General features: G+C 34.8%; 6 protein-coding genes and 1 non-coding gene across 16 annotated transcripts; 3 read left to right on the top strand and 4 right to left on the bottom strand.

The window, feature by feature from the left end:
• Nucleotides 1–569: 569 nt before the first annotated feature.
• LOC127172500 (small nucleolar RNA U3) lies at nt 570–785 on the bottom strand. The gene has a single exon (XR_007828636.1). It is a non-coding gene; the product is annotated as a small nucleolar RNA U3 (small nucleolar RNA).
• Nucleotides 786–1,187: 402 nt separating this feature from the next.
• Nucleotides 1,188–11,182, top strand: vps37a (VPS37A subunit of ESCRT-I). Its single transcript, XM_051101080.1, has 12 exons — nt 1,188–1,617; nt 3,070–3,144; nt 3,239–3,356; nt 4,069–4,166; nt 4,264–4,474; nt 6,217–6,287; nt 6,404–6,531; nt 6,717–6,775; nt 7,216–7,284; nt 8,725–8,868; nt 9,057–9,155; nt 9,234–11,182. Exons 1-11 carry the CDS (start codon nt 1,508–1,510, stop codon nt 9,135–9,137), a joined length of 1,164 nt encoding a protein of 387 aa, XP_050957037.1. The 5' UTR covers nt 1,188–1,507; the 3' UTR covers nt 9,138–9,155; nt 9,234–11,182.
• Nucleotides 10,589–25,894, bottom strand: mtmr7b (myotubularin related protein 7b). Of its 2 annotated transcripts, none has more exons than XM_051099419.1 (14): nt 25,629–25,893; nt 24,946–25,065; nt 23,569–23,731; nt 22,731–22,888; nt 21,262–21,390; nt 20,990–21,124; nt 19,226–19,358; nt 19,030–19,139; nt 18,701–18,826; nt 18,545–18,594; nt 17,481–17,681; nt 16,011–16,145; nt 13,587–13,713; nt 10,589–13,138 (listed from the first exon to the last, which is right to left on the bottom strand). In XM_051099419.1, the coding sequence occupies exons 1-14, from the start codon at nt 25,650–25,652 to the stop codon at nt 12,833–12,835; spliced, it is 1,917 nt and encodes a 638-aa protein (XP_050955376.1). In that variant the 5' UTR covers nt 25,653–25,893; the 3' UTR covers nt 10,589–12,832. The 2 variants fall into 2 exon arrangements, with proteins under 2 accessions (XP_050955376.1, XP_050956185.1); XM_051100228.1 differs by having other exon boundaries at nt 12,926–13,138; nt 13,559–13,713; nt 25,629–25,894.
• Nucleotides 25,895–33,745: 7,851 nt separating this feature from the next.
• Nucleotides 33,746–92,645, top strand: mtus1b (microtubule associated tumor suppressor 1b). 2 transcript variants are annotated; one of them, XM_051097471.1, is made up of 15 exons: nt 33,746–33,896; nt 45,351–46,844; nt 50,807–50,954; nt 54,855–55,034; nt 58,395–58,535; nt 60,944–61,048; nt 76,275–76,501; nt 84,683–84,749; nt 87,510–87,724; nt 88,037–88,142; nt 88,237–88,310; nt 88,445–88,540; nt 89,396–89,512; nt 91,408–91,505; nt 91,663–92,645. In XM_051097471.1, exons 2-15 carry the CDS (start codon nt 45,510–45,512, stop codon nt 91,868–91,870), a joined length of 3,117 nt encoding a protein of 1,038 aa, XP_050953428.1. In that variant the 5' UTR covers nt 33,746–33,896; nt 45,351–45,509; the 3' UTR covers nt 91,871–92,645. The 2 variants fall into 2 exon arrangements, with proteins under 2 accessions (XP_050953428.1, XP_050954231.1); XM_051098274.1 differs by lacking the exon at nt 33,746–33,896 and adding an exon at nt 34,360–34,423.
• Nucleotides 92,646–95,988: 3,343 nt separating this feature from the next.
• Nucleotides 95,989–121,423, top strand: pcm1 (pericentriolar material 1). 8 transcript variants are annotated; one of them, XM_051100942.1, is made up of 41 exons: nt 95,989–96,122; nt 96,335–96,383; nt 97,458–97,575; nt 98,431–98,676; nt 98,912–99,211; nt 101,632–101,802; nt 103,263–103,388; nt 105,471–105,648; nt 105,728–105,837; nt 106,612–106,858; nt 107,008–107,158; nt 107,261–107,455; nt 107,809–107,972; nt 108,120–108,349; nt 108,661–108,779; nt 108,924–109,053; nt 109,166–109,327; nt 109,879–110,042; nt 110,140–110,328; nt 110,405–110,642; nt 111,232–111,377; nt 112,080–112,255; nt 112,367–112,526; nt 112,636–112,988; nt 113,172–113,339; nt 113,632–113,688; nt 114,587–114,759; nt 115,389–115,520; nt 115,599–115,731; nt 115,900–116,037; nt 116,609–116,712; nt 116,815–116,949; nt 117,294–117,491; nt 117,581–117,640; nt 118,280–118,406; nt 119,418–119,569; nt 119,662–119,731; nt 119,828–120,018; nt 120,145–120,237; nt 120,404–120,527; nt 120,657–121,423. In XM_051100942.1, the coding sequence occupies exons 3-41, from the start codon at nt 97,471–97,473 to the stop codon at nt 120,680–120,682; spliced, it is 6,141 nt and encodes a 2,046-aa protein (XP_050956899.1). In that variant the 5' UTR covers nt 95,989–96,122; nt 96,335–96,383; nt 97,458–97,470; the 3' UTR covers nt 120,683–121,423. The 8 variants fall into 8 exon arrangements, with proteins under 8 accessions (XP_050956899.1, XP_050956833.1, XP_050956976.1 ...); XM_051100876.1 differs by having other exon boundaries at nt 96,335–96,422; XM_051101019.1 differs by lacking the exon at nt 96,335–96,383 and having other exon boundaries at nt 112,400–112,526.
• A 491-nt stretch (nt 121,424–121,914) lies between these two features.
• asah1b (N-acylsphingosine amidohydrolase (acid ceramidase) 1b) lies at nt 121,915–128,256 on the bottom strand. Its single transcript, XM_051101215.1, has 14 exons — nt 127,928–128,256; nt 127,638–127,684; nt 126,789–126,879; nt 126,484–126,570; nt 126,053–126,131; nt 125,883–125,957; nt 125,051–125,096; nt 124,777–124,921; nt 124,507–124,561; nt 124,247–124,328; nt 122,484–122,615; nt 122,259–122,382; nt 122,122–122,178; nt 121,915–122,050 (listed from the first exon to the last, which is right to left on the bottom strand). The coding sequence occupies exons 1-14, from the start codon at nt 128,003–128,005 to the stop codon at nt 121,961–121,963; spliced, it is 1,188 nt and encodes a 395-aa protein (XP_050957172.1). The 5' UTR covers nt 128,006–128,256; the 3' UTR covers nt 121,915–121,960.
• Nucleotides 128,257–128,667: 411 nt separating this feature from the next.
• frg1 (FSHD region gene 1) lies at nt 128,668–135,756 on the bottom strand. Its single transcript, XM_051101312.1, has 9 exons — nt 135,586–135,756; nt 135,352–135,419; nt 135,057–135,179; nt 132,506–132,563; nt 132,175–132,289; nt 131,123–131,227; nt 130,355–130,446; nt 130,139–130,249; nt 128,668–129,176 (listed from the first exon to the last, which is right to left on the bottom strand). The coding sequence occupies exons 1-9, from the start codon at nt 135,645–135,647 to the stop codon at nt 129,140–129,142; spliced, it is 771 nt and encodes a 256-aa protein (XP_050957269.1). The 5' UTR covers nt 135,648–135,756; the 3' UTR covers nt 128,668–129,139.
• Nucleotides 135,757–144,179: the final 8,423 nt, after the last annotated feature.

Below are 144,179 nucleotides of genomic sequence, written 5' to 3'. Positions count from 1 at the left end.
CAAACATTAACGTCTGTACACGAAATAACACGTGTAGACGCAATTACGTGTACACGCGTTATAACGTCTGTACACGTGACGTGTAAAGAAATTTTTAATAATCCGGCCTTCCATATGGGAGTGGCCTCTGTGGGTGTGACATCACAACGACAGGCATCTGAGATGACTCGATTTGAAAAAAAAGGGATATTATTTTTACAGATTAAATCCACTGCATGGATTTTTATCATTATAGGGTAGATTTGTACATACACTGCCAACACACATTCATGTTCAAACATGTAAAAGTTAACTTAGCATCCAATGACCCCTTTAAACTATTAAAAAACTAATAAGGTTTCTATATCCAAAACCTTATTTTTAGCTAACTTTAAGAAAACACTCAACTCAAACTTTTTTTTAATCTCTACTGCATTAATACAACATATCACGTCCTTCAATGAAGTAATGTTTATTAAACATATTCTTTTCTGGTAAATGACATCACAAAAAACTTTATAGTATTGCAAACATAAGATTGCATTGAAATGTTTCATATATAAGATCTTATTTTTAACGAACCTTTCAAAACCACTCTGTTCATACTCTTTTCCTCCATACTGCGTAAAAACAGTATAGAACGTTCTTCAATGAGATAGAACTTATGAAGTGAATCATTATTCTACCCCCGATTCACGCTCAGAAAAAAGTATCGAAAGTCTTCATCGTGGTTTGGGAGACGCAACACTTTCGAAACACATTTCCTAGTCAAGAACTATAGAAATGATCCCTGAAAGTATAGTCTTAACTTTAACTCAGTAAAACCAGCTCGGGTCGACTCTGACACTATGTGTCTCATAGACGGTAAGTGGTCTCAAATTGATGAGAAAAGTTCGGATCATCTCTAATGCGTAAAAGGTAACTAATACGGTTATTAACTAATGTCACGTGCATATATATTGGACACAGTTTTTCTAATCCAATTAGTTATTTCTCAAAAGCGTTCGATGTAGCATGGTAACTTGTAAGTGTGGTTTTCAGACTGGTTAGAACATGTCGTTCTACTGTCGTTCTCATATAATATGTAGAATCAACAAAAAATGTAAAGGTTTCTGATTTTTGATTGTGTAACAAATTAATTCTTATTAACCGGTCGCACATGTTTTTAGGCCCGTGTCTCTTTAAACTCCTCCCTGCTGTGAGTGATGACGCGAGCGGCGCAAAACAGCTGACGTCACGCTCACACGGGTTGTTTTCTTGCGAGTCCGTGTACTTCAGACAACAGCTTAATCTCTCATAGTGTTATTAAAACGCACCATATCTTTTTTTAGCAGTCATAAGCGTTTCCTTTAGGTTTATTATTCACTCATATAAACGGCTGTTAGCTCGCTACAACACTGAATAGGGTCGTAGCTAATGCTAATGGTGGCGTTGGGTATTTCTTGAATTTCTGTTTCATTTCGTCAGGCCTCTTCAAACTGACACCGCTGAGAGATTCAAGCGTTTGTTTTCGTTTTGGCAGTCGAGAATGAACTGGATTTTCCCCCTGTCCAAGGGTTCTGGATCGATCCCTCCTCTGAACAGTTTACAGAAACAAAGACAGAGACAGATCGAGTCTCTCAAAGCTGCTCACTCCAAGTAAGTCTCACTGAATGGCAAACCTAGAGAGCCGAATACCTAGACAGCGTTTAGGTAATTTAGGATGGCAACAGAGAGAACGCTAGGATATAAGGCAGTCATACATAAATGAATTCTGTACATTATTTCAGCCTTGACAACACGTGCTCGGTGGTCTGATCAGAGAAACGAATCGTCTGGAAACCCCAATCTGCGTTGTTGTTGTTTGTGCGTGCGCGTTCACGCATGTGTTCTGGATGTGCTGTCCATGTTTCAGATTAAAGTATTAGGTATTCATAGTTTACTCCAGATCCCTTCTTACTCTACAGGACAGGTCTTAAATTAGTCGCACGGTACACTTGTTGTCATTTTTTTTAAACATACCGATAGAGCCATTTTGTTCCTGAGCAGGTTTAACTTCCTTAATTCTAAGTAACATTTTACTTATTCAGAGCACATGATTTTTGACCTATTTACACAATGGTGAGCTCATTAAAATCTGAACCACTTATATTTCACGTTTCTCATAGGAAACTGCCAATCTACACTACCAGTCAAAAGTTTATTTTTATTTTTTTAGATAAGTCTTTTCTGCTTATCAAGCCTGGATTTATTTGATCCAAAATAGAACAAAAGCAGTAATATTTTGAAATATTTTTACTATTTAAAATAACTGACTTTTATTTAAATATATATTAAAATGTAATTTATTCCTGTGATCAAAGCTAAATTTTTAGTATTGCAACTCCAGTCATGATTTTTCAGAAATCATTAAAATATGCTGATTTGCTGTTCAAGAAACATTTATTATTATTATTACGATTATCAATACTTAAAACAGTTGAGTACATTTTTCAGGATTCTTTGATGAATAGAAAGATCCAAAGATAAGCATTTATCTGAAATAAAAAGCGTTTATAACATTACACACTAAACCATTCAAAAGCTTGGAGTCAGTATTTTATTTTATGATCAAATAGGATGATAAAGACATTTATAATGTTACAAAAGATTTCAATTTCAGATAAATGCTAATATTTCTATTTAAGAAACCTGAAAAAAATAATATATGTACATATATATAATATTATTATTTTCAAATCAGAATATTAGAATGATTTCTAAAGGATCATGTGATTGGAGTAATGATGCTAACAATTCAGCTTTGAAATCAAAGGAATAAATTACATTTTAAAATATTTATAAAAAGTTCTTTTAAATAGTAAAAATATTTCAGATTTGTTCTGTTTTTGCTGTTCTTTGGATCAAATAAATGCAGGCTTGGTGAGCCGAAGAGACTTTTGACTGGTAAAATATGACTGTTTTCTAACATGTTTCCCCAAACACTCCCCCATCCTCCACTGGGATTGGCTGAGATTTACTAACACGTGGAGGCAGTGATATATTGTTAGTATTAAAACAAAATACTTAATTATTTGTCTGTGACTGAATCTGTACATGATGTCTTAATAGTATTGCAGAAATCCAGAAGGATGTAGAGTACAGACTTCCTTTTACTGTCAACAATTCTACTATTACTGTTAATATGTAAGTATATTTTGCATTATATGCATTTATATGAATACGTTTGCATGGTTTTGAGTGTGATCTAATCAAATTTGACATTTGCTGTCATTCACAGCTTGCTCCCACCACAGTTCCCTCAGGAGAAACCAGTGGTCAGCGTGTTTCCACCAGTAGGTCATCATTTAGTAGACAGTAACAATGGAACAATGGTTACCAGCCCACTCATAACTAATGTAAGTTTTTCATAATTTTCTATCAGTTTTGCAATATCTGAACGTGTCTTTGAAGTCAACATGATATCAAAATTATTCTTTCTTACTTTCATACATGTTCCTGGTCTTATTGTGCGATTCATCAGTTCACATATCAGAAAGTAAAAATGTTTGTCTTCATAATCTTTCATCAAGTGTAATAATTAGCTCTACTTTTGACTTCTTTTCATTTTCTGTGATGTCATCGTAGCCAGAGTTTCCCTATGTAGGGCAGACTTAAAATGTCTGTGGTTGGAGTATCAAATGATCATCTGCTAAACAGAACCAGCTGATAATTATTTCTTTTGATCTGATATGTGGCATCTCAACTTGCCAATCACACACAAACTGATCACTTTTTTATGACGCAAGACGTGAACCTTCTCACACTGTGCTTAGTGTAAAAATTTAAAAAGACAGAAAATGCTATTTATTAAAAAATAATTCAATATAAAATATGCAGCTATTATTATGAATACATTAATAACTCAACAAATAATGCGTAATTGAATTGTATATTTAATTTAATTACACATTTCATGATCCAGTTTATTCCTAAACCATAAAATCAGGTCACATGCTGTTTTGTGTTGACTTTGAACTGCGTAGCTATCTAGCATGTATTACAGAACACTACAGAAAAAGTTCCATAAGCTCAACCATTATACTTTTTTTTTTTTCTTTTCCACTCCAGTTTGGAATGCATTCAGATTTAGGCAAAGTTATTCAGAGTTTGCTAGATGAGTTTTGGAAAAGTCCTCCTGCCTTGATGTCCGGTCCCACTTTTCCTTAGTGAGTATTTTTCACCATTTTACCAGTAGTTAAATCATGTCTAACAAGGAAAATGTCTAATATGTGTTTTCGTTGTTATCTTCGTCTTGTGTCTCAGTATGTACAAACCATCGGGGATGCCTCCTTACCCAACTCAGAGCTTCCATTTTGTTCCTGCCTTCCCACCACAGGATGGTCAGCGGCCTATCGGCCCTGCCCCTGTGCCACATGCAGGGATGGAGCCTCAACAAGCTCCTCTGCGACCAGCAGCACCGGTTTATGGACTCATCACAGACCTTCCTCTTCCTGTACCAACTGCAGACTCACAGGTATCTAACAACCATTCAGCCAGTTAGTTTATTAAGATTACAGTTTCTGTATTTTTACACAGCTATAGATATTTTTGATGAAATCCAAGAGCTTTCTGATCCTGCATAGGCAGCAATGTAACTACCATATTCAATGGTCTACAGTATATTTAGAGACACTAGCACACATTTGCCTGTGGCTGAGTACTTGTGTTTTGAGAAATGTAAAAAGATTACTTGAGTTCTTGAGACTGCCACGTTTTTACATTTTGTTCACAATTTAAAAAATTCAAACCACATACAAATGTGTAATGGGTTGATTTGGTAGAAATCATGCTTTAAGTTCATTTATGATGTTCAGACTACAAAAGTAGGATTTGAGATGTTGTAAACAAATTAAAACAAAAACTTTTGGTAGTACATTTGCATGTAGCTTTATGTTTCGATTTTCTCTACCATCCCTGTAATCTGCTACATGTCTCAGTTAGACTAAAAACAAGGCCACAATACTTCTTTTACAGTAATCTTTATGTCTGTTTCTCACCACACGTAATATTAGGCATGATTTTGTAAATTAGGACATTATAAAAAAAATCGTATGACACAAGTTTGTGTTATGTGATACAAAGTCATAATTATGAGATGAAAAGCTGAAAGACTTGAGATAAAAAGTGTCAGTAATAAGGAAAAAACAACTGTGACTTTTTTTTGATATTATATGTATGATCCTTATCTCATAATTATGAGGTAGAATGTACTAATTTCGACTGTTATCTCATATTTATGACTTATCTCATATTTTGACTTATTAGGACTGACAATAATAGGCACTCAGACTAAGAGGTTACAGTTTTAACACTGTTAGTAAAGGCATCTTTTTTTATTTCTACCAAAAAGAAGTTGAAATTGAGATGAAATTATGTTAAAAATTAGGTCTTACTAAGTAAATATGAGATAAAAGTGGAAATTATGATAAAAAGATAAAAAGTCCCAATTATAACAGAAAATACATTTTTTGATACTATTTCATCTTTCTCATTATAACAGTTTGTCAACTTTGGTGTATCAAAACTATTACATACAAAGTCATAGTTATGAGTCACGTTTATGATATAAAACTGTCGTATCTTATAATTTCAGCTTTTTATTTCATAAGTATGCCTTAATATGTCATAATTGTAACGTTTTTACTTATATTTTTGACATTTTATGCCATAATTATGGTTGACCTTTCAACCATAAAATCAAAATATTGATAAAGTGGCCTTTAATGTTGTCCAGTTGAAGTTCTAAGCAATGTATATTACTAATCAAAAATAAAGTTTTACGGTAGGAAATTTACAAAAGGTTGTCATGGAACATGGTCTTTACTTAAATGATTTTTGGCATAAAAGTAAAACGATAGTTTTGACCCATGCAATGTATTGTTGGCTATTACTACAAATATAACCGTGCTACTTATGACTGCTTTTGTGGTCCAGGGTCACATATCACACTGAACTAAGCACTGAAAAGCCACTACAACTTATTAATCAGAATAGTCTTTTGCAATATATGAAGCGACATTCAATAATGGAGGACATTACTCATCCATTGTTTGAAAAAAGATGTCTGTCCAGTCTGATGCACATTCATCATGCTGTAACAGGCACAAAAGCGCTTTCTATTCAGTAAATCTGAAGCACAGAGTGGTGTGAAACAGGAACACACATTCAAGCCACAATAACCTTTAAATGCTCACTTTTGGTGTTCTTCTTATGCAGTCAGGTCTGAATGGACACATATACAAGATGCCTGAAATCCCAGATACATTTCCAGAACTGTCTGAGATGAGGTACAATACATTAAGCCTTGTTTTTCAAAATATACTAAAATACGTTTTATCCGAACACATGAATTTGACACATTATCTCATCTTTCTGGTGGGTTTGTCTGTTTGTACCCTCCTAGTAATTCTCAACTGAAGGACATGAGCGATCAAGATGACGTGCTGTTGGAGTTCTTCATGTGTCTGCCTCAGCTCAAACAAGTAACCTCTGACAAAGAGGAACTAGTCAACAACATAGTGGAAATGGCCAGTGAGTTTTCTGAGCGTACTCCAGTTTGAGCTAATTACTAACCTCTAGATCAGGGAATTTTCTTGTAAATAAATAATACATAGATCATTTGAATCAAGCTAGTCCTTAAAAATATAAACTCATACCTGTCACATCAGTGTTTTTGGAAGTTTGCAAATAATTGTGTCAATTTGTCTTTCTTGCAGAGAAGAACCTACAGCTCGAGCCTCAACTGGAAAACAAGAGACAAGAGATGTTGTGTAAAGTATGTTCTTTCACAAATACGGATACAAATACTTGGGTCTAAAAGTCTGTGCTTTAATTTTTAAATTCAACTTGCATAATAGTAGCATTTTTTTCACAATTGTGACCTTTAATGTGAAATCCAGGCTAAAGTCTCAAAATCTAATTACGAGATAACAATCATCGAAGATTGATTTCTTTAACTATGATTTCAATATTTGACATGGCCTTACTCAGTCAGTATAAAAGATATCAAGGTTACATTTTCACAGAATGTTCTACATTATAAAGGATGATTTATGTAAAAAAAAATTCCCAAAAATGACTTTAGCTGGGTTTTCACAGCCAGACTCACAATTTGTCTCAGACTTTTGGAGCCCACTGAATATTACAATATAAATTCTTGTCAATATCTATCAATTTAAGTATGCTAACAATTATCTGGTGTTTTATTTTCTGTAGTATGAACAGTTAACCCAGATGAAGTCTGTATTTGAAACCAAAATGCAGAGGCAACATGAGCTGAGTGAGGTAAAACATGCATGCAAAGAATTTATCATTCGCATCTGATTGTGACCAGACGTCCACTGGACAAGGAAGTGGAAAATATAATATTCTAGTATTTATCTGATCCAGTATTCAAAATTTCAAACCTCTTTTGAATACCTGTGTTGCGTTTGTTCATTTTCTGCTTCCATATTGTTTTTTTTTTTGTTTTTTTTGGCTCACGTTAACTGTTTAATAAACTAGACTAGACAAAATATGATTTAATTTATTTAATAAATTAATCATATTTTGGTATGTTACTAAAGTTTTCTGTTTTATATATTTTAAGATGTAGTTTATTCTTGTGGTTGCAAAGGTAAATTATTAGCAGCCATTACCCCACTCTTTATCGGTGCTTAATTATTATGAATTATTACTCAATTATTAATAGTTTGCTTTTTTTGCTGCATACAGATTTTCTTATATATCTCTTTGCTGTCACTTTTGATCAATTTAATTGTGTTCTTAATATATAGAAGTATTAATTTTTTTTTCTCTTCTTTTTTTTTTTTTTATTTATTTTACTTATAGGGTTACTCCACCCCAAAATGAAAATTTTGTTATTAATCATTTACCCCCATGTAGGTCCAAACCTGTAAATCCTCCTGTAAGGCACTGTCCTATTGACTGCCAGGCAAATACCACTGTCAAGACCCAGAAAAGTATGAAAGACATCGCCAAAATAGTCCATCTGCCATCAGTGGTGCAATCTGTATTTTATGAAGCGACGAGAATACTTTTTGTGCACAAAGAAAAAAAAACGATTTTATTCAACGATTTGTCTCCTCCGCGTGAGCGTAGCGCCATTTTGGAGAATATCCGCTGGACGCAAAGTGTGTATGCAGTTCTGTGTCAGCCGCACCGCACGGATACGTTTTCTACGTATATTTACGCTTTGAACGAAAACAGCGTATCCGGAGTACGCAGTTTGTGTCCAGCGCATAGTCTCTAAAATGGCGCTACGCTGACGCGAAATGTCGAATAAAACCGTTATTTTTTTCTTTGCGTACAAAAGTATTCTCGTCGCTATTTTGACAATGTCTTTCATACTTTTCTGGGTCTTGGTATTTACCTGGCAGTTAGTGGGACAGTCACGAGCCTCCCGGTTTCATCCAGTATATTTTAAATTACGTTCTGAAGATGAACGAAGCTTGTATGGGTTTAGAACGACATGGGGTAAGTGATTAATGACAACATTTTCATTTTGGGGTGGAGTAACCCTTTAACTTTTGAATAGTAGTCTGTCAGTGTTTCTACAAAAGTATAAAGCTGCACAACTGTTTACAAGATTGATAAAGTAAGAAATGTTCCGCATATCAGCATGTTAGTATAAATTCTAAAGGAAAATGTGACACTGAAAACATAAGTAATGGCTACTGAAAATTGAGCATTTTTTTAATATTTGCTTTGATTTTCCTCTTCCAGAGCTGCAGTCTGAGTGCACTGCAGGCCAGATTAAAGGTAGCAGCCCATGAGGCCGAAGAGGAGTCTGAAGAGACAGCAGAGAACTTCCTGGAAGGAAAGACAGAGATTGACGACTTCTTAGCCAGCTTCATGGAAAAGAGAACGGTATTAAAGCAATATTCCATATGAAACAACAAACAACCTCCAGCAGAAATTTATAGGCCAGTAGAACAGCACTACAGTTATACTGTTTTGAAATCCATGAATATTGGATCCAGATCCCATCAGAAGACATTCATTTGTTTGTCATCCAAAACTAGTTAGCATGATATTGATTTAACCTTCTTTTTCAGCTTTGCCATAGCAGAAGAGCCAAAGAGGAAAAGCTCCAGCAATGCATGAACACACATGGACAGTTTCCTACCACACATTAGATTGAATGTCCCAGAAAGGTAATTAACATTTACTAATGGTAAAAAAGTGTTATCAACTAAACAATTAAAAACAACATGTCATATTCTTTATCACAGGTTTGGGATCAATCTACCAGCAGATCGGTGGGCTTGAGACAAGCAGCACATCTTGTGGCCTACAGCCTTGATTGGGCAAACCTAGATACATATGAAAAAGAGATTTTGGCATCATGATTTAATGAAATCAAAGTGATTTTTGCACACAGTTTCCAAAAGTGTTAAGCTCCCCCTGGTTAAGTAGACCAGATGTGAGTACGTCTGGATGTGCCCAGTCTGGCTGTGACCCAGAGGCTGTAATCAGAGGAGAGCAATCTGTTCTTAATAGTGTTCAGAAACAGGCTGAGTTCTAAGCTTATTAGTTCAGTTTGACTTTATGTGACAAATGGGGTTGGGCCTTGTACGCACTTGAAGACGAATTTCAAAAAATGAAAAACAATGCTGCCGACAAAAAAAATACTGTATTTAATAATGTTGATAAAAGCCTTTATTATAATTAGACACTGTATTATATGTTTATTTAATTTGATAGGTTAATAAAACATTTAGAATAATCTGTGCTATGGCTGAAGTGTTGTTTTGCATCTTCTGTAACATTAATACTGTTAGACACCAGAGGTATATGCACAAATGTGTCAGTATTTATTTTTATGTTTTTGTTTATTTATTCTTTCATTCGTTTATTAATATTGCCCAATATTGCATATTTTATTGTGCTAATTTCCCCTAGTTTCACATTCAGATTATGTCTGACAAACATCTTTAAAAACACTAATAATTTAAGAATGTTGTCAAATATATATTCAGATCTGTAAACAAATATCCATTTATGTTTGGATGCTTAAATTCATCTGCGTAAAGAAAAAAAAATCACAGTTTTTCTGGAAAGCTTTTATACCTTGTGTTAGTTATAGTATAAATTAATAGGTATTAATCCAATACAATAACATTAACTAACATTTTCAAGAAAAAGAAAATCCTCTTTGTGTCAAAATAACAGGGACACAGCATGAGGGATAAAATAAATTATTTTAGTGTTTATTGTTTTTTTTTTAATATGTTGTGACAAAATAGTGTTCCATTTTAAATTTGGGCATTTATCAGTTATCAGCCATAAGATTAAAATAATTATTGGCTTATCAGCCAGAAATTTATGAGTACATCCACAAGAACTTGTGGTGAAATGTGCAAAGACAACTATATAAGTTGTTCATAAGTTGTCTTTATGAAGAGTATAAACACTTTGTAAATGCTCCTTTCAAAGCACCGCAGGGCCACGTTTGACTTGTTTGTCCAACAGCGGAAGACATGTTCAGGAAACCTATTTGAAAAAAATCATATTGCAGCTTCATTTAAAGCAGCTACACATTAAAAAAATTATGTTCATCAAAAATTGTAAAAACTGGCTCCAGATAGTAATTTTGTTTGCTGTTTGGCAAACACTTTATTGAGAGCATTTGCCTTAGAAATGTAGATATTCATATGTTCCAGACATTTAAAATCTGCTGTTGTTGCTAAAATGGTAATCACATGGTTGTGTGAGGGATTGATTGTCTACATGTCAGCGTATGCCTACAGTTACAGGAATGGGAAGTAAATGTAGTGTGGGTGCCATACAGCTCTTGGTTCCATAGCCTATGGTTCTTGTTTTCACATGTACAGCAAATTCTCATTATTTTTGTTTAAGATTTTCTAAACACACAGGTGGGAATCTGTAAGAAAAAAATAAAATAAATGAATGAAGGTAATTCCAACCTTTTATCTCATAAATCAGACTTTTTTTTTTCTCACAATTCAGACTTTTTTTAAAAATAATTTTAAGATATAAAGGTAGAATTATGAGATTGTGAGTAAAAAACAAACAAACAGAATTGTGAGATAAAAGTATTTTCTTTTAAATTCCATAGTGGGAAAAAAATAGCAAGATGTAAATTTAGAATTCTGAGAAAAATAATCAGAATTGTGAGAGAAAAAAAATAAGTTCTCAGTTTATATTACACAATTCCTTTCTCAGAAAAAAAAATAAATGTCATAGGGATCAAAAGTCTGAATTGTGAGATTTTTTTTTTTTTTGCTGTAAAGATGTAAAGTTAAAATTCTCAGACAAATTGAGTTGAGAAACAGAATTCTGAGGGGAAAAAAAAGCAAGATGTAAACTTAGAATTCTGATTATTTTTCAGAGAATTCTGAGATGTAAAGCCAGAATTCTGAGAAAAAAAGTCCATTCTCAGTTTATTTTACACAATTCCTTTCCTTTAATTGAAAACAATGTAAATATAACCTAAAAACATAACTCACAATCGCAAACAAAAAGTCTGAACTTTTTTTATTCCATGGCAGGGAAAAAATAGTGTAAACTTAGAATTCTGAGAAAAATAATCAGAAATGTGAGATGTAAAGTCAGAATTCTAAGAAAAAAGTCAGTTCTCAGTTTATATTACACAATTGCTTTTTCAGAATTTTAAGTTGAAGAAAAAAAAATAATAATATATTATTATAATTATAACTGTGAGATATAAACTGCAAGACAAAAAGTCTGAATTGTGAGATAAAAAAAAACTTTTTATTTAGAAAAAAAACAAGATGTAAACTCTCAGAAAAATATTTAGAATTGTGAGATGTAAAATCAGAATTCTGAGAAAAAAAATAGCAAGATGCAAACTTAGAATTCTAAGAAAAATTATAAGAATTGTGAGATGTAAACTCAGAATTCTTAAAAAAAAAAAAGAAGTAAATTCTCAGTTTATATTACACAATTCCTTTCTCGGAATTTTAAGCTGAAAACATTTTAAATATAACTTTAAAAATATAATTATGAGCTATAAAAAAAAAAAAAAAAATCACAATTGCGAGACAAAAACTGAATTGAATTAACTTTTTTTAATTCTGTGGTGGGAAAAAATGGCAAGATGTAAATTTAGAATTCTGAAAAAATAGTTGTAATTGTGAGATTTAAAGTCAGAATTCTGAGAAAAAAAGTCAATTCTTATTATATAATACACAATTCCTTTTACATTTCTCAGATTTAAGCTGAAAAACTCACAACTGCAAGACAAAAAGTCTGAATTGTGAAGTCTCTTTTTTCATGGTGGGAAAAAAATAGCAAGATGTAAACTTAGAATTCTAAGAAAAATAGAATTGTGAGATGTAAACTCAATTCTCGGTTGACGTTACACAATTTCTGTCTCAGAATTTTAAGTTGAAAAAAAAACAAAAATAAAAAACCAACAACAATATAATTGTGAGATATAACTCGTAAATGCAAGACAAAAAGTCTGAATTGTGAAATAAAATTACTTTTTCTTTATCCCATGGATGAAACAAGCTTCTGTAATTCTGGGTATCTCATATATGTTCTGTATATTAGTATGAGTAGTGTGCTAATATGTTCCAAAAAATAAATAAATAAAGACTGACAGCTTGAATGATCAGACAGTTTAACAAAGCTTAAAATACTATACAAGAAATAAAATTTCACTATAATGGAATAAGGTCTTATTGCCAGACCATCTTGGATATGTGTATTTGTTCACATACTTAAATATAAATTTACACACAGATTTAAAAAAAAATAAAATAACATTAAAAAAAACAGCAGTTCCCAGTTTGGTACCCGTTACTGTGCTTTTATCCCTCATTGTCACCAGTTCTGTTTTAGTTCAGCCGTTTGTTTTGACCACCTCGTCGTCTCCAGCACTAGAGGAGTGGCTGCTGAGGTCAGCCACACCTGACTCGAAATCACTGCAGGTTGAAAGGTCATCAGGGTCACCGTTCTTGGGTGGGGCTGCTAACTCTAGCGGCAGTGTGAAGGAAGGAGTGTGCTTCTCGCTTCTAGGGGTGGTGAAGTAGTCTAGAGGGCTGCCGAGTTCTCTCTCGGTTGGAATTGGACGGCGGACGCGTTCAGACAACTTGTTGGTCTTCCTCATCTCCCCTGAAATTTTCCTTTCCTTTAGTTGGGCAAGTCTCTGTGGAAAGAAGTTCGAAGAAGACAAGATTGGTGAGTTTTACATTGGTGCAGCAAAAAGAAGGAACAAATACAATTGTGTTGGGCTAATGTTTGAAATTAGAGAGACCGTACGTCCTCTTTATCCTGGCTGGGATTTCTAAATTGATTGGTCAATTATCTGCATGCTATTAGTCAAACTACTATAGGGACAAAAACAACAGGAAAACAAAGCCAAAGCCCAAACTTTTTTAGAGAAATAAAAAAAGCCATGTCCAGTAAAAAGAGAACATATGGTCACCCTATTGAAATGGAACTCTAGCATACTACATGGTATGTCATGTGTAATTCGGGAATGAATTGTGCACCCATCCTCAACTTGTGGATGTGTTTTAAAATGCTTGATGATACATATGGGATATTTATGCATGCATGTGTATGCCTTGTCCAGCGTCCGTCTCCCGCGGTACCTCCTGGTGGGTGCTAAGCTCCTCCTCCAATTGTTGTGACTCCTCCCTCACTGCGTTCAGGCAGTCGGCTGGAGACTGGTGTGAAGCCACACTTTTCTCTGCACGGCCGTACATCCCCTTCCAAAACCTACAACATAATTTTTTGGTTGATCAATCCTCTATTGCAAAAAAAAGGTTTCACTTTTTGAGGTCAAAAGTTTAGATAGACCTTGCGAAATCTGCAAAATGTTAATTATTTTACCAAAATAAGAGGGATCATACAAAATGCATAGTATTTTTTTTTTTGTTTAGTACTGACCTGAATAAGATATTTCACATAAAAGACGTTTACATATAGTCCACAAGAGAAAATAATAGTTGAATTTATAAATATGACCCTGTTCAAAAGTTTACATACACTTGATTCTTAATACTGTGTTGTTACCTAAATGATCCAAAGCTGTTTGTTTGTCCTGAACAGTTAAACTGCCCGCTGTTCTTCAGAAAAATCCTTCAGGTCCCACAAATTCTTTGGTTTTTAGCATCCATCTTTTCACACTAAGGACAACTGAGGGACTCATTTGCAACTATCACAGAAGGTTCAAACACTCACTGATGCTCCAGGAGTGAACACAATGCATTAAGAGCCAGGGGTGTAAACTTTTGAAAAGAATGAAGATGTGTAAATTTTTCTAATTTTGCCTAAATATCATTTTTTTTCTCCATTTAGTACTGCCCTTTAGAAGCTACAGAAGATACTTACATGTTTTCCAGAAGACAAAATAAGTTACATTTACCCTGATCTTCAAATTAAAAAAAGTTTTCACCCCCCAACTCTTAATGCATCGTGTTTCCTTCTGGAGCATCAATGAGTGTTTGAACCTTCTGTAATAGTTGCATATGAGTCCCTCAGTTGTCCTCAGTGTGAAAAGATGGATCTCAGAATCATACAGTAATTGTTGGAAAAGGTTCAAATACACCAAAAAATGCTGAAAAACCAAAGAATTTGTGGGACCTGAAGGACTTTTCTGAAGAACATCGGGCAGTTTAACTGTTCAGGACAAACAAGGGACTCGTTAACAACTATCACTAAAGAAAAAACAAAAAAAGCTGTGGATCATTCAGGTAACAACACAGTATTAAGAATCTTATTGAGGTCATCTTGTGATACTGTAACTCCAACCGTTTCACCATTTCTATTACCCCATTTGCAGTATTTCTCACAGTGACTGTCATGGCGGATGCCCAAATCCACTATAATTTTATAAATAATACTGTTTTTGTGTCACAGAATGTAGTTTTAAGAGATTTTAGGTGAGAACTATGTACTTGTTAAGACTTCAAATATGCAATTTGTTAATAAAGATAACATCTATTTGAAAATTTGCTTCGATGTTTTTGGAGATGTGAGCTCCAGGGCATCAGCAGCCATTCAGTGCTCAAGAACCCGCTGAGAGCAGCCTTACCTTGGCCAGTTCTTCTGAAATTTGCCACTGGCTCTATAGTGGTTAAACATGAGGTATAATTGGTTTCGGCTAAATCTAAAGGGCAGTCTTTGGTCTCTTTAATCTACTTTTTGTTCCAGAGCAAATAGTTTTGTCTATGTATCTGTTACATATGAAAATGATTTTGATTTGCCTTTAAATCAAAGTTATTTTTCTTGCCCCATTGGCAGATATTTTTTCGTTTTAAACAAAAACTAACAACATCTTGTTTCCTTTTTTACATTTACATACATTTTTGCAATGTATTCAGGTTTAGTCTCAAGTCTATTTCACCAACATTAAGTGTAATAAAATGGTTTAATAACATTTTTCTGAGCTCGTTTTAACAAGCAAAACTGATTCATTGATTTACTGATCCACTGTCACACAGCCACCAGGCAACCTTTTAATTTTTAAGACTACTTTTCTCCTAAAAGAGATTTGAAGAGGCTTTTTGATCAGGAACGTGGAGGCTGAGGGCCAAGTTCACCCATCTAAACATCTCAAAAGCAAAACGGCTTCTTTTCATATCAACAGTTATTTGTTGAACTTTTAAGCATACAGACATCTTTGTGATTGGATTAGTCTAAATTAAATCATTAAAAGTGAGATCACCCTAGTGACTGAGTCAAACGACAGCTCTTAAAAGTCTTTCTCACAAGTTCTCAAGTTCCCAAGTGCCTTGGTGGAAAATAGAAAATGAAGAAGTGTGTGTATTCCTTGTTTAATTCTCATTCAAAGAAATCAACACATTTTTCTGTTACCACACTGGTTAAAACCATGCACAAATGTGTCACTGCCAGCTATTTTGTATTCAATGTACTTTCACTTCACTTTCTCATTCTTACAGTATGGAGCTCTGTCTGAGTCAATTCTGAAGAAAGCATGACTATTATACAGTAAGAACGTGAAAAAAGTTTCATGATCGCATAGAGACTGCTATTCAGTTTGGCTGACTTACTTGAAACAGTAGGCAGTGGTGAGAGGTTTCAGAACACCCTGTGTCTGGCTGTGGTCTGTCCTGTATAGAGGGTTTGTGTATTCAGCCCTGTTCTCCCACAGGTGTGGCCACAAAGAGTGTGTTCGTTCTTGTAACCTGCATAGTTCACAAAGGAGACTGAATGAGTGAACTAGCACATAAAGGTACGAAACCAAAGTAGTCCAACAGTTAAAACAAGAAGTTACATTACCTTTTATTTGGAACTAGACTCTATATTAAGTGCAAAGCAAAACAAATCTTAACATTAAATGTTGATTGCTGTAGATGGTTAAGACTTAAAATGAATAAGCAGTCTAACCTGTTTTGTCATTTGTAAAATGTTTTGGATATTGCTTGAGAACAATTTTTAGAAGTAGGTATACTATTGACACATTTATCTGGTCCACTTTGCAGGTTATTCTGGCAATGAACTGCCCACTTAGATAGGAAAAGACCATCTAAATGACCATCTAAATACTTCTTGTTTTCACACACTCCCGCAGAGTTGATCGCAAGCACACGCGCCTAATTAGCCTGATTGCTCCTATTTTTGTCTGCTTACTGCCTTACCAGAGGCTTGTGTTAAAATAAGGTAAATAAAACCCCAATCTCCTCAAGATCCCGAAAAAGTCAGTTGGTGCTTCAGTTCACTCAGAGAATCTGTAAATCTCAGCTGTCAATCATGACGTCATGCTCCTGTTTTTAATAGCATCGCACAATTAAATAAAACCAAATTTATTTAAAGTGGTCATCGGATGCCCATTTTCCACAAGCTGATATTTATTAGGGTCTTAATGAAAAGTCTATAATATACTTTGGTAAAAATTCTCAATGGTTGTGTAAAACAACACCCTTTTTACCTTGTTAAAATCAGCTCTGCAAAAATCATCCCATTCTGAGGGACTGTTCCTTTAAATGCAAATGAGCTCGGCTTGCCCCGCCCCTCTCTTCTCTCTGTGGAGTGACGAGCCTGTTTACTTTAGCCACGTTTAGCTGCTAAACTTGCTAAGTAGCACGTTATTAGGAAAGGTGATCACAAAGAAGAAAAAAAAAAAAAAAAAAAAGCTTCTGCTGTAGGTGAAGCTGGATCACGTATGATTCGCACAAACAGACGGATTATGTAAATCGGGACTCGCATTCTCTTCACAAACAAACGTAATCCACTGCATCTTCAGCGGCTCAGATGTCGGGAGCAATGTAGGACAATTTTGAAGTTGGAGTAGAAAATGAGATGGGAGTTTTTCGACATACCCTAACTGTATTGAACCGGAATACAGAGTTCACGCAGAGCTAGACAAGACGAGTCTTTGGTTTTCTGGCTGGGTCTTTTTTGTGGACAACATCCACAAGTACATCTATAACATCTCAGTTCAAAAAGTAGCTGATTTCCATCAAAGCCATAACCTAGCTGTCAGCCTATATACTCTGATATGAATACATATATTTTTTTACCTCAAGTCTCTCCTCTCTTTCTGGCAATTGCCGATGAAGTTCCCGTACTGGCAGGAGTAGATATGTGTGTGTAGCTGTATGAGGAATCGCTCATTGAACTCAAACGCACAGGGAAACTGCTGCATTAGCTGCCACACGCACTCCAGAAACTGGTCCATGACTGGAGAAACCTCCTTAGGATCACTGTCAATGTGAGCGTACCTGTGGAAGATGTTATTAATAAATGAACATGTAAACAGTAATGTAGTTTACCATCCTACCTTTCAGTTATCGTCTGGCATTAGTAGACTTAGAATATGTTGGAGTCACTGTAAGCTTTTGCTGTATAGGAAAAAGCAGCTTAAGCATTCTTAAAAATTTATCTTTTTGTGTTCCACATTATGACCCTGGACCCTGGTCTTAAGTAGCATGGGTATATTTGTAGCAATAGCCAAAAATACATTGTATGGTTCTAAATAATCAATTTTTCTTTTATGCCAAAAATGGTTAGGATATTAAGATCATGTTCCATGAAGATATTTTGTAAATTTCCTACCATAAATATATCAAAACTTAATTTCTGATTGCTAAGAACTTCACTTGAACAACTTTAAAGACGATTTTCTCAATATTTAGATATTTTGCACCCTTAGATTCCAGATTTTCCAAACTATACATCAATGAAAAACTGATTATTCAGCTTTCAGATGTTGATAAATCTCAATTTTGAAAAATTGACACTTATGACTGCTTTTGTGGTCCAGGGTCACAACTGACTGTGTAACATTTTACAATTGGAGTATAGAGAGTAACCCAAAGCTTAGAGACGCAGAGTCTAACATTGTATACTGCAAGACGGATGGTTTAGTCACAGTATTTTTTTATGGATTCAGGAATGAGCGATTTCTTGTCTTGCATGTTATCCACACACAGTAGAGGAGATTCACAGAAAGCTTTAATTCAATTATGCAATTCAATGAATTAAAATTAACTGCAAGTTGTACGTGGTGTCCAACATGTGAGACCAAAAACTTGCAAATTAAAATGAAAAACACAACATTTTAATTTGTGTGTAAAAAACACACCTGTGGGAAAACTTGTGTCCAAATGACACCCAGTCCTTCTCAATCAGAACCTATAAGAAACAGACTTGTGTTCAAATATAGACAAAACCATAGCACGGTTTTAAAAATGGATGAGTAAACGTGAAACGGATCAGTGATCAGTGAAGTTTTTATTACCATCAGTCCTTTGATAGTTCTGTAGTATGGATCAAGCAGTACACTAGCCACCGAACAGGCCTGAGCTGTTCTGTCCCACCCGTCCGAACAGTGTACTAAAACACTCACTCCATCCTCCGCCACTGCCTGACAACATAGATATGAATGTAAGAATACACGTGTGATTATATCAATTATATTGTACTTATACTTAGGTTTTCTACTTGACGTAATAATGAAACATTTTTCAGACAAGTATTATCAATGAATTTCCATGATTTTCCCATGTCTTTTCTAATCACTTGTGATAACAGAGCACAGCTTTTAAAATCATCTGTAAATAATCTTGCCTTTGCAATGAAAACTCCAGCATCAAGTACAGCTTTGATGTGTTTTAGCCACCCAGAGTTCTCCAGACCCCATAGAAAATCACTCATGGAGGGAGCTGTGAGTTCACCAACTGTGAGACAGAAAAGGTTCATTTTTCATATGGACAGCAAGTGACCACCATCTGCCAGTATGAAAGTAATAAGAATTAATGTGTACCATCTATAAGCTTTTGTTGGCTGTTCCTCATGACATGGATGTTCTCTATGCCAATGAACTGCAGTTTTATATTAGTGTAATGGTCTTCATTCTCGTACCCCTTCCCTGCAGCACGATTAGCCATGGCATTTAGCTGGAAATAGTTGCAAACAATGTTTCAAAGTCACAATACTTTTGGTATTTATGATTATTTACAAGATATCAACAATATATAACAGTATAGTATATTACAGTAATGATAACTTCTTTAAGTTTTATGCAAACCAAGCCAAAACCAACAATATTTCAAGATATAAAAATGAAAATATAGGCTACTACATGTAGCCTATACAAAAATCAATACTTTTATTCAGTGAGGATGCATTAAGTGGCCAAGTACCTTGATACAATTAAAAATTAAATAAATAAAATAAATAAATAATAATAATAATAATGTGTGTGTGTGTGTGTGTGTATGTGTAAAAATGCTGTTCTTTTCTATTTATTAAATAAAGTGAAGTTCATTGTTTTTTGGTTTTTTTGCAGAAATAAATCAGAGTTTGTACAGATACTGTACAATGAAATTCCAGGACTTTTCAAGCACTACTTTTTTGATTTATTAATCAGAGATCTCACTTATCAAACAATGTCTTTCATTTCTAAAAAAACTGAATTAGTATACTACATAAAAGTAGTATACTACACTTTTACTATAGTAAAACCACTGTTAATTTGCTTGAGGGATTTGTATTTTTGTATACTTTCTTTCTTTTTTCTTTTTTTTGTGTTTTTGTTTTTATAACTGTACAGCATTAATAGTTTGATGTTTTCTACTGTTCAAGAAAAAAAAATCTGGAAATTGCTCCGAAATTCTGATCTAAAACAAATGATTCGCGAACCCGCATCGAAGTTCCGATCTAAAGCAAACAATTGGCGAACCTGCTCTGAAGTTCTGATCTAAATCAAATGATTCATGATCCATGCTCAGACGTCCCGATCTGAATTTGATTTAGATCGAGACTTCAAATCGTGCATGGCCAATCATTTGATTTTAATGATTCAGTTTGCTAAATGATTTGAACCCGTTCTGATCTAAATCAAATGATTTACGATACGTGATCTAATTGGAGCACTTCAAAACAGTCATTACATGCTTTTTAAAATTGTTCAAAGCAATGTTGAAATTCGAAAATTAATGGCTCTTTTAATTTGATCTGATTTTTGCTAGTGAATCACTTGAAATGAATGAAGTCACGAGTTTGAATCAGTTGGAGCGGTTCCAGCGTAAATGACTCAATTGATTTGGTTCATCTGTTCCTCTTTTTGCATCTTTAGCCATGATACACTACTTGCTTAGTTCAATTGTTTTCTGACATTAACAGAAATAAGTGAAAAAGTTATGTTTTTGAATTGCGTGAAAAGATATGTGCTTGATAAAATGAAACACTTACTTCATAGCTACAAATTCAAGTACTTCAAGCACTTTAGGCACCTTGTACACACCCTGATAAATGTTATAAAAACACATTAAATATATATATTTTTTTTAATTATTATTATTATTATTTCACAATATTACTGTTTTTGCTGTATATTTTATTAAATAAATGCTGCCTTGGCGAGCATAAAAAAAATTATTTGATAAACACTGAAAAATTATGCTGACCCCAAACTTTTTAATGGTAGCGTATACTTGTATAAATCTGATGACTTTCAAATGATCTCATCTAAATCTAAAGTTTGCCCAACCTGTTCTTCCCCTTATTTGTTTTTGTGATCTCTCACCTTTGGCCTTGTGTCCACCACATACATGAACTCGCTGACGGGGTTTGACTTCATAATGGCCTGCAGCAACTGCTCATCATCTGAGGAGCGTGCACTGAAACCTGAAAGAGGCTGACTGCTCCGACAGATTGATGCCTAGAAAACCAATGGTGTAAGATTTTGGTGAAAACAATAAAAAAAAATGGTTTAATATATTAAGCTTGATATAAACAGTATAAGTCTGCAACGAGTTGATCTTGAGTTCAAAGGAGTGCCGTTATTTTTGCACTTACGCTGGTGTCTCTGTGGAAGTAGGAGAGAACAGGAAGACGGCCTCGACTCCGGAACTTGGCACTGCCCACAATGACAGCAGGAGAAGCTGATTTTGGCACAAACAGCTCTGACGGGTAAGTGTCACACAACTGCAATCAGAATATTCTGATTAGAACTATTGTTTTACATTTTTATGGTCAACAGTGGCCCTGTTCATTAAGTAACACACATTCCAGTGCTTTTTGTGCAAGATTCATTGAAAATTCATTAAAATATAATAACTTGCTCTTCCTCTGAAGCAACTTTTCTTTCTTGCTGACTTCACAAATCCCTTTCCATCAGCTCTAAAAAAAAATGACCAAGCAATGATATACAGTTAAAGTCAAAAGTTTGCATACACCTTGCAGATTTTTTTTTGTGACAGTCGTTCATAAGTTCCTTGTTTGTTCTTCACAGTTAAACTGCTGGCTGTTCATCAGGAAAAATCCTTCAGGTCCCACAGTTCTTTCATTTTTCAGCATTTTTGTGCATTTCAACCCTTTCCAACAACGACTGCATGATTTTGAGATCCATCTCTTCACCCTGAGGACAACTGAGGGACTCATATGCAACTATTACAGAAGGTTCAAATACTCAGTATCAAATAATCAGTACTAAATGGGGAAAAAAAAAAAATCTGATATTTAGGCAAAATAAGAAAAATGTACACATCCTCATTCTGTTCAAAAGTTTACATACCTGGCTCTTAATGCATCATTTTTCCTTCTGAATCATCAGTGAGCGTTTGAACCTTCTGTAATATCTGCATATGAGTCACTCAGCTGTCCTCAGTGTGAAAAGATGGATCTCAAAATCATACAGTCATTGCTGGAAAGGGTTCAAATACACAAAAATACTGAAAAAAAAAAAACCCAAAGAATTTGTGGGACCTGAAAGATTTTTCTGAAGAACAGCAGGCAGTTTAACTGCTCAGGACAACTATCACTAAAAAAACAAACAAAAAAAAACACTGTGAATCATTCACGTAACAACACTATTAAAACTCAAGTGTATGTAAACTTTTGAACAGGGTAATTTTTAGAATTTCAACTATTATTTTCTCTTGTGGACTATATGTAAACGTCTTTTATGTGAAAAATCTTATTCAGGTCAGTACTACATTAAAAAAAATGCATTTTGTATGATCCCTGCAAGGTGTATGTAAACTTTTGACTTTAACTGTTTTCTTTTGTAGAAGCCACATTTTTTACAAATCATGTTTAATAGCCAAACTCCTGGTGAAGAACTGCACTACCCATAATCCTTGAAAGACATCCAGCAACAAGAGTACTCACTTACTTACTACAGAGAAACATAAAATAACTATTTTCCGATTTACGTTCCATAGAAGAAAGAAAGTTATTTAGTTTTGGAACTACATGAAGTCAAAAGGCATAAACTCAAACACTGATGACCCTGAGCATGAACAGCCATTTGAGCAAATACTTACTCTGTACTCATGATTAGCTGCCATGACATGCCAGAGGTTGCTGGGTATCCCCATTCGACTGAATTCTGCCTTCAGGTCGATGAAGCCCCATGCCTTTTCCCTTAACTCTTTATCCAGGTTGGGGTTAAAAGAAAAGCAAAACAGCTCTCCATAGCGTTCTGCAAAAAAAAAACAAAAAAAAAACCTTAGTGAACAGGAGACATTAGTAAAAGTTAATGAGTGTGTAGCTCTCATGGGTGAAACTCACAAAGCTGCACAGAATGTGCTCTGACGTCGTCTGAATTTCACAGACAGTGTTTCATAATGAACTTTGATGCCACAGCTAAGACCTTGCACTGTCTAAGCAAAAAAGACATAGTGTTTGCTTTCCACAGAAGAAAATGTAAATATATGGATCATTATTTATGCTTCGCTAAATCATATGCGAGTAAAATTGTAAACCCTGATGGTCTTTTGTCTAGGATATTGTGCACATCGCTATACGTATATGCCATATTTTATAGCTTACAATTAACTTGGTTTCATCATGTGGCATTCTGTTTTACCACCTGTATTATTTTTGTGTGTTTTTTTTCAGTATTTTAAGATACACCACAGATTTTTATATTATCATTGTATAACTTTTAGTTAAATGTAAAATCTACAGCCACAGTCACATATTTTGATATACTTTGACAGACTTTCTGATCATGAAAAAAAAAAAATAAAAAAAAATCTATAAACACTCTAAATCACATTTTAATGAAAAATGATAGTAAGATGAATGAAAGCCAGCAACACTCCGACAGCAACACGTTTAGCATTTACAGCTCTTTAATTTTTGTTTGTTTTACTTCACCTGGGCGTGAAAGTCGAGTGAGGGAGGCCACTACATCTAAACAGTCCTTCTCTTGTGGGATCAGCAGTCGGTAAATATGGAAGTTCTTGCAGCGGATAATGACAGGACTTCCTGATGGGTTTGTTGGGAGTCTTTCCACATTGTAAACCAAACTGTGCAGAACCTAGCAGAGCAGGAGAGATCCTTAGTCGCTGTGAAACTCTCGATTCATATTCATATTTTTAGAACCTTCTTGTTTAGACATAAAGATGTACCACAAAGTCCTAAACAACTGAGATAAAACCAAATAAAGAATTAATAACTCAAATTACGGTATAATATCACCAGATAATAACTTAATAATTCAAATTATTTAACAAATTAACAAGTGATAACAGATTATTGCAAGTATATTCAGTCTTATTTGTTTAACAGTTTTTTTATTTTATCAAAAAAAAACAAAAAACAGAAAAACAGTAATATTGTGAAAAATTTTTACAATTTAAAATAATGGTTTTGTATTTGAATATACTTCAAAATATAATTATTTCTGTGATGCAAAGCTTAATTTTCAGCATCATTACTCCAGTCTTCAGTGTCACATGATCCTTCAGAAATCAATTTAATATGCTGATTTGTTATCAGTGTTGGAAACAGTTGTGCTGTTTAATAGATTTTTTTTGGATCTGTGATACTTTTTTCAGGATTCTTTGATGAATACAACATGTAAAAGTACAGCATTTATTTTAAATAGACAACTTTTCTAACAATGTAAGTCTTTACTATCACTTTTTATTTTAAGCATTTATTTTAAATAGACAACTTTTCTAACAATGTAAGTCTTTACTATCACTTTTTATCAATGTAACACATCCTTGCAAATTAAAAGTATTAATTTCTATTAAAAAGAAAGAAAGAAATAAAGAAAGAAAGAAAAATTACTGACCCCAAACTTTTGAACAGTAGTGTATATTGTTAAAAAAGATTTCTATTTAAAAAAAAATGCTGTTCTTTTTTAACATTTCATTCATAAAAGAATCCTGAAAAAAGTATTACAGGTTCTAAAAAATATTAAGCAACACTACTGTTTTCAACATTGATAATAAATCAGCATATCAGAATGATTTCTGAAGGATCGTGACACTAAAGACCGGAGTAATGACTAAAGAAAAATCAGCTTTGCATCACAGAAATAAATTCTGTTTTTGAATATCTTAAACTAGAAAACTATTATTTTAAATTGCAGTAACCGTTTTTGTCTGATTTTTTGATCAAATAAATTCAGCATTGATGAGCATAGATTTACTGTGTTTCCTCTAAATTTACCAAAAAAAAAAAAAAAAAACAAAAAAGGAGGAGGAAGCTTGGTTGTCTGCACGAAAGGGTTTCAATTCCTACCCAGGTCTCTTTGCGGGCCTCTGAGTTCTCTACAAATATAGTGTGAGTAGAGGAGAGGTATAATGTTCCCACAGTAGATTTCCTGGGGGTCAGTCTATCAATCATACGCACATTTTCCACCTGGAAGAAAACAACAGTATTTTTTTTTTCTAAAAACCAACCTTGTGATGTACATTACATGTTGTCAGTTGTAAAGGGATGTTAATTATTTTGCAATCATAACAATGAGCTTCTCTTTTTCCTCAGCTTGACATTATTCTAAAACATTCATGTAGTAATTATGAAATGAAGGACAGCTAGGAACAGATCAAGTATGTACTTATCTTAACCTTAATTACTTCGCCCTTGAATACATTCAAATCATAAAATATCATACCAAAAGGCATGCAATTAAAATTAAATGGTAAGATCTGCTGAGTCTTATGATGAATCGGTAGTGCTGAGGATGAACCATTATTCAGATCTTGTTACAAGGCACTGGATGAAGGAAGATGGGGGTTGCATTGTGGCCTATCACTGGGCATATTGTGTCAAACCATATATTTGACAGAAAATTCATTCGGTGAACAAATATTTCGATTTTCCACAAAACATATGTTATTCAAAACGAAACCAATCTAGAGAATGAACGCTGTATTGCGTGCCTTAATTAAATACTCGGACATAAATGGCATCAGCAGTACCTTTGGTGTTCTGATGTGCTCCATCCTAGAGACGCCTGTCCAAATGATGCGCAGAAAATTAATCCGAACCGACCGGGGTATCGGGTCTTTTTCAGATCAGAAGAACAGAGCAAGTCGTCGCATGCTGGTTAAAAGAACATCATTAGATAATAGGATGTCCAGCAGGTACTGTAATTCAAGCCATGGTTCTGGTCTAAGTGCGGAGATCCGCCGTGCGCTCAGACTGGTACACGGTGGACAACACAGAGCGCACAGGCACACTACAAATCCTACTATGGCGAAGGCTTGGCTCATGAATATTAACTAAATTGTGTGACGTCGACCTAATAGCTCTCGGTGATTGGTTGGAAGGCAGACAATGATAGGTGTGCTCTAGTCAGAGGGCGAATTAACGATTCTCACTTTGAGAAAGGTTTGGTTTATTCATTTTAATGAAGGTACGTGAGTGGACGCTTCAGGAAGGTAACCGAGTAACGTCACAAAGAGCGGTGTAATATTTATAACGCAGTCCCTCACCATAGTAGGATTCGAATTTCGCATTACCTTGGATTATTTCACAACAGCGCATGCGCAAGCATCTCTGTCTCCCTAGATATTGAAATATACGCTATCGCCCTTGAAATGAATGAACACTAAGGACAAAGTGATAACGTTAAATAATAGTTGTATTTTAAGAGAGACCCTATAGAAGTTATTGAATAAAGATCTACATCAATTGCATTTGTATTGATTTATTTTGTTTTGTTTTTTAAACAGTATTTCAGTTATAATGATTCGATAATGTAATTAACATTTAAAGCTGATTTCCAGTCACACGATTCAAAGAATCAATCACAGGGCTACAATGGCTGGTCACACAGTTTTGCCTTCTATCATGTGATTTTAAGGCACGCAGTATTGCTGTTGCATGTACATTTTGTAATATGTGCCACATGTTTCACAGTTTAACGTCATTTCACAGTGGCGAATTGTCATATGACACATTTCCAACATTTACTGTTTTTTATAGAAAAAAATTAGGATAATGTTGTTTCTGTAGATGCAACATTTATCCAGGAGGTGGCGATAAATTACCGCCGTGAAATACTATTTTTGAACCGTGTGGCGAGTTTATACATGCAGACCCATTGTTTATACGCACTCTATATGTGGCAACGTTTAACTTAACATTTGAAAAATTATATTTAAAAAAAAAAAATCTTATGTCTTTTCAGTAAAGAAGTCTGAGATTTCGGCTACAGTTTATGATAACCGAGATTAATATTTTTTTACAAACACAATTGTGCACAATCAATGATGTTTTAACTGTTTTTAAAATTACATTTTTAAAATGAATTCCATTTTTCTATTTAAATAAACATTAACTCACGATCTGTTGGTGAGGTTATGTAATCTCTGTCCCTCCCATTCACTTTGATCAGTGTCAGAGGAGGTGCTGCTTGGCGTTTATAAACAAAACTGAATTCTTTTCGTTGAGTTTACATCTTTACTGATTTTATGACTGTGCAGATTAATTCTTGTCAGGCAAATTTCTCCCACCCAATTCCTTTACTATTTACTACCTTTACATTTATGGGACAGTACAACTGGTAATAAAACCGCTTTGCTCAGCACTGGAAAAGTGGGACATCATATAGGTTTATGTAACTGACCTTCAGAGTCTGGCATGTCCTTCTTTGTAACATTTGGATTATGGATGTTTGTGTTAAATGTTTAATACATTTTCAGAGTTATATTTTTATTTATTCACTCACTCATTCACTTATTTATTCATTTATTTATTGACGTTTATTGAAGTTTTTTTTTTTTTTTTTTGTCAATTAGCTTTTAATTAACGAAAAAAAAATCTAATTAATAAAATACAGCTACATACATTATGAACACCTTGACCTTTTTCAGTATCCATTAATGGATTCGTTCATATCAGATAATCTTAACGTTTCATTTTATGATTGTTTATTGTTTTCATGGAGGCTCGGATTAACTTTATTAAGAAGTTCATAGTAAATTTCTTTGAAATGAACATTAAGGGCGTACTCACACTTATAATAGCAGTAGTTTTATTATAGTTTTACAGTATTATTCTCCTCAGTTAAAGTAGACCAAGCATACGGCAAAATATGTTATGGTCACCCACACACGTTCTTAAATAATAATAATAATAATAATAATAATAATAATAACTATATTTAAGAAGTTGGTTTTAAATTGCACAAAGTGCGTCGAAATAATTGTAGCAGTTCGATTTAAGCAGTAGGCGGGACTAACATGCAAGCGATGCCATTGGCTACTGCTCACCTGTCAACTGTCAGCGGGTTGATTTCAGCAAATCGCAATACCGAGATCAACGCTGACAACGGCGATTAATATTAATGAGTCCAACAGAGACTGCATTAACGCGGCACAGTATATGACATGACAAGCCTGATATAAGACTGTGAAAAGGTGAGAAGACGAGCGAAAAAAATCGTCTTTGACTACTATTGTAAGTTAGTGATGTTAAATCAAACTTTTATAGTGTTCTTAACGTTAATCTCTGAACTCACAAGCAATTCTCTAAATTTTGCTTAATTTACAAAAAATATTCACTTTCAGATTCGCCTCAAACTCACGCCATTGGTTGACCCAATGTTTCTGTGTCCAGCTGGTCAATAAAGCCAGTGTTTGTACTTTTCAAGGTAATCAACATACAGATAGTTTGTTTAGTTGTCTCAGAAAATTCAGCTTAGGAAGTGCCTGTGCTTTGTATGCAGTTTTAAGAAAATACATCAGCTCAGGCGCCAGTCATTGGAACTGCCTGTAGGCCAAGATGGAGTGCTTGCTGTGGCAGTATCTTTTCTCTGTCACTCTGCTTTAACAAGAGCTGACAAGTAACAGAGCATAGTTGCTTACACTTGATCTTCTCTTGGTCATTCTTTTTTTTTAGTGATGTAGAAAACTAAAAGGCTTTGAAGAGTATTTTTAAATGCATGTACACTACAATAAAAACATATAATATAAAATATTATTATGGTATAAAATGCAAAGCTGAATTTTTATCGTAATTTTATTTGGTCTCATTTTATGCTGTTTTTGTCTTCGGGGTTTTTTTTTATTTTTTTTTTTTTTTGGGAAAACTGAACAATAAGTATGTTGTTAAACAACAATACAATTCATTGAACGCACTGTACTTCTGTCCCTCACAGACTTGTTTTCATTCCAGTCCAAAATTAAACATGCCGCTACCCAGACTAAGGGATATTATAATGTGTGTAGGATGAATTCATGTAAATTGGACCAGATAAGTTTGGAATGTCAATTTTACTGTAGTTATTTAAGATTCAATAAATGGTCTGTAAGTATTCTTTTCCTTTTCTGGCATGTAGAACCTGATTTTAATGTGTTTGCTCAGGACGAGGTTGGGAAAAATGTGTCCTGTCCATCCTGACGTTCTAATTTTTAATTATAAGGTTAATATATATTGTAGTAAACATATTATGAATTTTATATTGATGGCCTTGTAATAAATTATGCAGAGATCTGCAAATAACTTTATAAAAAAGCCATCTGTCTCCCATTTTGCTGTAGGTTGATTTATCATAAACATACCTGAATTCTAAATGTTCTTTCACTATGTACTGCAAGTGAACAGGCAATAAGATTCATTTTATTAATGGCTTGTTTTTGGTTGAGTGAATATATTATTAGTAACTCTGTCCGCTTAGGTCTGTGGTAAGGTTAAATGCCCATGTTTATGGGCCCCTGAGAGTGCTGATGTTTCTATATAGGTTCTTAGTTTAATACAGGGAGCCTGGGAAACACATGACCTGCAGGCTGCTGGAACATGTGCATGGGTGGTCAGGATTGTGTCTCTGGATGCTGCTATTTCTTTACTGAATGCAGCAACCAAATACCTTTGAAGAATGTTAGAGATTAAACCTAAAGGAGTATTGTCCATGTATGAACCCAGGTATCAGGTTATTAATATCTATCTCTTTAAAACAGAGCTAGCTATTGCGTGTGTGTTGGCTGAGAGTGTTAAAATGCTTTGGATAGATAAGAGTGAAATTAAAGCCCTGTTATCTAGACTGTTGGCTCTGTTGTGCACCACACACACACACTAATCACAAGTGCTGTCCTGACTATGAAAACAGATTCTCAGACATAGTAGCACAAAACCACTGTTTGTTTTTATCTTGTCTGACATTTTAAATATTAGGTTAGGAATTATAAATCTATGCTTCTGATTTACATTTACAGTCGTACGCCACTGTCATTCTGAAGATCAATATTGACTTTTTTAATTAACATTTTCAGTTGTGTTGGAAATAAATGTATATATACAGTATTAAAGTTAATAGTAGTGTTTGATAAGCCAAAGTTCACATCCACTGAGGTAAAGCATTTGTGCAGGTCTGATTTAAACCTTTGTCCTCTACCACTGCTTGAGTATTTGCCCACTTCTGTAATGTCCACAAGAGTGCTGAATCATTTTCCCAAGTGATCCTGATGTTGGTTTACTGCAACAATGCAAATATCAAATTTATCTTTAACCTGATAACATGACCAGATCAAGCATTTATTTCACAACCTGAGCTTGTGATAAAATGTGTATTCAAATGTGGTGTTGTTATTGTGGCCTGAATTAAAAAAAAGAAGACTTAGAATCAAAATAACTGTTATTAAAAGGAATTCATACGGTTTGTGGTCTCCATGCAAGTGGCCTGCTTGTCATCTCTCAAAATAGTGCTGGGGAAATTGAAGGAAAACAGAAATATGGACTTCATTAAGTGTCTATTTAAAATTAAACACAGTTACACAGCGCTCTGATATTGTGTACCTTAATGTCAGTGGTTACAGCTGTGGTTGGTTAAGTTATGTGTTTCTTATACACAGTGTGTTATGCATTATTCTTTCCTTGCTGAATGGCGTTGGATCGTTGGGAGCAATATTGTATGTTTACGAGTTAAATAACAACTTGCTGACTGTGATGTGAAGTGGACAGGACAATATCTTTCCACCACTTCATTCTTCACAGATGCTCTTGACACTTTTTTTAGTTTGTTTGTGTGTGTGTTTTGTCTCAGTGCCTGTCAGCAGTGTTTTCCTGGCGTCCAATATGAGTTTATCTGGAAAAACAGCTGTGAGACTGAAGATACCATAGTCTATTATTGACCACTGGACCACAGTTCAGTGATAAGTCAGCTGTCTAACACCACTATTTAGTTGATAGCAAGCCAGAATGTCATAATTGTTGGTGGGCTATTTTGACTTGGGCCAGCAAGCAATCACCCAGAACAAGCCAGCAACCATATAGCATTGTGCCAAAACCATTGAGAACGCTTAAACAGTCACATAGCAATGCAAAAGTTTAGTTTCTTGTATCATTCTTGATGTTTATATATTTTTAGACCGTATAAGGCAGAGAAAAATGCAGTTTTTGTGTGATTTAGTGTTTAAAAGTGGAATTTATAGTACCGTTGTTTCAGTGAATAAATAAGTAGATTTTACTCTTTATCAATTCAAGTAGACAGTAGTTTACAAATGTGGCACAGAGTGAACTGATTAGCATTAAAGGGATAGTTCACCCAAAAATAAAAGTTACTTAGGGTGATTAATTACTCACCCTTGTGTCGTACCAAACCCGTAAGACCTTTGTTCATCTTTAGAATTTAGTTTTCTGACTTTGCATAGACAGCAACGCAACTAACACGTTAAAGGTCCAGAAAGGTAGTAAGGACATGGTTAAAATCGTTTATAATAAAATACTTTATGAAGCTTCAAGAATACTTTTTGTGTGCAAAGAAAACAAAAATAATGACTTTATTCAAAAATTTCTTCTCACATTCATGACAGTACCACGAAAAGACAAAAGTTAGGGGGTTCATAGGAGTTATTCTCACCAAGGCTGCGTTTAACAATAATATTATGAAATGTTATTACAGTTCAAATTATATTTTTTTCTATTCTAATATATTTATTTTTTAAATGTAATGTAGTTTATTCATGTGATGGTAAAGCTGCATTTTCAGCTGTCATTACTTCAGGCTTTAGTGTAAATTAGTGTAAATTAGTAAAAACATTAACTAAGATTAATGCTGTAGAAGAAATGTTCATTCTTAGTTTATGTTAACTAAAGCAGTTAACTAATGTTAACTAATGAACCTTTTTGTAAAGTAGTGTACCAAAAATAAAATAAAATAAAATAAAATAAATGATGGATGGGATGGGACTTAATTTCCCATTCTCTTTATGTCATGTCATAAATAGTAAACACTCAAGTACTATATAAACACATTATCTGAGTTCCCACACATTTTTTAGATAATTATGGGCCATTATCGAAGCATAAACCATTAGATATGTCCACCCTGTCATGGACATATATATTACTGTTAATATGTTTTCATTGCAATATTAAGATGCAAATGATATTTTCTGAAAGGTATAATGTCCCTTTCCTAAACAGGGTTATTTGTTTGCTTTCAAATTATACATACATAAAAGATTTTATGTAAACCATGTGTTTTTAAAGAAACAATTTGCACATGTATTTTTTCCTATTTTGAGAAAACTGTGATATTTGGATGCGTTTTTTTGTTTGCATGTTTTTGCCCGCACACCTAGCTATGAAACACACAGGATTATATAGATATAATTGAATTATTATTTAAATATCAAGATGACAGGGTGGACCAGCACGTGACGGGGTGGACACATAAACCTAAACACACAAAGCATGTCAAAATATGACAATGAAACATTTATTCAACTTTGAAAAAAATAATATAATAATAATAATAAATAATTTCATTACATTCTCAATCTCATTCATTTTAGTTTTTAGAAATATTAACTACAAATAAATGCTATGCCCCATCCTGTCATGTGTATGTCCACCCTATCAAGTCTAAGTGGCCAACAGGGTGGACATTTTGAAACAACAACAGGGTGGACATTTTAAGCTTCAATTAGTATATTAGCTTACAACAAACTGAGACTATAGCTAAATAGTTAGTCTGGTTGTTGAAGACAATTTGGTATATTTAAACATATTTAGAAAAAAATGTATTCTAATCACTTCCGGCATATTTTATGCCGACAGGGTGGACACGTTAAGCTTAGAAAAACAAGTAAGAAACTTTGAAAAGAAAGATACTAAGAAAATTTGTCAATTTAAAAGTCAATAACCTTGTGGGCAGTGCGCTGACATACAGCGCCGGTGTGCTACGGGCATCCCATGTTTGAATCCCGACTTGAGGACCTTTCCCGATCCTGTCCCCTATCTCTCTCCCACTTTGCCTCCTGTCCATTCTAGTCTAGTCATGGCAAATGAGTTAATTATATACAGGACACCAAAAGGCACCCTACAGTGATATTGACCCAGATGACGATATGTTTGAGTTCATGAAGTGTATCACACACTCTCCAGAAGAACTGAACTCAATGAACATGCATTTGACTGGATTACTGTTAATCTGAACAGATTTGTGTGGGCTTTTAATCTCCCATTTTCAGTTAAGACCAACTTTAGTGAAACTGGTGCATTTTACATTGTCTTTTGTTTGTCATATCATCACCATCTCTCTCTTTGTCTCTCTCTCTCTGTCTCTGTCACCCACCAGGTTTAAAACTTAGCAGACAGACTCCTCCATTTTTTTAAACAAGAGACTTTTGGCTGCTTAGCAACCATGCATTCTGATACACACAGGAGGGCCCCTTATTGCTACAGAAGTTGTCGCCAGGAGGAGGTAATCTGCCCACCCATACACACACACACACATACACAGACATTCGTAGTCAGCAGTGAACTTTGAGCTCTCTGACTCATTATTTGGCGTGAAAACCCCAGCAGCCTTCAACAGTGTTTAATGGAGATCTTTTCATGATTTGATTGTGGTTTTATGTGACACTCATGTGTGCATCGCAGAGCAGGGAGGTCTGTCCCTGCTAGTGCGTCGACTGGCACGGAGGCTTCTGGGTAAGGGCAGAAAAATGCATTCCAGGGCTACCTTGGAAAAGTCACTCGCTCTCTGATACACACACATGCACACACACAGACAATTCTGGTTGGTTACTGCGGCATGGTTTGGCTGCAGCTAAAGACAGAGGGGAGGGGTCTCTCTCTCTGAGTCTCCGCTCAGACTAAAACTGCTCTCTTGCAGTGCTTTTGCTGGCAGGATCACATGAAATAGGACGTTCTGTACGGGACGGGCTTACCTGTGGAAAATGTGCGTTTTGATCAAAAGAAATACACTTTAGGATTGATTGAAAACATTTGAAAAACAGGTAAGTCCTCAGTGTCAGATTTCAGTCATCAATTGCGTAGTTGCATGAGAGAGCTTCTAACTTTTCTTCAGCTGTATGTATGTGAGGGATGTTTTTGTGGTTTTCAAGTCAGATGGGGCTCTTTTAATAACAGTCCCAGTCTAATAACTTACATTGGGAAGAGAATATAGATATTTATTTATTCTTGGAGCTTTGTTTATATTTCAATGTGTTATACCTTGCGTCCCCCAGTCTGTGTATTTGTATGGTGCCACACTAATTACATGTACAGTTATGCAATGTAATGTTGATTTGTTTGTGCTTGTGATGCTGGTATTGATTTTTGGAATCCGAATCACTGTTCACAAGTTATTAGAGCACATCCTCTTTTTGGAGCCTTTCCAGTGCTCTTTGACATCACAAGAGTGATCGATTGATTTGTTTACACATGTTACCTTGCACCAGCATTACATGTACCAGCACCAAAGTCAAAATGCGCCATACACCAGCACTGCTTTAGAGGGACGTGACTCTGATTATTTGCTCCTGTGAGTATATGCACCTGCCTGTGTATACCTGACCTTACCTTGCCTAGCTTATTGAGATTCATAACCACATTTTTGCACTTAATTGACCCATAAATGTTGGCAGCTCTTTTACTGGAGTACTATAAAAATTAATGTTTGGAGTCAGGAGGAATAGGAGTTATCTGTAGAGGCTTGTGGGTATTTTGGTATCGCCGATACACTGCAAATGACAAAGCAGACAGCTCATCTCTATGGCAACTGTGTGGTTCTGACAGAAGTGTTTGGAAACCGACAGAAATCCAGAGAAAGTGATGGTGCCTTTACCTGCGTGAGAGGATTTAGAGTGAAACTTTCTATTGTGTTAATACAGATGGCTTAAAATAGTGTTTTTTTGTGAAACTGTCTTGAAGGGATAGTCCACTCAGAAATATGTCATTAATTGCTCACCCACATGTCGTCCCAAACCCGTAAGACTTTTGTTCATCTTTGGAACACAAATTAAGATGTTTTTGATTAAATCCAAGAGTGTGTAATTACATTCAAGGGCCAAAAAGGTGGTAAGGACTAAAATAATCCATGTGACATCAGTGGTTCAACCTTAATTTTATGAAGCTACGAGAATGCTTTTTGTGCGCATAGAAAAGTGAAATAATTAATGACGGTTTTCAATTTTTGGGTGAACTGTCCCTGTAAGATTAAAGTTATAATGAGTCTCAAAATGTGATCAGACATAATAACGGCGCAGATGAGCTGAAAATGACTTTTACTGCTGTCAGTATATGGCAATTAAATTGTAAGTATGCTTACCACATTTTGATTTTACATGTAGTTCTCATTTCACAGTTGTTCTCAGTACTAAAAATAATTATAGTATATTATACTATAACTAAAAATAATAAGTATATTAAATGTGATTAAAAAATGATTATCTCTCAAAAATTCCAATTTAGCTTCAATTTGTAGCCTCAGATTGAATGCTAAAAAATCATAAGGTAAGGTTAGAAGAATTACTAATTTCATCAGTATGATTGAGCTGACATCATTTAAGAACTATGTGTGTGTAATAAGCCTGTCTGAATCAATTTTGTGCAACCATAAATTAAAACGCTTCTCTCATAGCTGTTCTCATGTAGTAAAAGTGGTTCATCTTCCTTGTTAAGATGTCATCATCATAGCCATAAGCATTATATGTGGTTGCATGTTTTTTTCTAAGTGGCATAATTGTAGCTCACAAATTACAGCACTCTGAATATCTGATAATTTGTATGCGAATAAACAAGTACATTCCTGTTTCAGAGTATGTATGGTATTGCATCAGTTACAGTATTTTATATATATATGTATACGCAGTTGAGGTCAAAAGTTTACATCCCCCTTTCAGAATCATTTATAATGTTAATTCTTTGACCAGATCTTCTTAATGCTGTGTTCTTACCTGAATGATCCACAGCTGTGTTTTTTTTTTATTTGTTTGTTTAGTGATAGTTGTTCATGAGTCCCGTGTTTGTCCTGAACAGTTAAACTGCCCGCTGTTCTTCAGAAAAATCCTTCAGGTCCCACAAATTCTTTGGTTTTTCAGCATTTTTCAGTATTTGAACCCTTTCCAACAATGACTGTATGATTTTGAGATCCATCTTTTCACACTGAGGACAACTGAGGGACTCATATGCAACTATTACAGAAGTTTCAAATGCTCACTGATGCTCCAGAAGGAAAAACTATGCATTAAGAGCCGGGGGGGTGAAAACTTTTGAACAGAATGAAGATGTGTACATTTTTCTTATTTTGCCTAAATATCCTATTTTTTCAATTAGTACTACCCTTCAGAGGCTACAGAAGATAGGTACAAGTTTCCCAGAAGACAAAATAAGTTAAATTGACCCTGATCTTCAAATTCAAAAAGTTTTCACCCCTGGCTCTTACTGCATTGTGTTTCCTTCTGGAGCATCAATGAGTACTTGAGTATATATATATATATATATATATATATATATACACACACAGAGATAATTAAATGACTAATCTTTTGAAAACCATATGACAAATTAATAAGAATGGTATTAGGGATAACTTATTATGCTTGCTAGAAAAAATGACTAAATCAATATCTACTGAACCAAAGTCCTTTGACTTTTAGTTTAGTAATGATTGCCTAAGAATTCAAGCACTAGTAGCTCTTTCTTAATGTGTTTAACATTTCATCTAGTTCGTTTAGGGCCTATGTAGAGTTGTGCAAATCTGGACTTGACGTTCAGGCATCGGAATAAGCTTATGAGATCAGTTTTGGCACCAAGTGCTACTATGGGAAATAAACACCTTTTCAACTGCTGTAGCACCAGCCAAGCAAACAGCATGCTAATGCTCAACTATGCAGTATAATTACACAGTATGGAGAGAAAGATAGAAACACAGACACAGAGAGAAGTCACAAAAGGCTTGTTCTATATCTATATTGTATTCTGTAATTCACAGAGGAATCTGTTATTTTAATTTTCACTGTACAAAATCACTCTTTGTTCAAATATTTTTGTTACTACTGCTCTTGTTGTGCAATGCAGCCAGACTGTTATCAGAATGCATACACAGAGTTATCACAAAGTTTTTAATGGAACAGCTTTAGGCTACATCTATGTTACCTGACCAGGGCGCTTAGACAGGTGTCTGCACTATGATAGAGAGAGAGACCTCGCTTCCGTCTTTTGAGCCTATTTTTAGCTCTTAAATGGGAGGCGGGAAGAGGAATAAAGCATTAAGAATTGCCAGTACAGATTTTGAATTAACATATGCATTCCTGAATGAAATTTTAGATTTTGTTAGGGTTATGCAAGAGTGATTGTTAATAGGGAAAATAGAGGAGAGTGCTGTTAGACAGCGACCAGCATGAAAACTGAGACGCTGTTGCATAATCGCACCCAACATCTTGGAAAGAATGACATTTATATGGACGTGTGACTGCCCACCTTAATAATTTATGTTATTTATTCAAACCATCATCTAGCTTTGGACTTTCCACACAGCCTTTAAGTCATATAAGGACAACAGTGGTAAGGCAGAGGCTTAATAATTTGTCTAATTATTAAGCAACCTGCATTTTAACAATGCTAAAAGCGGCCAAAAATAGGTGCAATGCTAAAAGGTTTGTCTACTCAAGGACATAGCAGGCTTTTGTCATTACATGCTGAAATATTTTCGTTCTAGGTCATCAGCGTAATTCCTTGTTAATGGGAATACTCACCTAATTACTAAAAACCGTGTTACAGAAAGGCTACAATTCCCAAATTATGAATATTAACCTAGGGAATTATGCAGGTGCTAAATGTGAGATGATGCTAAAGATGCTGTGCAGAAATTTGAGCAGATGTTCTGTAAGGTTATAGAGGTGTTGTCATTTTAGTTCTGGCAAAAGTAAATGTATTGTGTATCACCTTCTCAAAGAAACACAGACTCTTTGGAAGGTCATACTGAAACTTAAGTCTCGGGTTTTCTGATACCGAAACGGCTCGGTATTGATTATATAAGTTCATGCGACATCTTCTGTTGCTGCTGGGGCCTTAGGCAATGAGGAGCGTTCTACAAATCCACTCAGTTCAGTCCTAGAACATCACATTCGTTCTGTCAGGGAAGAAAGCATTAGCCACCCTTCGCTTCACTGTTCTTTTCACCCAGAGGGTCAGTGGGCAGACTAGTGAAAGAAAACTGGGTTGATGTCAGTCATCCACTAGTGTGATGATGGCATAAAGCACCATTCTGATTCAAAAGCACATGCCACTTTAGATTTTTAAGACCAGTAGATTTTGAAAGCAGCTTCTTAAAAATGTGTATGTTTGATAATTAAGTTTAAAGGGATAGTTCACCCAGAAATGAAAATTCTGTCATTAATTACTCACCCTCATTGACCCTCAAGACCATTGTTCATTCTCTGAACACGAAATAAGATGAAATATGAGAGCTTTCTGAGTGTGTGTGCGTGTGTACTGTGTGTAATTATTATGTATATATAAATACACACAAATTAATGTATATATTTAAGATAAATATGTTATGTACAAAATATTTTTATTCCTAATATATTTATTTATATTATAAAAAAATACATACACTTATAAATATTTCATAAATATATACATGAATGTGTTGTATTTATATATACCTAATAATTACAGTGCACACACATATATTAGGCAAACTCAAACTTTTAGTTTGTATGCGATTAATCGCGATTAATCGTTTGACAGCACTACATTAAAATAGTCCATGTGACATCAGTGGTACACCTTTAATTTTATGAAGCTACAAGAATACTTTTTGTGCAAAGAAAACAAAAAAACAATTTTATTCAACAATTTCTTCTCTTCCGTGCCAATCTTCGATGGACTTTAACGAGAGAACCACGATGCATGTCCTTACTACTTTTCTGGGCCTTGAACGTGGTACTTGCGTTGGTGTCTACTGAGGGTCAGAAAGCTCTCAGACTTCATTAAAACTATCTTAATTTGTGTTCTGAGGATCAAAGTTTTTTACTGGTTTGGAACAACATGAGGGTGAGTAATTAATGACAATTTTCCTTTTTGGGTGAACTATCCCTAGCACAGTTTTTATAGGGGAAAAGGTGTTTTTCTGTAAGTCTAAATATGTTCATTCAAATTAAAAATAGCATCTTCGACAGATTATTTGTTTTAAACTGTTGTGATGAAATGGATTTTTGCTGCAGATCAACAGGCTTTTTGCTGCTCTTCTCCATACATTCAAGACGACTGGTGTGGATCTCATTCTATTTATTTGTACATTTATTTTATTTCTGTGAATCTCTGTACATTTATTTATGGATCATAATTTATTAATTTGAAATAATGGAACAAAAATAACCCCGTATTTTTACTGTATTTTTTTATCAAATAAAACATAGTTGGTTAATGTATTTAGTTAAAATTTTGGTTAAAATTTCTCAATGGTAGTGTAAAACAACACCCTTTTTACCTTGTCAAAAACAGCTTTGTTCACAGCAAGCCAATTTGGTGCATGTTCCTTTAAATGCTAATGAGCTCTGCTCACCTGCCCCTCTCTTCTGTGGGGTGACAAGCCATTCTCTGAGAGAGTGTAAACCAAGTGGCAACCTCCCGGTTTACCTCTTGAAGCCAACACGGAAGTGACTAAAACTGCAATTCATCGACTGGCCGCTAGAGGCTGGCTGCAAAAGGGAGTCAATCCCATAGACTCCCCATGTTAAAATGCCCAACTTCACAGCAGAAAAAAAAATGTTTACAGCCTGGTTCAAAAAGTGGTTTTGGTCTATACAGCTAATTTTGCCCTTCATGTCAACTCTGAGGGGGGTGAATATTTTTATAACTCATCCGTTTAATTTATATTAAGCCTTAAAGTTCTGCATAATTTAGGGCGTGGCCACTTAAGTGACAGGTGGATTGCCGCTGCTGTCACCACCGTCGCGCTCGGCGGGCGTAGTTTCAGCAACCAGCTCCACCCACGTCCCGCCTATTTGCCCATTTTCGGTTATCCGGGAGTGACGTACAGTGACGCGATTCCAAGATGGCGACGGCCGACTCCCGCCCACTAAGAGCTTCAAAAATGCTCTTCGGAAACCTACAGGTGACGTCATGGACACTACGTCCATGTTTTTTACAGTCTATGGTGTAAACTTTAGCCACGAAACTTGCTGACTAGCACATTATAAGAAAAGGTAGTTTGCAAAGATTCTTAAAAAAAACCCCTTACACTCACTTTTTCTGTAGGTGAAGCTGAATTACAAATGATTTGCACAAACATAGACACATTTAGGCAGATCGGGGGGATGCATTCCCTTCAAAAACTAAAGTTATCCTTTGTCTTTTGCGGTTCGGATGTCGGGAATAAATGACGACTGCTATGTTCATTATTACAAGCAAAAACAATACCCCTCAGTTGTTTAAGAGACATTCTTGTCCCTGTTCACAGTTCACTCAGGGTGGGCCTGTGTTAAAACAGCAGTGTTAAACAGTCGTCATGGGAGGGGCCTGTGCAGATCTGCGTAATTCTGCCAGGAATCAGAGAAAGGGGTTATTATTATTGGGGATTTAAAAAAAAATCTGTGGATTTTTATCATTATAGCATGGTTGTGTACACACACTGCCAACACACATTTATGTTCTAACAACATGTAAAAGTGAATTTTGCATTTGATGACCACTTTAAGATTTTTAGCTGGGTTTCTCTAGGCCTGAGATTTCAGATTTGTGATCTTTCTGCCCCAGTGTGACGCTCGTTCAGAGTTATTTCAGTTGACAGGCATGCAGTGCTGCACAGCAGGGCTCGCTTTTCTCGTAATCCTTTATGTTGTGTGTAGTGCACGTAAATGTATAGGGGACTATGCGAATCTGTTGGGTGTATGGAGGCCATGACAGAGAGTGTAGAGAAATGTGACATGTATTGTAACCTTACCTTTATTAACCCAATCCAGTCGATATCTCACTCATTCTCATCATATCCTGGGGGTAAGTAGGACTGACCCTAACACAGCATGAAAGCATTGCAGCGGTATGCCTCTCTCTCTCTCACTGTCTCGGCCAATCTATGTGTCTCATCTCTCCGATAATCTGGGTAGAAGGAGATGTTAAACCAAGTGTAATTATCAGTCTCAGAAGATTATAGTGGCCTTGGACAACCCATGTTACACAGACTGAGAGAGCTATGCAGGCCAGGGTCATGTACTTGATGTTCAGTATCCCACTGCAATCTGAGCTGAGCACAGTTGGAAGCAAGAAAGTGTTACATAATATCAGAATCACCGTATGTGCATTGATATACAAGGCTGTTGGGTGTTAATACTTTTTGTAAAGAATTATAAACACATGTGAATTTTTTTTTTCTTTTTTTAAGACATAGTTCAGCATTGAGGGTTTAGTTAAAAATATGAAAACTAAAAACTTTGTAGCTTTTAGTCCCTGTTTTTTTTTTTTTTTTTTTTAAGGAATATTTGTCTTATTTGCAAATTATTTTAAAACAAGGGTGTACAATACCGTTCAAAAGTTTGGGGTCTGTATGTTTTTTAAAAAGTCTCTAATGCTCACCATTTTTGCCCAATAAAAGAATCAGCATGTCTGTTGCCATTAAAGGAGAAGTCCACTTCCAAAACAAAGATTCACATATAATGTGCTCACCCCCTTGTCATCCAAGATGTTCATGTCTTTCTTGCTTCAGTCGTAAAGAAATAATTTTTTTTTGAGGAAAACATTTCAGCAATTTTCTCCATGTAATGGACTGATATGGTGCCCCAAGTTTGAAATTCCAAAATGCAGTTTAAATGCGGCTTCAAACGATCCCAAATGCGGTTGTAAACGATCCCAGCCAAGAAGGAAGAGTCATATCTAGAGTAACGATCAGTTATTTTCATAAAAATAATACAATTTATATACTTTTTAATGTCAAACGCTCGTCTTGTCTTACTCTGCCTGGACTGTTTTTTTCCGGTTCATGACAGGGTATGTTGAAAAAATTCCATCTCATGTTCTCCCTCAACTCCGAAATCGTCTTATATTGCTGTTTTACAAAGACTGGGTTGGTACTTTTGCAGTGATGTAGGATGATTTTAAAATGATTTTTGAAGTTGAGGGAGAAAATGCGATTGGAGTTTTTCAACATACACTAACTGTCTTGAGTCAGAATACACAGAGTTCAGGCAGTGCAAAGCAAAACGAGCGTTTGAGATTAAAAAGTATTTAAATTGTATTATTTTAATGAAAGTAATCGATCATTTCGCTAGATAAGACCCTTCTTCCTTGGCTGGAATTGTTTTTGACCGCATTTGGGATCGTTTGAAGCCGCATTTAAACTGCATTTTAGAACTTCAAACTCTGGGCACCATAGCAGCCCATTAGATTTCCTAAAAAAACATAATTTCTTTACGACTGAAGAAAGAAAGACATGAACATCTTGGATTACAAGGGGGTGAGTACATTATTTGTGAATCTTTGTTTTGGAAGTGGGCTTCTTTAATACAACTTTCCAACTGCCACTTAATAGCAATAGCAAGTAGCAAATCGTGGTTTTGTGATAGGCTATTAGCTATTTTAAGTCTCTTGATTTAAAATATTTCAACACAGGAAAGAAAATTACTTTAATCACACACTTTCATTGGGGTTTTTAATTTCAGCAATCATTGATTTACAGTGTACATGACATGTTGTGAGGTCTACTGCAAGTGAGTCAAATAAACATACAAAGTATAAAGTATGTTATGTTATGTAATTGTTTGTTAAACATCTCAGTATTTTTAAAAGTAAAGATGATTAGATTTTGTTTCTGTTTTTCATCATAAAGTTTGCTCATCTCATTCTCCGGAGTGATATGGTATATGCGCTTGTGCAGTCAGCAGATGTCTCATCAACAATAGGCATATCTGTCACATAAGCATATCTCTGGAAGGTCAACGGAGGAGAATTTAGCCTGATACTGATTTCTTGGCGTATCACTTACAGCAGTTTATTGCATCATCTTTTGTGACGTTTGTTTTCAAAAACTATTATGTTACCTACCTGTATATGGTTGATCTCTGCAGTTCCACTTAATACCTAGTAAATAACTTCACAAGTAATGCTTGTACAGCATGAGTGGCATGAGATCATGCACCATCTCTTAGAAAGGGCACATTCGCATTTTGCCACCCACTCGTCCTCCCAATCCGGCTTGATGTCAGCCTGTTCTTTGTATTAAAAGATGAATTTTGGTGTATTCAATGAAAGGTTTTTGTGAGCAGAACAATCAGACTCTTGGTCATAGACCATTCAGCATTTGTCTGGAAACACAAGGCCACCATTGTGGCTGTAACTGTCACCAATGCCTTGTGTGTGTGAGAGAGAATGTCCTGAATATCAAAATAAAAGCCTGCTCCTTTTATTAGCTTTTATCTGGCCTACATTGTCACCCACATTTGATTAAAAAGTGTGACTCTGACATAACACTGCCTTGATTGTGCAGGTGTACTATCATGTGCATGCCTAATTATGCAAAGAGTGACAAAATGAAAAATATATTTCCATGCAGGCGGGTTTTAACAAGCTTTTCCATTACTCAAGCAGACCAACAACTTTCATGAAACAACTTAGAGAGAGAGAAAAAAAATCTTTAATATTATATTACACTACTAGTCAAAAGTTTTTGAACACTCAGATTTTTAAGTTTTTTTAAAAGTCTTTTCTACTCACCAAGCCTGCATTTATTTGATCCAAAGTACAGCAAAAACAGTAAAATTCTGAAATATTTTTAATTTTTAAAATAACTGTTTTCTATTTGAATGTATTTTAAAATGTTATTTATTCCTGTGATTTTAAAGCTGAATTTTTAGCATCGTCACTCCAGTCACATGATCCTTTAGAAATCTTTCTGAAATTGTGATTTGCTGCTCAAAAAAAAACAAAAAAAAAAAACATTATTATTAGTATGTTGAAACTTGAATTTTTTCAGGTTTCTTTGATGAATAGAAGGTTCAGAGGAACAGCACTTATCTGAAATAGAAATCACTTTTGATCAACTTAAAGCATTCTTGCTAAATAAAAGCTTTCCAAGCTTTTGAATAGTATAGTGTATGAACAAAAGCTTTTTTATTTCAGATAAATGCTGATCTTTTGATCTTTCTATTCATTAAAGAATCCTGGAAAAAAAAAATACTCAACAGTTTTAAATATTGATAATAATAATAATTAAAACAAAATGATTCTTGAACAGCAAATCAGCATATTAGAATGATTTCTGAGGGAAATCATGTAACACTGAAGACTGGAGTAATGATGCTGAAAGTTTAGTTTTGATCACAGAAATAAATTACATTTTAAAATATATTAAAATAGAAAACAGTTATTTTAAACAATAAAAATAAATGCAGGCTTGGTGAGCAAAAGAGACTTCTTATAAAAAAAAACTATTAAAAATCGTATTGTTGATGACTGCACCTTTATGACAAAAATCATAATTGTTGATTATTCCATTGAAATTGTAATTTCGATTATTAATTATGATTATTACAATTTAGATTAAATGATGCTTTGAATAGCTTTATACCATTTTTTGAAGCAACTGCATGCCACATTTTTATATATAGTTAGTTCTTTAAATATAAAAAAGTAAACATGTAAAATTAAAACAATGAGAAAAAAACTCTTAAGATGACCTGTATATTATATTATTGTCTTGATAATTATTGTATACACAATATGTAGAACACCTTCTATGAATCAGCCTAAATAAAGATTCTAATATGTTGATTTATTATCAATGTTGGAAACAGTTATGCTGCTTATATATATATATATATATATATATATGGAAACTGTGATACTCTTTTCAGGATTCTTTAATAAAAAAAAAAAGTTAAATAGAACAGCATTTATTTGAAATAGGAATCTTTTAAATTTTTTTAAAAGAAATTAATACTTTTATTCACCAAGGATGTGTTACATTTATAAAAAAAAAAAGATAGCAAAGACTTTGTTAGAAAATATTAAGCAGCACAACTGTTTCTAACATTGTTAATAAATCAGCAGCAGGCTAAATGTCAACACTGACATATTTGCAGTGGTATGCTTAATATATTATATTATGTAAGCTGAACAATAATTTCTTATGGAAGCAACATAGAGTTTGTTGAGTTTTACACTACATTTTCTTGCCCCTATTTTCCTTATATAGAAAAGTAGGAAGCAGTACATGAGAAGTTGCCAGTAGGGAGCAGTAGTGCTCTTCTATAAACCTCCTTGCAAGACAGTACAAGACATTTTCTTTTTATTTTAAAATATTATACTCTGACTTATTGCCATCTCATCTTGATTGCTTTTTTATATATGACTGGTTTCCCTGTGTTTATTTCAGTCTCTATAATCTTTAAATATAAATAAATAACACAGTACAGATCAGGACTAGATGAAATGCAACTGACATGCTGTTGTTTTTTCTTGTTCCTTAGAGTAATTAAAAGGGCGTCAGCAAAACCATGGACATCATCTTCTGAATGATCAAAGGAAGAGACTTTCTATGATGAGAAACACTTAATCCCTTCTTCTACAAAGAAGTATTTCCTGTCCATAAGTGCTGGATTGCATCTAGCTATGGGGGTTGTGGCTGTATGATTGCGTCTCCATCCACATGTCTCATGGAATTACCAACAAACAAATCTGAGCTTCCATCACCTGCACTTCCCAAGAGACCTTCTCAGGAATCTCAGCATGGGATGCGTCTGGCGTTACTCAGTAGTGAGCAGAGTAACAATGCATTCACCTCTGAATCCCCATTGTCATCGTCGTCAACCTTGCTCCTGTACGATAGAGGTGAGACATCACCGGACTCAATGCGTAGCTTGAGTAGTCTGAGCAGTGCCAGGACAGATAGTCCTCTGGATGTGGACATGCCAGAGGTGGAGATGGGAAAAGCAACGGCCAGCAGTGATGATTCAGGCATACAGAGCCCAGACTGCAGGCCGGACTACAGTGAGGACAACGACAACTCTGTGTCTGTCTATCTAGATGCCAATGAAGACTGTTGGAGTGACAATGACAACAATAATGTCACTTTGGTGGTAACACAGAAGGTTGGTCAAACTGATGGTGATGATACATCCTTGTGCTCTTCAGAAAGCACTGATGATGACACTAAAGAGGACGAGGAAGAAGACTCTTTTCTTTCTTTAGCCTCGGTGGAATTAATAATGAAGAGCCAAGTTGGTGTCTCTGATCTGGAAGTCTCCACTAGCTCTGAAGAGGTAACCTCAAACAGTATTTTACCACCAGCTGAAGTGTCTAACATGGCGGTGGTGAATGAACGCCGAAGGGAAGTTGCCCAAGAAAAAGAAGAAGTTGAGTTGTCGTCAGCCATTCAAGAAACTGACGTCATGGATGAGACAGAAAATGCTTTCATAACAGATACTAAAAACACAACTTCTCACTCATTCATCCCAAAAGAAGACAACCAGCCAAAATCCACAGGAAAAAAACCCAATGATCCGGAAGGACGTGTCTTTTCCAAGCCACCTACAAGGGCTGCTCTGACCAAAGCCACAAAACCTGAGATAAAGAGATTCCCCAGGCCAGACCTGAGGAACGTGAAGGCCAAGATCATCTCTAGGGCTGCTTCTGCGCCAAGATCAGCCAATCCTGCAACAACAACAGCACACGTTAATGTTAACCAGTCAGCTTCAGGAAGTGTGAAGGTTCATGCTAGTAGGAAGGTGGAAAATAAAGCTGTTGGAAAAAGAAGCAGATCATCATCAAACCATATGAGAGGGAATGAAACAAAGGTGCTGGTCAGTGGCGGTCAAGAGAAAGATGTAAACACTTTATCCTTCCTGATGCAAGGAGAAGAAACAATGAAGTCAGAATATCCTCTTTCAACTGATTTTAAAGATGAAGAAGAACCTCAACTTGAGAAAGAAACAGGGGAAGAAAACTCTAAGAGCACCAGCAAGGTTAGTGACTGAGTTTTATCCTTATTCCCCCATGCAGTTTGTCAGTGTTGTGATAATAATAGTGAAGCATAAGCATTAAAAAGTACTGTTTGTATCCAGGATATATAAAGGACACAGTCCTCATATTATGTAATACATTTAGTTTGTACATCTAGAATGGTTTTTACATTTTATTTAAACATTTTACAGTTATTACATGTATTTGTATTTTACTATTATTAAAATGTTTTTTAGTTAGTTTAGTACATTTAGTAAAAGCTTTTATTATTATTATTACAACAACATGATTTTAAGACTAAGACTTTTGTTAGTTTTTTTATACGTTTCTACATTTAGAAAAAACATCATTACAACTTTTAAGTTTATTCAGATTTTACTGATATTAAAACATGAATTTAAGTACTTTGTCAAGTACATTTAGTTTTTACATTTAGAATTTTTTTTTTTTACATTTTAGTATTAACTTTTATTAATGTATATTTAATAAAATTATTACTATTATTAAAGCTTCCAATAATATTTATTCAGTACATAATAGTTTGCAACAATAATTAGCATGAAATAAGAATAAACAATACTTCTACAGCATTTATTAATCTTAGTTAATGTTAATTGCAGCACTTACTAATGCATTATTAAAATAAAAAGTTGTGTTTGTTAACATTAGTTAATTCACTGTGAACTAACATGAAAAAACGATGAACTGTATTTTTATTAGCTAACATTGACAAAGATTAATAAATAGTGTAATAAATAGTGCTGTCAAATCAATTAATCACAATTACTTGTGATTAATCACATCGAAAATAAAAGTTTTTGTTTACATAATATATGTGCAGATTTATATATATGTATAAATACACAAACATTCATGGATATATTTTTAAAATATTTACATATATATACATATATATATATATATATACACACATATATATATATATATATATATATATATATATATATATATTCATATTTCTATATGATTTATACATGTATGATGTAAACAAACTTTTATTTTGGATGCGATTAATCGTGATGAATCAATTTCACAGCACTGGTAATAAATGTATTTTTCATTGTTCATTTATGTTATTTAATACATTAACTAATGTTAACAAGTGTCACCTTTTTACAAGGGTTTTCAACTCTTGCCCGTGAGATCCATTTTCCAGACTTTAGCTCCAACCTTGATCAAACTCACCTGCCTGTAACTTTCTAGTGATCCTAAGACCTTGATTAACTTGTTTAGGTGTGTTTCATTAGGGTTGGAGGTACTATTATTAAAACCTTTAATAGTCTTTTACTGAGTACATGTAGTTTTTATAGTTAAAAAAGGCAGGATTTGCACTCACTTATAAAGTTAATCAATGATTTAAAATTTTTATTGTACAAAAAAGCACTAGGCCTTTCTCAGTGACCTTTTCATTTGAAGTTAAAACTTCAGCAGACAACAGGCATTCTAACGAAGCGTCTTTTGACTAGCCAAGTAAGTTATATAAACTAGGCTGGACAGACGTTTCCAGTGGAAACATGTTGACTTTTGATCACCAATGAAAGGAAATGTTGGGATTTGAAAGCATTTTAGATTTACGCCCAGGTACGCCCAGACCTTTCAGGATTTTTGTGTCATTTATGCAAATACATTCAAGTTTTGGTGTACTCCAGGGTCAGAAATGTGAGGGCAATTTTATAATCACATTATTATTATTATTATAAAACCATACTATGTTGCCTTTAATGTCAAATACTTACATTTACCCAATTAATTTAATCAATATTAACACTTTACCATAAGGTTCTTTAGTTAAGATTAGTTAACTACATCAGTTAACATGAACTACGATTGGTTATTTTCATTTAAAAATACAATTAAAAAAAAAATTTAAATAGTTTTTAATCTCAGACGCTTGGATGACAAGCTGTTGAGTATATTATTTGTAAATTGTTGTTCTGTAAGTGGAGTTCTCCTTTAAGGGGCAATATTAGCCATATTTGCAATATTTGATTTTTTTACATTTGTGAGGGCAATTTTTATAATCACATTATATTATAAAAAAAACATACTATGTTGCCTTTAATGTCAAATACTTACATTTACCCAATTAATTTAATTAATAGTATCCAATAGTAACTTTACCATAAGGTTCTTTAGTTAACATTAGTTAACTACATTAGTTAACATAAACTAGGAATGAACACTTCTACAGCATTAATTAAGCTTAGTTAATGTTAATTTCAGCACTTACTAATGCATTAAAATTGAAAGTTGTGTTTTAACATTAGTTAATGCACTGTAAACTAACATGAAAAAACGATGAACAATTGTATTTTTATTAACTAACATTAACAGAGATTGACTTTAATGTCAAATACTTAAATTTACCCAATTCATTTAATCAATATTTTAAATTGTTGTCAATAACAATAGACTGTTTAAAATGTATCTGAATTATACATGTAAAGAACAGGAGCTCATAGGCCTGCAATATTATGACAGAAATCATTATTGTAGATTATTGCTCCTTATACTGTAATAATGATTATTAATATCAATATAGAAAACAATATAAAACGTTTTTGTTTGGTTTTGGACACATCACATAGACGAACATGTCGGTCCATTGCTTTAGCCAAGTCTAGCACACGGGGAACGGGGAACTCCTGTTATAAGCACTGAGGCTACTAAATTAATCTTTTAAATTACATCGTATCTGCACTGTGTTGTTTATGATGAGGGAATTATAATGCGCTCTGACAGCTCTGCTGTTTTCAGCGCTGACTAATCTAAGCACCTCTGATTGGCCAGTGCATTCCTAAGTTCAACAGAAATGCATTTAATTGGTTATAAGACTTAACACTGCACAAAACGCGTAAAAGCTGATACAGTGTGAGCGAATCGAAATGTAATACCACAATTGGCACTTTTTATTCATTTTCACGACAGCCATAATACATTGTTTAATTGTGCAGGGGCATGTCCATTTGTCTTGAATTTATGGGGCATTTTTGTTCATTTTGGTTGCGTTTTTGCCACAAGCCCTTGCTAATTTCTAACCCTGGTATACTCAAACTGAAACATTAATTTAAACCGACATAATAGCAGCTGTCTGATTCAATATCAGTCTTCTCCTTTTGAGAAGAACTGCTTTAACAAGTTCAGTTCTATACATGTCATCACATGATTGTGCTATGCAGCTTTTCAGGCTTAAATGTGCTATTAGGTTGGGTCTAACCGAATGTCAAGAGTAAATGTAAGACCTCAAAAAGTTTTAGAAGGTAAATACTGTGATTAGAGACGAACACAAATATTCATTTGTGCATCAACAGCTTTTCTCTATATGTTCACTGTCCAGTCTTACAGCATGTCAGAGCGCTTACGCAATTCTACGTAAGTGCTTTTGCATGTTTCTGCTTTACTATTTCGTTAGGAAACATCCAAGAGCTTAGAATTCCAGTTCCCTCTCTCACTTCCCTGCCTTTTTCAACTTGGTTAGAGAACATGAGTGAGATGTTTTTGCCAATAAAACAACTGTCTTGGAACAGAACGTGGAGGGAAACATTCCTGAGAGGAGTCTGACTCATATGAACACTGATTCAGACAACAGAACCTTTCCACAAACTCACTCCATGTGTTCAAAAACGTGGGGGAGAAAAGGAAAAGATCTGGGCTGGTCCTGGCATCAGAAGCCCTGAGGGAATAACACAATAGAAACGTTTTCCCTTTGCTTTTTTCTTTTTTTTTTCTTTCCTTCTTCTGCTTTTTGGAGCTGGCGAGTCTTATTTCCCCTCCCTCCTTTCCGCTCCTCCTCCCTCTCCTTCTCGCTTCGCTCTCTCTCTCTGTACCGCTGCACATTTTCTGTCTGTTCTGTGGAATGGCTAACACTATGGTTACTCTACGGCGCCCGGAGTTGGGCTCTCTCGCTTGGGATGCTGTCGCTAATCAACAGCTCTTTCTCCAGACTGTGTCTTCCAAGTTGGGACCATCTCTTGGGACTAACAGTACATCCACCTCTGGACCCTCAGAAACCAGACTGAAGCCCTCTAACCGAGAAGCCCGACCAACAGGTAGTCTGGGTCCACCGGGAGGCCGAGCGGTTCAGCCGGCTGGTGAGTTTTGCTTGCTGAACACACCACATGCACAAAACGAAATCTCAAAGCCATTATTTAAGGAAGTAGACAAAGTGAACGCTAGAGTAGAAGAGCTTCTCGGGTTGTTTTGTTCAGTGTAATGTTTCCTGTAAGCTTATACTGATATTGTCAGTGTGATTATTTTACCAGCATAACTGTCACAGTTCAGGTAGCTGTTCTACAGTAAAGACACGAAAATGTATTGTCTTGCATGTCAATTTGACACATCAGTGTTGTGTTTTTTAAATATGTGTGCCTTTTGTTTTTATATAAAGCTGATTATAATTTCTATAGACTGCTATAAAATACTTACAGTTCTTTCTTTCTTTCTTTCTTTCTATTTAATTTCATTTACAAATTTCATTCAAAAGTTTGGGGTTAGTAAGATTTTATTTTTAAGAAATGAATTATTTATTCAGAAAGGACACATTAAATTCATTAAAAGTGACAAAAGTAACAGTGAAGACATTGATTAAAAGTGACAGTAAAGATTTATATATATAAAAAAACAACTTATTTTGAACTTTGTATTCAACCAAAAATTCTGGGATAAAAATAACACTATCCACAAAAACATTTTAAAATATATAAATTGTTTTCAACATTTTTAGTCATAATAAATGTTTCTTAAGCAATGATTATGTGACACTGAAGACTGGAGTAATGATGCTGAAAATTCAGCTTTGCCATAAATTACAATTTGAATTATTAAAATAGAAAATGGCTACATTAAATTATTATTGTGTTTCACAATACAGATTTACTTTTTGATCAAATAAATGCAGCCTTAATAAGCAAAAGACACATTTACTAAAAAACATAAAAAAAAAAATCTTACCAGCTCCAAAACTTCTGAACGGTAATGAATGCATTTGATTATTTCCTATTATTACTATTATTTATTTGTGTGGGTAATAAACTAAATATATAATAGACAAAATAATTGATAATATAAGGAAATAATAATATATAATTACCTAACCTCAAAATGTTTTTTTGCATTGCTAAGTTAAATAAACAAACAAACAAATTTTTGCTTTAATTTTTAATTAATTTATTTATTGATGTGCATTGTATTGTTAAAAATACTTTAAAAAGATTTTACTTCTTTATTTTTTCCCCAAAACATGTCATAAAGCATGTCAAAAACCTACTTTTAAAGTGGTCCTCACTATTTGACAGGATCATAAATAATGTTTTTTAATTAATTAATTTATTTACTTGCATTGTATTGTTCCAAAAATAATTAAAAAATTGAATTTCTTTATTTTTTCAAAAACCTACTTTTAAAGTGGCCCTCACTATTTGACAGGATCATAAATTAATTTTAGTTTTTTGTTTTTATTTATTTATTTACTTGCATTGTTTTGTTAAAAAATACTTAAAAAAGATTTAACTTCTTTATTTTCCCCCTAAAACATGTAAAAAAATCTACTTTTAAAGTGGTCCTCACTATTTGACAGGATCATAAATATGTTTGTTTGTTTATTTATTTATTCATTTGCATTGTTTTGTTAAAAAATACTTAAAAAAGATTTAACTTCTTTATTTTCTCCTCTAAAACATGTCAAACACCTACTTTTAAATTGGTCCTCACTTTTTTCAGGATCATTAAAATACTTGTGAGAATAAGGTTACAGATTTAGCAAATAGAATCACCTCCATATAAAAACCATTAGGTCTGCGAGATGTCCTTACAAGTGAATCCAACATGTGTCTGTGTTATCGAGTGAGCGGGAAGATGCAGCTGGCGTTAATAAGCCTGTAGTAGCCTTTAGTAAGCCTGCGTAACTCTCCTCTCTGTCTGCCGTCGCATGTTCATCATTTAAAGCCATAACATACACTCGAGTTTAACACTTCACACTTAACTTCAGTTTCCTGTCTCATTTGTCCATTCATTTCTATCGGTCTTTGCTATTCTCTCTCTTTCCTCCTCCCATCCTGTCGTGTGTAAGTCTGTCCGTTTTTTTGTGTATATAGCCTAAGGCAGTTTTCCTGTTCTGGTCAGAAGAAAAGACATATCTGTGTTGTTCTTAGTGTATGTATGTCTACACTTTTTAAAAGTTTTGGGCTGTCCTCTAACCTATCCTGTTTCCTCTTTCTTTAATTACAAGTGGTTGCAAGGATATGTTTGGGTGCATGTGGTTTTAGGGGCCATATTCTATATGTTTGTGTGTGTCATGTTTCAGTGTCAATGAAAAGTAGAATTGAATCAAGCAGAGAAGGTCACATTCCTCCTAGACAATCGTCGTCTTGTTTCTCCACAAAGACCACAGGCCCAAACTGGGACTTTCACTCCACAATCTAATAGCTGACAGTCAGGGGAAAAGTTTTGTGTTGAAGGATATGTGTTACTGTGGAGTCCGATTTAGGAAACGCTGCCATTTTTGTGCTACCAGGACTACTACTGATGTATTTAACCGGATACAAAAGTTGACGTTATTTGATATATTAAATATTTTTAGTTCATTAAGCAGATGAAATTTTATTATTAAATAAAATAACAGCGATATACATTTGGAAAGTTACTCTTACAATCTTTAGCAGTATTTTATTATGTTTGCATTTATTAGCTTCATCGAGGTGACTTAACAACACATGTTTGAGCACCAAATCAGCGTTTCTGAAGGATCATGTGACACTGAAGACTGGAGAAATGGCTGCTGAAAATTCAGCTTTGCAGCACAGAAATAAATTACATTTTAAAATACATTAAAATAGAAAACAGTTTATTTTATTGTAATAATATTTCACAATAGTTCTCTATTTTACTGTATTTTTATCATATAATTTAAGATACAAATGGCACCATGATTAACATAATGATTTCTTTATTTACCCACACAGATTTAGCTGCACCACTGCACTTCTTTCTATGTTGTTGTTTGTTTTCCTAATCTTGTTTTAACTGTAGATAGCCATGAGTGATCAGATAAATCTACTTGCAGATAAAAAAAAACAAAGTCAGACTTTGCCTGGAGGTGAACAAGCAAAATGCAGTACCATGTGTTCCCCAACAGGTGGCATATATCTCACTTGTTGGCATCACTGCTGTTGCATTTAGTGCTATTTAATCACTTAATTCCAAAACGCAGGAAAGAGCAGTGGGTTCAGAAAGTGGTTTCTGGACCAGACTCTGGAGAAAGTGAGGAATCTCACTGTACCAGGCCAACACATTCAAACATGCATGTAAATACAGCAGCTGAGATGATGTGTATTTGTGTTGGTTGGTCTCCATAGCAGTGCCCCCAGAAGACCTTTGACGTTGTGTACAGGATGTGTTTTTGTGAGGTGTTCTCTCACCCTCTGTTTAATTCACAAACCACACCGAGCTTCTACCCACTGGAGTCAAACAAGTGTTTTTGCACATAGGAAATGATCTGTAGTGAGAAAAGAGAAACAGGATACAGGAAAACACAAAGATTTCCCAGCAAGAAAAAGACCCAAACACAACACAGACTTTCCAGAAATTCTGTGCTGGTACTTATTTAGTTTTGCTTTTTATACATCTGTTTTTTGATGAAATCTGAAAGCTTTCTGACCTTGCATTGATAGCAATGCAACTGCCACATTCAAGGCCTAGAAAGGTAGTAAGGACATTGTTAAAATAGTCCACATGACTAAGGTTCAACCTTAATTTTATGAAGCTACAAGAATACTTTTATGATGGGTGTGGAAGTGTTCAAGGTCATCATAGCTGAATGCACATCTGTGTGTTATATATAACTGCAGTCTGGATTAAATAATTGAACACACTTTGAGTGCCGCTGGCTGAATAGAACTGGTATGAAAACATACACACTAACTGGAATATGCTTTAGTGTTAGTTAAGATGGCAAGTAGATTTGATTTATAACGATTTTGTTCTTTTGCATTCAGGTATTCCAAGGATGCGCAGCACAGTACCCTGCAGCCCTACTTCTGTTTCCAGCACATCTTGTAAAGGTCCTCAGAAAGCAACCTCTTCCAAACTGCCTGTCAAAGGCCTACCCACAAGCCCCAGCTCCTCATCACTGGGAAGTACAATCAGCGAAAGCAACAACATTGCTGTAAACAAAGGTGAGTTTGTGTAGGAGTTCAGGTCACCATCTTAAAGGGTTAGTTCACCCAAAATTCAAAATACTGCCATTAATTTCAAAATCTCTAAGACCTTTGTTCATCTTCAGAACACAGATTAAAAGTGTCATCCTGTCATCTGCTTGTCATCCAAGATGTTCATGTCTTTCTTTCTTCAGTCGTGAAAGAAATTATGTTTTTTGAGGAAAAAATTTCAGCATTTCTCTTCATATAGTGGACTTTAATGGTGCCCCGAGTTTGAAGTTTCAAAATGCAGTTTAAATGCAGCTTCAAACTATCCTAAATGCGGTTGTAAGCAATCCCAGCCGAGGAAAAAGGGTCTTATCTAGCGAAACAATTGGTTGTTTTCAAAAAATAATACAATTTATGTACTTTTTAATCTCAAACGCTCGTCTCGTCTTACTCTCCCTGATCTCCGTTGTTTTTCTGGTTCATGACAGTTAGGGTATGTCGAAAAAATCCCATCTCATGTTCTCCCTCAACTTCAAAAAACATCCTATTCCGCTGTTTTACCTTTTTTGTTAAGGGTGTTCGATCTTCTTTGCATGTTCACTTCTTCGTACTTCTGCAGTGATGTAGGATGATTTTGAAATCATGTTTAAAGTTGGGGGAGAAAATATGATTAGAGTTTTTCGACATACTGTCTTGAGCCAGAATACACAGTTCAGACCGAGCAAGATAAGACGAGCGCTTGAGATTAAAAAGTATATAAATTGTATTATTTGTATGAAAATAACCGATCGTTTCGCTAGATAAGACCCTTCTTCCTCGGCTGGGATCATTTACAACCACATTTGGGTTCATTTGAAGCTGCATTTAAACTGCATTTTGGAACTTCAAACTCGGGGCACCATAGCAGTCCATTAGATGGAGAAAAATGCTGAAATGTTTTCCTCAAAAAACATAATTTCTTTATGACTGAAGAAAGAAAGACCTGAACATCTTGGATGACAAGGGGGTGAGTACATTATCTGTAAGTTTTTGTTCTGGAAGTGTTTCTAAACGGACCAAATGTGTTAATACAAGTCACGCACAAGTAAACTGTCCTCTCACTGGACAAAGTTCCACGGTTTATTTTCCGGAATTCCGCTCAGCTGTCGTCCGTCAGGATGGAACAACTACAGCTTTGTGGGCTTATCGTTGCATTTTTTGAAGCTGTTGTTATATTAATTTATAATTTTGAGCAGGAGTCCAAGATTTGTCGGGAAAACATTGTTAAAATGCACCTACTACAAAGAGAGCAATAAGATGACATTATGAAATGAAAAGGCGTGCTTTGATTTTGAATTCATAAGAGGTATTAGCAAAACAACAAAGTGACTGTTTTTCATAAAACTGTAATTACCCATTATAAACTGTGATATAGCCTGGTTCGTTGGTCTGTTGGATCGGATTGCTTTCTCACTACAAACGAACCGCTCCGGAGTTCATTTTCAGTTGAGCCATAACCACCTCGTTCAGGTGTTCTCAGACCGATTGTTTTGGTGCGGATCCAAACGCGATTGCCGTGCTCACATATGCCAAAACAAACCGAGCTAAGGGAGGAAATGCGTCAGGTTCTGAAACAAAGTGCCAGGTGTAAAAGCACCCTAAAATAGTCCATGAGACGGACATGGAAGACACGGAAGTCATTATTTTTGTTTTCTTTGCGACAAAAAGTATTCTTGTATCTTAAAATTAGGGCATTTTTATCAATGTCCTTACTACCTTTCTGACCTTAAACATGGTAGTTGCATTGCTGTCTATGCAGCATCAGAAAGCTCTTGGATTTCATCAAAAATAACTTAATTTGTGTTCTGAAGATGAACGAAGGAATGACATGAGAGTGAGTAATTGATGACAGTATTTTCATTTTTGTGTGAACTATACCTTTAATCTTAAGGCTTTTGAGCTCATACTTGAAAACCTCTTAGTGCTAAAAACATGCTTTCCATTTTCTCACGCTGAATAAATTTCTTAATCAGTATTTTGAAGAAACAAGACTTGAGATACAGATAAAATATAAATATGGTAATCAGTCACTAAACTAAGCTACTATGCTGTTAACATTTGAAAGACAAAGTTTCTCACATTTTCTCTTTGAGCCTTGATAAAATCTGCAGAGCTCAGACTGCCCTCATTCCTTTCCTCAGGGTAAAGGTCACAGCTGCTTTGAGTTTAGCGGTGACTGTGAGCAACAGTCATATACGATACAGTCTCTGCCATTCCAAAGCTGTGTTTTAGACATTAATCACAACATCCTCAGCATGACACCCCCTCAGAATCATGATTAGCTCATTCCCACACTCTCCTGCTGTCCCACACTCTGAACTTAAATTCAAGAATAATCAAGATAGCCACTGAGTTGTCATGGCAACTTGAAGAAATGAGATCTTGTTTCAGTAGGAATACATGTGAATGTGCTGTGCTAGTGAATAAAGAATGTTTTCAAGGTAAATTCACAACAAAACAACATAATATTGACACAAAAAACTTTTATTTAAATGATCATGTTGTGCTTTGTGACTAATTGCTATTGCATATTGAATCATTTGATGAATTAAGAAAAGGGTTTTTTTGAGTATGTTAATGGTTGGCATATTTTTGCAAGTACTCACATTCTCAGTATGAGAATTTTTATGTAAAATTTAAACATTTTCTTAAATCACAACATATTTTATTTTATTTTATTTTATTTTATATATTTTTTTATTAATTTAATTATAAGATTTTTTTTTTTTTCCTGAGAAGAAAATGCTTACATATACATATTTAGAATCAAACAAGATCAAATATACCCTATATGCAAAATTATTGCCATAAAATATTAAGATGCTTTTAAGAAAATATGTCTTGGATGTGGCACTGGTTGATTTAAAAAATGATATATGTTTTGACGAGTCGACTGCCTCCCCCTACTTATCAGCATTTCCCCGTCCTTTAATCGCCGCCCTTCACCAGAAATACACATACTCAGAATTAAACATATGTATCTATTTAATTAATTAATTAATTTGTTTATTTAATTTTTATTTTATTTATTTAGAAGAAACTATTTAAGGTATTAAATACTGTTTTCAGTAATATATTGACATTTAAAAATAAATTTAAAAACAAATATCAGTAAATTTGTGAACGTGAAATTGAAAGGAATTTAAATGTGACATGGAACAAGACATAGTACATTTATATTCAGGATATATTCTCTGAAAACAAATCTTAATATCTTGTGCAATTGTGCTTCTTAGGTAAATGTATTGCATTGATATTTAAAACAAGATAAAATACTAATTAAGAAAATGTGTTACTGCATTGTACAAAATATTGTTTTATGATGTGATGTAACGATTTCTCTTTAATCAGTTCCTGCTGAAGGGATAAAGAGTGAAGAGAAGTCTATCAAACAATCACTGGCAACCCAGAATCAAGGAAAGTCTCTAGTTAGCAAACCTGTATCAGGTCACCGCAGCAGAGCGAGCTCCACACCATCTAAATCAGCAACAGGTGAGAGAAACATACATGTTAAGTTTTGCAACATCTAATCCCACTAACTCTCTCTAACACTCACAGTTACTTTCATATATTTAAAAGAGTCCACATTCATCTGTCTCTCATCATTTCTTATTTACACATCAAAACAGCCTCAAAGGGAAATTAACTCCCCTGTCGTCAGAACTTCTATAATCATTAATCAGTGAGAAAGCTCTGATTGTCTTAAGCTAATGACACTGTAATTAGCATTCCTTTGATGTCATTTCATTTTAGAACCACATGATTACTACTATATACCTCTCTTAATAGGTTTTAAATTTTTTAAATCCCTCAATTTGTTATTGTAATTTGTATATAGTTCCACTTTATTATTATGCCAACAGCAGGTGATATGGTCCTACTTTATATTAGGTGGCATTAACTACTATGTACATCAAAAAATAAGTACATTGTACTTATTGTGATCATATTGTATTGCAGAACACTTTTGCTGCTATTGAGGTGGGATATGGGTAAGTTTAGGGACAGATTTGGTGGTATGGGTAGGTTTAAGTGTGGGTTAAGGTGTAAGGGATGGGTCAACAGTAGGGGTGTAATGGTAGACATATTCTTACCGACAATTTTACGCATTTTACGCAATTTTACGCATGTGTACCGAACAAATACAGCATTTTTTCACCAGGAAATTAAAACAATAAATGGCGTTTTGACAGTCTTTGATGTGGAATGACAGATCGCTGTATAAACGCCTAGGAGAGCCGCTTCTGGGACGCTTTAGAAACATGCTGTTGTGCGGCCGGTATAAACACAAGCATTGACTAGAGTGGACGTGATCAGCTCCGGTGGCCATGTTAGAGCCGTAACGCTCCGCAGACATGTGCAGTGTAAACGGAGTCTGTTCAAATGGTACAGCGGAGTGCAAGTGAACACGATCATTCCTTCTTCTTTACTACTAGTTTTAATGCAAAATCAACATGAATGAACATCTCATGCCTCATGTAATCATGACAGCCACTATGTAATTGAATATACTTCCACAACAAACAGAAGTTTTATTTATTTTAATTTATAAATTCATGTAAAAAGTGCATTATGTGCAATTTATATGTATCCATACAATTTTAAGTTGAGTGTTGATTATTATTTAAAAATAAATAGTGACTAATAAAGCCCCGTTCACACTAGCAGCGACTTCTGTAACTGTAACTGAATGTATTTAAAGAAAGAGCAACTTGTTCAGTAAACCACTGTTTAATAAAAAAGAAAAGAAAAAGATTTTTTTCCCTCTGCTGTCCCAAAATTATATCAAACCGTGATGTCAAACCTGAGGTACGTACCAAACCATCATGTTTGTGTACCGTTACCATCTTAGTCAATAGTGTAATTAAAAATTTAATTACAGAAATTAATTATAGGTTTAATTTAACTTACATGCAGGTATTTTTTTAAAATATAAGTACAATGTAAAAACACGTATGTGCACAATAAGTGCATTGTATTAAATGATACATTTTAATGTAAGTACATAGTAGTTAAGGCCACCTAATATAAAGCGGGACTGATGATGTAAATAGATCAGATTAGATCTTTTAATATGGAAAGTTCATGCAAATCATGCAAATGCACAAATCATGATAAAATTTCCCCTATATGCAAAATTACCTTAAAATATTAAAATGCTTTTGAAAGAATATTGGATATATTACTGGGGTCAGTAAGATGTTTTTGAAAGTAATTAATACTTTTATTGAGCATGCATGCATTAAATTGATCAAAAGTGACAGTAAAGACATTGATGTTACAAGATTTATATTTGAAATACATGATGTTTTTTCAACTTTATATATTTAAATATATTTTTTGTAATTTATGAAATTGTTTATTTAGCGCCAAGTCAGCATATTAGAATGATTTCTGAAGGGTCACGTGACACTAAACACTGAAAATTCATTTAAAATGTATTAGAAAACAGTTATTTTAAATTGTAATAATATTTCACAATATTACTGCTATTACTGTTTTTTTGTTGTTGTTTTTTTGATTAACTAAATGCAGCCTGGGGAGCATAAGACTTCTTTGAAAAAAATAAAAAATAAATGAATGTCTTATAAATCCAAACTTCTGAATGTAGTGTATTATGCACAAAACAAGACAAGATATTCCTTAAAGATATGTTTTTTGTTTTTTGCAGTGATTGATTGTTTATAGTTAATGCTGATTGCCTTGCTAATTGCTTCAGATGATGAAGGATGATTGTGAAGGTTTTAGCAGTATTTGTCCTGCCCCACCCTGTCCCATTAATTGCCATAAATACACTCATGCACCTACAACCCCTAAAGTACATGTGACTCAGTCACTGAAACCTGCCACTGCAAAGTCTGTTAGCATGAAGTTTGATTTCTTCTGCACTGTTTCATTAGGGCTGAAGGCCCCAGCTGTGACCAGCCACGTGACAGCTAAGACTAACCAGAATGTTTTGCAACGCACTGGATCGGCACGACTCACTCGCTCATCATCAGCAGCAGGTAAAGAGAAAATAAATTTGATAGTGTGTGGTGTATACATTTTGGAAATAGACAGTTTGCGGATAAACAAAACATAAATATGGCCATAGGATATAAAAGTCATTTGAACAGTGGATTCCTCTGTATCTGTGCTCATGCTTTTTTCTCACATGCAAGTGGCGAGAAAAAGAATGTGAACCCACTGGAATTGGTTGGTTTTCTGCATTATTTGGTCATAAAATGTCATCACTAAAGTCACAAGTATAGACATGCACACTGTGCTTTCACAAACAGTTATAATCTTATGTGTTTATTGAACACACCCCATTGAACATTCACTGTGCTGTGGAAAAAGTAAGTGACCTTCACATTGTTGATGTTACCTTAATGATCCACAACTGTTTTTATGAGTTGTTCATGACTCACATGTTTGTTCTTAGCAGTTAAGCTGCCAAATCTTCCTGTATATTCTTTGGTTTTAAAGCATATTCTGCATACTTAAACCATTTATAACAGTGTCTATAATTTTGAGAACCATCTTTTCACACTTAGGGCATCTGGAGTTATACATAATTAAAAAGGGTGAAACATTCACTGAAGAAAACATAAACATGTATTTATATTCAAATATATTAACGTATGTGGTTGGAATCATTTATTGTTTGCTAAATTGTTTATTATAGAGCACTCTAGATTGTCTTTTTTAACGTTGTAGTGGTATGTGTGACTTTCTCTGCAGTGTTTCTTTGCAAAAATGCCACAGACATCCTCAAGCCAAAATTCCAGTCACATTCACAACAAGTTCACCCAACCAGTGCGCATTTCATGGTATTTCTGGTCCTTCCGTCTTGTTTTACTTACAAACGACTTGACTTTAACAGAATTTTAGCCACAAGCACCACCTCCGCCCCTTGACTGTTGCTAATTTATGTTGCTCTGGCCATGCAGCTGTTGGCCTTTAGTGGTGAATAAGGAAGCACAATAGTGTCAGAGCACAGGCGTTCATGTGCTGCTTGACGTCTCTCTATTCAACAATGTCACTCATCAGTATTCCGAGGCGCTTGTTTCTCTCACTCTCTCACTCTTTTTATTTATCCAACAAAGGCATCCATTCAGGAAGCCTGCTGCTTGGAAGATACATAAATGTTAAATAGATGTCTGAGAGAAGGCACCTGAAAAAGAGGGGAAGACGAAGAATAAAAAGGAAGATGATGACGTGAAGCAAAATCAGGGACCAGTAAGGACTTTGTGCCTGTGAAATATAAAAAAGACAAAAAATATTTTACAAATCTGAGAAAATGTAGATTTCAGTGTTTAAGTATTTACTAAAATGAATTATTCACCAACAGATGAAAATTCTGTCATCATTTTCTCACCCACATGTCATTCCAAACCTGTATGACTTTATTTCTACTATGGTACAAAATTATAATATAAATAATATTTTATATTTACATAAATATTGTATCTTTATATATTGTATATTTACATAAATATGATATTAATAAAAATAGATATACAATATTTATGTAAATACTATAATATATTATTATTATTATTATTATTATTATTGTTGCCCATATAATGACAGTCAGTGGGAACTAACATTGTACTCCATTGGCTTTCATTATTTGGTGAAATTCTTAACTAAATTAATTTAAATATAATAATACTAATACATAATATTTATAGTATTTATGTAAATGTAAAATATTTGTATATTTATATAAATATTATAATTATTGTTATTATTATAAATATAGCATATACTATAATAATATTAATAATAATAATAATACTTGTTACATTGGACTCCATTAGCTTTCATTTGGTGAAATTCTTAACTAAATATATTTAATAATAATAATAATAATAATAAATTATAATATTTGTAGTATTTATATAAATATACAATGTTTATATATTTATGTAAATACTATACTATTATATTATTATTATTATTATTATTATTATTGCCCATATAATGAAAGTCAGTGGGAACCAACAGTATAGGCTTCATTAGCTTTTATTATTTGGTGAAATTCTTATCTAAATTCTTATCTATATTTAAATATAATAATAATAATAATAATAAATTAAAATGTTTATAGTATTTATATAAGTATACAATATTTATATATGTATATAAATAAATACTACAGTTATTTTTTTATTATTATTATCATAAATATGATGTATTTATATAAATACTATGAATATTAAAATTTATTATTTTGTGAAATTCTGTTTAGGTCATCTAAGCATGCTTAAAATATAATTTTATTAAGTAGGTAGTTTTATTTATTTGTTTGTTTATTTATTCAGAAAATTTATTTATAGGGATTCTTTTTCTTACCTTGCCTTACCTTACCTTTTGTTGCATTTAAAACCATTAAAGAGAGAGAGAGAGAGAAAGAGAGGGAGAGAGAGAGAAACAATATTGCATTTCAAATAAATGTATTTTATTTCAAGGATCTATAGGATGTTTTATAAACAAAAATACTGATTAAGAAAACCATTTTCGCAGTGTAATTGTAAATCAGTAGCTATAATCTTCAAACGCAGCATCTTCAATCCTCACACCATAATCATACCCATACTGTAGCCAAGAGAGAGGGAGTGAGAGAACGACGTTACTCATAAACCGCCTACTCCCCGCTCTGTGCAAACTCCCTCCCCTTCCCTCTTACATCGCCTCTCTCCCTCCATCCCCCCTTCTGAGTGCACGAGTGTGTGTGTAAAGCTACGGAGAGCTTGGCTTTGTATGTGTGTGTGTGTGTGCATGTGCAACACACATAAAGGATTAGCGTGTGCACATTTGCAAGAGAGAGAGAGAGAGGAGGAGAATATATGACACACAGGCTGGTTCAGCATCCAAGAGGATACCGCTGAACAGAGCAGCCGTTCCCACAAGAGCTACGCATCATTCCCAATCCAATCTTCATCATCACTTTGGTTTTTGGTAGCTGTAGCATTTTTTAGCATTTTAAAGAGATTTGGAGACTTAAGAATAGCAAAATTTATTTTTGTTACCGTATTTTTTTTTTTTTCACCTCTTATTTGGACTTTTCCCTCTTACAAGGACTTTTTGCATTGGAATGTGACAGAAACCAGACATTTTTATTTTATTACATAGTGGACATTTAATTTTAATATTTATTTATTTTAAAATTTTTCAGTTTTTAGAAATTTCTTGATTTTTTTCCCCCCTTATTTTGTGGAGGATTTACACTCCTCCATTTGGACGTTGAAGGTCATGTTATGGTCTCCGAGACTTTCCCTCTCAAACTTCCATGTGAAGCTCACAGCTAAAGGACTATTCCGCAATCTCCAGCTACTGCCGGGATGCAAAAAGACCACGGTGGTCTTCCATGCAGGTTAGGGAACCTCTCCTTTCCCTTCCTCCATCTCTCAATCTCTCCCTTCATCTCACCATACGCCCCTTCCCCCTCCCATATTTCTCCTTTTGACACCCGTCTCTCCATAGTTACCGTTGCTCCATCCCTGCTTTGAGGAGCATGTGGCAGCCTTCACTATTGTTTCTTTTAACAGAAGATGCTTACAAAGAATCGTGTGTGTTTGCGCGTCTGTGTGTGTGTGTGTGCAATGTAGTGAAAGGCCAGATCGCGTGATCTGTAGTGAGCGATGCCCGTGCCAGAGGGCACCATGTGCAGTGCCAGAAATAGAAACTGCTTGCTGTGTTTTTAATATGTTTATCTGTGCCATGCCTGCATCCTAGTGTTCATACATAAACAGTGTGTTTATTAAGTGTTTATATAAACCAGAGGAACGGTATATATTGATTTTTCTGCTGAGAGTAAATAAAACAGATTGATGTGATGGGGGGAGTATATGAAGACGGTAAGGAACGCATTCTAGGGTTGAATAACTAAATTTCACCACTCCCCAACCGAAATTCTCCACCGCCCTTCTTCTTTCTGTGTCAGATGAAAATTTAGGTTAGGGTTCATGTGAGGGTGCTCTCTCCCTATCTGTCTGTCTCTCTTTCTTTCAATCTCTCTGTGAATCTGTTGGAGGATTTCTGTCATGGGGAATAATATAGCATGTAGGAATTTCTCAAAAAAGCTAGATCTGTCTTTTCTTACTCTTACTGACCTAATTATTGATTTTTCATTCATCAGGTGTTGAATATCTACCATAGGTTTATAGTATGGCTGTCACGGTTCCTTGATTCAATTCGAGTTGTCCATTTTAAAAAATCCTTGACTGCAATTTGCCCGTGTTGAGTATCCGATAGAATACTGTAAGTGGAGCATTCCATGAACGAGAATCCATGAAACAAATTATTAGATTGTTTTCTGTATGATATAGTAAATCCACTTAAAAATTATAACATAATGCTATTGTGAATTCACAAACGCTACGATTCAGTTAAATAAATATATACAATGCAGGTTTAATATATGTGGTTTAATTATTTAACGTTATTTAACATTACATGCGTGTAACAGCTCAGAGCAGTCAATGCTGCTCCAAATGAACATTTTTTTATTTACATTTGTTTACTGGAGCATCACAAACTCCAGACTTTGGTTTTATTATGACATTCATCTGAGAATGCCATTTTTCATCAAAAAATGTGTGGAAGCTGCTAAATCATATAGAGAATGACTTAGTGAGCAGGAAAGTGCTCAATTGTTTGACAAACTAAAGCTAATAGGTGGTAAAGATACGTACGAGCAGTATTAATTATATATTAGCCAAATATTTTACCTACCTGACTGGAAATGTTAAGAACAAACACAAATGTTGTCAGGATTCTTGCCCTGGAAATCCTGGTTCAGTTTGACCGACTACAAATGCCTTTTGTTCCTCAGACATTTTTTGCACACGTCTCCTTGATTTGTTACAACTTTTTGCAGTCTATAGTACTCCAAATATTTTTCCTGGTCTGACCGATCAGTACAGCCCAAAACATGACAATAACTGCTAATTTTCAGCAGCTATAATCAGCATAATTTGTGAGTTTTGTTCGGTTTCGTGGCATTGCTTACGTTCAGTGTGTCCAATATTAAAAATTAAGTAGACATTTGAATTAAATGTAGTATTAGATCCCTCTCCAGTCAATTGTTATTTTTAAAGAAAATCAATCAATAAATACCATTTTGTGGCTCTTTAATATGTCATGACACATCACACACTCTTTTCATGTGTCGTATTGCCTTATTAGATCAAACGGCACGTGAACCGATCGTCTTTTCTTGTTTACTTAAAACACAAAATAAACATGAATGAACATCAGAACGTTTTTCATTTCAGCCACGGAAAGACGTCAGTACACACAATTTTTCAAGTTTAAGTTCACCAAAGTTAATCTACTCTCCTGTCTGATTTGTTTGTCGGACAAAATGGCGGATTTAGCATTATGATTGGTCAGATTGCCTACCAATCAAGCTGTTTGCAAAGGGTCAGTTACCAAAATAATAGTTAGTGACAGCTCTAGTTTATAGTAACTGTTGCTTTGTCAGCTCAAATCTGTCAGTATGTTACTGCAGTGTTCTTACAGTTTTGAAAAAGGACATGTCTGGGTCATATACATCCCAAAATCTATTGAAAGAAATATTTGGTATATATTGACTTTTGGAAATTTATACATGAAGAGTTCAGATGCAAAACCAGCTAAAAGCCATCTCGGTCAAAAATGAGATATTGATACTGAGTGAATGCTCCTGACACATATTATACGTCCATCAAATACTTTTACTTCAAACTCACTAATCTCCAGCCTCAGCCCAATCAGAAGTACCAGTACTTACATAGAAACCTATACAAAGTAGCCAGAAAGAAATGCTTATTTTAAAGAAAAACATTAGATGGATTTAGAGGCTTTTGCATCTGAACTCTTTATATGTGTGTGTATTATGCGTTTATTTAAGATGATTGGAGGTATTTAGTATCAGTATAAAAAAGGTGTCATTCAAATAATTTTACGATGCAAAAAAACATATATTTTTTGTTTTCAGCCCCATTGGTATAGGTATGGCAGTCACTGTCTTCATCCTCATCTAATAGAAAACACAGTGGAAAATTCCAGAATATTCTTGAACACATACATTCAGAGTGCAGCATCTCCTCATAGTTGTCTCCATAGAAACTAGCATGCTGGATCATGTGGTGCTGTTATCAACAGACCTGATGTATGTGACCTGAACAGCCGGTCTGAGTGAGTGTGTGAGAGCCTCAGCAGAGAGAACACTTTGTACATACCAAACGCTCCTGTACACACTGCACAAGATATTCATTCAAATTAATCTTCATCTAAGAGCACAGCCTCTCTAATCAGACCAAATGCTCTGTTTTTAGAGATAATGTTGTATGTGTATATGTGCCAAATGCACAGGGACACAGTGTACTCAAAGTGGGCCAGCAAACTCAGACATTCAGCCTCTTTTTTAATCTATTTATTCATCTGGATTTGCATGCTTTGGACCTTGTAGTTTTCGTCGCTCATCATGCGGTTTAATCTAAACGCAGCCGCTGGCCTCATTCTTACAATTCCAATCCAGATTATTTCCCTGGACCCACCTTCTCATACTGTGCATATCTCAGTGTGCATGAGGGAATTGCATCTATGAATTAATGCCTGCAGTTTTTTTTTTCAATATACAGTGACTAGTGGTAGAAACATTTCTTGTGGTAATAAATGACCTAAGTGACTTAGTGCACAATTTTTGCTTGGCGGATGATTAAACAAGTGAAAAAAATTGCAAAAAATAGCCTGAAGCATATTTTAGGAACACAATTGTTATAGAGCTCGGGGGGGCGATACTAATTTGTGGCAATAAACAATCATCATGTTCGTGAGTTTGGGCGGAAACAGGATATCCCAAGTTTTTAATATCCAAAGGGATCCACAGAAAATCCAAATGGATGCGTGTTTTTTTGTGTGTGATCATATTTATCCTCTTCAGATACTCCCTTTGACTTTGTCCCAGTGAGCCAAACGTCTTGCTTACCCTATTTTTAACCTTCATATCTAAAGAATTAATAAACAGTAAACTAAATAATTTGGATTGAGGTTGTGATTATGGTGGTATGTCATTCTACCACAGGCCCTGGATGTCGCTCTCTCTGTGCAGCAGACTGGCCGCTTTCTGTCTGTCTTTCCAGCCATGCTCGGATAGGTAACATCACCAAACTGTCACGACAAATCTCATTTAAGGCTGGAATACAAAACACAATTTTTGCCCAGATTTTCTGCCAATTTACTGTCTGGAGAAATTGATGTTATTTGCCAAAAATCAGAGCCAGTCTACAATTTTGAGTTGACAGATTTCATAAAAAATTGCGTAGTGTATGGTAGTCACCGATTCCAATTTTTTAGTTTCAGACTATGATTCCATAAAGTCATCTTTGATATTTTAAGCTGATTTTAGAACACATATTGTTTTTTATTTTGTCACGCTTCTCCTAGCAACCAGGCTTATGTTTCTGCACGGGTTTGTTATGATCTGAATGACTTTAAAGTCTGGTAGTGTACGATTCTCAGTTGTTAAGTGTATAATGCCCCGTTTTTACTCTGTGACAAAGTCAGTAAGTGTATGATGCCTACTATTTTAAGATCCGTTCAGTTTTTCAGTCGTGTAGTGTATTCCAGCCTTTAGTCAACTTGCAGTCATTTAGACTGAATATGTTTGTTCCATAGCTATACATTTTCAATAGTTCAATGCGAACAAAAATAGTATGTGGTAAATGTGTTGTCATGAGGTAAAATGTACTTTTTCTGTCAGAATCTTTATTTTATATGACTGAATCAACCAACAAAACTAATTCACTCTTATTATTTAAGCATTGTTTAACTTTGTGTTTTTTTGGACATGCGCCAAAGAATATGTGATATTCTACAATATATCTTAGAGTTTCATGAAAATGTCATGGTATATGGTAATTATATATCATGTACTTTCGACCTGATTTCTGCCTGATGCCACGACTGCGCCATGGTACCACTATTCTTGTTCACACTTGTACATTTTGCTCACAGTATCAGCATTTTTAGGAGGGTCATTTACAGTTCAAGGTCAAAAGCTTATATACATCTTGCAGAATAGGCAAAATGTTAATTATTTTACCAATATAAGACCGATCACACAAAATGCATGTTATTTTGTATTTAGTACTGACTTGAATAAGATATTTCACATAAAAAAATCATTTACATGTAGTCCACAAGAGAAAATAATAGCTGAATTTATAAAAATGACCCTGTTCAAAAGTTTACATACGCTTTATTCTAAATACTGTTGTTATCTGAATTATTCATTTATTACTGGAATTATTTATTACATTTTTGTTTTTGTTGTTCATGAGTCCCTTGTTTGTCCTGAAGAGTTGAACTGCCTGCTGTTCTTCAAAAAAATCCTTCAGGTCTTTGGTTTTTCAGCATTTTTGTTTATTTGAACCTCTTCCAACAATGACTGTATGATTTTAGATTCATCTTTTCACACTGAGAACAACTGAGGGACTCATATGCAACTATTACAGAAGGTTCAAACGCTCACTGATGCTCCAGAAGGAAAAACGATGCATTAAGAGCCGGGTGTGTAAACTTTTGAACAGAATGAAAATGTGTACTTTTATCTTATTTTGCCTAAATATCATATCTTTTTCATTTAGTACTGCCCTACAAAAGATACTTACATGTTTCCCAGAAGACAAAATAAGTTAAATTTACCATAATCTTCAAATTCAGAAAGTTTCACCCCCCAGCTCTCAATACATTGTATTTTCTTCTAAAGCATCAGTGAGCATTTGAACCTTCTGTAATAGTTGCATATGAGTCCCTCAATTGTGCTGAAAATGCTGAAAAACCAAAGAATGTGTGATACCTGAAGGATTTTTCTGAAGACCAGCGGGCAGTTTAAGTGTTCAGGACAACACGGACTCATAAACAACATTTTTTAAATTTATTTTTTTTTTTTTTTTCTAAAGGAGTGATTTCATGTACCAAGGATGCATTAAATTGGAGTAAATGCTATTCTTTTAAACTTTTTATTTATTAAAGATTCCTGTAAAATGCATCACGATTTCCCCAATATTAAGCAGCACAACTCGTATTATTGTCAGAATTGATTTCACAAGATTACCGTGTTTTGAACAAATAAATGCAGCCTTAATGACCATCTTTCTTTCAGTAACATTCAGTCTTACAGACCTCAAACGTACAGGTGTATCATGAGACAGTTTTCTCTTTCTAGATGTAGCTATGTTGCATTTTGATTGAGAAGATGTGCTGTGATGTGTTTGAATGTGTTTGGTCTTTTATTTTTTTAATGTGTGGCACTGCTTCTGTCTAAGTGAGATAATTCTTTCCATTAAGCAAAACGCTGAAACGTTTATTCAGGCTTTCCTTCAGAACGGGTGCATAATTTCCTCATCTGCCTTCCAGTAATTATGTGGAAGAGTGGGAGCCTTTTTTTTTTCCTGTGGAGGCTTGTGGTTTGCTGGTTGTATGAGTGTACGTGTGTGATGTTTAATCTTGCAGTGTAATGAAAGAGGACTGCTTAGAGAAACAACAGCATCAAAGAAGCACCACTCTGTCTGTTAGCATAACCGTGAACATATCCGGCCTGGGTGTGGACACGCTTGACGGAGCTTGTGTTTGGACGCCTGTGGTTGAGACCTACTCAGTGTGTATGTGTGTGGTAGCTAGTTACGGTCTGTCTCCAGTGGAGTGTTTGGGGGACAGCAATCACAGCGTGTCTCCTGTCACAGTAGACCATCATAAACACTTATTATGAGGCCTAGACTGCACACTGATTACATGCTACTTACAGGCTTATCCTGTTCACACACGTACACAAACACAAGCTGAGACCTTAAATCTATGTGTACTAGCCCTCATTTTACACAGAGTACTGATGCCATTTAATGAGTTTGCAATCTAGTAAAGCCACATTCTCTCTGTTTATTTTGTACACTTAAGAAAAAATATATTTTTAAATTATATTGTAAATAAATACTGTAAACAATTATTTTTTACAGTTTTAAATTACACAGTGTAATACATGGGCAAATAAAACATTTTTAAAAATAATCTATTTTAGATATTTACATATGTATTTTGTCAATTTCAGAATGTACAAGAAATTGGCATTTAAAATACATTTAAAATACATAAACAAAAACTTATTTAAACTACATTTTGTTTGAGATTTTGTGATATGCTGTAAACAATAATTTTTACCCTTTCAAAGATTTGATTTAAATTATAAAATGAAATACAGAGGCAAATAAATAATTTGAGATAAAGACAGATTATTAAATACTATTTTAGATATTTATGTATGTATTTTGTCAATTACAGAATTTAGAAGAAATGGGAAATATAATTGAGAAAAGTTGTACAATTTAAAATGATAAACTAAAATGAATTTAAAATAAATTTAGTTTGAGATTTTATTATTATTATTATTTTAAATACATTTTACTTTATCATTTGATTTTTTGTTATATTTTGCCCATTTTTTGTACCTTCTAAAATGTATAAAAATACATATCTGATAAACATAAAAAAGAGTAGTTTTATTTCAGAGATTTTATTTGCTCCATATTACGCATGTAATATAAAACATTTGAAATAAACCTACAATTTTTTTGTTTATCAGATATGTATTTTTGTATATTTTAGAAATTTTCATTTAAACCAAACTTTTAAAATTGTAAAAATGACAACATGTATTATCAGAACAAAATAAATGCTGTCATTTTTACAATTTCGAATGTGTGGTTTAAATTACATGTAATACGGGGCAAATCAAACATTTTAAATAAAATGACAATTTGTTTATCAGATACGTATTTTTGTAAATTTTAGAAGGTACAAGAAATGGGCAACATATAATTGAGAAAATTAACAAAAACTTATTATACAATATATTGTATTTATTTATTTATTTCAGAACAAAATATTTGGTGTAAACAGTATTTTTTTTTTTTTTTTTTTTTTTACCATTTTAAAGGTTTGGTTTAAATTACAAAAATGTAATACGGTCAAATAAAACATTTGAAATAAAGCTACATTTTTTATGTTTATCAGATATGTATTTTTGTCAATTTTAGAATGTACAAGAAGTGGGCAAAATATAATTGAGAAAAATTACTTTATTTAAAATGCATTTTGTTTGAGATTTTACTTTTTAAGGTTATTTTTAAGGTTTGGTGTAAATTACAAAATGTAATTCAGGACAAATAAAACATTCGAAATAACACTACATTTAAAAAATATATTTTCAGATATGTATTTTTGTCAATTTTAGAATGTAAGAAATTGACAAAAATAAAATACTATCTCTATAATAAAACTTAGATGATTTAATATATATGCCATATAAAAATTTTATTTTCCGTGGTAATTTCATGGTATTCTAGAGTATTATGTAACTACAGTGGCATGTAAATGTGGTAATCATTCAGTAACATGGTGTATATCAAGTTATCGTCCGATACCTCAATATGACCACTGCACAGTTTTGTAAGGTTATTGGGGACAAAATGTATCCCTGCAGTACCACAATGATATCCACAGTGCAGAGTATCTGAGGTCAGCAGTGATGTGATCAGAGCTGATGACACGGTCCTATGGGGTGGCAGATTGTGGAGATGTGGTCATGTGACCACAGGCAAGGGCACTGTTTAACACCGAGTTACAGTTATTTAAGGACATTATATTTCACCTCAAAGCACATATTCCCTCACATCACATTGAGCCAGAAAAAGACTGCAACAGACTCGCTATTTCAAGCCTGTGTTTAAATAATGTAACAGGGACATTCGTCAGCAGTGATCTTTGCATTATACATTACTTGTGCATGTGGCTTTAGACTTCCAGGTTTAGAATGAAAATTTTTGGATTGTGGAGTGTTTTATCATAAAAAGGATTACATATTTCAGTTTATTTAATTGGATACACTTAATAGTCAAAAGAAAGAAAGATTAGACGTTTTTATTAAATTCACAGCATGCCTGCTGAGTGTTCTTTGATGAACAAAGCAGAAGAGATCAAAGCCTAAAATGAATAGTATGTAATTTATACTGGCAGTTGATGTTATTATAGCTGTATTGTCACTTCACTTAAAAAAAAATCCTTTTCATTAAGAGTGATAAATGATTGGTAGATGATTTCTTGTGTTAATTAATTTCCAAAAAAGCTTTAAGAAGCTATGTGATCTTAAAAGCAAAATCTAAGGGTCAACTGCAGTGAAAATATATCCATCAACAGGGGGCATCAGAGAGACTCTGAATCATGGAAGGTGGTTTAAAGGGATAGTTCACCCAAAATGAGTGTGCTGTCATCATTTCTCACAGATCTTACAGCTATATTCAACTACATTTTGCCAGTACATATGCATTGATTTAAAACAGATTTTTGAATCATTAATCATTTGTTTTGGTCAAGAATTGATCTAAAATGTAAATAATTCTGTAAAGTATCATTCAATATGCTTAAATTTATAAACATTATTTATTTTTTACATGGGCGGATTATTAGGAAAAGGGCACCATTATTCATGTACGACACATTAGGAAAAGTATTTATATAATGCTATGAATGCACTTAAAGAAATACAGAATTGAATTAAATCTCATTTTGTATCAGATAGAAACAAATCATTCTGAACTTTTAAGAAAAAAAAAATGTAATATGCTGTAAACAATATTTTTTACCCTTTTAAAGATTTGATTTAAATTACAAAATGAAATACAGAGGCAGAAAAAAATGAGATAATGCTAGATTATTAAATACTCTATTTCAAATATTTATATATGTATTTTGTCAATTACATAATTTACAAGAAATGGGCAAAATAAAATTGAGAAAAATTACTAAAATTTTAAATAAGAAACTAAAATTAATTAAATCAATTTTGCTTGAGATTTTATTATTATTGTTAACAAAACTCTTGAACAGAAATCTTTCCTGAATCAAATGAAAAAGCTACACTCTCAGAAAAAGGTACCAGAGCTATTACTTGGGTGGTACCCTTTCAAAAGGTACTAATATGATATGTAAACTTTAGATACTAGTATGTACCTTTAAGGTACTGATATGCAGTGTTGAGGAATTTTAATTTTAAAATTAATGCATTGCAATATTTTTTAAAAAAGTAACTTATTTAGTTACTTAGTTACTTTTTGTAGAAAGTAATGCGTTCCGTACCTTTGCGTTATTTTATTCTCATCTGGGCTGGGCTTCCTTGCTTGTTTTTATTATAAAAACATTTTATTTCTTTTGCAAATTCACGTCTGTACAGTAGAGGGCACAGCTCAAACAACCTTTCAGCTGTGCTGCCATTCTGGATTGCATGAAGAATAGGAAACCCATTTTTGCTTATTAGCATGGTTGAATTGGTTCATTAAAGTTCAGCAGCAAAGGCATTGATAAATAAAATGGGATTAAATATATAAAGGATGTTAATAATATTTAACATATTTAACTATTGCAGGTTTGCATTATATTTTGAGTCTGCATTTCACTGTTTGTATTCATTTTAAGGAAAACTGAATCTGTTTTTGTGCAAGTGAGATGAGTAAGTGCATGTTCACATTAGTCTAGAACTACAGCGACCGTCATGTTTACACATCAAACACAGCGCCTCTGCACTTATTCACGATTTCTTTCAACATTGGGACAGGAAAGCTGTCAGTCAGTAAATGGGAAAACAAAGTAACTGGTGTTATTTGAAAAAGTAACTCAGATTTCCTTGTAAATTAAAAAGTAATGTGTTACTTTACTAGTTACAAGAAAAAAAGTAATCTGATTACATAATTTGTAATGCATTACCCCCAAAACCTGAAAATAGTTTTTATACCCTTTTTTTTTTCCTAAAAAAGTGTATGAATCGTGAATACAATTTTCTGTCTACCCAGAAATTCACATCCCTATCCACCTTATTCTTTAACGTGGAAGTAAGCCTATGGGTGAGACTTCCGGTTCATTAGCCGCTATAGGGAAAAACAACATGCAGCAAATGGTAAAACTGTTTCCACTACAAACCAGTGTGCTCATAATTAATATAATACATTAAAATAATATGGTAAGACACACCAGTTTGCAATATCAAGCTGCAAAACAAGCTGTTCTGTATAGCTAAAAATAGCTGGATACGAATGAGACCCATAAAATATACCAATGACCGCACCTGCTCTTACGGGAAGAAAAAGGTGGATAGTGATAAAGCAGTTTATGTTATTTGGGTGAACTGTTCCTTTAAGGCCAGCTCGCAAAGCAGTCCACTAGGGAATGAGAGTTAAATGCATCAGCAATAGCTAATATTCAATTTGTACTCTTCACCTTCTCCTGCTTGTGCGTCTATTGTGGTTACTTGGCAGATTTGTGTGTGGGATATTTTAGGGTTGCTAAGTAAATATAGATTACATTCAAACAAGGACTAAATTACCATCTAAATTACAGTTCTCGCTAAGTGTCATACACAGGCCTTGGTGTTTGAGAGAAGCCAACCAAATACCAAAATTATGGACACATATACAGTCTTAATCTGTCTTTATCCTCACGTTTAAGCTTTAAATATCTAATTGAGACCTAAGAGAGATTATATGTGTGGACTTTACATGTGAAGCAATGACAGCATTACATCAAAGTTTTCCAATTCTTGTATTATTATACATTTTATGACCTCATATATGAAAAAAAAAACTATTTCTCTACATTTCAGATGCATTATTGCTCAGTTTGAGAATCGTCATAAATCGTGTAAGATAAGTTGATATAGATGATATCCGTGAGTCGATATTCTTCACAGTATGTATGGGATGGAAAACATCATTTTGACTTCAGTTGGCCTATAGAAGATGAGACCAAAATGCACTCTCAATACACATACACACACAGACACACACACTCGCATCTCTCTCTCTTTCTAATGCACTCTTAATGTGCTCTCTGGACCTTAGTGCATTATCATTAAGATGCAATCCCAGCATGCACCATGACTTATTTTTTCAGAATCAGCACAAGAGAGGGCGTATGTTGTGTGCTTTGTTACTTTGTTGCAATGCTTTCCTATTAGTCATGTTCATTTCTTTCTTATGATACCATTAAGATACAAAGATTTTTATTTCTGTTGTATGGGTGTGTGTGTGTGCACATTCTCACGAATGCAGTTTTTTGCTTTCCATTACCGGTAGAATTGAGGAGTATATGTGATTCTGGACTGTGAAATCATGCTGAACGTAATGACCACACTGAACACACGCTCTTTTACAGTGGACAAGAGCTCCAAAGGGCCCAAAGCAGCAGGGGCAACAGCTGGACGGACACAGCAGCACAGCTCAGCTAATCAAGGCGGACCGACAGAGGAAGAGGAAGAGAAAGATCTTCGGCTTCAAAATGACAAGAAAAGTCAATGCATCCTGCAGCTCCGTAAACTCATTGCTAATGGGAATCGGCGACTGGAGGCTCTCGCCCTGGTTGTGCAGCACATCTTCAGTGAGGTTGGAAGCTTTATTGTTTTATTGTTTTTTTAACTTTCTCTCTGTCTAGATGTTTCTTTGTGCATGTTTTCTCCCCATTCATTTACTATTTTACTTTCTTGCAGTGTTGTATATAGATAGATAGATAGATAGATAGATAGATATTCAGAACATTCCTAAACGTTTGGCAAAGTAGTCTTTGGAAGAGAGCTGTGAAAAATTGTGTTTTTATATGACTGTGTGTGATACTTTTTCGTCATTTAAGATCATGTAATAATCTTTAGTAGGATTGAATTCCTAGTGCTAAAAAATTTCAGTTTTCCAAAATAGGTCTGCATTCATGTTTGCTGAAAAGCACAGTAAAGTCAGTCATTTGGTGAAACGTTTTTACAATTCAGTATAACCAGTGTTGCCAAATCCGCAGTTTTCCCACGGAATTGGGCTACTTTAACGACATTGCAGTGGGTTGTTTTTGATGTCCGCGGGTCGAAGTTACCCCAATAACGTCATATTTACCTCCTGCAATACGAATTTACCAGGACCCTGACAACAAAAAAACGTGTATTTTATCCCCCAGACACCGATTTTTAATGGGGGACCCCCCTCGAATCGTATTTGGGCTAGTTTTGAGTAACAATAGGGGGGGTTTTGTGAAAACCTGGCAACCCTGTGTATAACTGTTTCTGATTTTAATATATTTTTGAATGTAATTTATTCATTTAAAGACAAAGCTGAATTTATAACAGCAGACATACATTTTTTCTAGTCTTTAGTGTCACATGATGCTTCAGAGATGATTCTGATAGGCTGATTTGGTGCTAAAGAATTTTTTTTTTTTTTTATCAATGTAATTTTTTTCAGTATTTTTTGACAAACTGAAAGACCTTTTGTGACATTTTAAACGTCTTTACTGTCATGCTTTATTAATTTAATACATCTATGCTAAATTAAAGTATTAGAAAAGAAACAAAAACTAATTGTACCTAAACTGTATTCTATGTGTAATATCATTAGACTACATCATTTTATATAACGATGTCTGGACAATTCAAATTATCTTCAGTCAAGAGATCTTTTGTTACTCTGTCCCATTAGTCAGATTATAATTGCAGATATCTATTATGATTTCATTCCTTGAAAATGTAATTTGGGTCAGATGCAATTATTAATATCTGAAATGTAATTATGAATAATCAAGGCTAGTACAAGGGCTTGTCATAGTGTATGTGCCTGTCTGTTTTGTCTACAAAGTAGGAAATGTTTCATATGGTGGTACCATTAACCAGCATTTCCAGGTGTGCTGGAACTAAGAGGGCTCTAGGGGAACGCTCTCTTGCGTTCAGTCAAGATGTCATGCATGATTTGGGTTAGTCAGTAACCCAAGCTTGACCTGAACCCTTCACATGATCTGTTTGCAACCCACTGAAACACAGGTTCCTCTATTCATTCATGCTTATCGCCATCAGACCCCCACACTACTGGGCTTCTTTAGTTTGTTGTTGCACTTGTGCATTGATCTTCCACCTTTAATTTACTTCTTACTTTCAGCAATTATTCTGGAAATGGAATGTGGCTTCAGCCCAGCTTAAAACTAGCACAATACAAGCCACACAAGTTGAAGAGGAAACAGTTTGTGGTCTCTTTGACTAAATGTCAGAGCCATCAAACTCTAAGTAGGGCCCGGCATGATCAAATATCTGGGAGTGTCTGTAAAAGCCCTTTATTTTGTGATTGGCTGTATCCTGGATACAAACTTGTCACAGTGCTAATCTCCATTCGCCTTCTTTCAGTTTGCAAATATTTGCAGATCGAAAGGAGCTGTCAATCACTAGGTGTAACTAAGTATTTAAGAATTTTCACTGGTGTGAATAAATCAAATAACCATGACACTTAAACACTTTACAAGAAACAATTGTAAGATAGTCAGAGAGTTGAGAAAAACAGAATTACTCTCTTAGGATGTTTCAGAAAATAATTGTTTAAACTGAAATTGCAACTAACAAGTAATTCAGTTGGTTTTTAAATGTTAAGTCTCAGGTATTTAGCTTGCCTAACCAGTAAAACATAATAATGAATCACCATCGTTGACATCCACGCTGCTCATGACTGATTCAATGTCTTTTTAATGCTTTAACATCTTGGAATGGAGTTTCTACACTACTGTAGACATAGACTACTATTCTTAAACTGCAGACTCAGTCTGCGTTAGTTAGTCTTAAATACATCCAATTATATAATATCAGATTTGATCGCTCTGAAACGTACTGTTCATTTGATTGGGGTGTTAGTAGCACCCTACTGTTTTGCATTTCGGTTTATCTAGAGTAGGTTTAAGCGTAATCCCGCCCTCACGGGCCCTGAGGCAGAACCACTGACAGTAAAATCATCTAGACGTACAATGCTGTATTGAATCATATGCTATGCTGTCCGATGATGTGTGATCAAATGAAGGCATGAGCTGTCTTTTATTTTCTGCATGACTGGCTGGAGTATTTCTCGATTTTGAATATTGAAATTGATCGGTAAAAGCCTTTCTGTGAGTTAAGATGAATTAAGAAAGTGAATTAAGATAATAGATATTCAACAATAAACTTTGATTCTGAATTTGTCTTCATCTAGAGTTGTGTGGATTGTGAAAAGTGCACCAGAATGGACTGGTAGGTCTATATAGCACATACAGTTGAAGTTGAAGTTTACATACGCCTTGCAGAATCTGCTAAATGTTAATTATTTTACAAAATAATACAAAATAAGAGTGATCATACAAAATGCATGTTATATTTAGTACTGACCTGAATAAGATATTTCACATAAAATATGTTTACTTATAGTCCACAAGAGAAAATAGTTGAATTTATAAAAATGATTCTTAATACTGTATTGTTACCTGAATTATCCACAGCTGTGTTTTTTTGTTTAGTGATAGTTATTCATGAGTCCCTTTTTGGTCCTGAACATTTAAACATTTGAAAATCAGGGTAAATTTAATTTATTTTGTCTTTTGGAAAACATGTAATTATTTTCTGTAGCTTCTGAAGGGCAGTACTAAATAAAAAATATATAATAATTATGCATAATAAGGAAAATTGTACACATCCTCATTCTGATCAAAAGTTTTCACCCAGCTCTTAATGCATCGTGTTTCCTTCTGGAGCATCAGTAAGCGTTTCGAACGTTCTGTTATAGTTGCATATGAGTTCCTCAGTTGTCCTTAGTGTGAAAAGATGGATCTCAAAATCATACAGTCTTTGTTGGAAAGGGTTCAAATACAAAAATTGTCATTTTTATAAATTCAACTATTGTTTTCTACTGTGGACTATATGTAAACGTCTTTTATGTTAAATATCTTATTCATGTCAGTATTAAATAAACAATAACATGCATATTGTACGATCCCTCTTATTTTGGTAAAATAATTGACATTTTGCAGATTCTGCAAGGTGTATGTAAACTTTTGACTTCAACTGCAGGATGAAGAAAGCTGAAAAATAAGAAGGCCCAGTGGCTTCAGCCAAAAAAGTTTCAGAGATGGAGAAATGCATTACATTTAGTTGAAAGACTGTGACAACAAACATTTTTCTCTGAAATAATGTGCACCCATAAATCATGCACAAGGCTAGGAACGAATATTAAGAAAGTGAATAGGGTCCATTTTGATTTCATATTGACTTTAAACTTGCTTTAATCTTCCTGAAACTCTCTAGGTAAACACTATTAGCTAGGTTTAAAGTTGGGAACTTATAGGCTTACGTGTCCCAATGTTAGTTTAACTATGTTAACGGGTTACTCAATGCGCACCCCACACCCAGTCTAGTAATCTTCACCCCAGGCGTACAATTAAACCCAGAAACCCACAACTTTCTTTTCTTTCTTTCCTAACTTCTCTCATACTTTTAAATCAGCCTTTTTTTCCTTTTAGCCATCACATTCCATGAATTCCTTAGCGTCCTATATATAATGCAAATTTGTTATCTTATCTCCTTATCTCTCAATAATAGCAAGCCTTGCCACCATCAATTCTCCTTAACCAAACAGCTAGGATACTTCACAAATTTTGCACTTCTACTCCAGAAATGCCACATACAGTCACATACTGTCTAGAAAACACAAATCTTTCACTTTCTTTCCACTCGTGAAAAAAAGAAAACTTTACTTTGAGGAAAGTTGACAGTTTTAGCCCTTGTGTCACCCACAGTGATTGATAGTGAGCATGGAGGAGGTGTGATGTAGCTGTGAGGAATGCACCAGCTGCTACTGAGCCCCAAGGGGTGGGATTTGAAGAAGGGGTGTGGCTTATTTTCCCACCTCACAGCTGTTTGGCTGATAACAGCAGAGCAGTGTTTCTCTGTACCCACCCACCACTTTGCACTTTACCGTATTTCATAGAATATAGTTACGTGTTATTTTTAAGGCTGTTTTTTTATCGGAAAATATCAGTTAAAGTGTCCACTTTGATTCTATAAAAATAGTTTTATAAAATCATAATGTGTCAGAACTATGGCATTTTGATTTGATTAAAATCTAACTAGCAAATACCTTATTGCTTTTTAATTGAATCATTTTTTCCTTTCTATTTACTCATACTCACATATTTTTCCCCCGTTTATATTTAAACATTATACTGAACAGCTTTGCAGACCTGTGGTCTTCTGCCATGTAATGGTTCCCATGTTGCCTATAATATTACATAAATTCCAATACACCAAGCACAATATCATTTATAGAACAGCCATGTTATGTAACTCTGATATCACCTTTTGGACTTACTTCTTTCCGTGTACCCTGGCAAAATGTGATTCATCTATTACTTTGGTCTCAGTATATCAGTAAGAGCCAATCAAATTGCTTGCCAATAAAAAAGAAAGATTTTTTTCATAACTGCAGAACCGACTTTTCCACCTACTCTTTCCATTTTCTCTTATCTGAGTTTCCACTCCCTCTCTCTTAGGAGGAATACGGGGGCAGGTCTCTGATAGGGAGGGAATCGTTTCTAATGCAGCGTGCCTGGAGACTGATGCTGACAGACCAGTTTTTAGAGTAGAGGAGGAAAGTGGTTGAAGGTTGTCGGGTTGTTAGGGTTAGTAGGAGAGAGGAGAGAGCAGGAGCGGGAGTTTGAGGAGAAGATGGGCTCCTCCGGGAGCAAACCTGGCTTGAAGAAGCTTCCTGGCTCTAAGAAGAATCATAAGGTGCAGTTCAGTTCGTCTGTAGTTTGATTGGTTTTGCTTTTACTGGTGTTTGCGGATTTACTAGTTTCTCAGTAACTTCTTTAAAGTGTTTGCATTGTTTTTGATTCTTAACTTCCTGTTAACCAACTAAACCATTGTTAGGCTTGTTAGGTGATTCATTATGGTTTGTGATGGCAGTTGTGTATCATGTGTTGTGTATATGTGACCCTGGACCACAAAACCAGTCTTATGTTGCATGTTTATATTTGTAGCAGTAGCCAAAAACTCATTGGATGGGTTAAATTTATTCATTTTTCTTTTATGCCAAAAATCATTAGGATATTAAGTAAAGATCATGTTCCATGAAGATATTTTGTAAATTTCCCACTGTAAATATATCAAAACTTAATTTTTGATTAGTAATATGCATTGCTATGAACTTGATTTGGACAACTTTAAAGGCGATTTTCTCAGTTTTTTTTTTTTTTTTTTTGCACCATCAGATTCCAGATTTTCAAATAGTTGTATCTCAGCCAAATATTGTCCTATTCATTCCTATTTATTCAGCTATCAGATAATGTAAAATTTTGAGAAATTTACACTTATGACTTGTTTTGTGGTCCAGGGTCACATATGTGAGTAATCTTCCGTTTGTGCATTCGAAATTGAATTCAAAATCACATGCTTGCTTTTTCCCTGAGGTTTTGATTCTGTAGAAGGTGTTCTTTGTGTGTTCTGTCCATGCAAAGTGTGTTTTTGTTTAGTTCAGTGGTGTCAACTGCTGCCCTCTTATCTCAGGCCATGAACTTGAGTGTATGTGAGTACTGTAACCATAACAGAGTGTTTGACTTTAGATTTATGTGTCAGCATGTTCAGTTTGTCTATCACGTGTCTCTGACAGTTTTTATCATAGGACATAGTAATCTCTCCCAGGCCGTGTGATCTTTGGCTTCTATGTAGAGGTTACTGTAACGCTGAGTGTCATTTAATCACAGACACACACACACATACGTCTTTCCTGGAACATTTAAATCAGCCTCACGCTGACCCTTGATCATGCCTGCTGATAAGAAACTGATTGAGATGGTTCTTATCCAACAACAACAACCCATTCTGCCAATACTGACGGTGTCTAGCTGAGAGTCACACGTAATGCGTGATATCATTGCATAGGCTTGGGGATTGTAGAGTTTTATTTATAGTTGTAATCAAAAATGTCTTGGCTCTTTATAGAATGTTTGAGGTTGGATTGAAGCATATCTTGAATCTTTTTGAGGTTTTTGGAAAATTTTAGTGAGTAACAACATTAAATTACATGACTGATTAGTCAGTTCATAATACTAAACTAATGAACCAATTATGTTAACAGTAATTTGTGATTTAAAATATGTTTGAATTGTCTTGTTTAACAAACAGTGGGCTCATTTAGGTTCATTGACTCAAGTGGCAGTAACTGATTACAGTGAAAGAAATTTTGATTGTTTGGTGGTTTGTAGCCAGTTGCAGCCAATATTTTATGATCATGTATATTTATATGCTATTATAGTATTTCTAAATATTTTACGTCTTTTAATATTTAGCTTTAATATTTTATTTTATCTTTACTTTGTCATTTTAATGCTTCAACCTTTCAACTTTTATTTGTTGTTTAGTTGTTCATCTAATGTTTTTTTTTATTTATTCTGGCTTTTTTTTAATATATTTAATTTTATTTTATTGTATTTTTTTTTTTTTTTACATTTTCAGATTTTTGTTATGGCCTGTGTGTGTGTGTGTGTGTGTGTGTGTGTATATATGTGTGTGTGTGTGTGTGTATATATATATATATATATATATATATATATATATATATATATATTAGCTTTAGTTTAGTGCTTCAACTTTCAAGTTTTTATTTAATTTATTCAACTAATATTTAATTTATTTTCTAATATTTTAGTTTACTAACAAGTTTTTGTTTAGTTTATAGTTTTTTTATTTGAATATTGAATTAGCATTTTGTCTTTTAAAATTCTTTTTATTTTTATCTTTTATGTTGTGTTTTATCTTTAGTTTTAGCATTTTAGGTTGTGTAACTTTTAAGTTGTTCATCTTCTATTTATTTTATTTTCTGATATTATTATACTTAAATGTCCACTGAAAATTTTAGAGGATTCTAACTGCACTTTTTTTGTTGTTGTTGTTGTTGTTGTTTTTTTTTTTGTAAAAATAGAATTACTTCAGTATGTTCTGGATTCAAATCTTGATTTTACTGAAGAATTTAATAATTTTTTAATAATGAATCAGCTTTTATTTTTATATTTTCAGTTTTTTCTTTTAAGTTTTGGAATTTTTGTTGTTTTGTTTGCTGTTTCATTTTTATTAGGATATTTTTTATATATATTTCTTTTAATCTTTTAATATTTAACTTTTGTATTTAATCTTTGGTTTTAGTTATTTTAGTGCTTCAAGCTTTCAAATTTTTATTATAAGAGAATTTCAAATTTTCATTTAAGTTGTTCTTCTAATATTTATTTTATTTAACTAATATTTTATTTATTGACAAGTTTTTGTTTAGTTTTAGTTAACAAATACTGTCCCCTAGATTTGTTTTGTTTGCTTGTTGGTTTGTTTTTGTTTTTGTTTAGTTTTTTGGGGGGGGTTGTTCTGAATTTTTGTTTTTCAGTTAAATCGATCTGCTACATGAATGTTTTAAAAAACACTGCATTGTGACAATCTAAAAATAATAAAAAAATAAAAAAAACAACGCAGTACTTTTTGTATTAAACATTTGTATTATTCAAAAAGTATGCATTTTTATGACCTCATATTATTTATTTAACCAAATGGAATCTTTATTCTTTCAAAAATAAATTATTTTTACATAATATCAATTCTGTTTTTTCCTGTTTATTTTGTTCTATATATTATATAAGTCTAATCCTGTATTCATTTACCTAAAATCTTTGTTAGACGTTTTACTGCCAGCTATACTTTTACATTTTTTTGATTTGTTTGAATGACTAATGACTTTTATTTCTTCTGTCATTTGTTATAGCGTGATGTGGCAATCAAACAGAGGGAAGAACTTTCTGTCCAAATCAACAGCCTGCGAGAGCAACTGGGTAAGCAACACATGTCCGGTCACACACACAGCGGCTTGGTTATTATTATGTTCCTTTTCAAGGCTCACAGAGCGTAAGCTTTCATCTTGGTTAGATAGCCATCATTTAACAGGTGTTTTTATTCAGAGTGACTTGAAAAACACTAATTGTAGGGAAAGTCTCTGTGAGAAACCTTGGGATAACTGCCTTGCTCGAGGGCACAATTCTGATAAAATAGGTCTGTGTGAATGTCTAGTTTCAGGGTCACACCTACTTGTAATAGCAAAATTTGTGTTAGCACTTTTTTTCTCACAGATAATTTAGGGGCCAGAATATCATAGAAACTTAAGGGTGGATCTGAAAACATTTAGTAGCTAGTGCCACTCAAATTTTTCGTAAATGGTAAATTCTAGTGACACATGTATTATTTCTTTGTCTGTATTATCATTAACACCATTTAGCTTGTGTTTGAAGCTTTACTGCCTTGCTGTGATATCACGTATTTGTTCTTGGTGATGTTATTCTCTACATTCCACAGTGAGGCTGTTTCATGTTTTATCCTGTTAAATTCTCTGTTCTGATGAGCATCGTATTGATAGATTTGTACAGCTCATTATTTGGAAATTGGGAAACTGCTGTTATCAGCCACATGGCAATCATACTCCACCTGTTTTATTATGCCCTGTAGACATTTGACAGCCTTTCATTGCGTTTGGAGTTGGTGTTTTTATTTGTATGCGTTAGCAACAATATATGACTCGTCAGTGCGTTTGTACCTTGAACACAAATACACACACATTCTTGGCAAGCCCGAACACACACGTTTCTGATGCTGTAGAATGTTAAGGATGCACAGCTTGTTATGTTTAATTACTCTAGCCTTATGCACTGTCATGGCCTTTGGCTTCGGGACAAGTGTGAGGGATGTGTGTGGCATATGAGGAATGTTTCACTCTCTCTGGATTCTGAATGCAAGTCTGAAGGTGCAGTTGGCCAAATGACACTTTCCTCCTAAAGTTCAGTGCCCTTTACCTCACAGAATTTAGAGAAATAGTTATCCTGAGGCTTCAGAAACATATGCTGCTAACAGATGCATGCTAGTCTTAAATGTCCATTGAAAATTTGAGAGGAATCCGAACTGCACTTCGAAGTACTAGAATTACTCCGATTCATTCTAGATTCAAATTCAAAACTTGATTTTATGGAATATTTATCTAATTTCTGTAAATTAATTTATTCTAGATTCTGTTGAATGTATTATATTCTAATGTTCAAAAGTTTTTGAACAGTAAGAATTTTTAATGTTTTTAAAGAAGTCTCGTCTGCTCACCAAGGCTGCATTTATTTGATCCAAAGAACAGCAAAAACAGTAAAATTTTGAAATATTTTTACTATTTAAAAGAACTGTTTTATTTGTATATATTTTAAAATGTAATTTATTCCTGTGATTTCAAAGCTGAATTTTTAGCACCATTTCTCCAGTCACATGATCCTTCAAAAAATGATTTTGATTTGTTGTTTAAAAAACAAAACTAAAAAAAGAACAGCATTTATTTAACTAGAAATCTTTTGCAACATTATAAAAGTCTTTATTATCATTTTTGATCAATTTAAAGCATCCTTGCTAAATAAAACTATTAATTTCTATCATTTCTTTCCCCTAAAAAACTATTCTGACTCCAAGCTTTTGAATGGTTTTGTATAATGTAACAAAAGCTTTTTATTTCAGATAAATGCTGATCTTTAGATCTTTCTATTCATCAAAGAATCTTGAAAAAAATGTACATATTCCACATATTGGAATGATTTCTGAAGGATCATGTGACACTGAAGACTGGAGTAATGATGCTGAATATGTAGTTTTGATCACAGGAATAAATTACATTTTAAAATATATTCAAAATAGAAAGGTGTTATTTTAAATAGTAAAAATATTACTGCTTTTGCTCTATTTTAGATCAAATAAATGCAGCCTTGGTGAGCAGAAGAGAATTCTTTAAAAAAACATAAAAAATCTATCTTACTGTTCAAAAACTTTTGACTGGTAGTGTACCATTATAGAATTAACAAATATTTGAAAAATCTAGCTTTTATTTTTATGTTTTCAGTTGTGTTTTTGTGCTGTTTTATTTTTATTAGTATTTTTTTATATTTATTTTAGCTTTAATTTATTTTTAGTAATTTTAGTTCAACTTAAAATTTATTTTATTTCAGTTAATTGCCATTTCTATAAATTTCTATTCTACATTTTTTATTTTTTTCTAGAAATGTCTAGAACGCTTACTTCAGTTAACAAAAAACATTTTCGGTAGTTTCAACGTACTGGTGTTTAAATTTACACTGGGTTATATTCTAGTTCTTAGTCTCTTTAGTGAATTGAACCAATAGTACGTTCTAGATTCTGTGTTAAATTCTACTATCTCTTTAGAGAATTTACCGTCAAAACATTCTAGATTTCTAAATTTTTTATTTGCTAAAAAGTCAGTAGAATCTAGAATAGAATTCTGGCAACTGAAACAATTTTACCACCGGTACATTCTAGGTTCTATTCTGGATTTTACTGACTGTGCAGTAAAACAGTCACAATCTAACGATATATAGAATAGAATCTATAATGTTCTGATGGTTTTGAGAGTTTGTTCAAGTTACTGTCAAGGTCAGATTTAAATTAGTGTCAAGATCATTCTATTTAAGTCCCAGACTAATACCAAATTCCAGAGTTCCACAAGATGAAGAATCATTTCTTCCTAACATGCTCCTCTCTGTCATTTTAATTCCCAGGAAACTCTATCTCATGTTGTGAGCAGTTGGAAAGAGAGAAGGAGGGGTTGCGTGTATCTTTGGAGGCCTTGTTTCAGAAGCTACAGGAGCAGCATCAGACAGAACTACAGCAGCTGGAGGAGCGACTGAAGGAGTTCTACTCCGCAGAATGGGATAAGACACACGAGGCCTATCAGAGGGAGGCGGATAAATGCCGGGCGCTCATGCAGCAGCAGGTAGGATCTCACCTGGGCTCACCTCTGATTGCATCACACAGAAATCACGAGTGTTATGTAATCATGTTAAACTATTCAAATCACACAGCTCTAATCACGCGATACCACGTCTGGTTTATTGTGAGCACATTTTCTAAATGTGTAAACCATTCTTTAAGTGCTTGTCTTTGTAAATTAAATTAGTGAATAAATAGCCTCAGTAACTAATAACATTTTTACACGGTTCTGCATCTGCTCTACACTATCAACCAGTGCAACTTAAGCAAAAAAAAGTATGAGTATAAAGATAATGATTATGGTTTCCACTGACAGGTGGAGGATGTGAGGAGTAAACAAGAAGCATTGAGGAGCCAACAGGAAGTAGCACACGCTCAGCAGATAGCAACACTGAAGCAGGAACATGAGGCTTCGCTTGCAGGTAATTTCATTGCGCTCATCATAAGGCCTATTGTTTATCCTTTCATTTTGATTTTAATTTAATCTTTCTGTCTCTTTTTTTATTCCTTTTGCAGAGCTCCGGAAGACTCATGAACAGGACATGCAAGAACTTGATAAAACACTCAAGGAGTCTGAAGCCATGCTCAATGTATGCATCACTGTCTTACCATTTAACTTGCAAATATGAATTAACTTTTTAACTTGTAAATGTATAGTATTCTCATTTATTTGCTTAATTTGCTAATTGAAAATAATGTGTATGTGCTGTTCTGTCTCCTACAGGAGAAAATTCAGACTTTGACAGCAGAAAACGAGGCTTTGAAAGAAAGACTGAGAGAAGAAGAGGAACGGAGGAGAGCTCTGGCAGACAAGAGCCTGGTAAAATTCACAATACTTTTGCAGAACTGTTTATTTAATTGAATTTAAATCTTTTTTTCTTTTTTTTTTGGTAGTGGTTTTATGACAGGCCCTAAAACTGCTGGTAATATGCTATTATAATTATTAATGTTTTAAATTACATTACATTACATGAAGTATTTTTTTGTGTGTGTTTTTGACATATTTATTTATTACTAATATATAAATATATTTTTTGGCTTATTTTTTTATTTTCATTTTAGTTGCAGTAAATTTAGTATTTTAGTATTTAGTATCATGTAATATTCACGTTTTCACCTTTTGCCGTAAGAGCGTGGATAGCCATTTGTAAATTTTAGGGGTCTGGCATCCAGTCTCATCCATGTCCACCTATTTTAGCTGTACGAAACAACTAGTTTTGCGGCTTGATATTGCAAATTAGTGTGTCTTACCGTATTTTAACGTATTTTAATATATTATCTTAATTATGAACACTTGTTTGTAGTGCAAACAGTTTTTCTGTTTACTTAACGTTGTTATTCTTCTCGTTATTTCCCTATAGCATTAAAGTATTAGGTGGATTAACAAAAAAGACTGTTATTAGGTATAAATAACAACATGGACACTAGGAACTACGTCCTAATGAAGTCCATTAGAAATATTTACATTTGCTTGGTTCTTATGTTCTTATCCTGGTGCGCTTGTCAACAACAACAACTGTAGGGCTAGTGGGGCATCTGATTAACCATCTTGACTATATAAAGCTAGTTACTGTGACCCATGCCAAGCCTGTGACCCGTAGAGATGCTCCATGTACTACTTTGTAGTCCCAGATGGCCTGAAACGCAAACTGAGCACCTGTTTCTCTGTGTGCAGAAGGATGCCCACACGCTGTATTTGGAACAGGAGCTGGAGAGTCTCAGAGCCGTGCTGGAAATAAAGACCAACCAGATACACCAGCAAGACAAGAAACTCATGCAGATGGACAAACTGGTGAGAATATGCACAGATATAATAAATATGCCACTGTAGCTTCCTCATGACATTATTCGCCCATTACATTCTGATTAGATTTACCTGTATCATCTTATCTATAATTAGCCTTTGCCAGGTCAGGTGCCATCATGTCAAGTAGCTCCCTTTTATTCCCATTACATAATTTATTGTCACTGTCAGATATTTGATGATTAATCCAAATAAAAATTCTGTCATTAATTACTCACCCTCATGTCATTCCAAACCTGTAAGACCTTCATTCATCTCGGAACACAAATTAACATATTTTTAATGAGCTTTCTGACCCTGTAAAGACAGCAATGGAACTACCACGTCCAAGGCCCAGAAAGATAGTAAGGACATGGTTAACATAATCCATGTGACATCAGTGGTTCAAACTAGTAATTTTGCAAGCAGCGATCACTGGGGTTCAAGTGCTTCAAGGCATTTAAGCACATATGAAAAATGGCATTATTTAGCAAGCCTGTAAGCACTTAAATCTACAATTTTAAAATAGCATTTTTAGTAAATTCAAGTAATTTACCATAGAATTATGTTTTTTTTCAACGTTAATGACTGCTATAGGGCAAATGTTGTTTCGATCCCCTTAAAACTTTGCATGCTTGTTTAGAATCACCTGTCGCATGTGCTCAGCAGGTTTCATGAGGTTTTGAGTTTTCCTTTAGACTTTATAGGATTTCGGGTAAATCTGGACAGGCCCCTTTTCTAAACGACCCTTTATAGTTTTCCAAAGCATTAATCTAACTGGCCTAGAGATTATTATTGGCCTAGTGTCCAGAGAATTGTACTGCAGTGGTGTTTTCCAGATTGAGCGAAAAACCTAGGACTAGTTCGCAAAAGTAGGTTTTTTTACATCAGCGACTCGCAGTGCTGATTTCTTTTAAATTTCTCTCAGACCTTTGGGGCCATGAGTCAAACAGGCCCATCGAGTTTCGTTACAATCGGCCTTCGTTAACCTTGTCTATCAGGTGCTCAAACTTCGTCATATTTTTTGAGATACGCAGATGTCCTTGTAGAAACTTGTGGCACTTCGGACCAGGACTGTGCACAACGATTTTCATGTTGACAGGACAAACGGTTGCGCAGTTAAAGCCATTTGTATGGTTTTACCCCTCTTATAACACCACCAAGTGACCAAGCTCTGCATTTTTTTTCCTTTCCACCCTGTGACCTCAGATTGAGCTCCTACATGAGTGTTCTGAGTTTGGCAGAGATATAAGCATTTCACTGAAAGTGGCCCTACCCCTTTCAAAAGTTTTGGCACCCCTTTGCGACAGTGAATCAAAAGTTCAACTTTTTTTTTTTTTTTTTTTTTTTTGTTTTTTTTTGATTTTGATTTTGATTATTAATATTCACTCTCCAGAGAATATTTCTGCACTGGTTCGGTTCTGATCAGGCGAAAAACCTAGGACTAGTTCACAAAAGTACCCGAAATACACGAAAATTTCACCAGGCTCATAATCTCATGCGTTTTGTCCAACATGAGCCAAGGATCCCAACGACATAAGACGATTTTGTACTTTTGATTGCTGTAACGCCCCTGTCAGGCTGATAGGGGTGAGCCTTGTTCATGTTGTAGCCAGTGTGAGTACTACCATCCCTCCAAGTTTCATGTCTCTACGATTTACGGTTTGTTCTGCACGATCAGTTTTGAGCAAAAATTGCTGATCCGTGACCATTCTAACAATTACAATAGGGTTTCAGCGCTACATGCTTGAACCCCTAAATATAAAATATCTTATTTTGTGTTCTGCAGAATAAAGAAATAAGGGATTTTTTTAAACACAGAAATCTATAAAGTCAAATACTGTAATTTTTAACTTACCATTGGTTAATAAGTAACGCATTGATGTTTTTATCGTTGTCCACAGATTGATGATAATTTGAAACTGGAAGAGTGTTTAAAGAAGGTCCAGCAGGAGAACGAGGACTACAAGGCTAGGATGGACAAACATGCTGCACTTTCAAAGTAAGTACAGTTTTTAAGGCACAAGGCTCACAAATTGAGGAGTAAAATTTTTCATCTGCTCCTTTGAGTATCCATCATTAGGTTTGTAATATTAGTGTATTAAATTCTCAAAGCAATGTTTTTTAAATCTTTTTTTCTCTTCCTTGTTTGTCTGTAGGCAGCTCTCCACAGAGCAGGCCATGCTTCAACAGACCCTACAGAAAGAGTCAAAGGTCAACAAACGGCTATCAATGGAGAACGAGGAGCTGCTGTGGAAACTTCACAACGGAGATCTTTGCAGCCCTCGACGTCTCTCACCCTCCTCTCCCTTCCAGTCACCCCGAAACTCCGCCTCCTTCCCCACAACCCCAGTATCACCCAGATAACCTCTGAACTCTGACCACGCTCATTCAGCGTGCCACATGTGGACCTTTTGGCCATTTTATTCCTATAATAGGACTTGTACAGTTTGTAAAGACTTGTAAAGTTTATAAATGTTCCCTTTCCAGTTAAAGACAATGATGCACAGTTGCACTTCTAGATCAAGGAATTGCCTTGTTCAGTTACACGCTTGTTCGTTCTTTATTGTCCGTCTCTCCCTCACTTTTTTTTTTTTCCCCTTCAGTCACAAACATACACTAAAAACATTTCTCTGAGGAGGGAACATACCTCAGGGCTTGTACATAGAGTATCTCTTCCTCGGACTGCCATTTTCCGTTACCCTTTTTATCCTTTATTTTTTAATTGAAAATGATTTGTGCATAGTAAGTCAAGATGTAAAGCTGTCACTTTCTTTGTATGCTCACAAGAACACTATATGATATTTGCAAAAAGGATGGAAAACAGAAGTCCTCTATTTGCTTGGATTGAATTTTTTAGAGCATGTATACAGAAAGGGGGGAGAAAAAAAAAGACATTTCAAGAAAGAAGCTTAAATCTCAACCTCACCTCTGAACTGGAGTGCATATACTGTAGATCCAGATCTCCATTCCTAATATTGTGGAATGTATTTACTTCTCTCCCAAACTGTGTCCAGTGGCCCCCACATCCAGAACGCTTTAGGTGTGAATGTGTCCCTATCTCGACCGCAGTGCCCTTCTTTGCTTTATTTTATTATTATTTTTTTAATTAATGCATTAAATTCTGGATGTTTATCTATTATATTTTGTATTGTGTATTTTATTGCAAACAACACACAAGGTTTATTTTTTAAGTTTGGGATTTCTACAGATAGGTACTATAGATATACATAAGAGATACTGTATAAGTCAAAATATGGCAAAAAGGTGTTTCTGAAACAATATTATGAACACTTATCTTACAGTTTAACCAAGAGAGCAGGATTTCATGGGGGTTTATACCTTATATATAATACTTATATTTAGTTATATTTCACCGTCTCCTTCAAAAACAAATAGAATGTAATTTTTACACTGGTAGGATTTGAAATTAAATTGACAAGTTTCAGTGTTATGAAAGGGATAGTCCGCCAAAAAATGACTTCCATTTGTACTTACAGTAAGTCACAAGAACCAAAACAACAGTTTTCAAATATGTGACCCTGGACCCCAAAACCAGTCATAATGGTCCGCTTTATGAAATTTATACAACATCTAAAAAGCTTTCCATTGATGTATTGTTTGTTAGGATAGAACAATATTTTTCTGAGATACAACTATTTGAATATCTGGAATCTTTGAGTGCAAAAAAATAAAAATATTGAGAAAATCGCCTTTTAAGTTGTCAAAATGAAGTTTTTAGCAATGCATATTACTAATCAAAAAAATATATATATATATTTATATATTTAAAAGAAAAATCTATCATTGTGACCCATACAATGTATTGCAGGTTTTGTAGTCGAGGGTCACATATATTATTTCGTGTTCCAGAGAAGAAAGAAAGTCATATAGGTTTGTAACGACATGAGGCAGAGTAAATGATGACACACTTCTCATTTGGAGTGGACTATCACTTTAACCTACTCTGCCACCTTATGGCTAAAGCTAAAACGTTTCACTGTAAACGAAACGACAAATCATACGAGAGCGACATCTACTGGACATAATTGGAAATGCGAGGTGTTGTATGTTCGTTTGGAGAAGTGGAACGCTGATAAGCAATGTTGCCAAATCTGTTTACGCTGTTGCCACAGGTTGTTTTTTAAGTCCGTGTATTGAGCATAGACTGTAAAAAACGTATTGAGGCGAAACCCCATTTGGGCTAGTTTTGGTCGTGATTGGGCTAGTTTTGAATACCAAATGGGCTTGTTTAATTACGCAGACCTGGCAATCCTGCGACAAGTTAGGGTTACGAGCAAAAATGTATTTTATATTTAACAGCATATTTTTCTTAAATGTATACATGCATGTGTGTGTACTTACATACATAAAAATATACACAGTACATACATAAATTATGTAAACAAAAACTTATTTTGGATGCGATTAATCATGATTAATTGTTTGGCAGCACTACTTCTTATCTAATATATTTTCTTTGTAAATTCAAATTTTAGCAAAAGTGTACGTTTTCTTGTGCTTAAAAGGTATTTTATTAAACTTTTTTATGCTTTCGTATTTAAAAATTTTTTACAATATAAAACATTTAGATAAAGGCAAGTTTATTAGTTGGTTTTTCTGTGGGTTATGCAAAGTTTCAAATTATGCAACCCTTATTCAAGACTCTTTTTTTATTAAATTAAAAAGTATATCAGTTGGAAGTTATTTTTTCAAAACTTTTATTCAAAACATTTACATTTAGAGACCATGTTATGTTCTTTCATTCAATTGTTACATCCCAGACGAGCCCCCATATGTTACAACCATCTCAAAATTGCAACATAAACGAGATACAACACGGACAGCAAGTAGCGAAGGAAGTAGTTTATTCAGTGAAACATAATTAACAAATGTACTCAAACTGGATGGGAACAAAATAAATGAACATAACGAACAAAACAGTAAAACAGCAGGATGGGTCAGCGCAGTTCTTATAGCTCCCATAATGAACCTCGGGTGCAAAAACACACCCTCAGTAACCACCATACTGTACCTGCAAACTAAATTTAAAAAAACAGAAGAAAAAAGACAGGCCCAGCAATCGCTGGGACATAACAGTTTATTCCTTAAATTTGTTAGAAAAATGTCTTGAAAAGTCTTTAATTTACTTTCATAAAACCTACAGAAAACCTGTCATTACTAATCACATAGTAACTTTCACACTATGGAACGTAAGTATTTCTTACAGTGTGTGTGAAAAGCTTGAGAGGGCAGGAATGATATATTATAAAGGGCATGTGTGTGCATGTTAGGGAAATGCATACGTGTGCATGTGTATCAATATCTGTATGGCCATTCCTCACAGACTCCACAGTATTTGCACTGACAAAATGCTGACTGCATGATATCAGCAACCTGCTATGAATCAATAGAATATTATGCTTCATATTCAGTAGCTGTGCAAACAGCTCAAAGCTCAGCTGTTTCAGTAGAAATATGTCTAAAAGTAAAAATCCATAAAGATACCAAATATCATTCACTGATTAACACTTGTGAAGTTCTGTTCAAACTGGGTAAGCAAATGAAAGCTTTAATGTAAGTAAAATTAAGCCTAAAATCATGGTAACACTGCAGTATCCTTATTACACGCTACACATGCTTACTATACTACCAACAGAAAATTATGCATATCTGCATGCAACTAATCCTAAACCAAACCAACACATAGCCATATTGTGAGTACATATCGTTAATTGATATTACTCAGTACTTATTAAATTATCTTAAAATAAAGTGTCTAATGATCTTAAAGTGTAACCAAAACACCTACTTACTTTTTACATTATAATGTATTTGTGAGTTTATTTATTTATGTTCATCCTCATGCTCCTAATACTAATAATAAGTAGTTTGAGCCAGTATTCACTTTGACATTTTGTTCTCATCATCCTCCAAGTGACACTGTGCTACAAAACAACAGCTCCTTTTTCACAAATGCAGTTTCAGTATGGTATCTATTACCAAGAGTGCTTATGATAACAGGGACAAAGACCAAGGTAGGCTACTCACCAGTAAAAATCTCCAAATCTCTAAATGTATGTGACATGAAGAGAAAGACATGTCTAAACCAATGTAAAACAGGCTGGTCATGTTTTTTTTTTATATCAGAAATATGTATGTTCTTTAATTTATTTTTAAGTATTTTTACTAGGTTTCACCATTACCATCATTCCATCAGTCACATTTCTCCGCATCTGTACTTTTAAGACATTGCGCACAACTTCTCCAACTGTTCCAAATTCTTTCGAGAAGTAAAATAGTACCACTCTTTTGTGGCCTCAGTTTGTTAGCTAGCTTAACCTATTTAATGATACCATCTTAAAATAGAAACACATAGCATTTAATGTCAAAATACAGATCAAATAAAAGGAAATCCACAATAAATATTGGTTTAATGAAAATGAGAGCGGTATCCCTCCGCCTGTTTGTTTGGATATGGGGTAAAGATGGCCGCGACTGGAGAGGCGGTTATTCCGAGTGGAAGGCACACTACGCATTGACACTTTATCTGGGATTTTAATTAACTACATATAGGAATTATTTACATGTTCCAGTAATAGTTTGCCTCAACGTTAAGGTAAGTTTCCTAAATATTCAGTAAAATAGCCAGCTAGTTAAGCTCGTTCAGTTGTTTCTCTTTCAACTTCTGTTAGCTTGCTAGCTCCCTCACTAAAGACATTCAAAGTTATTTCAAGAAATATCAGCCTGTTTTGCACCCCGGAGTGAATTACGACTCAAATGTGAATGCTTTTCTTCTCGTTTTACTATTATGGGCAACATTTTAAATAGGACACTTGGATCTGGGACGCTTGAAGGTGGACCAAGTGGATCGTGTTAAGTGAGAGAGTGATGCACCGGTCAGATGCCTTTGTGTCAGGTGGACAAGTTTAAGAACACCAAGCCCTGTGTCACAATAGAATAAAACACTTTTGAGCTAATATGTCATTTAGTTTCTAATCTCCTATCTTTATTGTAAATATATTAACCAGGCTTGGTATATTAGGTTGTGTTGTTGTGACTGTGTTGGGTTTATTTCTCTAAGCCGGGAGTTTTCGCGGGGAACTAGACTTCCACTACTTGTGCCAGAGGTTACCATGGTGACAGACCAAAAAGCCTTAACGCGCATCTTAAAGTTTGTGTCAGTCATTACGCTCGAAGATTTTATGTGTATGAGGGAGCTTATACTCAATTTATAACAACCTTTGGTTTATAATATCTTAAACTAAGTTACTCAGGTATTCAACACAGCTTCACCTTCACAGGTGAAAGCGCTTATGTAAGAGAGAAGCGAGTGTTGACAGTTAGCCGGGAAACTGAGCGGGTTGACCGGGTTAACCGTTTTAACGGACCCTCCTTTCACAAACGAAGTTAGCAGATTATAAGACCAATACCAGACCTCAGTGCACGTTTCTGGAAGAACAAAGTGAACAGACGTCATATTAGAAAAGTAAGTTACATTTAGATAACGGTTAACATTTTGTTTTTAGACTTTTACCGTGGTATTTTATATAACGTTACATTACACTGTGGTAGTAAAGTTACCATGGTAGTAAGTGGATTCAGACCATACTAAACACATGTATCAAAATACCATTGTATTACAATTACTGCACCATGGTATTGCCACAGTACATTTTAAGGGTATTGTAAGAACTTATATACTGCGGTAAAGGTCTGTCATTATCTACAGTATTCAGGTTAATGTTGTCTTGCTCAGTCTGGCGTGTTATATGTTGCTTGGCAGCTGGTCAAACAAAACTCAGCCCTTCAAATCAAACTGCCACATCAAGAAGCTGTGTGGCTGCACCCTGTATGAGTTTTCTGAGAAGGTGGATTGGGGTTATATATATATATATAATTTTTTTTTTTTTCTTATGTTAGATGTAAGTGTTTATTTGGTGGTTTTCTGCAGTTTCTGATTGTTCATGATGGCGACGGGTGGTACGCCATTTGAAGACGGCACAGACGAGCAGGAGCTGCACAACTGGAGCATCTCCAATGGAAGCTTAGATGACCGACTCAACAATATGGTATGAATCAGTCGCACCCGTAACAGGATGAATAGAGGGTGGCAAGGATGAAGTATGTTTGTAGGCCAACCTGGAAGTAAGCATCACCCTGGTTCTCTCAACAAAAAGCCAATAGGATTTTTTTCGCTGGCTTTTGGATTATTGTAGAAAATAAGTGGCCAATAAAAATGTATGATTCTTACATGTTGTGTTCATCAAGATAATCTTCACAAACACAACTTTTATACATTTTGAACCGTAAAGGCAAACTACAAACTGCAGCATTGACTGCAGTTTGCTTGACTTTGATGTCAACATCAATAAAGGGATAATTCACCTAAAAATGACAGTTCTGTCATTAATTTCTCACCCTCATGTATTTCCAAACCGTAAGATCTTTGTTCATCTTCAGAACACAAATTAAGATATTTTTGATAAAATCTGAGCTTTCTGACCCTGCATAGACAGCAATGCAACTCCCATGTTCAAGCCCCAGAAACATAGCAAGGAGATCGTTAAAATAGTCCAGTGGTTCAACCATAATTTTATGAAGCTACGGCAATACTTTTTATGCACGTACGTAAAAGCTTAAACAGGCATAAATAGGGTATTAATGATTTAAGTTGTAGAATAAAATGTAAACATTTCCTGAGATTGAGATTTAGACCTTATTTCAGTCATTCAAGATCCCATTTTAAAAAAAAACCTACCGCCTTTGATAGAAGGGCATCATTTTCTGGGTTTTAGGACTATTTTGAGGCTTGAGAGCTGTTGTTAATCTCATGCTCATTTGAATAAACATTAAAGCTTTAGCAAAACCTCATTAAACTGTGCTGTCATTTATGGTTTGTAAATGTTGATTCGCTATTCTCTCAGGATTGGGGAGTGCAGCAGAAGAAGGCCAACCGCACCTCTGAGAAGAACAGGAAGAAGTTCTCTGCTATGTCAGAGAGCCGGCTAACCAATGACATTTCTCCGGAGTCCACTCCTGGAGCAGGACGACGGAGGGCACGCACACCCCATTCCTTCCCTCATGTGAAGTACAGCACTCAAATGTCTGTGCCCGACCAGGCTGAACTCGACAGACTCCGGCAGGTCATAAACTTCACAGATCTGGATGAGGTGAGTGGGGCTTTATAACCAGGATTAGGTTTGTAGCACACCTGACTCATTCAGTCTGGCTGAAGTTCTAAGCTTGCTACTGTTTCAAGTTAGGAAATGCATGGATTTAAGCTAACTCTTAAACTCAAATAGTCACTGTCAAATAGATCACTATCAAATTCAGGCCAGCTTTAAAAGGAAATGCGAATGTCAGACATCTTTTGGTAAACCAAAATATCACATTTCATCCCAACAGAGAAGTATTGGCAGTGACTCTCAAGGCCGCGTCACAGCGGCCAACAATCAGAGACAGCTGTCTACCGAGGCCAAGAAACCTTTCAACTTCCTGCCAATTCACCTCAACACTAACAAAAGCAAAGAGCCCACTGCATCCACCTCTTCTACACCTGGGGGCAAGGAACCTAAGAAACAGAGTCCTGGAAAAGAGCAGTTTGCCCCAGTACCAGCAGTGGTTAAAGAGCCTTTTAGTCTAGACGGTGCCCAGCGGTTTGGATTGGAGGATGAAAAAGCAGAGCTCAGCATTGACAGCAGTCAGGTAATCAAGAGTTTAATATCTTTATATTGTCTCTATGTGTGTGCATGTGGATTTGTCATTAGATGCGACTATTACATAAGGTTCGCTCACTGATGCCTTAGAAGGAAACACAATGCATTAGGAGCCGGGGGTGAAAGCTTTTTGAATTTGAATATCAGGGTAATTTTAACATATTTTGTCTTCTGGGAAACATGTAAGTAATTTGACTCCTTAAAGTGATTTACAGGGGAACTTTGTTTTTACCTAATTAATGGCATTTTTCTAATGTTATTAAAAGTATGTCATCTTTTATGTCAAATTTAAAAAACAAAAGAGATATTTGAGCTTTTTAAAATTTCTAATTAAAACAACAGAATAAGAACAAGTAAAATAAGAAAAAAACTATCAATCAAAGAGGTGGCACAGAAAACACAAAAGTGGCTTGTAGGTGTATTTTCATATCTTTAATGAGGCTTAGAGTGAGTGCAATCAAATTCATAAATTCATGTTGAGATCCATGTTTCAAATATAAAATTTTGAATACAGAAAAAGTAAATGATTTAAATTTCCTTGAACAGATACTTAAAAAATGAAACTAAATCTGCCAGTCAAGCAAGTGACTGTTTTTATGAATGGGAAATTGAATCATTGACTCACTAGATTTGTTTAAAAATGCACCTTCATTCATAAACGAAACAACGCTGTGTTTGATTGGAGATGAGCAGCGGAAATGCGACTGAAATAGTCGCACTGTAAAGCCCTGTTCTGTAGCTTTTGAAAAGCAGTACTTAATGAAAAAATATATTTAGACAAAATAAGAAAAATGTACACATCTTCATTCTGTTCAAAAGTTTACACTCTTGGCTCCTGGCTTAATTGATCTTTTTCCTTCTGAAGCATCAGTGAACGTTTGAACCTTCTGTAATTGTTGCACATGAGTGCCTCAGTTGTCCTCAGTGTGAAAAGATGGATCTCAAAATTATACAGTCATTGTTGGAAAGGGTTCAAATAAACAAAAATGCTGAAAAACCAAGAATTTGTGGAACCTGAATTTCTTCTGAAGAACAGTGGGCAGTTTAACTGTTCAGGACAAATAATGTACTCATGAACAACTATCACTAAACAAAACAACACAGCTGTGGATCATTCTGTTAGCGACAGTATTAAGAATCAATGTAAATTTTGAACAGGGTAATTTTTATAAATTCTATGATTATTTTCTCTTGTGGATTATATGTAAACGTCTTTTATGTGAAATATCTTATTCAAGTCAGCGCTAAATAAATCATAACATGCATTTTTTTTATGATCCCTCTTATTTTGGTAAAATAATTAACATTTTGTAGATTCTGCATGGTGTATGTAAACTTTTGACTTTTAACTGTAAGTCCAATCTATATGAAAATGTGCCATGTAAACACCTCAACTGATCAGGACAGGACATGTAAACACTCGATCGGATTGAAAACCGAAACTGGAAAGTTTTGCGCATGTGAAATGGTGTAATGACGTATGACACACCGATGTTGTTGGTGAATATAATAAATGACTGTTGTGGCAATTTAAAATCCTCTTTCTGCTTGTCTGGGAAGTGCTGCAGGATAACTTTGTCCTACAAGTGCTTGCTTCAGACGCTCATCTGCAGACATTTTGGATGTGGGAATGGGCGTTTTTACTGCTTGATTAAAATGAGCATCAAAAAGCTTTCTGTGCTTGTCTCCTAACTAGGACCTGAAATAGACATTAAGTCTGATTTTTAAAATAAGGAGTACAGTGGGAATCTGTATATTCGTGCAGTGTGCGCCTGTCAAAAAAAACATAAACGTGCACATTAACCCAATCACTTTTAATATTCACGTAAACACTGTTCGGAATTCATCAGTTGTAATAATTTAATTCCGATTGAAACAAAACGTGTCTGTGTAAATGTGGGTGTTGGCTCCATAATTTCTTTCTACTGAGAATGATTTTAGTCTGGCTATTTCAGTGCACTATTAACATTGTAGATTTGATTATAACCTCTACAAGTCCTCTCCCTCATTAGTCTGAAACCATCAAGCTTCAAATATTATTAATGTCTACTATTATAACACTGCCTATTCAGAATAACAAGGAAGCTGTTTGCATAAGACTTTGGAATGATCTTCTTTTAAATTGTAAAAGTAGATGGCACAACTTCACTATGTTCATTAGAACATTCCCCCCTGTTGTTGCTGAGCAAAAACTGGAGCACAGATGTGTCAGTGCGCGCTCAGAATTTAGGCCAGTTTAAAAATATGCCACTGTCCGTGTGAGAGCTCTTCCTTGGTCTCTTTCTCTGCTCTTCTCTGTCTCTCTTTGCACCTCCTTTTATCTTTTCCATCTATTTCTCAGGCTGTTTGTTTATTTTCCTTTTCTGCTTGTGCACCTCTGTTCACTCACGCAGCTTATTTCTCATTCAGGTGGTCAGCAAACTGGTGCAAATTCGTGAATACATTGGTAAGGCCACATCCATGAGAGACGACCTGGTGGAAAAGAACGATGTGCCTGCAAATGTGGAACGTCTCTCGCTCCTCATCACTCACCTGAAAGAACAGGAGAAGTCCTACCTGCGTTTTCTTCAGAAGATGCTGGTCAGTATTTTTCTCTCAGGTCTTTAGAAAGTTGCTATTGTGTTTTATATGCACATTAATGACGTTTATACGCAGTGACTTGCATGAATATTTGTTCAGATTAATATAATAACAGTTTCCAGTACTGTAGGCTTTTCAGTGGCTCATGGTATTTTAATTCATCTCTTTAATACAAGAAATTATGCAAATGGTCTTAAACTTGAGGTAGTTTTAAATTATCTTTGCTTATGAAGATGTAAACTTCATTTGTGAATTATCAGTGTCATATGCTAAACTGCAAGACTGTTTAAGGTCTTGTGCATACTGTAAATATAGAAGGATAGGTCTTTCAAAGTTTATGCTTGTGATTGTTTAGTGGCATTAACACAAGTATTTTTAATATGACGTTGTCAATAAGACAGGTGATTTCTTAAGACCTCTGTTATAGGCTTTTTATTTGGTGTTTTATATGGTATTTTTAAAATGATAAAAAAAAAAATACAAAGAGGTCAATGAAGCGCAACAAGTAAGAAAATATCAATCATGAGTGAAACAAATAAGAAAGAAGGCCATCAGAGTACTGCAACAGCATATAAACTGCGTAAACAAGATGATGGCCATAAAGTGTGGAGAAAATTGCAGGTTTACATAGCTCAGTGTTTGCATTTCCTAGGCATTTTGATTGCATGTAGTTTGCGGAATATGGAATCTTCTGTTTTAAAACTGCATTTATGTATGTTCATTTAGCAGAGAAAATGACAATTCAGAAGCAGAAATATTTAGTTTGATATTGATTTCTGTTATTTGAGATGTCATGAGAGAAGAAAGGATGTTGGATTGATTGTTGTGAGGAAGAGAACAGGGAAAGTCAAACAAGTACAGACGAGTCAAACGATTGCAACATTACTGCTAAAATTGACCTGATGTCATATAAGTACATGAGTGTTATCTACACAAAATTGTTGAGACCAATAATTGCACATTTTATATTAATTTTCTCTCATATAATAGAGAGAAAATATATTCATAATATATGCATCCTAAATGTATTAACACATTAACTACAAAATAATGAGATTAATTGTCATTAATTATTTCCAGGTCGATTGTCAGATTGCACAGAATTGATCAGCGGTCTGTCAGTAACCTGATTTTTACTAAAGATATGCAGCGTTATGCTTTGTTCATGGTGGCAAAGGCTTGATAAATGTAGAGCCCAAATCTAGGGCAACATGTCGTCTTCCTTCCCCTCAGCTTGTTTTTGCTCTTCAGTGTGACCTCGCTTGCTGTAGCTGTGCATGTTTTTGAGTGTAAAGCTCAATGAAAATTCTGTATTTTCCAGGTCCTTTGTATTAAGCTTTTGCCTTCCTTCAGTTTTTAGTTCTGTTTATAAATACCCAAATGTAGCAGTATTAGGAAGTGTGTGCAACTTCTAAATTGGGTCTGTTCTGAGCCCTGCCCCTCCTCCCTACGCTTTACAGGCGAGGGAAAATGAGGATGAGGATGATGATGAAGGTGCCACGGTGGACTCTGCAGTGGGTTCAGGCTCAGTGGCCGAGAGCACGTCTCTGAACCTGGAGCCGCGCTCTGAAGCCTCCAGTGCCACTGTGAGTACTCACAAAGGCCCCTTCTCTCCTCGTGATGCCTGAACTGAACATTGATCAGGATGCAACAGGCATGCATGATGGAATCTAGAGCTTGTGCTTTGTAAGCGTAGTTGGCTACTTGGATTGCTGCTTCCTATGAACAGATAGGAGATTTGTTTTATAATTATTTTGTTTGGTTTGTTTTATCTGTTTATCTCTCCGTTTATGTCACTGAAGGTCATTGGTGTAGTGTCTTACAGAATTGAGTCTTTTTGCTGGCAATTTTTGTATAAATTAATTGCAAATTATGATAATAATGACCTGTATGTACAGCTGATTATATATGTCATTTTAAAATGTGTTTTGGTGAGATATAGTGTACTGCAGGAAGAAATTTGAAGCTGACTTATTTCCATGGAGCTGCTAAATTATGATATTTGAAGCACATGCAACTCAACAGGTTCTGCTTTTTAGACACCGCCCTTTTACTTTCTTTTTGTCTTTCAGTCAATGAGTCGATCCCATTCTTAAATACTTATTGGCTAATTATCTGCTGCAGGTCTAATAATGTGTTCAGGGAAATAAGTGAACTTGGTATGGTATTAGAGAGTTCATTTGAGGATAAAGCTACCAGAAGCCTCACAAGGAAAAGAGAGCTTTACTTGTCTATGACCGACTATTTTTGGTTTAGTGATTGGAGAACAGCTGATTCTGTGGATTTAGAAGTGCTTCATGATAGGGCTGTGAACGATTAATCGCGATTAATTGCATACAAAATAAAAGTTTACGTTTGCCTAATATATGTGTGTGTACTGTGTGCAATTATTATGTATATATAAATACACACAAATTAATGTGTATATATATATATATAATATGAAATATGTTATTAATATACAAAATGATTTTATTTATATATAATATAAATTTATATAAAAATTATAATAAATACATATGCTTGTAAATATTTCTTAAATATATACATGAATGTGTTTGTATTTATATATTAATTTATAAATTTATATTAATATAATTAATTTATAAACAATTAATCGCGATTAATCATTCACAGCCCTACTTCATGATGTGTTTTTTAAATTGTGTGATGTGAGTGTACATCACAGGCTCAACACTAGGTGTATTTCCTGCTAACCTGTGGCTGGTTGCATACACTAGTTAGACTAACCTTAAGTTAGTCATTAGATGTCTCTTCTTCTTCTTCTTCTTCTTCTTCTTCTGCTTCTGCTTCTGCTTCTTCTTCTTTCTTCTTTCAGACTGGTCTTGACTTTTTTTTTTTTTTTTTGTGAGCTACATAAAAAGACTAATTTGAATCTGAAAAATAAGACTGATTACCCATTGTAACTAAATTAGTTCACTAAAAAAACAACATTTGGGAAAAACATTTAAATTGACAACAATAGCTGGAAATTATATAGATATAATTTAATTGCTTGTCCCAATTTTGCTGCAAACTGATCCTAACTGATGCTTTAAAGAAGAACAATGAAGATGTTAGATACTGAATAAGATATTTCACATAAAATATGTTTACGTATAGTCCACAAGAAAAATACTTGAATTTATATATTAAAAAAAATGACCCTGTTCAAAAGTTTACACCCCCTTGATTCATAATACTGTGTTCTTACCTGAATGATCCACAGCTCTGTGTGTGTGTGTTTTCTTTTTTTTTTTTTTTGGTTTAGTGATAGTTGTTCATGAGTCCCCTGTTTGTCCTAAACAGTTAAACTGGCTGCTGTTCTTCAGAAAAATCCATCATTGTTGGAAAGGGTTCAAATACACAAAAATGCTGAAATAACATGCATTTTGTATGATCTCTGAGCTTATTTTGGTAAAATAATTAGCATTTTAATGATTCTGAAGGGGGGATGCAAACTTTTGACCTCAACTGTATTCATTCTTGAAAGTGACAGCTAGAACTTTTACACTCTGGGCCTTGGTCAGCAGGGATCCTTATTGTTGAGCTGACTGTTATGTTTCTATAACAGCCTGTAACCTCAGCATGTTGTTGCTATTGCATAGTTCCACAGGTTGATACTAGTCATTTGTTCTCATGATATCTTTCTCTCTCTATCTTCTTAGGGCCATGGGGTGTGTGGAGAGCAGAAAGAAGAGCTAGAGAACATGCGAAAGCAGCATGATCTGCTGAAAAAGATGCTGGAACAGCAAGAGCAACTCCGAGCACTACAAGGCCGTCAGGCAGCACTGCTGGCTATGCAGCAAAGCGCTGAACAAGCCATAGCAGTGATGGATGACACTGGTGCGAGGAACATATTTACTTTACACTGGTTGAAGTTAGAATTGTTTACGTTTTTATTGACATTGTTCTGGCGTTACAGTTGTTACAGAGACTACTGGAAGTGTGTCTGGAAGGAGCATTACCTCAGAGCTTAATGATGAACTCAACGATCTTATCCAGCGCTTTCATAACCAACTGCATGATTCTCAGGTACATACCCTCACACACATCTAAACAGCCAAATTTTTATTTATAAATTTATGTATAATTTATTTTAATTAGAATTTAAAAGGATAGTTCAGACAAAAATGGTTTACTCACTCTCAAGCCATCCTAGGTGTATATGACTTTCTTCTTTCAGACAAAAACAATCAGAGTTACATAAAAAAAAAATGTTCTGGCTCTTCCAAGCTTCATAATGGCAGTGAATGCTGTGAATGCTTGATATTTTGAAGCAGAATTAAGTAGATCTATCAAAAGTAAAAAGTACTCCCTATGGCTTTGGTAGTTAATAAAGGCCTTCTGAAGTGAATCAACGTGTTTATGTAAGAAAAATATCCATATTTAACACTTCATAAGCCATAATCTCCAGCTTCTGGATAACTGTGGTATGCACGTTCACGGGGGCGTAGCGTTCCAGTGGATGACGTAGGCGTAATCATAAAAACGGCTTGAGGGTAAGTAAATCATGAAAAAAAAAAAAAAATTTTTTGTGCTCTAGGCTTTCAAAAGTATGGTAAATATTAGTTAAAGCATCCTATATAGAGAGAGGGAGTAACTGCATTGTAGTTTGACGTTTCAGCATCAATAAGTGAAAGCAATTGTTGAATGACGTAGGTCGGTTCTATTCTTTTAACAGACAAAAGTTCTGTTGTCCTAACTAAATAATATAGCCACATCACATGATGTAGTATTTGATTTTATGTAACCACTGACATTTCAAAAAAAAAAAAAAATCTCTGTTCCTTTGTTGTCTCACTCAAGTCTCAGACGGTCCCTGACAACAGACGACAGGCAGAATGTCTCTCTCTTTCAAGAGAGGTGTGCCGATCACGCACTACCCATAATTCCAGGAGTCAGTTGCCCTCCTCTGCCCCACTAACTACTGCATCAACATCCGCTAGCACTAAACTCACCAAACTACAGGAACTACAGGACAAAAAGCAGACCATGGACAAGATCCTTCAGGAACTTCACTCTCTTAGAGACCAGACCCTCAACAACAATTCATGTAAGTCTTCTCACACAGAACATGCAGTTGCTATGACCCTTTTCATTTTTAAGCCCCTTCCCTTTAGATATTGCTTTGTGTTAGATGCTTTTGATTCAGTTGTGTCAAAAGTACTGTTATTGATTAAAACTGTGTTTGTGTTTCTTCAGGTCAGAGTGTCAGTCAGCGTGGAGCACGCATTGGCATGTCGGAGCGTCCCTCTGTATTGGGTAGAGAAGGAAATGGACCACGTCCAGTGAGGCAGGACTCTTCCTCCCCTTACACGCAGATAGATGATAACCACCCTGCTGATAAACTCAGGTTTCTCTATTCATCCCACTTGATCTCAGTTTGATGCTTGTACCAAACTGATGTGTTTTTACTGTTAATTTTTGCAATGCCGTGTTTTGTCACTTGATGCAGGAAACTTAAGGAGGTGCACAAGCGTTTGAATGAACTAAGAGAGCTTGTTCAGTATTATGAACAGACATCAGATATGGTGGTGGACACTGTAAACGAGAATGTGAAGGAGGACGATGACGAAACAGAGGACGGTTCACTTTTTGAGGCAATGTTTGATTCAGAGCAGGAGAACCATGAACCAGTCACCAACATCAGGTACAGAAAAGATTCACTTCAATACAGAAATAGTGTGTACAGTATTGAAAGTTTGATGGAGAGCGGTATAATCATTAAAGTACTGTTTTGAAAGTGTTATTCGCAAAATTTAGACATTTATATGTCAAAAATGAAAATTCTGTTATTAATTACTCACCCTCATATCGTTCCAAACCCATAAGACCTTTGTTTATCTTCGGAACACAAATTAAGATTTTTGATGAAGTCCAAGAGCTTTCTGACCCTGCATAGACACCAATGCAACTGACACGTTCAAGGTGTGAACGTGCAGCGGCTTTTCAATTGTTATTAATTCTGGGCAAATTTGAAATACAATGTTTTTATTTTTATAGGAATCCAGCCCAACCACAGACTCCGAGTAACTGGATGGACATGAACAGACTGGCGAAAGCTCACAGTGCCTCCAATAATAGAGATGGCCGTCTGAACACAGAATGTGAAATCAATAACCGCTCAGCAGCCAACCTACGCAGTCTCAACGTCCCTTCAGTCATAGGTCTGACCTCACAATCTTTCAAATCTAGAAATATTCACCATTGTTCTATTTTTATGAACACTGTTGGTCTTTTTTTTTTTTTTATCTAAAATAAAAACAATCTGTGCTAACAAAACTATCATCCTATTAACATTGCTATTACTTTAGAATGCCAGTTCAACCGGGACAGGCCTTACGATGGTGTTAAAGATGAGGAGGATGATGAGGCACTGGAGGATGATGATGGAGCAAGAGGAGGAGGCAGAGACAGTGACGGTTCAGGGTCCAGTCGAAGAAGCAGTCTAGTTGGTGAAACAGATTATGCTCAGAAAGTCCGTCGACTTCAAACAGCCAAACAGAAACTCAGACAACTCCAAGAACTGGTGGCCATGGTGCAGGTGAGAGTCTGGAGCCATGAGGCTGATGTGAGGTTGTAGTTATTCATAATTCAGAGCTGCCATCCTCTACCCAGACTGCTGAAAACATCACATGTGCAAAGAAGCAGCGATGAATATTCTGTAGCTTGCCTCCTAAACTAGTTGTCTATTATTAAACCTGGCATTGTATGTTAAGAACATTGTTGGCTCTTGGATGAATTGCTTTTGTTCCTCAAGTTGTTTTGGATGAAAGCATCTGCTAAATGGATAATTGTGAATGTCAATGCATGTAGCTTGTATAAGCTTCTCTGGGTCTGTTAATGTTACTGTAGAGTGATGATACAGATGGTACTACAGCTAATGAGGATGAGGGTTTGAAGCAGCAACCCAATAACACCCGAGCAACAGCTCCCAAAGTCCAGAGAGACATCGCTCTCTCTGAAAAGACCAGGTTAGTGTGTATTCCTCGTATACAAATGAGATCTTTGCTTGCATTTTCAGTTCATATTGTGTTTGTAAACTTTTAATATCATGCTATAGCATGTTTTTGCAAAGTGTCTTGTGTTAAACAGCTTGTATAATATCTGTTTTTCAGAGAGAAATTGTATGAGGAGAAACTCAAGCAGCAGCAGCAGGAACTAAAACAGCTGCATGAAGAGAGACAGAGACTTATGGAGATTCAGGGCAAGATACAAGACTTACAATGGGCCTGTCCTGACCTACAGGTACTTCACACATGCGCTTTTTTGTGCACGATTTAGAGTAGGTTGCTCTCATAGATGCAAACAACTGCTGAGATGGAATCTTATTTTTTTTAATCACATTGTGTTTTGTCAGTCGTCTGTGAGCAGTAGTATCAGCGGTCAGATGAGGAAGATTCCTGCAGCAGCCTCTACTCCTGCTCCTGTACCATTACACTCCTCTTCCTCAGCTAAAGCCAACACAAGTGGCCTCAAACCCACCACTGAACCTCCTCCAGTTACTGTCACTGACAATGAGGTTAGTGTGTAATCCAAATACCAGTTTTGCTTTCTTTATACAGTGGTGGCCAAAATGATTGGAACACTAGTATTTTCACCAGCTAAAAATGGTTTTAAGTCAGTTATTTCTATCTTTTGTCAGTGTGTCAGTAGGAAATATTAGTTTACATTTCCAAACATTTGTTTTGCCATTAATTGTAATAATGTAGTGAGATTTTTTTGTTTGTACAATGAGTCTGACAACAGCCAGCCATTCACTCAAATGAAAATTACCATCTTTTACTCTCCCTCATGTCAATCCAAACCTATGAAACTTGTTCATCTTTAAAACACAAAATGAAACCTCAGAGAGTTCTGTCCCTTCGCAACTTTTAATCTTCAAAAAGTTCATAAAGAAATTGTAAAAGTAGTCCATGCATCAACGAACCAAATTGGTTCTAGCATGTCAACCAAGCACTTTTGAACTTCCTTTTACTATATTTACATTAAGACAGAAATCTCATGTTTCATTACAAATATCTACATGAGGGTGAGTAATTGATTGAAATTGAGACTATTTGTTTGTATTAGCTCTGGTCGGAGATGCGAAGGCATCAGATGTTGCGTGAGGAGTTGAGACAGAGAAGGAAACATTTGGAGAGTCTGATGGCAGAACAGCAGAGGAGAAGCACACTCACCGATTCTCCATTCAGGAGTGACACACATGACACCCAGTCCTACAGCCGTGATGAAAGGTAACACATGGCCTTGACAACTCATGGCTTAGTGTTTTATATATGTATGGCGACAATTGAATTTGTTTAAAGGTACTAATCATCATTATTCTATCAGAACTGTGGCCACCTGGGGTGGTTCGACACAGTGTCCCCTTGGTGATGATGATGATTACTCCTCTGAGGTGGGGGCTGAGGAAGATGATGACGATGAACATGATGAGGGAGAGGAATCTAGTTCCACCGATGAGCTGCATGCTTGCTCCACCCAAAAACAGCGCAACTACAGCAGGAATAACAGAGATGGGTAAATACACAGGCACACGATAGAGTTTTACTATACATCAAACGATTCAATTATTAACTGTGTCTTTTTAATGCAGTCTGAAAGTTCACAGGGAAATTAACGGGAGTGGACCAAGGGGTCGCCCTCGTCAGCATCCCCAGACTGAGAGAGGTAGTTCCAGTAGAGCCAAGCGGCAAGAAAACCTGCGATGGGCGGCTGATCTGTCTCTCTCTGAGGGTGCTGCACCAGCACACTGGCAGGAACAGATCACACACCTCCAGAAACAACTCAACTTCAGCACTACCATGTGCCAAACTTTGCTACAGGACCAACAGGTTAGAGAGTGTACAAAATTAGGGATGCATCGATGTATCAGCCAGTGATCTGTATCGGCCCATTGTTTAAAAAACAGTCAATGATCTGGCCCGATTACATCACTTGTTTTCCACAAATGACAGCATGAAATAAACATGAATAAATGCCAGAAAATGTGTTGAAAGATACAGTGCAACCTTCCTAAAATGTATCAAGTCTTATATAATCACTTGACCAGCATTTGAACCATGGAAAGACAAAAAAAAACTGCTTGTGATCTTTGTCACTTTCCTGAGTATTTAACACAGGGAAATTCTAACAGTTTATTGGACTCTTTTGTTGATTTTAACCTCTAATAATAATGTATCATATGAGAGGGTTCCTTATATCATTTACAGCAGTAGTTGGTAGAGTTTTTTTTTTTTTTTTTTTTTTTTTAAGAAAACCAAATTGGCAGATATCATTATAAATAATTGGCCGAGTATTTACATTTGGTATTGGCAGAAATATTTAGCATCGTTGCATCCCTATGCAACATTTTTTAACTTTTTGACTTTCTTTTTTTTTTTCCTACTAATAACCTTTTTATTTCCCCTGTCTCATCTCTAGACTCTTTCATACATGCTGCAGGCTCTACTCACAGGTCCCTATGGTGTTGTTCCCAATAATGTGACCTCTCCTCAAATCCCTCTCATCATGCACCAACTAAACCAGTGTTACACACAACTGGCTTGGCAGCAGAACAACGTCAATCGGTGTGTCTTTAGACTTTAAAATAATAAATATCAGTTGAAAAGTATTTGTCAAATGTTAAGCATGAATTATGAGGCATTTACTGTAGATGCACTGCTTATCCACCTCTTTCCTCAACGCGGAAGTAAGCCTGTGGGTGAGACTTCTGGTTTGTTATCCTCTATAGGGAAATAATGAGAAGAATAACAACATGCAGTAAATGGTAAAACTTTGCTCTACAAACCAGTGTGCTCATAATTAAGATAATACATTAGAATAATATGGTAAGACACAACAATGTGCAATTTCAAGCAGCAAAACGAGCTAAAAATAGGTGGACACGGATGAGACTAGAAGCCAGAGCCATAAAATTTATAAATGTCCACACTCACTCTTACGGGAAGAAAAAGGTGGATACACCAAGTTTAGGAGCAGATTTTTTTTTTTTTTTTTAAGTGCTTTTGAAAGTAGGCTCCCCAAGGCTGCATTTATTTAATCAATAAGTGCAGTAAAAACAGTAATATTGTAACATTACAAATAACTGATTTCTATTTCAATATTTTAAACTATAATATAAAGAAAACAATTAATGACGTAGGCGTTACCAACGTACTGACTTTACCAAACTTTAGAATGGTAGTGTAGGTCTAAACAGCTTGAATTTAAAGCGAGTAAGCTTTGGTTTTATAACTTTTAAAAACTTTTTTTTTTCTCCCCTCTGGTAGTTTGAAACAGGTTCTGAATGATCTGTTGCGGCAGCAGCAGAGTCAGTCATTGTCAGGACAACAGCAACATCAAAATGTTGCACATGATTCTGCATCATCGTCTCTGTTTGGAAACTATCCACCTGTCAGTACACTCAATATGCCTGGGCTCCCAAACTTCTCCCCTTTCTCAAGTGGTAAGTCTGTCATCTGTTTGTAACTCATTAAATTAGGACAATTACATAATTCCAAAAAAACAAACTTTTCTAACCTTTTTCCTTTCATTCTCTCCTCTTTTCTGGCTTTAGGTTTTAATTTCAATCCCGTGTTTCCTTCCTCAGTAGGAGATTTCCAGCAAAACCAAGCCAGTTCAGATCAACAGCATGATCCAAACATATCCCTCAAAACCGAATACATGAGTTTCCCCCCTCCACTACAGAGATCTCCACTCAACAATGCAGAAAAACGGTACAAATGTGTTTCTGTTTTTTGGATTAAGATTATGTAATCATGACTATATGAATCACAGAAAATGTAGAAATCTTGTTCATTTCTGTTAATTTTTCTCCCTTTATAGGTTTCAGTCTCAACCTGACACTTTGCCCGACGCTAACAACTCTAGCTGGTTAAACTCCTCTCTGAATCACTCTGGTCAGAGAACCACCCTCACCTCAAACCATCAAAGTCAGATAGAGCAGAACTCCCCTTCCTCCTCTCCTGTCCCTCACCCTTCAACTTCCCGAGATCTTTCTTACATACCTGACTCCCAGGAGTCTATAAGCAGCCTTCCAGACAGGGCAGATCCAACCACTGTCACCAAGACTTTCAGAGCAGGACGTAAGGCTGCAGCACAGGCCAGTCTGGCCTCTAGAGACAAGACCCCCAACACAAAGAGCCGCCGCAGGAGAGGCAGGGGACAGAAGAACACAGGTGTGTCTTTATTTACAGTTGACATACTACAACATAACAAAATAAAAAGCAAAGGATGTCTCAGTCACATTATTAATTAGGCGTATGGATTTTTTTTTTTATATAGTCAAAACAAGCCTAAGAGTATATGTTTCCCAATTCAGTCAAATGGACTTCAGTTTTGTTCTTCTCACTGACTTTCAGCATCTGTGGACAGTGACAGTGTTTCGAGTGACTCTCACTTTGGTCAGGACAGAGAGCGCTCCTCTCAGGTCAAATACAAAGATCTCAACCAGGGTCTGCTAGACAAACTCACACAGGAGAAACTGGACAGCAAGACCAAGAACAGCAAGCCAAATGACCTTTCATCTGGTATGCCTTTTCATAGATTCTGACTAAACATACTAAACATATCAACTAAATATATCGTGCAGAACAATGAGAACAGTCTTGTTATACAGTGTACACTGTATTCTTCAACCAGAGAAGCTTCTGCCACAACAGTATAACAATAAAACTGACTTTTTTCCATTCTTATTTAATTTGAACATCATTTGAACATCTTATGTCCTTATATTGTTTTATAGTGTTACTCACAAATTTCATTTTCATTTCTGTTTTTGTTCACATTTCATTTTTGGTTTTATGCTTGGTTTCTTCACAGCATATGCTTGGAGAACACCTTTTCTCTCTAACAGAATTGCATGCACTGAAGTCCCAGGTAATTCCAAGTTCATCAGCTGTTTGACCTGCTAACTAATTTTTTTAAAAATTCTCTTTTTCTTTTTTTTTTTTTTTTTTTCATCTGCATGTTTCCTTTATCCCCTTTCTCCTCATCTTTTTGCTTAGCTGCACTGACATGCATAGGAAGTATTAAGTGTGAGCCAGGCATTTAAATTTTCTGAGCACAGAATCTTTTACGAATATAAATTTAGAGACTCCACTGAGTTCAAAAACATAGGGAAATTGGGGGAGGAATTTGCCATGTTATTCATAACAGCATTCACACCCAGTGTCTTTTTGTTCTGGATGTTTTATACCTTTGAGCTGAAGTCACCAGACTTCTGAGCATGGTTTTGAGTAAACGCATCTCTTAAATTTTCTTAAATGTTAAATCTGCAGTCCGTAACTTTTGCTGCTGTACCGGTTAATAAACAGAAGTGCATGCATCTTGTGGAAGAACGCTGAGACCTGACCTACAGTACTTCTCTCTGTTTATATCTATGATAAATCACACAGGTACTGGGCTACTCTGCAGCGGTTCCACCAGTACCAGTTTGAAATAGCCTGAATATAAAAACTTATTATGGGTGTACCATAGTAATTCAGGATAAGCAAAAAACACGGTTTGGAAAATGGATTCATGATGTACTAGCTTATGTAAATTTGTACATTTTGAACAGAAAAGTTACAGACTGCAGCTTTAAGTGAACAGTGTTTCCGAATATTGAGTGAAGTTCAAAAGTTCAAGTACTAATGGTCTTGAAGTTTTCCACAATAGTTTTATTGTATAATTAGTTTGCATATACAGCAGTTTAATGTCCTTGACAGTAGATTGTCTGTTCATTGCCTTTAAATTTTTTTTTTTTTTTTTTTCTGTTCTGTTCATTTCTTTCTAGATGTGAGCAGTGATTTCTCTCTGTTTGAGGCCCTGAGAGAGACTATCTACTCTGAGGTGGCAACGCTTATCTCTCAGAATGAGTCTCGCCCTCACTTCCTCATCGAACTTTTCCATGAACTTCAGCTGCTTAATACAGACTACCTGCGCCAGAGGGCCCTCTACTCACTACAGGTACAGTACACACAAAAGTCAAATCTGTGCACACTTCTACAGACAGGCCCACATGGAGACCCTACTCAATGCATGTTCTGCAAGATTCCCCTTTCTGTCAAACATATTTCATTGGACTGTCCTGCTTTTAATGTATGTAGAAAACTCTTATGAAGTGAACACACTTAAAGAGTTATATAGTATAATTTTGCCAGAAAAAGTTTTGGAATTTTTATCATATTTTAATGTAAAAAAAATCTTGTTTGTTTGTTTGCTGGTTTTTATTGTATTTGCTATACTTGTATTTTTGAATTGTTTTTTTGAATTGTTTTTACCATGAAAATAGCCTAAGATGCTAACATGGCATTAAATAAAAATATACTATACTTGGAGACTGGATGGTTTTCCACAATTTCTGCATTAAATGTGTAGGACATCTGCAAAATGTGTTTTGAATGTTGAAAGAATGATCAGATTAGCCAAATGTACAAAACAAATATGCAGGTGGCATGGGATGTTTATATATACTGTACAGCTCTGGGAAACATTAAGAGACCAATCCAAATCAGCGTCTGTACATGTATTTTCATAGTTGTGTGGTTTGCAGATTTTAAAGTAATAACTACTTCATTGTTGGGTCTGACCACCAGGACATTGTAACAAGGCACCTGACTGAGAAGAGTGTGGCAGATGAGCAGGCATCTTCTTTGGGTCCAGCTGTATGGGCCACAGGCTCCCAATCAGAGCTCACACCTAGTGAAAGCTTGGCTACCAGTGACAATGTGAGACATATGATCCCTCGTCTGTTTTTTTTCCTCTCTTTTATTATCACACAAGCTAATTTTGACTTATGATTTCAGGATGCGTCTGAGAAGATTGTAACGGTTAAATCCAACTCTGTACTGAAGAGGGTAGCAGATAGAGACTCTGTGGACAATGAGAGCCTGCTGTCCACCTCTTCCAACCTTGAACCCTTTGCTAGTGATGACCTGGGTAAGAATACAGGGCTGTATGCATCATGCTAAAAACACAGTAGATGGGTTGCTTACCACAATCATGCTTGCTTTGCTGGGCTGGGGCTGTGCTGGTCTGGTCTGGTCTGAATCCTGAATGTTTCTTTCTCTCTCTCTCTGTCCATTGATTTCCTTTCTGCTCCTCCAGGTAACACAGTAATTCATTTAGATAAGGCATTGGCCAGGATGAGGGAGTATGAGCGCATGAAGCTGAGGGCTGAGTGTAACACAGATAACCCTGAGCGCAGCCCTGGAGCTGCTGCTGCCGCCTCAGCACTTACTCAAGGTACTGCTGTGAACTCTCGCAGACTGCAGATTAGAACATTGTGTCCCTAACAGATACAATGCAACAAGTCTGCACAATCAATCCAATGAAATTTTCAAGCATTGAACCTAAATAGCTAGCAGATGACTGGTTAAAAACGTATTGCATTGCATTTGTTTATGATGGACTGTGACTTCTGCTTTCGCAGATAATCATGGCCCATGACTCTGTCTAGAAGGAATAATCCAGGTTTTTTGCAATCTAGTGACTATGTATCACTTTTGGTGGTCTGCTGATTTTCAAAGGCTGCAACTTTGTGTCCTTTAGTGCATTTAATAAGTTCTTCTACCTAGAAAACAAGTCCCACTTGAGAAGCACAATTTCATAAATTTCTCTGATTCATTAGGTTGAAAATAACCTGGAATATTTCTTTAAAATTTGCTATTAATGATTATGGGGATTATAGTTTTTAATTGGCACTGGCTGAAGCTCTGCTTGCTTAAAACACACATATTACGAATGTATGGGTTTTATATCTCTAAGTAAATCTACTTGTGTTTCAATGCATTTGTGTATGTGTGTCTGATTTTAGGTGCAGGACATTCATCTACAGATGCACATTGTCCTCAGATTGACACACAGCAGCTTGACAGACAGATCAAAGCCATCATGACAGAAGTTATTCCTTTCCTAAAGGTGAGCTTGGTCTTGATTTTTTTTATTTATTTATTTATTTACAAATTAACCATCAAAGCTGCAGTTCATAGACTTGCTGATTCGCTCATGTCTTTCTGTCAGGAGCATGTTGGAGAGGTGTGTTCACACCAGCTGCTCACATCTGTGAGACGCATGGTGCTCAAACTCACTCAGCAAAATGACGAAAGCAAAGAGTTTGTTAGGTTTTTCCACCGACAGCTTGGCGGCATCCTACAGGTAAGCACGTTTTAGTTTATTGACTGGTTACTGTTTTCTTAAATAATCATTCAATATTGATATGAAAATTGTGAGATGTCCCTGTTATGTAAAATTTTGGCATTGTAACTACCTTATTTATAGCCAAAAAAGTATATATATTGTTAACGTGAAATAGAATTACTCACTGTGTACACATTATTAATGAAATAAGTTTTTGTGAAGAACAGTATTTTTAAGAATCATAGGTGTGCACTAAAATGTCGTCTATGTAGGAAGCCACTAGCTGGATCACAGCCTAAATTTTATTAGAAATGCTTGAAGTGTATAATAATGAATATAATAAATCTTGGTTTTGTGTACAGGATTCCTTGAGTAAGTTTGTTGGGCGGACACTGCAGGACTGCGGTGAGGACCTGCTGGTAGAGATCTCTGAAATCCTCTTTAATGAGCTTGCCTTCTTCAGACTGATGCAGGATTTAGATCAGAACACCTCCAAAAACAAACACAGAACCAAGAAACGCTCTGACCACACATCTCCAAAACACTCACCTCACACCGAGGTAGGCTTGAGTGATTAATCATCATCTTGTGTGTCTGTAACAATGCTTCTGTGTTCAAGTAAAGAGAATGAGTGCATTTTTTTTTTCAGGAGGTGAAAATGCTGGAGAGAGAAAAGACATTCTCCCCATCATATTTCGATGAAGACAGAGTAAGTTATAATTGCAACTACACTGAATTTAAAGCCCCACAGTAGAACAGTTTTAAATGTTACCTTGCAGTGTCGATATGATGTGTGGAAGAATTGAGGAAAGGGAAAAAAAAAAAAATTAAAGAAGTCCACTTCCAAAACAAAGATTCACATATAATGTACTCACCCCCTTGTCATCTAGGATGTTCATGTCTTTATTTCTTCAGTCGTAAAGAAATTGTTTTTTGAGGGAAACATTTCAGGATTTTTCTCCATAGCGTTTGACGAGCATTTGAGATTAAAATGTATTTAAATTGTATTTTTTAAATGAAAATAACCGATCGTTTCGCTAGATAAGACCCTTCTTCCTTGGCTGGATTTGTTTACCATAGCAGCACCATATCAGTCCATTATATGGAGAAAAATGCTGAAATGTTTTCCTCAAAAAAAAAAAAAAAACAATTTCTTTACGACATTATATGTGAATCTTTGTTTTGGAAGTTGACTTCTTTGTTTGACCTCACTAATTTCACAAAACAACAGAGCACCTGTTGTTCAACTATTGTTCATTTGGTGTTTATGGATGTTTTTAAATTATTTTTATTGCAAGCTTGAATGTTTTGAATGTCAAAAATTGACTTTCAAATTTTTTGTCTTTAGGATCAGGATGAGACTGAGCAGGGAGGGACGCTTCATGAGAGGGAAGAAGACAAAGAGAAAGATGCACAGAGCAGTGAAACATCTGACGTGGAAGAAGAGGAGGGAGAAGGACTGCCCCTTTCTATAAGTCAGTTTATCTGAAAGAGACAGAATTTATTTGATCAAAAATACACTTAAAAAGAGCAATATTGTGAAATATTATTATAGTTTAAAATACATTTTTAGTTTCTTCTTTTAATACATTTTAAAATGGAATTTATTCATTTGCCGGCAAAGCTGAATTTTCTGCAGCCACTTCCCAAGTGTTCAAGGGATAGTTCACCACAAAATGAAGTTCTGTCATTATTTTTTCTCACCCCCATGTCTTTCCAAACCCATAACACCTTTCATCTTCGGAAGACAAATTAAGGTATTTTGATGTAGTCCAAGAGCTTTCTGACCCAGCATAGACAGGAACACAACTACCATGTTCAAGGCCCAAAAAAGTAGCAAGGACATTGTTAAATGAGTCCATGTGACATCAGTGGTTCAACCCTAATTCTAGGAAGCTATGAAAATATTTTTGTGTGCAAAGAAAAAAACAACAAAAACAACTTTATTCAACAATTCCTTTTCTTCCGTGTCAGTCTTCGACGCACCTATAACATGTCAGATGCGTTGCTGTATATGCAGGGTCAGAAAGCTCTCAGATTTCATCTTAGGGTCTTAAGGGTTTGGAATGACATGATGGTGAATAATTAATAAAAGAATTTTCACTTTTGGGGGAACTATTACTTTGTGTCACTTAATCCTTTAGAAAGTCTTTTGATGTTTGATCAGATTTGATTATTTGCTAAATATAATTATTCATTCAAAAAAAAAAAGTACTGACCCCAAAGTTTTGAACAGTAATGTAAAAATGTTATGTTGAACCGTATTGGTAATATTTTAAGTGAATACACAATGTCCTTCCTTTAAATGGGCCTCATTGAAAGGCCATCTAGAATGAATTGTATGCTTACTGTTCTACATTATCCATTAGAGTGTTTGCTGGAGGTTGTCAATCTTATCGGCTACAGGTTGAGACTGTTCTGTAATGTGTTTGGTTTTGATAAGAATCTGTTTGACTTGTGTATTGTGTATGGTCTTTTTTCTTTAGGCCTGTCTAAAGCAGAGACACAGGCTCTATGCAACTACGGCAGTGGAGAAGATGAAAATGAAGTGGAGGAGATTGAGGAGTTTGAAGCTGGACCTGTTGAGGTGCAAACATCATTACAAGCCAGCATGGACAACACTAGTGAACACAAACAGGTGTGTTGGCAATTGCACGAGAGAGCCAGTAATCTGACTTGGCTCAGACAAATGAAATACATACTAATAAAGACCTGTTGTGTTTTTCCCAGGGCTCTGCCTTACAAAATGAAGCCCCCCAGGAAGCCAAATCAGACGTAGAGAATGCAGAAAGCAGCCAATGTATGCATTTTTCTTAATTATTTTACTATTAAATACATTTATTGAGATTTATTGGGGTATTCAATTCATTGAATTTTGTCTCCAATTTTCAAACAGTGAAAAGCATAAAATCTGAGTCCAAAGACTTGGTTCAGCCTCCAGAGGAGGGCAGAGAGGAGGCAAAAACTGGTTCAGGAGATGAAAGAGAGGAGAAGGAGGACTGTACAATTTCTTCAGCCCAGGAAACTCCACAGAATTCAGATACAGCCAGTCCTGACACAGAGTCTCCGGTCATGATTAACACTGATGTGTGTCTCACTCTGCAAACCTCAAATCATCTTTTCTCATTAAATATATTTTATTTGTTTTTTATTTAAAATGACCAGGTTTTTTTTAAAACATGCATTATTTTTTGTTTGACTTTTATAATATAGGAGGCTGGATCTGGAAATACCAGCCAGAGATCAGATGAGGAAGATTTTGTGAAAGTGGAGGACCTTCCTCTTCAAATGTCTGTTCTGTGTGAGGTAAGAGCTTGAGTGATCGCTTTCTAATAGGGAAAGGGCATGGTAGTCAAGCTGATTTTTTAATTTTTTTTTTTTTTTTTCATGCAATTTAAAAAGTAGTAGTACTGACAATGTCGTGTAAACATGGCTGAAGATAAACTTTTTTTTTGCCTTGTAACTTGTACAGGAAGAGCTTTGCAAGAGGATCTCGGAAGAGCAGCAAAATAATAACTTAACAGCTGAAATTCTGAATGGAAATAAAGAAGAGCTTACAGGATTGGTGGGAAATGCTCAAGCACTCAAAGAGCCTGGTAACTATCAAATGTCACTCAAATCTTTTCAGCCCAAACCTGTAGCCAAAATGTAATTTCTGAAATGTAATATAATAAGGTGATACATTTTGTTCAACTGAACAAAAACTATATTTGTTTTTGTTCCAGAAACCAGTGGAGCCCAGAGTGCATGAGAATGATCTTTCGATCCGTCTTACACTGCAAATCATCTTTCATGCAACATACTGTATAATGAGCTTAATACCTTAAGATTCCTTGGAAACAACAGCTAAGCTAAGTCTTGGTGAATTAGCATGTGTGATCTAACAGTTCAAGAGATCTTAAAGAATCTCTCGACACTTGTAAGTAGTTTTATTTGGATTGTTTTATGGAGAATGTAGGAGATGATGTTTTGAAGGGGCTCTGTCTTTAAGCTGTTCTGTAGTCTGCAAGTGCTTTTTTTTGTGTTTCTGTTTGTTCAGCCAGAACTCTCTCTGTAAAAGCCCCTTCAAAGGCTTTGGTTTAAGGGATGCAAAACATTTGTGTGTTCCCATGTTTGGCATGGTTTGGCTTTTTGCATTTCTTTCTAGGATTGCTTCCCAGACTGCTAGCATTTTTTGCCAATGCAATACATAAAGGACAATAGATGTTTCTCTGATTCAAGACAAAACGTAAAATTCCTATTTAAGTGTATTGACTTGACCCAGACGGCATAACTAAATGTGTAATGGATAGAGCCAAATCGCATATTAGCACTGATACATTGTCCTGTCCTTTCTTATTGCGCTCTTTTAAATGTTTTCTCTTTTTACTTTTTTATTTTAAGGCATGTTGGCCAATGCTTGGGTTCTCACCCCATTTCACCTCATTTAATTCTCCAATGTTTAGATTGAGATTTAAAATAAATAAAACATTGATTTTTACCACTTCCTGCACTGACTGCTCTCTTTATCCCGTTTGCTTTTATTTTGCAAAATGATGTCTGACTCATTATTGTTATTTCCACACAATTTATTGATGTTAGTTCTGTAAATGTTTATTGCTTTCATATAATTAATGTACAGTCATTTTCCCCTCATGCATTTGTTAGTTAACAGAGCCGATGAGGTTAAATAAAGTTATGAGGCACTAGTAGTGTTGATTATCAATTGCATACTTCTGTTAATATGTAGGAAAAAAAATCGTATACATACAAAAATCACTAACACAAAAATTAATTATATACATACAAATCATTTTAACACAAAAATTAGCTTGAAAAAAAATTGTACAACCATATGAGCATTATGTTTGTTTGACTCTGCCCTACTGTACCTGTTTGACAAGTTAAGCTTGATTAAACCCAATAATGCCCAAAAAACAGACATAACGAACCTTTTAAAATGTAAGATGACTGATTTTCAGTTGAGCTAAAATATGTATTAGATTCTTCTTTTTCTCGCTGTACAGAAGACCGTCTCAGATGGAGTCCCTCACCACGGCATGCAGGGGTTAGGACAGTCACGGATGTAAGACTCCAGTGTTCCCTTAGACACCTCCATGAGGGTAGTATATGTGGTCAACTGTACAGGACAATAAAGTGTTAATAAATAAGCCATAACATGAAACGTGAAATAGAAACTGATGAACGTACTTTATTTAAGACTGGCTTGGTGGACAGGACATCGTAGACTGTTTTTATGGAGATACCCTGAAAGGATTAAAAAAAACCTGAAGTTATAGTTTTTTTAAGTAACAGTTTTGGTCGATGTTTGCGGTGTCAAAACTCACAGCCTGTGTGGTCTGATTCATGCATTTCATAGCAGGTGTTCTGCGGTCATCAAGAAACAGAGGCTCTTTCCAGTGGTCGTAGTTAGTCTCCAACACATACCACCTGCCATTCTTTACATCAAGCCTGAAATACATAGAAAGTGTAAGGTTAAACTGAAATACTGACAACCACAAACTCACACATGTTCTTTGAACTGTAAACATAAGCAATGCCTGCTCACTTACTCCAGTGGATTGAGGCTGTGTGTTCTGGATCTGGTGATAATGCAGGCTTGACCTGTCTGGTTTCCTCCGAGGATAAAGTACGCTGGAGCCAGCAGCTTCGTGTCAGACAACAGAGCTTTGGCACTTTCATAGCTAAAAGAAAAAAAGACAATATCTAATTTAGCATCATCTTTATCATCAAAAACATCCATCTAATTACTGTTTCATATTTGAATATTCAATGTTTTATTAAATAAAATTAAAATTAAAAATTAAAAATACACTGCCTGTCAAAAGTTAGGAATAATTAAGATTTTGGTAACACACTAGGGACAAGTTTCAGCAAATTGACCACCTATTGGTACATATAAAGCACATATTAATGCCTTATTCTGCATTGCCACAGTTTAGATTTATTTGAAAAATGATTACAATTTAAAAGAACTATTTTAATATATTTTAAAACTATTCATTCAAATATTCAAAAAATATTCAGTGATCCTTCAGAAATTATTCTAATATGCTAATCTGGTGCACAAGTATTATAACATACTGGTGCTCTATTACTAATAATAGATATTCTTATTATTAATGTTGAAAACTTACTGCTTAATATTTTTGTAGAACCCAAAATGCAATGTCTTATAATTTTACTGTCTTTACTGTATTTATATAGTACTATATACTTACTACAATATATATTATATGCTATATATTTATATATAGTACTATAATACCATATATATGTTTATATAGTATATTTACTGTATATATCAAATATATGCAGCCTTGGTGGGCAGAATAGACTTATTTCAAAAACATTTTAAAAATGATAATTACTCCAAACCTTTGACCGGTAGAATTTTTTTAATATACCTTTTAAGTACAGTATTTTCAGACATTATATCTATGGTTATAATTATTTAAGAAACTCATAATGCATTAGACTGTGTATTATAATTCATTAAAATACATTTACAAAGCATAATGTATAACAAAATGTAACAAAAATATACACCATTTCAAATTTCTTATGCTCATCAAGGCTGCATTTACTTAATCAAAAATACAGAAAAAAAACTGCAATATTGTGAAATATTATTACAGATTAAAATAATGGTTTTATATTTTAATATATTTTAAAATATCATCAGCCATTACCCCACTCTTCAGTGTCACATGATCTTTCAGAAATCATTCTAATATGCTGATTTATTACTTTTATTATCAATGTTGGAAACAGCTGCTTAATTTTATTTTATTGTAACCTGTGATTCTTTTTTCAGGATTCTTTGATAAATAAAAAAAGTTAAAAAGAACAGTATTTTTTTCAAAATAGAAATCTTTTGAAGTCTTTACTATCACTAGTAGTTTATGGTAGTTTATGTCACCATTTCTATTTTAAATTAACTGTTCTTTTTTTTTTTTACTTTTTATTTATAAAAGAATCCTGAATAAAAGTATCACAGGTTCCAACAAAATATTAAACCGTACAACTGTTTTCAGCATTGATATCAAATCAGCATATCAGAATGATTTCTAAAGGATCATGTGACACTGAAGACTGGAGTAATGATGCTGAAATTTCAGCTTTGATCACAGGAATAAATGACATTTTAACATCATTTTACATTGAAATAATATCTTACAATATTACTGCATTTTTGTTCAAGTAAATGGAGCCTCGATGAGCGTAAGAAACTTCCTTTAAAAAAAAAACTGTACTGATCCCAAACTTTTGAATTGCAGTGTATATTAGTACTGTATATTTATCTATAGCCAACCTAGTTGCGTTCTCCAGTACAGAACGAGTCAGGAAACTCATCCACATGCCGTCTCTCTTTCCCAAGATCCACTCCAGAATCCCTGTAATTCACATCAATAGTCACAATAAAACTAACATACTAACCAAAAAAGATCTGACCAAATTAATTAAGTATTCGTCAATAAAGAGAATAAAAATCTGCAAATCCCAAAATAATAACCCTAAACATATTTCTGACAAATCCTCTTATGACTCAGCAAATATCAGGCAAATGCTTACCGATGTAGCCACCATCCAGACTGAATCGTTCATTCATAGTAAGGGTGAATGAGTGCTACAAAGAAAACAAAAGACAGAGACACAGTGGAAAATCAGAAGCAATGTGATTACTGACCAACAATCCACACTTTCACAATTCTCTTTCCTGTTAAATTGCAGAAGTTAGACTACAAACAATGTCAGAAACAAAAGGCCATTCTGAATCTTGTCACCCTGATTTCCATTCTGGATTCAAATCTAATGAACTAGTGATGTGAGCTCCATCCTTACCGGATGAATACCGGTCAACATGCCCACATATCCTGCAAAATTGGCGGATTTAAAAACAGTCTGGTTGTTGCGTCTGAAGTCAATGTTGACAACCAGTGGCTTCAGCTTCTCTGTGATGACCCATGACCTGTTCTTCAAATCCCATCTGTAACACCACAGAACAATATGACATCCTCATGTTTTGACTTTAACATTCACTCAAAAAAAATCTTGATATTTGAGGAAGTAGGTTAACAGGTTAACAATAAATGGCAAAACAATGCACTAAACTCACCCCATGAAAAGTCCGAAGTCCAGGTTCCTGGCATGGATTAGATTGCCTATAATAAAAACATTTTTTTTTTTTTTTACTACCATTCAGAAGCTTAGGGTTGGTAAGATTTTTACGTGACTTATGCTCAGACTGAAATTATTTGATAAAAATCACAGTATTATGATTATTACAATTTAAAATAACTGTTTGAATATATTTTAAAATGTAATTTATTCCTGTGATGGAAAAGCTGAATTTTCAGCAGTCTTCATTGTCACATAATCCTTCAGAAATGCTTCTAATAGAAGTCCAAAAGAACAACACTTATTTGAAATAGTCATTTTTTGTAGCATTATAAAAGTTTTTACCGTCACTATTGATCAATTTAATGCGTCCTTACTAAATAAAAGTACTAATTTCTTAAAAATAATAATAATAATCTTACTTAAAGATTTTCATTTCAGATAAATGCTTCTGAACTTTCTATTCATCAAAAGAACCTGACATAATTCAACAATTTAAAAAAAAATTGTTTTTGAGCAGCAAATCAGAATATTAGACTGATTTCGGAAGGATCATGAGTAATGGCGCTAAAAATTCAGTTTTGAAATCACAGGACTAAATTACATTTTAAAAAATATTCCAATAGAAAACTGTTATTTGAAATAGTAAAACTATTTCTAAATGTTACTGTTTTTGCCGTACTTCGGATCAAATAAATGCAGGCTTGGTGAGCAGAAGAGACATCTTTTAAAACAATAATCTTACTGTTCAAAACCTTATGACTGGTAGTGTATAGTGTATAATTTTATATCAAAAAAGAGAATAATGTTATTTCTGACAATATCCTTACCATTGACATCCTCTGCAACCAGAGAAGTGCATACGGTGAACACCTCATAAAATACGTTGAAGAGCACCACCTCACCTGAGTCAGAGAGAACAGTTGATTGTGTGATTTAATTATAGGTTCTCTTTAACAGTGTTAAACATAAGAACCATATGGTTTTGATGCATTCATACCCAAAGGAACACCAGACACTGATGCTATTCCTCTGATCTCCTCATTGAATGGGTAAGGCAGGGTGTCCACCATCAAAGGCTGGGGACAAACACATCACAGTCCTTTTTATTCATTTAATTTGGATATTAAGTTTAAATTATTAATGTAGATGGTCTGTGACAGCTACTGTATACATTATGTCTGCCAGATATGAGATTTAAAGGGATAGTTCACCCTTTCTGTCTATGATGGTTTAGAAAGCGCTCAGATTTCATTAAAAATATCTTAATTTGTGTTCCAGGGATGAACAAAGGATTGGTTTGGAATGACATGAGGGTGAGTAATTAATGACAGAACGACAGAATCTCTTTAAGAGTTTAGTATACTTCAGTCAATCATGATTAAGCATCATACAAAGTGATAAGTTAGATGAGATTCCTTAATAACTCACCAATTCCTTGTCTACTAGATCAATGAGCTTTCCACTGGGAACAAAGGCGTCTGCTAGATCTCTGATAGCCTGAATCATGCTCACCATCTAAAGGCAAAGCACATAAGCACAAGTTTTCAGTTAAATTTTGGTTCACAGTTCACAACAAAGCTCACCAAAATATCAGTTAAAATAGGTGACATATTAAATCTAACAAGGCAACTAATAATCAAGTGACTGTCACGGCAAAAACACTTGATTAGGTAATTCATTTTTTATTGTAAGCGCATTAATAGAGCATTGAAATAGTGATGATTTGAACTCACATCATTCTTTTTGGCTGTAATGATATCGTTCCATCTTTTGCTTGGTGGTAAATCCAGATTAACAGTATACCAGGACACATCGCCTTTAAATCTAAAAGATACAGAGATCATACAGACGTTCTTATTCTCTTTCTTCAGTGAGAATTACACTCTTTAAAAACTTTTAAGAGAAAATTGAGTTTTCATATATTCATAGATGTACTATGTGCTTTTTAGCTAAATTGGGGGGAGGGCAACGGTAACACTTTACAATAAGTTGTCATTTGTTAACATTGGTTAAGGCATTAACTAACACAAACGAACAATGAACAATACATTTATTACTCTATGTATTAATCTTGTTAATGCTAGTTAAAAACAGTTGTTCATTGTTTGTTCATGTTAGTTCACTAATGTCAACAAACAAATCTGTGATTTTAATAATGCATTGGTGAATGCTGAAGTTAACATAAGATTAATAAATGCTGTAGAGCATTGTTCATTCTTAGTTCATGTTAACTAATGAACCTTATTGTAGTTACCAACAAAAACGACACTTTAATATAAGATACTTTAGACACTTTAATGTTATATTAACTGTAACTGCCTAACAATGATATCCACCCTGTTGTTACAAAACACCAAACTGTTTCACTTCTTTAAAACAAAATTCAACATTTTATTTCAAAGTCTATAAGCTGTCAAATTAAAAACATTTGGAAATGTCATTATATATATATGCTGCTGTTTATATACACATATACACCTGTTGTACATGTAACTGTTGTATGCTTGTACTGATTTCAGTTTTGGTCTCTGACAGTGGTTTTTACTAATTGTATAACCCATAATTTCAGTTGTCATACTCACGTCGGGCCGTTTGGAGGATACATACCACTTCTGCACTCTTCTGTGTACTGAAATATGAACATTAGTCATTCATTAAATATTTACAGTAAACTGGAGTTGTGGTGTTTATTTTCACAGATTGTCTCTGTGCTATAAGCACTGCTTATTTAGGTCACAAAACACCGCGGGGTCGTATAAACACAAGCTACCGCAGCTATAATCGTAACTTATTGTACATACACTGATATGAGGAGTGCCGTACACAAACATGTTTTCATAAATATCAATGACAGCTTTAGTTTGTGACTTACCGGTGGTACATATTGCGCAGACGAACACATAAACATAAAAAACAGAATAAAACAGCACAAGTTTAATTTGGTGATCATGATGAGACGAGCTCCGTGCGCAGTGCTCCTCACAAGAGTCTTTGAACGCGGAAGTGCCGATGATACTCGTGACGGTTCGTGATCTGCGCAAACCCACGAGACACTGGGGGAGTTACCAAAACAATGGGTTACAAAATAAAAGATGACTTCACACTTCTTCTTTGGGTTTGTCTCTGTTTTATATTACTAAGATGTAGCATAAATATTTATTAAATAGCCCTGTATGGAGAAATAATAACCGCAGAACAGCAATGCCGTTTTACCTCACGAAACAAACAGGATAGGTAAAAACGACTGCTAAACAAATAGGCGAATGTATTGCGCCATCTAACGGCTGTATAAGGAAATGCAACAACAAGCATATAGTCTACTTTAGCAGAGCTGAGATGAGGGTTAAAGAGCTCTCCAATGACTGAGCAGTTTTAATATTGTCAATATTCAAGAGCTAGCTTTTTAATTATAGTGCCAAAATATGCACACTTGTTCAAAATGCTCAGATATTTTAAAATTAAGTAAAAAGTCTAAGACAGTTACATTTAACTATTCTTCATCTTATAATTAATTTAAATGTAAAATTATTGTAATGTGAAGTACAATCATTTCAAAATCAATATTCAGGTAACAAACAGTAGAGTATTAACTGTACAGGATGAATATTAATTATTAAATATCTATTACATCTTCAAATTTGGCTCAACATTAACAATATTCTCATATAAATTTCAAATCCTACAATAAATAAATAAATCACACCACATTAACAATATGACTTCAGTCAAAAACATTAAGGATAACATTTTCCACAGATTATTCATTATTTCTTTGCATGCACCATGTAAATTGGATTATAATAATGAAATTGATTAAACAATGATATTTTAAGTTTAAAATCCATTTAATTTGGGACATTACTCAAATTTACAATCCAATATTAAACAAATGACTGCAATTTAACAAGTTCCTGTAACTAATGACAAAATAATGAATAGGCTATGTAAAAACAACAAAACATTTTCATGAAAAGTGACTAGGTTTATTTAAAAAAAAAAATGGCTGAGATTCCATGACAAGGTAAAATGAAACCAATAATGAATAACAATAATAATAAAAAAAAAAAAACTTTGGTTGCTGGTTTCACTTGCAGTATCTGTCTGCCTTCATCTTGGCTCTCCTAAAAAGGAAAAAAAAAATCTTATAAACATGATAATTCAATTCAATTCAGTTCAATTCAATTCAGTAATTATGTGTATAGGGCTTATCGCCATACACAGTGTTGTAAAGCAGCTTCACGGAAAATTAATATTTCTACACTACAATTAAAGGTGCAGTGTGTGAATTTTAGCGTCATCTAGTGGTGAGGTTGTGCACATAGAGAAGCTACAGTGGCCCACACAGGACATAGATGTTGTTGTCTGAGACAGCAGAGAGTAGGCAATGGTAAATTAAGTAATTAAATTTACTTAATTATTTAGTAAATTACTTAGTAAACTTTTATTCGCAAGAACAACATAGTGACAAAATGCGTTTTGTAGAGCAGTTTGCATGCTTAGGGCTACTGTAGAAATATGTTGGCGCAAGAAATTGCTCATTCTAAGGTAATAAAAACATAACAGATGATTATGTAAGGTATTTACACACCTCTGAAAACATAGTTGTGTATATTACATTGCATTAGATTCTCCTAAATTTATTCTCCTAAATATTACACACAGCACCTTTAAGAGTAATCTGTCAGTGGTGACTATGCCAAAGTGAAGTTCATATGGCAGAAATGCACAGTTCTAGGACAGTTAAAGGACAAAAATAAAATAAAATAAAGCAGCTAGTTAATGACATGTTTTCAAACAGACAAGGTGAACATGAATACCAGCGGTGATTATATGTTGTGAGCAAATTGATAGTAATGCAAGTAAAATCTGGACATTTTGTATACTGGTTGGTGTTAATGTAGAAATATTTGCATATTCACAATGTTTCAAACACCACCTTGTATGATATATCATGCAGTAGGGTATTATCTACAAAATCTGACATCTTTTCATCCATCTAAGGATGATTATCTAAATTAGCAGGCTACAGTCATTCAGTATGATCACAGTATGAGGTTTTTCCTCCAGAAGTCAGAGGTCATACCTGTCCAGCAGTGCCTCATGGAATTTTCCATCTGTTCTGGCTTTTTTCAGTGAACCGCTGTCTTCCTCATTCACCCTTAGCTTCCGGTCCTGGAAACTCTGGAACTTCTTTCTGTATGCAAATTGCAAACATTCACATAAACGTTCACTTCGCTAAATGCTCAATAAACAGCACAGCTTCGGTATCTTACTGAAGGTAATAAACACAAGCACTCACACGTAGTTGACCTCACAGCTTTTGACATCACCCCTGTCTTCATCTGCAATATCGTCTTTTTTCTTCACTTCTCTTTCTGTGCACGAACGGATCTGTGGAGGACAGATAAGCACGAAAAATAATGCTTTTAAACTTTATTCAAGGAAAAATGTTCTAACTTGTAATTGTAGTTTGACAGCAATAGTCTTGCATTCAGATAAGATACATCTGGCCAATCTCGCTGAATTATTTCTCAAAATGGTGAGCTTTTAGGGTTACAGATAATGAAGCCTAAATGAATCATTCTGTCTTTCAGACAACAGCAACAAAAACCCTCTTAAAGAGATAGTTCACCCAAATATGAAAATTCTGTCATTAATTACTCACCCTCTTGTCTCTCCAAAACTGTAAGACTTTTCAAGAGCTTTCTGACCCTGCATAGACAGCAACGCAACTACCATGTTCAAGGCCCAGAAAGGTAGTAAAGACATCATTAAAATAGTTCATGTGACATCAGTGAATCAACCGTAATGTCACAGACTATTTTAACAACGTCCTTACTACCTTTCTGGGCCTTGAACGTGGTAGTTGCGCTGCTGTTTATGCAGGGTCAGAAAGCTCTTGGATTTCATCAAAAATACATAAATTGTGTTTCAAAGATGAGTGAAGGTCTTGCGCTTATGGAACGACATGAGGGTGAATAATTAATGACAGAAATCTCATTTTGGGATGAACTATCCCCTTAAGCAATTCATCTTGGCGTGGACTGCGAGTTTACGAGAGATTCACCTTGATCATCTCCTCCTCTCCAGCTGTCTTGTTTTTGGCCACTATGTCTCCGCTCTCACTGTACGAGATGAAACAACTGTTTGCAGCAAGCAGGGCCATTTTACCCTACGGAATACAAGGAACAACAAAAATGGAAGAAAGTGTAGAAACTGAATTCAAAACTTTTCGGCTAAATGTACCAGTTATTCACATTTTCTATACAAACTAAAAGGAAGTCTATTATTCCCCTTTTTACAAGATATAATATAAGTCTCAGGTGTCCCCAGAATGTGTTTGTGAAGTTTCATCTCAAAATACCCCACAGATCATTTATATCATCATTCTGAAATTGCATATTTTAAATAGAAGCAGAAACATGTTGTTGACAAATGAGCTGCTGGTCCCCACCCCCTTTTCCAGAACAGAGCTGTGCCTTTACAGCTCATAGCTCTGGGAAAAAAAACATCTGTCTGGTTTAGATTATCATGTCTATCGTGCTGAAATCATGCATTTTAAACCACATTAGTTTACATTACTTTTGATACAGGGTTTTCTGAGTGCACACGAACAGAAAGTGGCTGTCACACGGGATGTGAGTACTAAATTAAGTTCTTTCATGTCTTATTGCACTTAAACTGTCAAATACACACAAGTTTGTGTTAAAAACACACATGAGTTACAAAAACAGTCTTATGTCTGTAAAGGTAAACAGCTGGGAAAGAAACTGCATGTTTATATCAGATCTGTGTGGCAGCAATGTAATATACAGTAGATAAATCAATAAATCCAATGTTCTCGTCTCCTCTGACGCTGAGACTCTAAATAATGTTCTGTGCTCGTCCGTGCAGCCAACGACAGAACAGTTAGCATGCTTTGCTCGAACTTTTGCCATGGCGTTAGAACTGGTGCACCATTGTCGCTTGCGAAAACACAATGGAGTCGTTTTCAGGGTTGGTAGATGCACCAGGGACCCGATTATAGCACTTAAACATGGAAAAAGTCAGATTTTCATGATATATCCCCTTTAAGTATTTTCATTTTAACTGGTTGATTTGATTGACAGATTCACTTACGTCCTGAAACACTGGTTCCCACTGCTCTCTGGAGCCGATGGCATCTGATCGACCAACGACAACACCTTCTGAGTTTATACCTAAATACTTCCCATAGCCTGACTTTAGTGCTATCCTACACACCAGCAAAAAAAAAGATATAAGAAAAATGAAAAATTAGTCACATGATCAAATTAATTAATTTAGCTATAAAATATTACAAGGTGTTTATGCTTATGTAAGTGCAGACATTTAACTACTTTTTCCTAGACATGGCTACTGATCAGTCTTGAACACTGATGAGCCCATTATTGTTCAGACATCAAGTTATGGCTATGGTTATGATCTTTACCTGGAATCTGAGAGTCTGATGGAAGTGAACTGTTCTGGAGGATCTGGGCCTTCATCCTCTGCAAAAAATAAAACATATACATTTTTAAACTCGGATACACTACCATAAATAACTCTGGAGTCAGTAAGTCATCTCCTATGCTCACACAGGCTGCATTTAGTTGATAACTACAGCAAAAAGAATATATATTTTTTGAAATATTAATAAAAAATTAAAATAAGTGTTTTCAAATTGAATATATTTATTCCTATGATGTCAAAGTTGAAATAACAGTGAATTTTCAGCAGTCATTACTTTAGAAATCATTCTAATATGCTGATTTGGTGCTAAAAAAAACATTTATCATTATTATTAATGCTGAAAGCAGTTACTTTATAGTTTTGTGGAAACTGTGACACAATACAAAATCTTCTGTAACAATTTAAATGTCAATTTAGATTAATGTAGAGTATTCATTTATTTCAGTATTTATATCTTAAATAAATCTTACTGACCCCAAATATTTATTTATTTAGTCTACGTTTACTGTATATAATTGCACTATTACAGAACATGAATCTGTGACTGCCATTTCTATTCCACAAAATCATTTAGAGCTGCCACACATTTATAACTGAATAATTCCCATGTTATCAAAGTTTTCATGGCTGAACATGTATAAGTATTTATGTGTAACAGGAAAATTCTGCTGTAGGAATATCATATACAGAGAACAAAGAAAAGTCTTCTAACTAAACTACTTGGCAATAACCAATTATACTGCAGTATTTTTGACAGTAGTTGTGAACCAAGAATGACTGAACAAAAGGAAGAGTAAATCTGAAATCTGATATTCTATTCTATCTGCTGTAGACATGAAGAACTCATGCATATTGTAAGATATTGAATTCTGCAAGAGCATTGCAGTGATATGCTCAAAAAGTTACAGAGCAGTGTTTGTGTTCATGTTTTTTTTCCCTGGAGAGCCGTAGTAATTATACAGATGTATTGGTCATGAAGTAGGTGTCAACAATGGTTTCAGTCATTCATTTACTAATTTCAGGTCTCAACCACTACATTAAATTGATTTTAGAGAGCCTGCACAAATTTCACGGTGCTTCTAGAGTGATGCACAGGCCGATCCTTACAACCACTGGTCAGTGAAAAGCAGAAAACGAGGCTGGAAAGAAAAACAATCGTAAACAACTCCTTCTGGTGACTGGACTATGAAATTGCTCTGTGCTTTGCATGAACGGCTGCGGTAATAGCGACTGTCGATCCATAACATTATTCAGGTTTTTAAATCCCACACTGAGAGCAAAAGAAAAACACCAGCACCTAGCCATCTCTACTTTGGAGACTTATTTGTTCCGCACTATTAGAGGGACCTTTTCAATTTAAAAGGCAATATAAAAGCTGCAGGGCATGGCTGAAAAAAACTACAATGTAGTATAATTGCAGAGAATGATTTGCCTTTTGCCAGAAAGTACTGCAAATAGAGCTTGTAAAGTGCATTTTAAAACATACGCCTTAAGAATAAAACATTTTATTTCCAATAAAGGTTCTAGTTCATTAAACCAATATTTTCAAATCATTTTAAATCTCAGTGGGTCTCAACCTTTGTAACTTTAAAGCTCACTATTGTGAAATTCAATATTTCAAGGCCATTCTACACAGACAATCATTTTTGTACCTCTTTACCTCTGTTTAAATAAGTTTTTTTTTTTTTTTTTAAATTATTTAAATATGCTCCTTAAGGTCCATTGTAAGCATTGTAAGCAATAGCTGGTTTTTATTATTATACATTCTCAAAATTCACTATCTTTCTGCAAATAGAGCTTGTAAAGTGCATTTTAAAACATAAGCCTTAAGAATAAAACATTTTATTTCCAATAAAGGTTCTAGGTCATTAAACCAATATTTCCAAATCATTTTAAATCTCAGTGGGTCTCAACCTTTGTAACTTTAAAGCTCACTATTGTGAAATTCAATATTCCAAAGCCATTCTACACAGACAATCATTTTTGTACCTCTTTACCTCTGTTTAAATACGTTGTTGTTTTTCCTTTTTTTTTTTAGTATTTAAATATGCTCCTTAAGGTCTATTTATAATGTAAGCTATAGCTGGTTTTTATTATCATACATTCTCAAAATTCACTATCTTTCCTCATTTTGGCTTTTTGTCTGAAATGTTCAATTTTAACGCTGCGTCTCGTTTAAGTCTAACCAGTAAACAACCAATAATGATGACTAAAGTCACATTAAAACAATTAGTACATTTAAAAAGGACTGTTACTTTGTAAAGGAAAGGATAAAAAATGGTTTCTGATGCCATAAAAACCTCCAGATACAGATTTTTTTTCAGACTTTCTGAGTAACTTAAACTCACTACCAACTTGCTCAACTAGCCTATAACTCTTTAAGGAAACATAAGTTTAAAACACTGAGAAATATGTTTTTAGCTGATTTCAAATGTTTATATCATTCAACATAAAACATATGAACCACTAGACAAGTAACAACAAAACAGCCACAACTTTCTGGAGTTTAATAAAAGACTTAAAACCAGTACCTTTATGTGGAGCTCCTACAGTGAAAAGTCCAGTGTCCAGCGCATGAATGTAAGAGCTTTTGTGCATCTCAATGGCCACTGTGCCTGTGATCTCACCAAAACTCTTCACTGTCCACCATCCTCCTGTTGAGACACATTCAGAAACACACTTCATGTCATGAATAATAGGCAGTACCAACAACAACATAGCTATTAGACAAATCACACAGCATTTACAAAGACAAATACTGTTCTAATCAATAAATCTATTTATGAATTATGTTTATAACTCTGTGGGCAAAGTGACACTATGTACCAACGACATCCAGCTTGTCTTCATCATCATCTCGTTTTCTCTTCTTGTCCTTGTTCTTTTTCTTCTTTCTGCACAATACAAAAGTCACAGGCCTTTCATATTAACGTAAATATTTAATATACATAAACATAATTTTTGGCATACGCACCTACTTACATCAATTATAACAGTAACGTTAACTGTAAACATTAATGAGAAACTTTGGTTGAAAGCAATATAGAAAGAAACTCTTACTTTTTATCGTTTAATCCTTTTAGGACCAGTTTGGTGGACTTAACGTGTGAGTACTCTGTCATGATTACACAAGGTTAAAGCAGTTTAATTAAAACGTTTTTTATGGGATATCATACGTTCACATTCACGCCTGGAGAGCGTTTTCCTGCAACAGTGTTTGTGTACGGTGGCCCGGATGACCGCACTGAAGACGCGCGGCTGGAGAGAAGTGTGACACCTATCGGTCGGAGAACGTATTGTATAGGCCGTAAAAAAACAACCAAAACATCTTAGCAAGCTAGGAGGAATCAAGTCAACGAGAGTAAAGACAGAGAGAAAAGTGTGTTGGCAGCTTGAAAAGGACATTATTTTATTGGTGTTAATTATAATTTCTCCAGAGTCTATAGTGGCTGTGTTCGAATTAGTATACTTTATGAGAAAGTAGGCCTACTTCTTTTAAATTAATAATTACTTAGCAGTCACAACCATTAAAATGTTATAGATATTCTATATATATTTTAATACTATATGAATGTGTGTTATGTGTGTATAAATGTAATGTTTTTTTTAATGTGTTTTTTATTACAATGTGAGAAATGGCATCAGATGCATCACTTCACTGACATTTACAGCTTTTCTCCCGAGGCCTCATGGGATAGTAAAGTGTCTACTGGAAGTGCACTTTAGAATCTCATTGGAAGTAGGAGATGATCAGGGTGTGTTTTACCTAGTATTTTATGAATGGTGTGAATTCAAACATACCACAACTAAGTATAATAGGAAGGTGCATATTTACCATATTTATCGCATGTTACCTCAGTTGAGTCAGATTTTAAGGGACTTTGGTTGAGTGCACTTGACTTGCCTTCCATTTCCAATGTGACAGCATTTTTACTTAATTTCTTTATTGATTTGTCACTGAGTATTTAATTGGACTGCTAAATGTTAAGACATTTTACACAAAATTAAAAAGGTATCTAAACCTCTGATAGTAAATTTTCCACTGAGAAGTACACATTTTTCTTTAGTAGACTACTTGCTGATGCTCACTAATGCTTCAGAAGGAAACTCAGTGCATTAAAAGCCAGAGGGTTAAAAGTGTTTGAATTTGAAGATCAGGGTAAATGTAACTTATTTTGTCTTCTGGGAAACATGTAGGTATCTTTTGTAGCTTTTGAAGGGCAGTACTAAATGAAAAAGATATGATGTTTAGGCAACATAAAAAAACCAGAGAATTTGAGGGACCTGAAGGATTTTTCTGAAGAACAGCGGGCAGTTTAACTGTTCAGGACAAACAAGGGACTCATGACCAAAGCTGTGGATCATTCAGGTTGACTCATTTGTTGAGTCAACTTAAAATAATTTGTAACCTGGCTGCCTTAAAATTTTAAATTCAGTCAACTCAAAAAAAGTTTATTCAACTTGAAATGTTAAATTATACTAAGTGGCAACTTAGATATTTGAGTTGAATCAACTTAAAATTTTAAGGCAGCTGGGTTACTTACCCATCTGTTAAGTTTAGCAAACACAAATATCTAAGTTGTTACTTAGTACAACTTAACATTTCAAGTTGAATAAACTTATTTTAGTTGATTGAACTTAAAATTTTAAGGCAGCAGGGTAACAAATTATTTTAAGCTGACTCAACAAATTGTGTTTTTTTATTTTTTACAGTGTACACAGTATTAGGAATCAAGCCTATGTAAACTTTTGAACGGGGTCATTCTCATAAATGTAACTATGTGTACTGTGTAAACGTCTTTTATGTCAAATATCCTATTCAGGTCAGTAAATATAAAAAATAATATGTATTTTGGATGATTTTGTAAAAATTCATAACATGTTCGAATTTACAGTTTGTAAAGTATAATAATCATTATTCTATGAAGAGTCCTCATATAGCACATAAACCCAACATGTGTGCATGCAAGCTTATGCTGTTCCTGCCATGGTTTTAAATCTCGGGGTGTGTCAGAAAGGATAGGCTATTGCCAGATTGGTTATCAGACTGAAAAGAGAGAGAGAGAGGTTCAGTGTGTCTCTAGGCCCTCTTCTTCCCAGCCGCAGTGTCTGCCATGAGTGAGCCACCATTTAAACCAAAATAGCTCTGAACATGGCAAAGCCCTCTTATTTAAAACCTCAGCAGACCACTGTAATAATGAAACGCTGAAGTACAAACTCTCTTTCACACACACACACACACACTCACACAATGTGGAGTCGCTACTGTGTCATTCATTTCAATATCTCCTTTTAAAAGTCTATTAAATCAATCAGTTCAAATTAGTAACACAGGAACGGTCCCCTGAGGATCAAACTCTGCTAATGACAATCATTAAAGAGTGGCCTGTTGAAGAACTGGTCAGAGCAGCAATAAATCATAATGTGACACTGCCAGGAAGTAAAATAAACAAGACAGCTGGGTTTTGGGCAGACTTTAAATGCAAACAGGTGAATGAGTTGAACGCGGTGACTGGAGGAACAGCACAGACAGCTTGCATGTGGTAGACTAGGCATAAAAAACCATAATTGATTCCAGATATTCCAGACAGACACTGACAAAGCACACTAATAGAAAATAATCTGCTAAAAAGTAAATGGACACCAACATTATTTTCCCTTTAAAATGGTGACTTACAGTAAACGCTAAATATTATGCATATCAGTTGTTGTAGATTACAGTCTTCTAAAAGACTTGCAGACATGGTTAATCATAAGTGATAAGACTAAAGGAGCAGCACGGGCGGCTGTGGTGATGGGATTGTTTAATGAGATGTTTGTATCAGTGTTCGGTGTCTTTCTCTTGTCCTTGTTGAAAGGCTTTTTGTCTCCATGTTCGGCCTGCCCCATTACCTCCGTCTCTCAAGTGGAATAGAGAATTTATCATCCTTAGCAAGCATCAATGTGGTATGAGACACAAAGCAATTGGCGATGGCGAGGAGGAAGAGCGAGGGAAAGATGGCTTAATATATAGTTTAATGAGCTTAGTGTTTCATTTCCTCCCATGGTGCCAGTCATCAGTCAGGTGGTTGACTGTAGATAGTGATTGGTCTGACTTTCAAAGTAATAGAAGCTGTGATACAGTGCCGACTGGAACAGAATGGCTGACAGCGTATCATTGGAAACAAATGTAAGCTTATGTAAGTCAGACCAGCTCTTCACAGACTTTCCTTCCTTAAATTTTGTTAATATTTATATATTTTTTAAATATGTGTGTTTTTATTATTTTTTTAATCATGTTGATATATATAAAGGCTCTAAAATATCTTCTATTTGAATACAAAATTATACACACACACACACACACACATATATATATATATATATATATATATATATATATATATGTGACCCTGGACCACAAAACCAGTTTTAAGAAAATCATTAGGAAATTAAGTAAAGAACATGTTCCATGAAGATATTTTGTAAATTTCCTACTGTTCCTACAAAATACTTTATGCATATATATATATATATATATATAATAGCTACCTAGTGGCGAAACAATGTACGTTAATGGACACAAATGTTATTTAAAGCGATTACTTTTAAAAAGTGATTTGCTCTATTTTGATCGCTACCATAGACATTTTACATAAAATGTAAAATGACATAAAACTTTTACCCAGTATTTCTGTGATAATATTAATGACTGAAAGACAGAAATAATACTGTGTGGTTGTTTGTAAAGCTGTTTCGTACCCTAACATGGTCTCTCTTTGTGTCAACTGCAGCGCGAAAGCAGATTTGAATGTTCAGGTAAGACTTTTTCAAACGTTTAATAGACACAGGCAAATCCTTGTCATTTAGAAATGAGATTTTTTAGGTGTTTGAATTGCTATCTCAATCTTTTAATGATTAATCGTGCAGCTTTATTTTTTTTCTTGCTGGTCCAGAGTGATTAGTCACGTGACATCCAGGGCTCATATGATTGTCTCAAAACAGCTCCAAAAGCCTTATAACTTAGTGCCCATGAACAAACATGGCAGATTTCATATCAAATACTTCCAGGATTTGTGGGGTGTGTGATTGATGAACTTCATAGCTGAATGAATTCAGATGAGCCAAACGCAATTAAACACATATAAAAGTGCCAATGTTAGTGAGAAAATGCATTTAATCCTTGGCATGAATGTCTGCTCTGAAGCCAGCTGTTATTTTTAGCCAGAATAATCAAAAGCAACTAAAAGCACAGACTTCAAGTTTGGAAGCTGCTTCCAAATCACAACTAAAAACAAAAATTAAGATCAAAACGTGACTTGTTTTTGAGCCAGCACATGCTGTTTCCCACTCAGCCAGGGAAATAGTTAGGGACTGAGCCAAATTTAATTTGGTAACTGCAAAGAGGTTTGGTTTAAGTTTCCAGAATGGAAGCAAATTAAAGAAATTTGCATTTTGAAATATCCTAACTCTGGCCTTCACATGGAACTTGGCGTTACAGCACATCATAAACAGCCCAGCTGTCAATTTAATTAATGTAATTAAGAAATCATTAGAAATAAAGTCATTTAACATATAACATAGTTAAAGGGATAGTTCACCCAAAAATGAAAATTCTGTCATTAATTACTCACCTTCATATCGTTCCAAACCTGTAAGACCTTTGTTCATCTTCGGAACACAAATTAGGATATTTTTTATGAAATCTGAGAGCTTTCTGACTCTGCATAGACAGCAACGCAAAAAAAAAAAGTTATTTTTGTTTTCTTTGCACACAGAAATTATAGGTGGAACCACTGATGTCACATGGACTATTTTATCAATGTCCTTACTACCTTTCTGGGTCGTGAACGTGGCAGTTGTGTTGCTGTCTATGCAGGGTCAAAAGGTTTCAGATTTCATCAAAAATATTTTAATTTGTGTTCTGAAAATGATGATGAATGATGAAAATGTCTTATGGGTTTGGAGCGACAAGAAAGTAATTAATGAAGAAATTTTCATTTTTGGGTAACCTAGTCCTTTAAGAAGTTATAGTAATAGATAATTATAGTAATAGATAGGTTTTTACATTTTATATATATGACATTCATTTGATTACAAATATTAAATTATTATTTTTCAAATTTAGTTCTATGTATTTTTCAGAGATTTGAGGTAGTCTATGCTTTGTAGCTTCACATATGTACCTGCTCCTTATGTCTCAATTTTTTCTGTTTATGGTGTGGCAGTATACAGTAGCGTACCCTGCTTGTACTGTTAGTAAAGTTCTCTGCAGAGACACAGGAGTATTGAGAAGATAACGCTGCCCCCATGAGGTGTTACAAAGAAAATTGCTGTGCACAAGACGGCGACAGGCTCTCATACTGGAAAACCTCCGATGGGAACTGTGCGTTTCGATATCTGACAGTGACTGACAGAGGAAATAAGGGGGAGGGGGAGTTCACACAGGACCGGAGAATGCAGCTGCTAATGGGACTGCCGCAGCACCTCGGCGTTGCAGACAGTAAATGATTTTTGGGCTGGCAGGCAGGAGCAGTTAGGTGGCTCAGGGTCTTTGTGTCTCTCTGAGTGTCGTTGTGTTAATGAGAAATGATTTGAGCCAGAGAAAAATGATTGACGGTGAGGAGCAGGTGGTCGACACAGAGGTGTGAGGTTGGCATGTATTATAACAAAGGCCTTTCATCCACTTTTTGCTGTTTTTGTGGATGCCAGACTCTCTCTCGTCCCCTTACACACCGGATACAGTCTTTTGAGGGTCTTGCATCGGTTCATGAGAGCCTCTGCTCCATGTAACCGAATCTCTAGAGTGCCACCGTCACCCTCAGGGTAAATCCAGGATGTGATGTCACATTGCGTGAGGTTAACAAGTTATCTCTCATGACAGTGACCCAGTGATTGAGCTGTGGGTTGAAGCCTTCGGGAGGCGAGCTATAGCTTTAGGTCTTGCTGACAAGTAATTTGACAAATAACTGCAGAGAAATGCACATTTGGGATTTTATTCCAGGGAGCTCCAATAAAACACAATTTATAGCAGAATCTACAGTAAAAATAAATAAATAAATAAATAAAAAAATGCAAGCACTGTTGAAATAAAGCCAGTTTGAGATCAGGTGTAGCAACAGAGTTTGAAAAATGTACTCATTGGCTCATGGGAAAGTCTTACCGGTTTGGGCTTTGGTAACAGAGCTGTTTGGACAATAGCTTGAGGCACAGAAAACTGGACTGAAAGGCTGTATATCGAAGACCTTTGAGAGACTCCAGCTGAGTTTTCTCCTCTGTCATGGGTCTCTACCCTCAAACAGACTACAAGCTAGAGTCACTTTAGGGCTCAGCCAATTTCTCACTGTGATTTGAAGGGGAAGAGATCGCAGCATGAATAACTAGCCGTGAAATTTCCCTCTCAACACCTCTGGAGGAGGTAACAGACCAGGTTTTTCCAGCCCCATCTTTTCTATTTCATTTTGCTTCTTCAGTGTTTCCTTTTACAAGAGGATTTTTCAGTCTTTCCTTCACGAACCATATGCCTTCCAATATCTGTGAAATTTGGGGTGAAAACATCAGCTGTTGTTGTCAGAAAATAATATAGTAGCAACATTTTAGGTTTAACAGATTAAATTTACAGTACAAAAAATCTATATTTCATTAACTGGTATAATGTTAATATAGAAACTGACTGAAATAGTAAAATGTGATTTGTACGTTTATAATACTGACAAAAAATGAAATAATAAAGAAGATATATATAGAATCAAAGCTCATCACATGTAGGCTGAGGTAAATAATACTATATATGTACAAGATGCCCACAGCAGCACACACACAAATATCATCAAATATCAGATACCATCATGGTAACATATATGACACTAAACAATGCAATAAACAACTTCAAATATAATATAAAACTCTAATGTAGCTACATATGTGGTAAGAAAAAAAAAATGAACCGGTTGTTTAAAGGCATCATCAGATGCCCATTTTCCACAAGTTTGAATGATTCTTTATGGTCTTCAAGAAATGTCTGAAACATACTTTGGTTCAAATTCATCATTGGTTGTGTAAAACAGCACCCTTCTTACCTTGTCAAAAACAACTCTGTTCACAGCGACTCATTTTGGTGCATGTCTCTTTAAATGTTAATGAGCTATACTGCTCACTCCACCCCACTCTTCTGTGTATTTGGTGGTGCCTTACCATCAAAAACAAATCTAATCCACTGCATCCTCAGTGGCTCCGATGTCCAACTATGAAATATAGATACAAAACATCGATACAGCTGCTCGAGTGCAGAGAAAATGGCGGACAACATACAACTGGCTGAGGGTGGAAATATGCTAATATGAGTCAGTCCATCACATGTTGTGGGTGGGGCTTGAGCAATATTATGTCATAGTAATCAGAAGATCAAAACAGCTTAATAATTGAGACTTTTTAGTTTTTTGGGGGGATTAAAAAAGGAGTAAATGGATATTTATCATTGTAGCGTGTTTTTTTCCACACACTACTAAGACACATTAATAAGCAAACACCATGTACAAGTGTATTTTTGCATCCAGTGTCCCTTTTAATAAAAAAAACATCAAATGTGAAGTTTTTTCACTGTAAATTTTAAGATGACTTGTTCTTTTTCACTTCCAAAAACACAAAAATTAACATTATTTTATGGTGAAATGTCCTATTAGATTTATTCTAGTTTTTAACCATATATATCATGTGATCCTGGACCACAAAACCAGTCATAAGGGTCAATTTTTTGAAATTGAGATTTATACATCATCTGAAAGCTAAAATAAGCTTTTCATTTATGTATGGTTTGTTAAGATAGGACAATAAATGACCAAAATACAACTATTTAAAAATCTAGGAAATATGAGGGTGCAAAAAAAAATCAATACACTGAGAAAATCGGCTTTAAAGTTGTCTAAGCGAAGTTCGGAGCAATGCATATTACTAATCAAAAATTAACATCCTAATGATTTTTAGCATAAAAAACGATAATTTTGACCCATACCATGTATTTTTGGCTATTGCTACAAATATACTCGTGCCACTTAAGACTGTTTTTATGGTCCAGGGTCCCATAAAAGAACTTACTGTTTAAATTAGCAGATTTTTTTAGTCTTTTTGCAATAAAATTACAATAATTTTTACATTGTACCATTTTAGCTGTGACGGCAACATAAACAAAACATCTTCCATCTAAAGCAGTCTACGGTGGTCTGTAAAGTCAGACAGAAAAAAAATGTATTGGGCGGGGTGATACATAAATCATGAAATCATGGTAATCAAATAATAATTCCCTATCCCAAAATGCAGGGTAGAGTTAATAAATGTTGAATTATGCACTCAGACTCTTTTTAGAGGTTAAAGTACCACAAGTCTCCTTATAATTACAAGTTATCAACAGCGGCCAAACCCGTCATTTTAGAGATCCACAAAAATGCACTCGCTCTTAGACTGCTCTGTGTGTTTATCATTGACTGTTTTCCTCCGTCTCTCACATGCATACTTACACAAACACACACACACACACACACACACACACACAATCTGTCAGAGCATATGTCATTAACACTGTGAGAGAGTTGCTGGAGAAGTCACAAGTTTGACTGACAGATTCCACTTTCCATCCAAGTGTCATTGACATGTTTAGCTGTAAAAAACATACACTCCAA

Source organism: Labeo rohita, chromosome 1 (genome assembly GCF_022985175.1).
Source record: "Labeo rohita strain BAU-BD-2019 chromosome 1, IGBB_LRoh.1.0, whole genome shotgun sequence".
Taxonomy (NCBI): Eukaryota; Metazoa; Chordata; class Actinopteri; order Cypriniformes; family Cyprinidae; genus Labeo; species Labeo rohita.
The sequence above is the reverse complement of the archived record's forward strand: the minus strand, read 5'-3'. Positions and strand labels throughout refer to the sequence as shown.

Coding starts and splice junctions, on each gene's coding strand:
- vps37a (XM_051101080.1), top strand. CDS start 1,508: ATGAACTGGATTTTCCCCCTGTCCAAGGGTTCTGGATCGATCCCTCCT. Junction 4,167..4,263: donor TCCGGTCCCACTTTTCCTTA/GTGAGTATTTTT, acceptor CTTGTGTCTCAG/TATGTACAAACCATCGGGGA. Junction 6,776..7,215: donor GACAAGAGATGTTGTGTAAA/GTATGTTCTTTC, acceptor TATTTTCTGTAG/TATGAACAGTTAACCCAGAT.
- mtmr7b (XM_051099419.1), bottom strand. CDS start 25,652: ATGGAGCACATCAGAACACCAAAG. Junction 22,889..23,568: donor CACTCGACTTTCACGCCCAG/GTGAAGTAAAAC, acceptor TTTTTTTTGCAG/AACGCTATGGAGAGCTGTTT. Junction 21,391..22,730: donor CAGCTAATCATGAGTACAGA/GTAAGTATTTGC, acceptor TTCTGATTGCAG/TTGTGTGACACTTACCCGTC.
- mtus1b (XM_051097471.1), top strand. CDS start 45,510: ATGATTGCGTCTCCATCCACATGTCTCATGGAATTACCAACAAACAAA. Junction 55,035..58,394: donor CAACATTGCTGTAAACAAAG/GTGAGTTTGTGT, acceptor CTCTTTAATCAG/TTCCTGCTGAAGGGATAAAG. Junction 87,725..88,036: donor GGGCGCTCATGCAGCAGCAG/GTAGGATCTCAC, acceptor TTCCACTGACAG/GTGGAGGATGTGAGGAGTAA.
- pcm1 (XM_051100811.1), top strand. CDS start 97,471: ATGATGGCGACGGGTGGTACGCCATTTGAAGACGGCACAGACGAGCAG. Junction 99,212..101,631: donor TCAGCATTGACAGCAGTCAG/GTAATCAAGAGT, acceptor TTTCTCATTCAG/GTGGTCAGCAAACTGGTGCA. Junction 115,521..115,598: donor GCTTGGCTACCAGTGACAAT/GTGAGACATATG, acceptor TTATGATTTCAG/GATGCGTCTGAGAAGATTGT.
- asah1b (XM_051101215.1), bottom strand. CDS start 128,005: ATGATCACCAAATTAAACTTGTGCTGTTTTATTCTGTTTTTTATGTTT. Junction 124,922..125,050: donor GACTTCGGACTTTTCATGGG/GTGAGTTTAGTG, acceptor GTGGTGTTACAG/ATGGGATTTGAAGAACAGGT. Junction 124,329..124,506: donor TCTGGATGGTGGCTACATCG/GTAAGCATTTGC, acceptor TGTGAATTACAG/GGATTCTGGAGTGGATCTTG.
- frg1 (XM_051101312.1), bottom strand. CDS start 135,647: ATGACAGAGTACTCACACGTTAAGTCCACCAAACTGGTCCTAAAAGGA. Junction 135,420..135,585: donor AAAGGATTAAACGATAAAAA/GTAAGAGTTTCT, acceptor TGTATTGTGCAG/AAAGAAGAAAAAGAACAAGG. Junction 132,290..132,505: donor ATCAGACTCTCAGATTCCAG/GTAAAGATCATA, acceptor GCTGGTGTGTAG/GATAGCACTAAAGTCAGGCT.